The sequence below is a fragment of the Rana temporaria genome, chromosome 3, assembly GCF_905171775.1.
Source record: "Rana temporaria chromosome 3, aRanTem1.1, whole genome shotgun sequence".
Classification (NCBI taxonomy): Eukaryota; Metazoa; Chordata; class Amphibia; order Anura; family Ranidae; genus Rana; species Rana temporaria.
This window is the reverse complement of record NC_053491.1, coordinates 55,996,967-56,141,145: the sequence shown is the minus strand read 5'-3', so window position 1 is coordinate 56,141,145 and position 144,179 is coordinate 55,996,967. Positions and strand designations below refer to the sequence as shown.

Here is a 144,179-nt window from a genome sequence, read left to right as displayed (position 1 = left end):
GTTTGTTTACAAGTGATCGCTCCGTCATTGGACGGAGCGATCACGTGGTAAACCGCCGCTATTAGCAGTGATTTACCATGATCTGTGATGCGCCGTATCCGGAGGACCCGGCGGTCACGGACATTCCCGTGTGCGTGCCATTCTGGGAGGACGTCCATGGACGTCCTCCCAGAGTTAAGCAACCGCCTTGTAGACGTATATCGTCTATAGGGCGGTTAGTAACTGGTTAAAGTCTAACTCAAGCCATAATGTTTTCCTTTCATTTCAAATAGAATAGGGGATATGGGTCATTAGGAACTAAAAGGTCACTTTTTTTTTTTTTTTTTTTTTTTCTCATCAAAAAGTCAGTCCTCACGGACCACCAATATACACAAGTTACAGTAGCAACAGTATAAATCAAACACAGTCACAGAGATAAATGTAGGCCTTTGGTTATACAAACAATGTCACAGTGGGATAGTAAGGCATAACTGAGAGCTCTCAGAACTTGTCTCTTGGAGGGTAAGGTTGCCCCCAGCTGCCCTGGCATTGGGACCCGATCGGACCGACCTCCAGATCCGTTTTCCATTTTCAATAGAAGAAATAGAGTAAAGGTTAGAGAGTATATTAGAGAGGGGTAGAGAAAGGTTTCTCAGAGTGAAGATAGGGAGGGGGGAAGAGAGGCGGAGAGGGGGGGGGTGGTGTCAGCACGAGCAGGGTCGGTGTAAAGCGCACCAGGGGGGCGTAACTAGAGTCTATTCTAAAGTCGTTCATGTACATACAGGACATCGTAAGGAACAGGCAATATACCTGTCACTGGGTTGACGCTGGGCAGTCAGTCTCTCTGAGACTCTGTCCCTCCTCCGAGTACTTAAAAATGTTGTAAAGCTGCCATGTCTCAGAGTATGTCTCGTGGCGTTGTTGGCTAGAGAGTATCAAGTCCTCCATTCGGCTGATCTCGTCTACCTTATTTAGCCAAAGAGCAATAGTCGGAGGGTGAGGAGACTTCCATCAGAGAGGTACGCAGGCCTTGGCCGTGTCCAGGAGGTGGCGAACCACGGACTTCTTGTATACCCCTGATGGCATATTGGTTGCGTGCAGGAGGAAGTAACCCGGGTCGTCTGGCACCACGTACCCTGTGAATTTTTGGGCAATCCGGCGCACCTCTCCCCAGAAGCCCCTGATTCGTGGGCAGGTCCAAAGGACATGTAGCAGGGTGCCCCTATCCCGCTGGCATCTCCAACAGACGCCAGCAGTGTTGGGGAACAGCTTATTCAGGAGGTCTGGGGTCCTGTACCAGCGGGAGAGAATCTTGTAATTCGTCTCCTGGGTTTTTGCACATAGGGAAGATTTGTGCGTGAAATGAAGTATGGATTGTTTTTTGGCGGGCGAGAACTGTGTGTTCAGGTCCCTTTCCCATTTTTCCAGAGCTGGCAGCTGATATACTCCAGGTGGAGTTATCAGCATGGCATATAGTAGGGAGAGAGCGTGTGGAAGCACTCCAGACTCCTCACACATCGCCTCCAGTTCAGTCATTGGTACCTGTCCCGTCGGGGGGGCAGGGATGCTACTTAAAAAGTGGGTCAGTTGATTCGCTCTCAAAAAATCGAGACGGTAGGCGCCGTCAGGGTCTGTCAGGTCCGCTGCCGATCTCCATTTCCCTCCCGAACTGAAATGGGATGCCTGAAAGAGGCCATCCCTCATGAGGTTAAGGAACCTCCTATCCCGTAAGCCCGGACCGAAGAGCGGGTGACCAATGATAGGTCTGAGAGGAGAGTCCCCAGAGGCCAGGGACCGTCGAACCAAGAGGTCCGCACAGACCCTAACCGTGTTCCCTATTAAGGGGTGGCTTCTGATCGCGGGAGGGAGTGGGGCGGAGCTCCACGGGGCGCGCTTAAGGAGATGTCGGTCTGGTCCTGTTCTACTGTCGTCCACAGCTTATTATACCCGTGACGGCACCAATCAATTAGTCTCACCAAGTGTATTGAATGGTAGTAAGTCCGAATGTCCGGTAGGGCCAAGCCCCCATGTAGTTTAGGGAGGGACAGAATTGATCTATGCACCCGTGACTTTTTCCCTGCCCAGAGAAAGTGAATGAACGCTGAGTGTACTTGTTTAAAATAATCCCCAGGGATGTGAATCGGGAGGGCCTGTAGGAGGTACAGAAATTTGGGAAGGATTGTCATTTTTAAAATGTAACATCTGCCCACCCAAGAGTGCAGTCCGCTAGTCCACTGAGTTAACAGTTTCCGAACCTCTGTCAAAAGGGGTGGAAAGTTCAGTCGGTAGAGGTGCGAGAGCGTGGGAGGGATGAAAGTCCCTAAGTATTTGAGCGCCACTGCCGTCCATCTCAGACCGAATCCCGTCTTAAGCCGGGTAAGGTGGTGTTGTGGGATCCCTATGCCCATGGCCTCTGACTTCGTCAGGTTGATTTTTAGATTGGAAAGGTTACCATAGATATCAAATTCCCGGAAAAGGGCTGGGAGGGAGGTGTCGGGGTCTGTGAGGGTGAAAAGCAGGTCGTCTGCATAAGCGGAAACTTTATATTGTGCGTTCGTGGTAGCGACGCCCTTGATGGCAGGATTCAGTCGGACATGGCACAGAAATGGCTCCAGTGACAGAGCGAACAAAAGGGGCGAAAGGGGGCAGCCCTGTCTCGTCCCATTGGTTATTGGGAACGAGTCTGATAGTACCCCATTAGCCCTTACCCGCGCCGTCGGTCCAGTATATATCGCTGTCACCCAATTTCTCATCGTCTCTCCAATCCCTACATGTTCCAGGGTCGCCATCATAAACCGCCAGTCCACCCGATCGAACGCCTTTTCGGCATCCGTTCCCGACCAACAGACTCGGTGTTTTATTGATAGTCACCATGTGTATCAGGTTAAGTACTTTAATGGTATTGTCCCGAGCCTCCCTCAAGGGGACAAAGCCCACCTGATCCAGGTGTATCAGACTCGGGAGGTGTCTCTGGAGTCTAGATGCCAAGATTTTGGTAAACAACTTGAGGTCAGTGTTGAGGAGGGATATGGGGCGGTAACTACTACAGCTAGCTGGGTCCTTCCCCTCTTTCAGAATTACAGATATCTGGGCTTGCAGTGTGGTGGTGTGGAATAATTTCCCTGAGCCTAGATCGTTAAAAAGCCTCACCAAGTGTTGCCCCAAAGTCGGCAGTAACGTCTTGTAGTATGCTATGGTAAGCTATGGTATGCTATGGCCCCAGACGAAGACACGTGGTGTCGTAACGCGTAGGAATTGGAGGACGTACACCCGGAGTGACGTAAGCTGGCGATTCAAACGCTGCTTGTTTGTTTCCTCGTTGCACTTTTATTTTTATTTTAATGTAAGTGCAGGTTTTTCCTCAATAAACATATTTTACCTGCACCAAACGTTACCTCACTATGGGAGTCCCCTCTCTCTCTCTCTTATAACCCACATCATCCATCTGGTTTTGAGGAGCATCTGTCCCAATTAAGGAAGGATCCATCAGATCAAGAGAGGAAACATCAGGGACCACCCATAGAAGGCTGCGAGTGACCTGTACATCAATGCCCATTTAGGAGGGCTGAGAGGTAAGAGTCCCGGGAGCTCAGCCAGGGATCTGGTTTATCTTCTATCGCACGGCCGTGCACTCACACCATAGAGCTGGTGCTCACCTTCATCCAGTGCATTCAGAATATCTGCCCTGACAGCTGATTTGTGTTTACTATTGGGATTGAACTTCCATTCCGTTTTTTTTGCACAATATTCTTTATATATTTTTGCACATTCGCCTTATGAGTATTATATATTTTGGACTCACTATTCACTATTTGAGTATATATATATTTATATTTGGACTCACTATTCTCCTTGCATTTAATACTATATGCTGATTATTTGTCAGCTCTTACATTTATCTTGCTTATGTGATATCACTATTCCATTAGTGTGATATGTTGCGCAGAATCACCATTTATTTATATTCCTGTTTTATGTCATGTAAACATAATTAGGTTTTGCTGCACTATATATTTATTTTTGGTGGATTCACTCATTTAGGATCCATTTTAGCGCAAAAGCACTTGTCACTTTATGCTATGGTAAGGCCGTCGGTGCCCGGGGCCTTCCCCGGTTTGGCGCTTTTCAGCGCAAGCTGGACCTCTGAAAGTGTAATGGGGATTTCCAGATCTTCTCGGACCTCAGTGGGCAGGGAGGGCATTAGTGACGCAGAGATATAGTCCCGTATTGTGTTCGTTGGAGTAGGGGGTTTGTTCAAATTGTACAGTGAGCTATAAAACTGTCCGAATTCACGCGATATCCGCTGTGGAGTTGACTGCTTCTGTCCCGAGTTGGACAGCACATGCGGGATGTACGAGGCCAGTCGACGGGTTCGCAGCGTGTTGGCTAGCATTCTGCCACATTTATTGCCCGATTCGTACGTGGCACGCCGGCAGGTCTGCAATGCCGCTTTGGCTCTGAAGTGTAAGTGCGAGCAAAAGGTCACCTTTTTAATAAAATATTCTAGACAGCAATAATTAGCTAATCTAGGTTCTAACCCTGTATCTTTCAAAGATAGTTAGGGCTTTAAAGTGCAAATGTGCTGCCTGCAGTATTTATATGGGTAATGAAATTGCATCCATGTTGTTTTCTTATGTTGTTTATGGTTATGCTGCAACCCTGTAGTCATTTTTTTAATTACATTCAATTTTCTGTGTATTATTTAGTATTATTTATCTTTCTTTCTTTCTGCAAGTTTCTGTATTGTTCCTGCAACACACACATTGAGGATCACACAGAGATATTCCTTTTCACCTACAAACACTACAAATGACAACATCTTTGCTCAAACGAATCAATATACGCTTATTGCGATTTTTTTTACCAAAAATATGTAGAAGAATACATATCAGCCTAAACTATTTTTTTTCAAGATTTACACTCTTCTTTTGTTTTATAGTGCAAAAAAAAAGGCAGAGGTGATTAAATACCACCAAAAGAAAGCTCTATTTGTTGGAAAAAAAGGATGTCAATTTTTTTTGTTTAACAATAGATTTTTATTGAAAGTATTTACTTAACAGTACAGATTAAAATTGTCACATTAATCCTTAGTAACCAACCGAGTTACCTTGGTTCATGAGATTGTTCTTATAACAATACAGTGCTTGGTAGCCTGTACCAGCCTACCCCTATCGGGTTCAATCTGTAGGCATGGCTAGGCCTCCAATTGAGTTAACTATTTGTGTCTAGAAAATCATAAAGAAACAGAAAATGTATGCATATATATACATATACATATATGTATATATACACATATATACAGAAATTAAATGAACTTAACAAAACTTGCTACACAGATCAATAAAGTAGGTCCAGGATAATACTTTACAGCTGGGGTAAGCATATATCTGACTTTGACGTGTTTCAAACTTGACAATAGATTAAATATTACACTCTTTTAAGTATTTGGATGCTCTAGGATGGGTGATCCAAGCTAACCATTTCTTTCTGAACGTAGTAATGGAATAATTTTTATAAGCCAGCATTAATTCGTATTGGGCCTGTATATTGATTCTAGCTATAACTGTCGATAAGTTGGGCGCGTCTTTGGATTTCCACAGGCTGGTTATAGTGAGTCTTGCTGCTACTAGTGTGTGGAATACAATTGTTCTATATTCTTTAGGATAGATATCCAGATTGATACCTAGTAAAGCTGTGGCTGGGTTTAGTTTATTTAGGATGCCTGTGAGATCTGCTATAAAGGAAGTAATTGAATTCCAGAAGCTATGTAGATTTTTACAGCTCCATAATATGTGTAAAAGGTTTCCTATCTGATCGTTGCATCTCCAACACTCATTAGACGTTGAGGGATAGATTTTCGCTAACTTATATGGGGTCAGGTACCATCTATTTATTATTTTTTGTGCATTGTCCCAGTGTTCAATACATGCTGATGACTTGCTAGCTATATGGATTGCTTTTTTCCATTGGTCCCAGGTAAATTCTTGCTTTAAATCTTTCTCCCACTTAATCATGTGTGCGTTTTTGTTGTCAAATGGGTGGGTAGATAGTAGATCGTAAAAGAGAGAGATTCCCTTTATCATTTGTTGATTTTGGCGGGTGAAAAATTGCCATATAATTAAGGGGATTTCTACAGGGTCAGTCGGATTAAACTCTTTTAGTCTGGGGTGTTTCCTCAGTTTGGTTAGAGTGATCTCTTTGTATTGTAAGGGTAGATTTGCGTATAGATGAAAACCTTCCTTAACCCATTCATCTACAATTAGACGTATTCTACAATAGTTGAGTGCACCTGTCGGTATCATCAATTTTATTTTATTTTGGATATTTTTAGTTTTTGAAAGTATATGTTTCCAAGCTATTAATGTGGATCTGATACTAAGTAAGTTGGGAATGTTAATCTTTGGAAGTATAGCGTAAGCTATTGCTAGGGCATACAGATCATGTCTTTTTGTGACTTGTTTTTCTATGTTTAGCCATAGTTTATCTTCCCTATTGTTGAACCAATATCTCATCTGATCTAATAGGGTTGCATAGTAGTAGTTTTTGATGTCAGGTAGGTTCATCCCTCCTAAAGATTTTCTGGTTGTTAAAATGGAGAATGCCACTCTGGGTTTTTTCCCATTCCATATGCATTTTTTAAGTTTTGTATTCAGTTGTATGAAAAATTTGGCAGGGATTGGGATGGGTAAGCATCTAAAATAGTATAATATTTTAGGGAGGGTTTGCATTTTAAATGCGGCTATTTTCCCCACCCAGGAAAGCTGTGTTTTTTGTATATTTTGTAGGTCTTTGTTGACTACTTCTAAAAGGTTGGGAAAATTAACTTTGTATATTTTGGTTGGTGGGTAGGAGAGTTGTATTCCCAGATAGCTTATTGTGGAGTTGTCCCAGTTGAAGTTATTTTCTTTGCGTAAAGTATTAATTAGCATCATAGGGATGTTCATAGGGAGAGCATAACACTTGTTTTGATTTATTTTGTAATACGACACCTCACCAAATCTTTCTAATAATTTGTGAGCTTCTGGCAGGGAAGAAGTAGGGTTAGATAATGTGAGTATAATATCGTCTGCGAATAGCCCTACTTTATGTTCATATCGTCCTATAGTTATACCTTTGATGTCGGGGGTTGATCGTATATACTCTGCAAGTGGTTCTATTGCTAGTGAGAAAATTAATGGGGATAATGGGCAACCCTGTCTGGTTCCGTTAGTAAGGGAGAACGTTTTAGAGATTACACCTGATGTGAATACTTTGGCCGTAGGTTGAGAATATAGTGCCATAATTGCCGAATGGATAAATCCATGAAATCCAAATTTGGCTAGAGTTTTGGAGATGTAGGCCCAGTGCATTCTGTCGAATGCCTTTTCAGCATCTAATGCTAAAAGTACGGAGGGAGTTCGATCAGTGTGAATTTGGTCAATTAAGTTAAGGACTCTTCTAGTGCTGTCTGGTGCTTGTCTCCCCTTAGTAAATCCTACTTGGTCTGGTCCTATTAGGTAGGGGGTAATGTTTATCAATCTGTTGGCCAGGAATTTTGCATACATTTTTAGGTCAGAATTTAATAATGAAATTGGTCTATAATTGAGAGGGGATGAGGGGTCTTTGCCTTGTTTCGGAATTGTTATTATTATTGCTTCCAATAGTTCTTTGGGAAAAGATTTCGAGTTAGCTAGATGGTTAAACATGTTAGTTAGATATGGAACTAGAGTTTCTTTAAAGGCTATGTAATATTCCGCTGATAGGCCGTCAGCTCCTGGTGTTTTGTTTTTGGGCAATTCTTTGATTACTTTAAGGGTTTCTTCAGGTGATATTGGTTTATTCAATTGTTCTAAGTCTATAGGGTCAATATTGGGTAGTTTTATATTATCTAGGAATTTTGCTATATTTTCCAGGTTAGGTTGGGGTGTATTGCTCTCCTCTTTTAGATTGTATAGTGACTCATAATATTGTGCAAATGTATCTGCTATTTCTTGAGGGTTGATTACTACTTTACCGGAGGTGTGGTGTGCTAGTTTATGGATTTTATTCTTTATTTGGCGTTGGCGGAGTTGGGAGGCTAGTAGTTTCCCTGCTTTGTTGTTCTGGGAGTAGAAGGGATGATGGGGGAGGAGGAAGAACTCCAAGACAGTACGAAAATAGGAGATCACCTAATCGGCATTTCTCCTATGGGAGAGAAAATAGAAATGCTTCCCCCCGGCGTTTTTTAGAGCAGAGACGCCAAGAATCCCCGAGGCGTCACCGAGAGAATGGGGTACAGAGATCCAGGAATTGGAGTCCAGAACCGAGATCATGGGAAATGAGGAAAGGAGATCCCAGGAATCAGGATACCCAGAAGAATCGGGACAGAGAGGAGAAAACGAGGAGAACACCACGAAGAACCCAGGAAAATCAACCTGGAAGGCACGGAAACCAAGGAGAGGATGCAGAGCGGGAAAGAAGAAGCAGAAGAAGATGAAACCAATAGGAGAAGGAATTATCAACATCAGCGGAGTAGAACTTACCAAAGAGGAAATTAAAGTACTGGATAAAGGCCTAAAATATGCTCCAAAGAAAAACTTTAATAAGTTCGATGCATATGTGGACATCAACAAATTTGCTAGGAACCTACATATTAAGAAGTATATGATGAACAAACCAGGAGATGGGATAACAAGAATAACTACTGAAGAGAATGACATTGTGTATAGTAATCTAAGAAATAAATCGGTGTTCAATCCACCTATTAGTAATGATGGACACATTGAAGCGTTCAGGCGAATGGTACTGAAAGATTTACATGATCTTAAGATAAGGAAAATATCTGATCCAGGAGATTTTAAGAATGGGATACGTAAATTAGAAGAAAGGAAAGATGTGGTGGTCAGGCAAGCTGACAAGGGAGGGGCCATTGTCATTCAATCGAAAGTGGCCTACAAGAAGGAAATTGAGCGCCAACTTAATGACACCACCACTTACCTAAAACTTCCAGGAAACCCCATTGTACGTTATAAGGAAGATCTAGCAAGCCTGGTCAAAAGGGGTACGAAAAAAGGACTTTTAAACAAAAAGGAAGCGAAATATCTACAACCAGTGGGATGTAAAATCCCAGTCCTATATACACTTCCTAAAATTCACAAATCTAGAGAGGACCCACCGGGTAGGCCGATTGTTAATGGCATCAACTCCGTAGGTGCGAGAATAGGTGAATATATAGACTGGTTTCTGCAACCCCTAGTGAAGAAAACGAAATCGTACCATAGGGATACAAAACACCTGATCCAACTTCTTGACACTATCTCTGTTGACGGAAGTTCTATCTATATGGCCACAGCTGATGTTTCATCTCTGTACACCATCATCAACCATGAAGAAGCAATCCAAGCCACCAATTGGGCGCTAAATGGTCTCAGTGATCTAAAAAATACACAAAAGAGTTTTATACTTAAGTGCTTGGAATATAGTCTTGATCACAATTATTTTTGGTACTGTGATGATTATTTTAAGCAAATTTGCGGGATAGCGATGGGAGCCAAGTATGCTCCCAGTGTGGCAAACCTTTATATGGCGGAGTGGGAAGCAGAAGTTTTATATAACAGAAAACCACAACAACTACTTTTATATTGGCGTTTTATTGATGATATTTTAATTATTTGGTCAGGAGATAGGGAGAGCCTTTTAGACTTCGGTTTTTATTTGAACTCCAATGACAAAAATATTAAATTAACCTGGGAGATTAGTGACGAGAAAATTAGCTTTCTGGACTTGGAAATTGCCAGAGAAGGGAGTAAGCTAGTAACTAAAACGCATTTTAAAACTGTGGACAGAAATAGCTACTTACCCTTGGATAGCTGTCACCAGACCCCCTGGTTGGAGAACATTCCCAAGGGGCAGTTTTTAAGACTAAGGAGAAATTGCACAAAGACTGAGGTATTTCTGGAACAAGCTGACTTTATTGGCAAAAGATTTGTTGAAAAGGGCTATAAAGAGGACTATATTGAGAAAAAAATTAAAGATGTCGCCGCCCTAGACAGAGTTACGCTTATCCAGGACTCTGTAAAGAATAATGCCTTTGCTGGAAAAGTACCACTGATAATGGACTATAGTGTCCAGCATAAGCAGCTTGAAGCAATTTGTAAAAAATATTGGCATATCGTGAAAGCTGATCGACATTTGTCATCAATTTTACCAGAAAAACCAATATTCACATACAGAAGGGCCCCCACTCTAAGAGACATGATAGCTAAGAATGTATTGGATCCTCCGGAGAAAAAGAGCTTCTCATTTTTTAATGAAAAAGGATACTACCCCTGCAAGAGATGCTATACATGCAAACACACGAAAGAGAGTAAAAAGAAAAAGGAAGGCTTTAAATCCAGTGTCACAGGTAAAGAATACAAAATTAAAGATTTTATTTCCTGTGATACGGAAGGGGTAGTGTACCTCCTTGAATGTCCATGCAAAATACAGTATGTTGGCAGAACTTAAAGAAATTTATGGAAAAGATTACGTGAACATACACAAAACATAAAAAATGGGTACCCCAAACACAGTTTGTCCCGCCACTATGAACGTTACCATAATAAAGACCCCTCCTCATTAATGGTATGGGGCATTGAGAAATATAAACCACACTGGAGAGGGGACAATAAAGTGCAAAAAATCAGCCAGGCAGAATCTCGCTGGATACACGAACTATGCACTTTAACGCCTCATGGACACAATGTGGAATTTGACTTGAATTGCTTTATATCCAATTATTAGAATTCTATCTCCATCTCCACTTTTTATAGATCTTTTTATCATTTTAATGATTTTAATGAAGTAGTTGACATACATTTTAGCATTACAGATTCTGACCCCCATTCTTCATGCTTTTAATATCTGGTTTTATTTGGAATATGTCTATATCAGTATATTATTTATCCTTTTTACTGTGCTAGATTGTTGGTCCACAAGCATTAGTTTTAGTAACTATTATGCGTGGTTATTGTTCTGACTGACCTGGATTCGATTAGATAGGATGTTCATTGAGTTATTTGGACATATTGGTCAAACACTTTGCTCCTCTCCTTCTGCTTTTATTAGAGGCTACAGATGTGAATTGTTAATTTCCAGCTCAATCAGAAGGTGTTTTTACCTTCTGCCTCTGTTGAATATATCTCGCAATACTCTGTATTGACCACCAGAGGGAGCACTCTGAGCGCGGTTTTATTAGCATTCATTTTATTAATTTTTAATCCTTTTCAGTTATATAAACATTTTAGAAGTCCTTGTACTTCACATCAGGAACTTGATTATTAAACTACTGAAGTTTGTATGTATTAGGGTGCCGCCCGGCGCTATATAAGTCACCTCCATGCCAGCCGCTCTCCATCCTATGAGTAAGCAACGTGAAACAGTTGCGATACGCGTGAGGACGTGGAGGAGCTGCTGGTGACGTCACCCGCTCGCGGCCGCAGAGCGGGGGACACAAAGATCGTACACGCCGACTTTTTACTACTTGAAATGTGAGTGTCTACTTGTTTCTTAAATAAAATGTTTTAATGTTGCTACACTATGGAGGCTCCCCTTGCTTTATATTTCCTCTGAGAGACTGCAATCATCTGTGACCGAGTCGTGGGATTGAGGGGTTGGATGAACAGCAGACTGCCTGTGAGATATCCATTTAGGCTTGATTACAAGCCGCTCTGAGGTAAGGGGCTGGAACACCTAGTCTGTCGGACACTTCTGGGAAGCCTGATGGTGGAAGTATAAGCATGCATGCACATCCAGCATTGATCACTGAACGCTGTGGATATAAGGATCTGTGATTTGGAGCACAAATTTTTTCACTGAACATTCATCCATGATTGTTTATTCGTCATTAATATATGCACTGGGACACTTTACCAATATCACCTTGTTTTTACTTTAACCTCAATTGGTGGATTATTAGAGACATTGTTACTATCTCAATATTGTTTGTTTCACTGGACATTTTTTCACATATAGATTTCATTTTCATGCTCATTTTTGCATGTCATTTAAATTACTTCGGATCACTTTGTAATTTTTTGCACTTTAATCATTGCACGCTGCACTTTAATGGACTATTGCCTTTGGTGTTTTTAATTATACTGGATTTGTTTTTCACTATCATCTATGTTCATTAAGCTACCTATTATTCACTTTTGATTGTATTGATGCAACATTGTGCAGTGGTTTGGCACAGCTGTTCACTTATCATTAGTTACGTATTATTATCTACCACTACCAATACCCTCCACATTTTTTGTTGATGTCGGATGGTATTCCAGGATTAACCCAGAGTGGAACACATTTTATTCACATCCATTGGAGGATTCACCACGAAACTTTCTTTATTACTTTATGGGTCTAGTGATGAGGATTATTTATTGCTTTTAAGTTTTTTTAGTGTTTTTAGCGCCATTACACCTACCATTATTCATATCTGTCTTGAGTGTGAGAACACTTTTCGTCGTGGCTGCTATTTATTAATTTTAGCTTCCTTTTAGTTTAGAATTATCCTTGATTAGGTGGATTTGCGCATTGGTTCCCCCTCTTATCATTATAGTGAGTCTTGCTGCTACTAGTGTGTGGAATACAATTGTTCTATATTCTTTAGGATAGATATCCAGATTGATACCTAGTAAAGCTGTGGCTGGGTTTAGTTTATTTAGGATGCCTGTGAGATCTGCTATAAAGGAAGTAATTGAATTCCAGAAGCTATGTAGATTTTTACAGCTCCATAATATGTGTAAAAGGTTTCCTATCTGATCGTTGCATCTCCAACACTCATTAGACGTTGAGGGATAGATTTTCGCTAACTTATATGGGGTCAGGTACCATCTATTTATTATTTTTTGTGCATTGTCCCAGTGTTCAATACATGCTGATGACTTGCTAGCTATATGGATTGCTTTTTTCCATTGGTCCCAGGTAAATTCTTGCTTTAAATCTTTCTCCCACTTAATCATGTGTGCGTTTTTGTTGTCAAATGGGTGGGTAGATAGTAGATCGTAAAAGAGAGAGATTCCCTTTATCATTTGTTGATTTTGGCGGGTGAAAAATTGCCATATAATTAAGGGGATTTCTACAGGGTCAGTCGGATTGAACTCTTTTAGTCTGGGGTGTTTCCTCAGTTTGGTTAGAGTGATCTCTTTGTATTGTAAGGGTAGATTTGCGTATAGATGAAAACCTTCCTTAACCCATTCATCTACAATTAGACGTATTCTACAATAGTTGAGTGCACCTGTCGGTATCATCAATTTTATTTTATTTTGGATATTTTTAGTTTTTGAAAGTATATGTTTCCAAGCTATTAATGTGGATCTGATACTAAGTAAGTTGGGAATGTTAATCTTTGGAAGTATAGCGTAAGCTATTGCTAGGGCATACAGATCATGTCTTTTTGTGACTTGTTTTTCTATGTTTAGCCATAGTTTATCTTCCCTATTGTTGAACCAATATCTCATCTGATCTAATAGGGTTGCATAGTAGTAGTTTTTGATGTCAGGTAGGTTCATCCCTCCTAAAGATTTTCTGGTTGTTAAAATGGAGAATGCCACTCTGGGTTTTTTCCCATTCCATATGCATTTTTTAAGTTTTGTATTCAGTTGTATGAAAAATTTGGCAGGGATTGGGATGGGTAAGCATCTAAAATAGTATAATATTTTAGGGAGGGTTTGCATTTTAAATGTGGCTATTTTCCCCACCCAGGAAAGCTGTGTTTTTTGTATATTTTGTAGGTCTTTGTTGACTACTTCTAAAAGGTTGGGAAAATTAACTTCGTATATTTTGGTTGGTGGGTAGGAGAGTTGTATTCCCAGATAGCTTATTGTGGAGTTGTCCCAGTTGAAGTTATTTTCTTTGCGTAAAGTATTAATTAGCATCATAGGGATGTTCATAGGGAGAGCATAACACTTGTTTTGATTTATTTTGTAATACGACACCTCACCAAATCTTTCTAATAATTTGTGAGCTTCTGGCAGGGAAGAAGTAGGGTTAGATAATGTGAGTATAATATCGTCTGCGAATAGCCCTACTTTATGTTCATATCGTCCTATAGTTATACCTTTGATGTCGGGGGTTGATCGTATATACTCTGCAAGTGGTTCTATTGCTAGTGAGAAAATTAATAGGGATAATGGGCAACCCTGTCTGGTTCCGTTAGTAAGGGAGAACGTTTTAGAGATTACACCTGATGTGAATACTTTGGCCGTAGGTTGAGAATATAGTGCCATAATTGCCGAATGGATAAATCCATGAAATCCAAATTTGGCTAGAGTTTTGGAGATGTAGGCCCAGTGCATTCTGTCGAATGCCTTTTCAGCATCTAATGCTAAAAGTACGGAGGGAGTTCGATCAGTGTGAATTTGGTCAATTAAGTTAAGGACTCTTCTAGTGCTGTCTGGTGCTTGTCTCCCCTTAGTAAATCCTACTTGGTCTGGTCCTATTAGGTAGGGGGTAATGTTTATCAATCTGTTGGCCAGGAATTTTGCATACATTTTTAGGTCAGAATTTAATAATGAAATTGGTCTATAATTGAGAGGGGATGAGGGGTCTTTGCCTTGTTTCGGAATTGTTATTATTATTGCTTCCAATAGTTCTTTGGGAAAAGATTTCGAGTTAGCTAGATGGTTAAACATGTTAGTTAGATATGGAACTAGAGTTTCTTTAAAGGCTATGTAATATTCCCCTGATAGGCCGTCAGCTCCTGGTGTTTTGTTTTTGGGCAATTCTTTGATTACTTTAAGGGTTTCTTCAGGTGATATTGGTTTATTCAATTGTTCTAAGTCTATAGGGTCAATATTGGGTAGTTTTATATTATCTAGGAATTTTGCTATATTTTCCAGGTTAGGTTGGGGTGTATTGCTCTCCTCTTTTAGATTGTATAGTGACTCATAATATTGTGCAAATGTATCTGCTATTTCTTGAGGGTTGATTACTACTTTACCGGAGGTGTGGTGTGCTAGTTTATGGATTTTATTCTTTATTTGGCGTTGGCGGAGTTGGGAGGCTAGTAGTTTCCCTGCTTTGTTGTTCTGGGAGTAGTAGTTAATTTTCATTCTTTTTAAAATTTTGTCTTGATCTGATATCAGAATGGCTCTCAAATCAGATCTTAGTTGAGTAAGTCGGCGATCTAGGTTAATATCTTGGGATTGTTTTTTGTGTAATTCTTCTAATTTGGTTATTTCTTTTAAGATATTATTTATCGTATTGGTTTTCTTTTTTTTTTCCCTTGTTGCTGTCTGTATAAGGAGGCCTCTAACATAGGCTTTATGTGTACACCATAGAGTAGTGCTATTTATCGGTTCTTTATCATTAATTGCAAAAAATTCTTCCAAGTTTTTTTTCAGAGCCAACAAGTGATTCTCCTGCGAAAGAATATAGGTGTTATTCCTCCATATGTAGCTATTGGAGCAAGATAGCCCTTGGTTGATTTCAAGTGTGATTGGTGCGTGATCGGACCAGGTTATATTGTGGATGTCAGCTTTGACAATCTTTGGCAGGAGAAGCTTGTCGACAATGAAGTGGTCTAATCTAGAATAGGATTTGTGAACCTGTGAAAAAAAAGTGAAGTCCCTTTCTGTTGTGTGCAGGCATCTCCATGCGTCATACATGTCTTCCGAGGTAAAGATGGGAGATAAACCTTTTCTGGAGATAGTTCCTTCCTTGGAGGTGTCCAAAACGGGGTCCATGGGTGCATTGAAATCACCGCAGAGTATAAGAGTTCCTTCCTGTATTTTTCTTGTTTTCTTGAGAACCTTCCGTATAAATTGGTGAGGATTTTTATTGGGAGCATAGATGTTTACAATTGTGTAGATTGCATTGTCTATTGAGGCCACCAAAATTATGTATCTGCCTTGATTGTCGGTTATTAGGTTGATCTGCTTGAAAGAGATAGTGTCCTTAATTGCTGTTATCACTCCTTTTTTCTTTTTTTTGCAGCTGGATGTGAAGATATGAGGAAATGTATGATGGTTGAATTTGGGAGTTTTGTTTAATGCGAAATGGGTCTCCTGGATGCACATGATGTCACAATCATATTTTAGGGCATCCGTCCACAGAGCTCTTCTTTTGTAAGGAATGTTAAGTCCTTTCACATTCAGCGAAAAGAGTTTAAGATTCATTGTAGTTACTTGTGCATTTGCTGTAGGTAGTCAAATATGTTTTATACAGATAGTTTGTAAAGGTAATGGTTTTGATGTAGATATATTTTCCGGCCAGTAGATGGCGGTGTTGGACCAAGTATTCAGTATAAGTGATTTTAAAGAAACTAAAAAGTAAAACATAGTCTTGTAACACAAACAGAAGAAAGTAGAAGAAAAAATGAAAGAGTTGCAGGGAAACTCTAGTGTACATTGAACTTGTACTAATTTCCAGGGGGTACAGGGAAATAATACGGGGTAAATGAGGTATTTGGATCCCTGATCTTCAAAGAGAGAAAAGCCTGGACATATAACTTTAGAGGGGTTTTCAGCTCCAGACATTGCAGCATGTCACTATATACAGGGCATATTATTATCTTACCATGTATAGAGGGTTCATCTGTGACTCTTCTGCCAGTCTTGAGACATTTTTCCAGGTGCGGATTTATCTGATATGTTGATGTCATCTTTTGGTAGTATGCCCCATGAGCGTAAGATTTTCAGACCTTGCTCCAAGTTGTTGATCGAGTATGAGGTGCCTTTATGGTCTACGAGTATTTTTGTAGGGAATCCCCATTTGTAAATCATGCTGTGATTCCGTAGGATCTTGGTAATTGAGTTAAGGTTTTTGCGTGCCAAGATCGTTGCTTGGGAAAGATCTGCATACAAGATGATACCTGTGTATGGGTCAGGTAGTGGGGAATTTCGTCTTGCGAATTGCATTAGTTGATTTTTCACTTCATAGAAGTGTATTCTGGCTATAACGTCTCTTGGCAATTTTTCTGAGATGTGAGGCGGTTTAGGTAGCCTGTGAGCTCTGTCTATTTCTAGCTCCTGTTGAGGGATTGATGGAATGAATTTTTTAATCATATCCTTAATAAAGCGTTTCAGTTCTGGTGGTTTAACATTTTCGGGTATGCCTCTGAACTTCACGTTGTTGCGTCTGGCGCGATCTTCTAAATCCGCCATTTTCATTTTGAGGCGCTGAACTTCATCTTCTAATTCAAAGTGCGAATCGACCATTTCATTGTGTGCAGATGTGAATTCACCCATTTTATTTTCTACATAGTCCACTCTTTCTCCTAGCGCATCAATTTCCTTTTTAGATTTCTGCATGAAATTTAACATGTCATATTGTAGTGCGCCTCTAAGGGAAATTATCATATCTTTTATGGTAGAATCCAAAATGGGTTGTCCCGCTGTGGGAATTGCATTCAATTTCTCGTCATACGGATTTGTGTCTGATATATATTTATCACCTAGTGAGTGATTATTACCTTCATCAGAAGAAATTCTCCTTCTTTGTTTAAGAGGGCTTGTTAGTTCATTTTCTGCATAAGGGGTGCAATTCCACTGCTGTCCACTGTGTGTCACCTCTTCCTCTACTGAGTCAGCTATGTCGTGTTCTGTGCTGAGATGAGGAGGGGAGGAGACAGCGCCATCTTTAATCCCCTGTGTCCTGGACGGACCGAGGAAATCACTCAGTTTTCGGGGCCCCTCTCTGGTTTTTCGTTTGGCCGACATGTCCACTGCGTTCCTGCTGCTGTCCAGATTCAAGGTATGTCTCCAGGGCTTTATAGTTGCTTTGTGTGTTGCTCAGGGATGTCCGTGATTAGGGAGCTCCCTCACAGTGCAGCCAGCTTGTTCTGCAGCTAGCCACGCCCCCCAAAAGGATGTCAATTTTGTTTGGGTACAACATTGCACGACCACGCAATTGTCAGTTAAAGTGACACAGTGCCAAATCGCAAAAAAATGGCCCAGTCATTGGGCAGCCAATTCTTCCAGGCTGTGGTTAAAGTAATGTATACCACTGAAGTGACTGGCTTTAGGTGATGCACAGAGATTTAAAAAAAGCCTCCTATATAAGTTGTACCTGTTTATCTGCGGTCTTCTCTTCTTTTCAGCCAAAGTCCATAATTTATAAAGCTTATTTGTTATTTAAAAAAATAAAACACGACCCTATACAATCACTTTAAGGAAGTTCAGTATTGGTTTGGAGTATATGGGACACATAAACGCCTTCATCACCAGCACTGTGGGGTTTTGACAGGATATGTTGGTATTGAATGGCTTCATCATTCTTTTCCTGCCTTACCTTCTTTATCTCCGTACTTTTTTAACTTCTGTGTTGCCCCTTTGGCTTCCTTGTGCACAAGGGGCCAAATCCTCAAAAGAGATACGCAGGCGGATCCGCTGTTCCCCATGCGTATCCCTGTGCCTATCTTTGGAACTGATCCACAGAAGCAGTTTTCCAAAGATAGGCAGAAGATCCGACATCTGTAAGAGACTTACACTGTCGGATCTTAAGATGCAGTACCGCATCCGCCGCTGGGGGCATTTCGTGTCGAAATGCCGCCTAGCGTATGCAAATTAGGACTTACGGCGATCCACAAAGCTTTTCAGCTTCCTTTTTTCGCCGTAAGTTTTAGTTTGCATGTGTAAAATTAGGGCTGCTTTTACAAGGTGTAAACTGTTTACACCTTGTAAAAGTAGACCCTTCTTCCTCGCGACGCGTTTCTTTTTTTATTTTGAAATTTTTTCTCCCGCCGTATCTTTTTTTTTTTCCCGACGCAACTTTTTTACCCGGCGCGATCCTCAAAACTCGTCGTATCGTAAAAACACACGATGCACGTCGGCAAAAAAATTACGTCACGGGCATGCACAGTACGTCCGGCGCGGGAGCGCGCCTAATTTAAATGGGAATCGCCCATTTCTATTAGGAACGCCTTGCGCCGGACGGAGTTAAGTTACACTGCCGAAAATTTCCAGGTAAGTGCTTTGAGGATCGGCACCTAACTTGGGAGATTTGCGGCAGTGTAACTTAACTCGGAAAAGTTAAGTTAAGCACGTTTTTTGAGGATTTGGCCCAAAGTTTTTTAGCATTTCTAGAAGATGGAACACGGATGCCTCTAGTGCATAGACTATCAATGGGATCCAATAATAAAAAATGAAAAAATAAACTATGTAGCATTGATTGTCTCTGCTTGATGGAATGTTTTTTCTTTCAATATGCTGACCAGCAACATAACTTTGATTATTGCCACTTTGTACCCCTTTTTATTATCTTAAAATTCTAATTCTACTTTATATGATTAGATATGTTGTTGAATGACTCCATCATCTAATAGGAAATGCAGCCTTTGTTTACCTCCACGTGTGGTGCTAAATTCTAGCATGCAACTGAAAAGTTTAAAATAATCACCTGGCACCTGATCTACCAAGGATTTATGGAAGATCACAAAATTCCCTGTCACTATCCAGGAAGTGTGCTTAGTGAAGCAATCAGTGGCTCTAACTGGACTGCAGCAAGACTCACCCTGGATAAGGTTTTAGTTTAGTTCATTAAACTCCCTAACTGCAGATTACAATGTAACACACTGGGGGTTGTAGGATTTTCGTGTGTGTGTATTGAGGGAAGTTATTGAGTTACTTTAAACCCAAACCCCCACTGCTTGCAGGAAACCCTTACTACGCATTGGGAGGAAGGGGATACCAAACAGCCTGGTCCTTGCCAGTCTCAGGTAGTGGGCTTTAAGAGCTCTTAGCAGGACGCTGCCTTAATCCCAGGCTGCGGTCCATGGTCAGGGAGTAGGGATAGGCTCCTTGTGTCCTGCCCCCCTCCCTTCTTTTTATATTTCCGTTTACTTCTTGCTTGTTCCCCTCTTTTACTTAGATGTCCTAGTCTCTTCTCTTTGCTCCGGGGAATTGAATACCCCCAGCTTGTTGGTAAGCGCTTAGACGCATTCGGCGGTCTATAAGCATTTATTCCAATCCAATCCAAGAGGTTAATCGCTTTGTTTGGAAAACCCCTCTCAATGCACCTCCACTGATGCTAATAGAGAGGCTGGTATTAGTCTGGCAGGAGGACACATGCTTAGGGCCCACCATTTTACATTTAAATGTGCCTATACAATATGCAGCGAACATTTATGGCTGTCCTCATTAACACTCTACCAGTCTAATTCACATATATTTCCAAAATCCACATGCATATATTCCATGCATAGGATTGGTAATGACAACCATATAAGATGTCAGGTGAATAAAGAGCACATAGGCATAGTTGGGTGTTGCTATCATCACTCCAGACATGCATGAGGCTGAATTAGCGCAAGAAATCCCGTTACCACCTGGAGCCATTTTCCCCGTGAAAATGTAATGTAATTTTCCGGATGCTGTTGCCAGCTCTCAGTGCAATACCAGAAGGCAGGTGCAGACCTCAACATCCATGTTGTCACTGCTTTGCTCTGGTGGAACAGCTGGCTCAATTACTGTAGCACTGAGACTAAATGAAGAAGGGTCAGCCAAAGGAATGTTTACCATGATGAGGCTTGTCATCGTGCTGTGACGGAAATGTCTTCATAGACATGAGTTTGTATTTGTTTATACCTTTTTACGCTTATGTTGTGGAAGGTTATGTGGTATCAAACTTTTCCCAAATTGTCCTCCAGCTCCCTCTACCTGTTTTCAGTTTGTTTTTATTGAATTTTTTAAAACACAAATATAGTTTACATTACATTATCGATAAGCATACAAAAAAATTCCACATTTAAAATAGGTTCAACGTTTCATGCACATAAATCACAACAATAAACAATTACACATAACACAACAATATGGGTCATTCCTGCCTCCTCCTGATCTTTTAATCTCTCCTCCACCTTTGCCCTCTCCTCCCCGTCTCCCCCGCCCCAAGAAGAAGATAAGAAAAAAAAAGGGGGGGTTTTAAAGTGCCAAGTGCCCCATTTCTATTTCTAAACTTTTAGTGCCTGTGCCCTCCACATTCTATTGTTATGAGGGGACAAGAGTAAACTCTCGTACCCCATTCCCTGTGTGCCTCTCTCGGAGGAGGGAGGAGAAAAAAAAAAAACAACAACCTTTACTCACCCTAACTATGTTATTTAAATAAATACATCATGGGCTTCTCACTCTTTAATTTATGTGACTTCACAGATTTTCCCTCCTTTCCCCTTTCCTTCCCCTCCCTTAAGCCAGGAAGAGAAAGAGGAAAGAAAAAAAAAAGATTTTTGTAAAAAAAAAAGAGAGAAAAGGGGAGGGGGGGACCCCCCCAACACTTCCTCCGGGGGGGGGGGGGGGCCCAACTCCTACCTCAGGCCAGACGGCCAGTGTTACCTAAATACTATCTTCACTACACATGTAGCCTGTGTAAACCGTAGACTGTCTAAACTTCGCCCAGCCCCCCCAGGTTCCAATATCTCCACTATTTAGTTCCTTATGTTGGTATGTTACCTCCTCCATGCTTCTTATCCTTTCTACTTCCCTAAACCATTCTTGTATCGGAGGGGCTAGCTTGTCTTTCCATCTTTTCGGAATCAATGTCTTTGATGCATTTAATAGTATTGGGATAATTGTCGTTTTATATTTTTTCCTGGGGATAGTCGTGGCATGGAACAGACATTGCCATGGGTCCAAGCTAATTTAGATTCCGCTGATCTCCATAACTAGCTTTAATATTTGGGCCCAATATAACTGAATCTTCGGACACTGTCACCAAATGTGGGCATGCGTTCCCACCTCCCCACACTCCCTCCAGCATAGCGGTGTTTCCTGGGAATTTATCTTATTTAGTTTTACTGGGACATAATACCATTTAACTAATAATTTCAAATTAATTTCTTTTATCTGTGTATCTACAGAAGTAGAGTGGACATAGTCCAGGATTCTACTTCTCATGTTGTTTGGCAGTGGCTGGTTTAGTTCTAATTCCCAGCTCTCCGTTGGGCACACAGCGCCTCGCTCAAGATGTGTCATCAGCAGCTTATAAATGGTAGAGATTCCATGCTTATCTATCGCCGTTTGATCAACTAGTTTTTCCCATATATTCAACCTACCAACCCCCCGAAGAGGTTTTGGGAGGGTGTCTACAAAATGTTGCAGCTGTTTATATCTCCAGGCTTCCCAAGGAGTGGGCCCATATTTTTCCTGCAATTCGCTTAATGAACATTCCCCCTCATAACGTCTCTTAATCTCAGGTAGGCAGATGTAGTCCATTTTATGTTTCAATGTTTTTTATTTTATTAGAAAAGACATAGTGGTATAAACATACAAGATGCATATCTCGTCATTGTACAGTCACGACAGCATAAGGGATTTCAATACCAAGGGTCCTGGTGCCCAAAACCCTCAGTTGGAGTATCGTAAAGACATCACCAAAATAAAATCAAATAATAAAACAATAAATCTAATAGAGAATGCATAAATGAACAAAAAACAAATATTTCCCTCAGCTTCGGATGGTTTACCAACTATGATCGCACTATGCGGACAAGCCAAGAAAGATGATATCAGTGTCTAGCAAACCTTACATGGGCTTAATCCGGTCAGAGTAATAGAGATATAAAAAGGTAGCAAGGGCAATGAAAGTAGGGAGAAAGAATAAGGTAGAAAGGAAAGAGTTAGAAAGGGGAGAAAGAGAAGAAAAAAAAAAGGGGGGGAGAAGGGGAGGAGCCACGGATCGGCATTTCCAAACCACGGAGCTGAAAATTAGAGCTAAAAATTAGAACTAAAAATTAGAACTAAGCCCCACGCATACTGGTGTCATTAGTGAGATAACGAATCCAAGGATCCCACACCTGGTGAAAAAATTTAATTTTATCTTGTGTCAGGGCTGACAACCTCTCATTTAACATCAGCCAAGATAATTTGCCCTTAAGCTGTTCAAATGGGAGAGCCGCCGACTTCCATTTTCTGGCAATGGTGATCTTAGCTGAAATAAAAATAAATGTCAGCAGCTGTCTGCCGGGTTTAGAGGCTTCAACCACCCCACTCCCCAGCAACGCCTGTTTCGCTAACTTAGGCAGGTTTATCTGGGTCAGGGAGTAAATAAAGTTATACACCCTGATCCAAAATCTCCTCACCCTGGGGCATGTCCACCAGATGTGATAAATAGTGCCTAGTTGGCCACATCCTCTGAAGCAATACGGGGTAGCTCCTGGCACAAAAGTTGCCAGTCTAGCTGGCACCATGTACCAGCGCAGCAAAACCTTGTAATTGGCTTCTATTATAGAAGTATTGATGAGGGAACGGGACGCCATCTCCGCTATTTCCCACCAGTCTTCTAGGTCAATGGTTTCCTGCAAGTCGGTTTCCCACTGGACCATATAATTCAATTTAGTCGCTACATATGACAATATAAAGTAAACAATAGATATGTGGCCTTTAATCTTGTCATACTGCCTACATAATTGTTCCATGGGTGTAAGAGTAGATAGATCGCTTTTACGGGCTAAAGTCTGTATGTAATGAGTAAGCTGGGTGAATCTGTAACACTCCGTTGGAGGCATATGGTATTTATCAATCATGGCCCTCTCGGACAGCATGCTCTTATGATCGCACAAGTCAGCTATCCACAGAAGACCCTTATTAGTCCACCAATTGAATGCTTGGGGAGTGAGACCCGGGGTGAAGGCTTTGTTCTGCAATAGAGGTGCCAACGGGGTATGGGGCGACCTAAATTTATGAGTTCTGGAGAGTCTATCCCAAATGTCCAAAGACAATGACAAAGTAAAGCACAGGATGGCCGGCCTCTCCTTAATTGGGAGCCACATAAGATGGGAAACTAAACTGGGGCGTAGTCCATTTTAAATATAATTTATTATCTTTCCCTGGTGGGAAATAATTATTTCCTGTTAAGGGCATTAGGGGGCTATTATATTGTCCTTGTATATTTTTAATTAGCTTGTCCCACGTTCTTAAGGCTTCTAGCGTAATCGGGGCCGCTTCTTGCAAGGGGCCTCTGAACTGTTTTGGAATCCAAATGGTCTGCCCTAACTCCGAGTTACATATTTTTGCCTCCAATTCTGACCATTTTTTCTGCTGGGGAACGCAGGCCCATTCCATGACCCTCCGCACATTTGCTGCCTCATGATATTTTTCAAGGTCCGGGAGGAATACTCCTCCCTTCTCTTTTGATCTTGTTAGTGTCCGAAAAGCGATGCGATTACTTTTATTGTTCCACACAAATTTCTGTATTACCGATCTCAGAGTTTTAAAAAATGCCCTGGGAATATTTATCGGCAAGCTTTGAAATATGTACAGAGCCTTTGGGAGGATCATCATTTTGACCACACTTATCCTGCCGAACCATGATAGTCTATAGGCAGGATATCTTTTCAATTCATTTTTAATTTTATTCAGCAAAGGCATGTAATTATCTTAAAATAGGTCTACAGTTGATCTTGACAAAAATACTCCCAAATATTTTAGACCTTTTTGTTTCCATCCGAAAGGATATAATTTTCGGAGGTCTCTACTCTCACTTGTTGGGACAGAAATATTCAGTATTTCTGTTTTTTCCATATTTACCTTTTAGGTTTGAAACCTGCCCATATTTTCCCAGTTCTTCCATGATTTTTGGGAGGGTATGCATAGGGTTTGTTATATATACCATAATGTCATCCGCAAAAGCAGATATTTTGTATTCTTGACCCCCCTACCGCTATGCCTTTAATTTCCTGGTTTGCTCTTATGGATGTTAAGAAAGGTTCCAATGATAGCACAAAGAGCAAAGGGGAAAGTGGGCAGCCCTGACGAGTTCCGTTAATAAAAGCCTAAAACTTTCTGAAAGGGTCCCGTTGACCAAAATTTGGGCCATAGGAATAGAGTATAAAGCCTCTATCCATTTAATCATATCAAAGTCCTATACCAAATTTATATAGTGTCTGCAACATAAAATCCCAGTCCAGCCTGTCGAAGGCCTTCTCGGTGTCTATAGACAGGAACAGGGCTGGTCTCTTACTTTTCTTTGCTTTGTGTATCAGGAGGACTGTTTTTAGGATGTTGTCTCTCGTTTCTCTTCCGGGAACAAAGCCTGCTTGATCCTCTCCTATGAGTTCTGGCATATAGGGCCAGATTCAGGTAGAAGTGCGGCGGCGTAACGTATCGTAGATACGTTACACCGCTGCAAGCTTTCTTCGCAAGTGCCTGATTCACAAAGCACTTGCGATGAAAACTACGCCGGCGGCCTCCGGCGTAAGCCCGCGTAATTTAAATGGGCGTGTGCCATTTAAATTAGGCGCGCTCCCACGCCGGACCTACCGCGCATGATCCGTTTCGTAACTCCCGCCGTGCTTTGCGCGAAGTGACGTCATTTTTCCGAACGGCGACGCGCGTAGTGTAATTCCGTATTCCCGGACGGCTTACGCAAACGACGTGAATTTTTAAATTTCGACGCGGGAACGACGGCCATACTTTATACAGCAATACGATTGCTGTGTAAAGTTAAGGCACCAAAAACGACGACTAACTTTGCGACGGGAAACTAGACTAGCGGCGACGTAGCGAACGCAAAAATCCATCGTGGATCGCCGTAACTCCTAATTTGCATACCCGACGCTGGTTTACGACGCGAACTCCCCCCAGCGGCGGACGCGGTACTGCATCCTAAGATCCGACAGTGTAAAACAATTACACCTGTCGGATCTTAGGGATATCTATGCGTAACTGATTCTATGAATCAGTCGCATAGATACTCTGAGAGATACTCCGTCGTATCTGAGATACTCCGTCGTATCTGAGATACTCCGTCGTATCTCCTTTGTGAATCTGGCCCATAGAGCTTTAGTCTCTTGGCCAGTATCCTCGTATAGATTTTCATATCCTCGTTGATTAAGGATATTGGCCTGAAGCTAGAGCACATTGTGGGATCTTTTCCCTCTTTTGCTAAGAGGGATATATAAGCACCTAAGGCTTCTCCTCGTATCTTAAATCCTTCCCCTATTGAGTTCTTATATAAATAATAATGAGACAAAATTCCAATGAATTTTTTAAAATATAAAGAAGTATAACCATCCGGGCCGGGACTTTTCCCAGCCTTGCTATCTTTAATAGCCTGCTCTATTTCTTCTCTAGATATTTCCTTATCTAGTCCCCTTGAATCCTCCTCTGCTATTTCAGGTAGTTTTATTCGCTCCAGATATCCTCTTATCTTATCCTTTCTATCTTGTATATCTCCGGGGTCCTGAAAGTCATTTACTCTGTATAATAATTGATAGTACTACGTAAATATTTTATTAATATCCCTAGTGGAATGTTTCATCTCTCCTACTTTATTTTTTATTTTTGCTATATGATTTGGATTCCTTCTCAGTTTTATCTGTTCTGCCAGCAGTCTCCCTGATTTGTTGCCGAATCTATACTGCTTTCTAGCCCTTCTTATGAAAACTTGTTTAGTTTCTTGCTCCAGCATGTCTCTTAAAGCTTCCCGCTTTCTCGTCAACTCCACCATTACTTCCTTATCTTTTACTCTTTTGTGTGTCCTTTTCCAACTCCTGAATTTCCTGTAGCAATGATTGCTTTTGAGCTGTCCAAAAATGTTTCCTCTTAGCCCCTTCTGCAATTAATCTCCCCCTCATGAATACCTTATGGGCTTCCCACAGGACAGTTGGTGCAATATTCTCTATATTATTCTCTATGAAGAAGAGAGACAGTTCCCCCTCCAAATCTTCCACTATGGCCTGATCATATAGAAGTGATTCGTCCAACCTCCAGGATCTCTGTCTATCCGGTATATCTTTACGTTCCAGGTTAACCACAACCAGGGCATGATCCGAGAGGGTGATCGATTTCACTTCTGCCTTTATTAACCCTTCCAAGAGCTGATGGTCTAGGAACACATAGTCAATCCTTGAATATGTACCTGGGAGGAATGTACCTGGGAGTAATATGTAAAGTCCCTCCCCCTTGGGTGCAGGACTCTCCATGCCTCCACAAGATGTTGCTGATGTCATTTTTGTTTGACAGACCTCAAATGTTTTCCCTCCGACCGGAGAGAGACAGGCTGTGTATCTAAACTCGGGTCGAAGACAAAATTCAAGTCTCCTCCCATGATCACTTTTGCTTCTCTAAAATGTTCCAATTTATTCAATAAGTTTTTTAAAAACAGACTAGGGTGGATATTAGGACAATAAATATTTACTAATGTATATTCTTTATTAAACAAATATCCCTTTACCTTCCTTCGGGGAGCTCCCTCTACCTGTTGAGATTGTTTTTCTTTTCTCAAACAAATAGGTTTATAACTGTATGTCAGTGGATTAAGAATGCATAAAACATGCATTGTAATTGAAAACATTGCAAATAACTAGTGTTCAATTACTACCGTGATTCCCTGAAAATAAGCCTAATGCCCCATACACGCGATCGGAATTTCCGATGGAAAAAGTCAGGTGGATTTTTTCCATCGGATTTTCCGATCATGTGTAGCCCCATCTGAGTATTTTCATCGGAAATGATGAATTCCATCGGAGTTTAGATATAGAACATGTTCTATTTTTTCCGATGGAATCCTGTCAGAATTCCGATGTGATTTGGCCGGGCAAAAGCCTGATAGTGTGTACGCAGCATAAGTCTTATATTCATTTTGGCAACCAAAAACACAAAAACACAGTAGGGCTTATTTTTGGTAGGGCTTGCCATTTAACCGCTTCCCGACTGGCTCCTGTATATATACGGCGGCAGGATGGCTCTTCTGCTGGAATCACCTTATATATACTGCAGCTCCTTTAAAAGTCATAGCAGGCTGCAGGGGGGGGGGACCCGATGCGCGTGGACAATACATTCTCAATTTTCTCTGTCCAATGCTCATGTCTATGCTCAAATCAAAATATACAGTACCTCACAAAAGTGAGTACACACCTCACATTTTTGTAAATATGTTATTATATCTTTTCATGTGACAACACTGAAGAAATTACACATTGCTACAATGTAAAGTAGTGAGTGTACAAATTGTATAACAGTGTAAATTTTCTGTCACTTCAAAATAACTCAACACACAGCCATTAACGTCTAAACTGCTGGCAACAAAAGTGAGTACACCACCTAAGTGAAAATGTCCAAATTGGGCACAATTAGCCATTTTCCCTTCCTGTTGTCATGTGACATATTAGTGTTACAAGGTCTCAGGTGTGAATGAGGAGCAGGTGTGTTAAATTTGGTGTTATCACTCTCACTCTCTCATACTGGTCACTGGAAGTTCAACATGGCACCTCATGACAAAGAACTCTCTGAGGATCTGAAAAATAAAATCGTTGCTCTAAATAAAGATGGCCTAGGCTATAAGAAGATTGCAAAGACCCTGAAACTGAGCTGCAGCACGGTGGCCAAGACCATACAGTAGTCTAAAGCCTCGTACACACTATAGGTTAACCAGAGGACAGCGGTCTGAAGGTCCGTTGTCATAGGTTAACCGATAAAGCTGACTGATGGTTCGTCACGCCTACACACCATAGGTTAAATAACCGATCGTGTCAGAACGCGGTGACGTAAAACACAACGACATGCTGAAAAAAACGAAGTTCAATGCTTCCAAGCATGCGTCGACTTGATTCTGAGCATGCGTTGATTTTTAACCGATGGTCGTGCCTACTAACGATTTTTGACCTATCGGTTAGGAATCCATAGGTTAAGTTTAAAGCAAGTTCGCTTTTTTTTAACCTATGGTTAAATAACCTATGGGGCCCACACATGATCTGTTTTGACAGATGAAAACGGTCCATCAGACCGTTGTCCTCTGGTTAACCTATCGTGTGTACGAAGCCTAACAGGACAGGTTCCACTCAGAACAGGCCTCGCCATGGTCGACCAAAGAAGTTGAGTGCACACGCTCAGCGTCATATCCAGAGGATGTCTTAGGTAAATAGACACATGGGTGCTGCCAGCATTGCTGCAGAGGTTGAAGGGGTGGGGGGCCAGCCTGTCAGTGCTCAGACCATACTCTGTACAGTGCATCAAATTGGTCTGCATGGCTGTCGTACCAGAAGGAAGCCTCTTCTAAAGATGATGCAGAAGAAAGCCCGCAAACAGTTTGTTGAAGAGAAGCAGACTAAGGACATGGATTACTGGAACCATGTCCTGTGGTCTGATGAGACCAAGATAAACTTATTTGGTTCAGATGGTGTCAAGCGTGTGTGGCGGCAACCAGGTGAGGAGTACAAAGACAAGTGTGTCTTGCCTACAGTCAAGCATGGTGGTGGGAGTGTCATGGTCTTTGGCTGTATGAGTGCTGCCGGCACTGGGGAGCTACAGTTCATTGAGGGAACCATGAATACCAACATGTACTGTGACATACTAAAGCAGAGCGTGATCCCCTCCCTTCGGAGATTGGGCCGCAGGGCAGTATTCCAATATGATAACGACCCCAAAGACACCTCCAAGATGACCACTGCCTTGCTAAATAAGCTGAGGGTAAAGGTGATGGACTGGCCAAGTATGTCTCTAGACCTAAACCCTATTGAGCATCTGTGGGGCATCCTTAAATGGAAGGTGGAGGAGCGCAAGGTCTCCAACATCCACCAGCCCTGTGATGTTGTCATGGAGGAGTGGAAAAGGACTCCAGTGGCAACCTGTGAAGCTCTGGTCAACTCCATGCCCAAGAGGGTTAAGGCAGTGCTGGATAATAATGGTGGCCACACAAAATATTGACACTTTGGCCCAATTTGGACATTTTCACTTAGGGGTGTACTCACTTTTGTTGCCAGCGGTTGAGACATTAGTGTTGCGTTATTTTGAGGGGACAGCAAATTTACACTGTAATAGAAGCTGTACACTCACTACTTTACATTGTAGCAAAGTGTCATTTCTTCAGTGTTGTCACATGAAAAGATATAATAAAATATTTACAAAGATGTGAAGGGTCTACTCACTTTTGTGAGATACTATATATATATATATATATATATATATATATATATATATATATACACACACACACACATACAGTATATACACAAATCTATAGACCCTGCTCTGCTGCGCAAAATACCCAATACTTATTGCTTATAGCACACTTTAATGCCCATATAGTCCTCCAATATGGGGCAGACAGACACAATTGGGTGAGAGCTAAAGACTTGGGTCTGGTCAGACCTACACTATAAATTAGAAATAAAGATAAACATATGCTCAAATGTAAAATGCTTACATACTGTATACTGTATAACAAATGAGGTGCTATAAGGGTGTGACCACACTAAAGATTCTGAATAAACCTTCTGCAAGCTGTTATAAACCCTTACATATTTCAAGCAAAATTTTGCATGTAAAGAATAGTTCTATATAATGAAGGCAAATAAATAACACGTTTAAATGAAGTTTACCATTTCTTTAAACACATCCACTTTGGTACAGACCAGGTATTCTAGTTATAAGACAGCGACCTCTAGTGGACAAAGCGTGCCACCTAAGTGGCTGTCCAGAGATGTTGATTTTTAGGCTCTGATTTACAATAGTAGTACTTTTATGTTATCCCAGTATAAATGTTCCCACTGTGAACATCCACTTAAGTACAATACAATTCAGTTCTATATTGTCTATGTCAATTTAAATTTAGATTTGCCTTTTTTTTCAGTTTTTCTTGCCCTGATTTTGGCAGAAAGTCATTTTTTGTGTTATTGAACAAAAGCGTTGGATGTGAAGTAGAAGGCTGGCAGTTCACAGGGTAATTTTTCTCTAACCATGAGCTAAATTTAAAAAAAAAATGACAGTCCATTAACCACTGGGCACTTAAACCCCCTTCCTAACCAGACCAATTTTCAGCTTCCGGTGCTCTCACATTTTAATGACAATTACTCAGTCATGCAACACTGTACCCATATCAAATTGTTGTCCTTTTTTTCACACAAATAGAGCTTTCTTTTGGTGGTATTTAATTTTTGTGCTATACAAAATACTGAAGATTCTGTAAAAATACATTTTTCTTTGTTTCTGTTATACAATTTGCAAATTAGTAATTTTTCTTCATAAATTGTTGCCAATATTTATACTGCTACATATCTTTGGTAAAAATTGAATTGAACACACCTGAAGTACTGACGGCCTATCTCATTTCTTGAGACCCTAACATGCCAGGAAAGTACAAATACCCCCCAAATGACCCCTTTTTGGAAAATAGACATCCAAATGTATTTAGTAAGAGGCATTGCGAGTTGTTTGAAGTTGTCATTTCTTCCCACAATTGTTTGGAAAATCAAGATTTTTTTTCACAAAATTGTCATATTAGCAGGTTATTTCTCTCACACACAGCATATGCATACCACAAATTACACCCCAAAACACATTCTGCTATTCCTCCCGAGTATGGCGATACCACATGTGTGAGACTTTTACACAGTGTGGCCACATACAGAGGCCCAACATGCAGGGAGCACCTTCAGGTGTTCTGGAGCATACTGTAAACTACACATCTAATTTCCTGACTACCTCTTACATTTTTGAAGGCCCTGAAGCACCAGGACAATGGAAACGCCCCAAAAATGACCCCATTTTGGAATGAAAACACCCCAATGTATAATCTATGGTTGGGTATGGCTGAGTATGGCTGGGTACGGCTGAGTATAGCTGGGGGTGGATGGGATGGCTGAGCATGGATGGATGGATGAGTATTGCTGAGTATGGATGGCTGAGCATGGATGGGTGGATAAGTATGACAGAGGGATGGCTAAGCATGGATGAATGAGTATAGATGGATGAGTATGGATGGCGGGATGGATAAGTATGGATGGAGGGATGGCTGAGTATGGATGGAGGGATGGCTGAGTATGGATGGTGGGATGGCTAAGTATGGATGGAGGGATGGCTGAGTATGGATAGTGGTATGGCTGAGTATGGATGGAGGGATGGCTGAGTATGGATGGCAGGATGGTTGAGTATGGATGGTGGGATGGCTGTAATGTACATAATACAGATGGATGGATGGCATAGGCTGCAGTTGTCACAGAGCAGCGCTGTGGGCACTACACATCCAGCCTACAGCGCTGCTGCAACTGATCTCTCCCCTCTCCGCTCACACTGTACAGAGAGGGGAGAGAGGAACCGGACATGGGAAAGATAAGGTGGCACTGATGGGCACAGATAAAGCAGCACTGATGGGCACAGATAAGGCGGCACTGATGGGTGGCACTGATGGGGGCACTGATGAGCCCTGATAGGTGGCACTGATGGGCACTGGTAGGTGACACTGATGAGCACTGGTAGTGGACACTGATGGGTGCCACTGGTAGGTGACACTGCTAGGTGGCACTGTGGGCTCTGATGGATGGCACTGTGGGCACTGATGGGTGGCACTGTGGGCCGAACTGTGGGTACTGATGGGTGGCACTGATAGGTGGCGCTGGTGGGTCATTGGCAGGTGGCTCTCCTTCATCTAGACCGATGTCCCGATGACAGCCGCCGGTGATCGGCTATTTTTTTTCTCTTCACGCTATTAGTGCGAGAAGAAAAAATTGCCGATTACCGGCTCTGTTTACATCACATGATCAAATGTCATTGGCTGACAGCTGATCACGTGGTTGGGTTCGACCCCTTACTCCTATCTGTGATCAGCCGAGTCTCATAGACTCCCTGATCACAGAGTGCGCCGCACGCGCCCTGCAGGGACGCCCTCCCGGCAATTCAAGTCCGCACTGTAGCAGTCTTTCAGCTGAAGCGCGGGTCTGTAGTTGTTAAAGGGAATTTTTAGAGCGATTGGGAAGGGTAAGATTCTACATTGTGTATGTTTGGGTTCATGCTGGGAAGGTCAACCCATCAAGCACAGTCACTGAGCCATCAATTGCCACTACTGTGCCCCATCAAATGCTGCCAGTGTGCCCATCAAATGCTGCCAGTGTGCCCATCAAATGCTGCCAGTTAGCATCGCCTGGCATTTACCTGTCTCACAGTGTGTCAGCGGCGGTGTCCTGCACGTCCACGCTCCTCAATGTCTTCCTCTGTCCTCTCTATCAGGTGTCCAAACACAGCGCCTGACGTTTGATTGGCACAGTGGCTGCAATAAAAAATAAGTTGTTCAGTTTGTTTGCTTCAAGCTGTAGAATTATTATTCTTTCCCACCAGAGTGGTTACAAGTAATGGGAAGGTTTTTTTTTTTTGCCATTCTCCTATATCTTACATGTTGTAAGAGGATGCTATGCTGTTTTTCTCACAGTATTGTCCATGCAAAAACATGGATGATGGCACATATTTTTTGAGAATCAAAAGGGCACTGCTCTTAGGATTTTCTCTCCCTGTATACAATAAATGCATTGTGCTATGTGGTTATACAACAAAATCATGAGAAAAGCTACAAATGTGTATCATCAATTTGTATAGGGTTTGCAGCCTCCATTTGCTTCAAGGACTCCCTCGGGTGTGCTTCCCCTAGCCCATGGGCCTATTAAATGCAACACTCAGATTTTTCGCAATAATGCTATGAAATCTGTTGGTGGCACAACGCTAAATAACAGTAATTAAAATAAAAGAACCTTGCTCACGTCCTATGTAGCAAAGTGAGTACAGGAGGCAAGCAGGCATATTTGAATTGGGTCAGTGCAGACCCCATGGTGCTGTCATTCAATTCTAAGAGAGGTCTGTGTTTAAGACCTTATATGCAGACATCAAAGAGAACAACTGTCAGAAGGGGAGTTAGTGATCTGCAAACTAAATCTACCTCTGACAGGCATTTTTCTTTGCTGTAGTTATCTGATTTGGAATTATGCACACACTTTTGCTAGGGATGTCACCAAATGAACAGGCTTTAAGGCATCTCCTACAGAGCTGACACGTAACTATGAAATGTTTCTGGAGCAATGCAAGGTCAGGAAAGGGAACGTAGAAATTGGGAAAGTAAAGATTAATTACTTAGTTGAAAAAGTTCTGAACAGTTATAATAGTTTTTAAGTGAGTTGCAATATATTGTATTTAACAGTAACGTGGTAAATATGTAATATGGGAAATATCGGTATGCAACATAGCTACTGTGTCAAGGGGGTTGTTCCTACTGTATTCCATTTATTTTTGCTTTGAAAAGGTCTTTAAAAATAAGTGCTGTGTGTAGGGATGAGCCGAACACCCCACCGTTTGGTTCGCACCAGAACCTGCGAACAGACCAAAAGTTTGTGTGAATTTTAGAACCCGGTTAAAGTCAATGGGACTCGAAAGTTTGAAATCTAAAGTGCTAATTTTAAAGGCTGATATGCAAGTTATTGTCCTAAAAAGTCTTTGGGGACCCAATGCAAAAAAAGTTTTAAAAACTGACGTTTTTTCGGGAGCAGTGATTTTAATAATGCTTAAAGTGAAACAATAAAAGTGAAATATTCCTTAAAATTTCGTACCTGGGGGGTGTATAGTATGCCTGTGAAGTAGCACTTGTTTTCCATGCTTAGAACTGTCCCTGCACAAAGTGTAAATTCTGAAGAAAAAAAGTCATTTAAAACCACTCATGGCTATAATGAATTGTCGGCTCCCAGCAATACAGAGAACAGGTATTGAAAGTCATTGAGAAAAAAAATGCATGGGGGTTCCCCCCAAATTCAATTACCAGGCCCTTCAGGTCTGGTATGGATTTTAAGGGGAACTCCACCCCAAATTTAAAAAGAAATGGCATGGAGTTCCCCTTAAAAATCCATACCAGACCCTTTATCCGAGTACGCAACCTGGCAGGCCGCAGGAAAAGAGGGGGGACGAGAGAGCGCCCCCCTCCTGAACCGTACCAGGCCACATGCCCTCAACATTGGGAGGATGCTTTGGGGATCTGTGACCCCTCAAAGCATCATGTCCCCATGTTGATGGGGACAAGGGGCTCATCCCTGCAACCCTTGCCCGGAGGTTGTGGTGGTCTGCGGGTGGGGGGCTTATCGGAATCTGGAAGACCCCTTTAACAAAGGGGACCCCCAGATCCCACCCCCCCTATGTGAATTGGTAACTACCATTTCACAAATAAAGTGTAAAAATTGTAAAAAAAAAAAAAACAGACACCATTGGGAAAGTCCATTCTTAAAAATAAAAAAAAGATTCCAGCGGTAGTAATCCACCCTCCAACGCTGTCGGTACCCTGCAATGGGTGATCTCCTCTCCAGGGTCCAGTGATGAGAAGATCTCCTCTTCATCCAATGTTCAGGATCCAGCAATGAGATGTCCGCAGCGGATCACCTATCTCCACCGGAGACACCCGGGAATGATGCGGCTTCAGCCAGTGACAGCTCTTACGTGATGGGTGACCCCGCCCCCTCTGATGTAATGCAGGTTTGCCGTTACATTAGAGGGGAGGCGGGGTCACCCGCACGTCAGCTAGTGTTGAGCAGAATACGCCATATTCGATTTCGCGATATATCTCGAATATATAGTCGAATATTCGAGATATATTCGCTAAATTCGAATATTCGGGATATTTTATCGAAATTAAATGATTGCGAATTTTCGCTATTGCGAATGCGAAAATAATTGCGAAATTTCGATAACTGCGGTAGGAGCACTCTGATTGGCTCAGAATATTCTTGATATTTTTTCGAAATTTCGCAAAATGCGAATGCGATATTTACTGCGCAATTTCGAAAAATGCTGTAGGAGCACTCTGATTGGCTCAGAATATTCGTGATATTTTACAATACAAAATAATTGCGAATATTCGGCAAATGCGGAAGGAGCACTCTGATTGGCTCAGAATATTCTTGATATTTTACAATACAAAATAATTACGAATATTCGGCAAATGCGGAAGGAGCACTCTGATTGGCTCAGAATATTCTTGATATTTTACAATACAAAATAATTGCGAATATTCAGCAAATGCGGAAGGAGCACTCTGATTGGCTCAGAATATTCTTGATATTTTACAATAGAAAATAAAAAGTGTTTTGCATTGGTGGTGATTCTTTACTCTATCCATCTGTCACAGCCGTTTGTCAATCAAACACCTTGAAGATTGAACACGTTCATGCTGCATGCTTTGGACTTTTTTTCACTTCACATATCAAAGACATTTTTATGAAAGATTATTTTTCTATTATTGGGACTATATTTCTTTATATATTTGTTTCACTGTGTATTTCACAAGTTATTTGCGCTTGCTTATTTTATAATTTGCCCACATGTCTTGTCACTAGACATATTTTTTATTCTTGTAGAGCGACTCCATTTTCTGTCTTGTATTAATTTATGTTGTATAACATTTTTGAGTTGCTGCTGTATTCTCCCCTTTTTTTAAGGTATGCGCAATTTTTTCCTTCTTACAAAAAAAAATAATATCAAACATACAAATATTCATAACAGAAACATACACAAAGCCCCCCCCTTTTGCATCAGAGACAATCAGAATTCTCCTACCACAGTTATCGAAAATTCGCAATCATTTTCGCATTCGCATTAGCGAAAATTGGCAATTTTTTTTTTTTTATATTCGGCAACATAAAAGGATCGCCTCAGCTTAGCTACTCGGCCCAGGGTCTCTAATCATACCAGCAATGCTTTTAGACGTCGATAGGATGTGATCTGTTTTAAAAATAAAATTGAAAAAATGCGAATATTCGGAATCGCGAATATTCACCGTGAAATTCGAAATATATCGCGAATACTCGAATATGCCATATTCGAGCCGAATATTCGCAATACGAATATTCGTGAGCAACACTACACGTCACTGGGAAAGCCTGGGTTTTCCCTTGCGTCAGAGGGGGACGGGGTCACGTGACGGGTGTTCCCGCCCTCACCTACATAAGAGGTGTCACTGGCTGGGTGTCTCCGGTGGAGACAGGTGATGTGCTGTGATGCGTGACAGGAGACAGGTGATGTGCTCATCCCTGGATCCTGGACCTGGATGTAGAGGAGATCTCCTCATTGCTGGACCCCGGAGAGGAGATTACCCATCGCAGGATACCGACAGCGTTGGAGCGGAGAACGAGAGTGGATTACCACTGCTGGAATCCTTTTTTTATTTTTAATAAAGGACTTTCCCAATGGAGTGTGTTTTTTTTTACACTTTCTTTGTGAAATAGTAGGAGTACAATGTACCCCATTACCAATTCACATAGGTGGGGGACGGGATCTGATAAGCCCCCTGCCCGCAGACCCCCACAACCACCGGGCAAGGGTTGTGGGGATGAGGCCCTTGTCCCCATCATCATGGGGACATGGTACTTTGAGAGGTCACAGACCCCCAAAGCATCCTCCCAATGTTGAGGGCATGTGGCCTGGTACGGTTTAGGACAGGGGGGCTCTATTATCCCCCTCTTTTCCTGCGGCCTGCCAGGTTGCGTGCTTGGATAAAGGGTCTGGTATATATTTTTGGGGGGAACTCCACACCATTTTTTTTTTAAATTTGGGGTGGAGTTCCCCTTAAAATCCATACCAGACCTAAAGGGCCTGGTATGGATATTTGGGGGGAACCCCACATCAATTTTTTTATATTTGACGTGGGGTTCCCCTTAATATCCATACCAGACCTGAAGTGCCTGGTAATTGAATTTGGGGGGACCCCCACACATTTTTTTTCTCAATGACTTTCAATGCCTTTTCTCTGTATTGCCGGGAGCCGACAATTCATTATAGCCGAGAGTGGTTTTAAATTACTTTTTTTTCCTTCAGAAATTACACTTTGTGCAGGGACAGTTCTAAGCACGGGAAACATGCGCTGCTTCACAGGCATACTATACACTCCCCCTAGGTACAACATTTTAAGGAATATTTCACTTTTATTGTTTCACTTTAAGCATTATTAAAATCACTGCCCCCGAAAAAATGGCAGTTTTTAAAACTTTTTTTGCATTGATACATGTTCCCTGGGGCAGGACCCAGGCCCCCAAACACTTTTTTTGACAATAACTTGCATATAAGCCTTTAAAATTAGCACTTTAGATTTCTCCCATAGACTTTTACAGGGTGTTTCGTGGCTTTTCGAATTTGCCTGCGAACACCCCAAATTGTTCACTGTTCGCCAAACGGGCGAACAGGCAATGTTCGAGTCGAACATGAGTTCGACTCGAACTCGAATCTCATCCCTAGCTGTGAGTAAGCGCTTTTTTTAAAAATATCTTCAGGGGAATGTTTGGAGGCTTCCAGGTGTAGCCTGGTGACACCATAATTCTACAGGCACAGTAAGGTCATCGTCCATCTCGACTAGAATATGTACAACGGTGTGTGCAGCCTATTGCATTAGGGTGTGCAAGTTCAAACACACACCTTTCTCTGCAGCCTCAGCTGCACTAGATAGTGAATGAATTGGAAGTACTCTGTGCTGAGTGACTTCCTGTTCATTCACAAACTGAAACATAGTAAACACACTGGGCCAGATTCAGGTAGAATTGCGGCGGCGTAACGTATCGTAGATACGTTGCACCGCCGCAAGTTTTCATCGCAAGTGCCTGATTCACAAAGCATTTGCGATGAAAACTACGCCGGCGGCCTCCGGCGTAAGCCCACGTAATTTAAATGGGCGTGTGCCATTTAAATTAGGCGCGCTCCCGCGCCGGACCTACTGCGCATGCTCCTTTTCGTAACTCCCGCCGTGCTTTGCGCGAAGTGACGTAATTTTTTCGAACGGCGGCGCGCGTAGTGTAATTCCGTATTCCCGGACGTGTTACGCAAACGACGTGAAATTTTAAATTTCGACACGGGAACGACGGCCATACTTTAGACAGCAATACGTTTGCTGACTAAAGTTAAGGCACCAAAAACGACGCCTAACTTTGCGATGGGAAACTAGACTAGCGGCGACGTAGCGAACGCGAAAAACCGTCGTGGGTCGCCGTAACTCCTAATTTGCATACCCGACGCTGGTTTACGATGCGAACTCCCCACAGCGGCGGCCGCAGTACTGCATCCTAAGATCCGACAGTATAAAACAATTACACCTGTCAGATCTTAGGGATATCTATGCGTAACTGATTCTATGAATCAGTTGCATAGATACTCTGAGAGATACGACGGAGTATCTGAGATACTCCGTCGTATCTCCGCTGTGAATCTGGGCCACTGTGTTCATTTAGAAAAGTAAGAGGCCAGTAAATGACATATTGAGTAGCCCTTTCCTCCGCTCTCCATCCCAAAACATCCCCTGCAGCAGCCAAGGGAAGAGGAGGGAAACCAGTAGCACTGTGGGGAGGGCAACATGGGGGGAAGCTCGGGCAGTAGGGGGAGTCGGCACTACACCGAGTGATTAGGGAGTGCCCAGGAACACCTGGCATCCCTCTCTGCGCACACCTATGGATATGTACTACGCTGGTTATCTAACAGACAGAACAATCACACAGTCTGTATCAGACAACATCTTACATTACAGGACATACGATCAGAGTCTGGACTATCGGTTATATGAAGCTACCTCCAGGTGATTGGACAATGGCAAACAGAGCTCCCACTCCGAGCGAGCCTCAATTTTTTGCTAGCATTCTTTCAGAGTGTAGTGGTTAACGTTACTTACTCTGAATAGTCTAAGGTTATCAATGGTGTACCCCAAGGTTCAGTGCTGGGACCCTTACTTTTTAATATATTTATAAATTATATTGGGTCTGGGATTAAAAGTACTATTTCAGTCTTGGCAGATGACAAGCTATGCAGTGGAATAACGTCCTTACAGGATGTCTCCAATTTATAAGCCAACCTCAATGCACAGTTTAATTGGGCAACTATGTGGAAAAGTAGGTTTAATGTTGATAAATGTAAAGTTATGCACTTGGGGGATATGCATGCATCATACATAATAGGGGGAATACAACTTGGGAATCAATGGTGGAGAAGGATCTGGGTGTTCTGGTAGATATGCTACATAATAGCATGCAATGCCAAGTTGCGGATTCCAAAGCAAGCAAAGTCATTTCTTTTATTAGGAGAGGTATGTACTTTAGAGAGAGAGATATCATTTTGCCCCTGTACAAATCATTAGTAAGACCTCATCTGGAATATGCAGTTCAGTTTTGGGCACCAGTTCACAAAAAGGATATGTGGGAACTTGAGAAAGTGCAGAGAAGGACAACCAAAGTTATAAGAGACATGGTTAACATGTATAATATAAATACATAAGTGGTCCATATAGTGAACTTGGTGTTGAGTTATTCACTTTAAGGTCATCACAGAGGACAAGGGCCACTCTTTACGTCTGGAGGAAAAGTGATTTAATTTCCAAATACAGAAAAGTCTCTTCACACATGAAAAGCTGTGAGCTGTGAAAATGTGGAATAAACTCCCTCAATAGTTGGTTCAGTCCAGCTCCGTAGATTGCTTTAACCACTTCTCCATAGGTGGACATCTTATGACATCCTGGAGTTTATATGGTTAAATCTGAAAAATACCTGCACCTGCAGCCGTGTGCCAGAGAATGAATCAGTCATCAGCGGCCATTTATCATAGAGAACACCGTGGACCAGATGATCCCAGACAGTCTCTATAATCTTCAGAGGTTAGGTGCGACGTTATGTCAGGCCTCGGCAGATGTAAACACTGCCATTGCCTCGGCTGGGAAGCCAAAATCATTTTATTTATTTTTTTAATTTCAGGCTTTCCAGTCTAGAGGTGAGATCTGGGGACTTATAGACCCCAGATCTTGCTGTAAAGATGACCTGTCATGTGCTATTCCTATTACAAGGGATGTTTACATTCCTTGTAATAGGAATAAAAGTGATCAAAAAATAAATAAATAAAAAATGTATAGGAAAAGTGTCAAAATAAAAAATCAAAGTACAATAAAGAATAATACAATATTTTTTTTAAAGCGGCCCGCGTATGTAAACAGTGTTCAAACCACACATGTGAGGTATCGCTGCGAATGTAAGAGCCAGAGCAATAATTCTTGGCCAAGACCTCCTCTATAACTCTAAACAGGTAACCTGTAAACATTTTCAAAGCATTGCCTATGGATATTTTTAATTCCCGAAGTTTGGTGCCATTGCAGGAGTGTGCGTAATTTTCAAGCGTGACGTGTTAGGTTTTTATTTACCCAGCGTAACATCATCTTTCACATTATACAAAAAATCGGGCTTTCTTTTAATTCATAAAACATTTTTTTTTGTTTTCTTTTAAAACTTTCTTTTAATAAAAGTGGGCAGGAAAGCCCTGAAAACGATATTTGGCGTAGAGTAAACTCACTGTTTAGACACTACCATTGAGCTAAGAAACTCCAACCTGTCACAATATTTACTAGTTCTAGCAGCATAAGGATTAAAAATAGTCAATGTTGATTATGAGATGGCAACAGCTCACAGCTCGGGTCCGGTGCGTCTTTATTCACCATTTCGGGTCCAATTTCAGCCCGAATTTTGGGCTGGATTCGGAACTAAAAATGGACCATAAGACGCACAGGACTCCTGTGCAATTTGCACTGGAGTCGCTGCAAGGATGTGTGAACCAGCTCCATAGAGTGCCGGTCACAATCTCCTGCTATGCGAATTGGATGCAGGGAAAGAGGGAGGGGGAAGGAGAGGAGTGAAATAGGAGCGGAAGGGGGGGGAGAGATGAGGTGTAAGATGATTAGACAAGTCATTATTTGAGCCAAAAGTCTAATGCATAAGGTTTTCCTCCTTCCCTCCTAAGGCACACTCTGTAAATCTGTTAGTGCCTAAAGGGCTTTTCAGCATGATGCACCAGTTTTCTCAGATTTGCAACAGTGGGGACCCCCACGCCATTTTTTTGTCGCCAATTAAAATTCATACCAGACCTGAAGGGGCTGGTATGGATTTTGGGGGTGACCCCCACGCCATTTTTTATTTACATTTTGGCGTGGGGTTCCCTTTAAAATCTATACCAGGCCTGAAGGGCCATGTATGGATTTTAGGGGGGACCCCCACGCCATTTTTTGTTTTTATTTTGGGGCAGGATTCCCCTCAACCACTTAAATACTCTGTGTTATATAAACTACACTGCCTGCACTGACTGAACATCTAGTCTACACTAAATGCAGAGAAAAAAAAAATATATATACAGTATATATATATATATATATATATATATCAAATACACTGCCTGCACGCCACTAACTAATCTGCCTGATCTCTCTTTATTCATAATTACACTATATACAGTACGACCGCTGAGTAAGCAGCCTTATATAGTGTGGGGCATGGACTTAGTCCTCTGAGCCATGATTGGTCAAAGGCACCCTGCCTTTGGCCAATTATGGCTCTCTCAGCAGAGTGCGCAGTGATTGGCCAAAGCGTGCAGGTCAGGTGCATGCTTTGGCCAATCATAAAACGCCAATGCACTGCAATCTCACAGTGCATTATGGGGTGTTCCGCGGCGCTCAAATTTGCTGTGAACGCCCCATAATGTTTTTGCAGAAATTGGCGAACACCCAATGTTCGAGTCGAACTTACGTTTGACTCGAACATCGGGCTCATCCCTATTTGCAAACAAAGGGTGTAGCCATGGGGGCAAAATTTGCTCCCAGTATGGCAAACCTTTTTATGTCAAAGTGGGAAGAGGACAATAATAATGTAATGTAATAAACGTCCAGAGTTAATTCTATGGAAAAGATTCATTGATGATGTCCTCTTTATCTTGAGTTGGTGGATGCATTTATGTTTAATTTTTAATGCTAACAATAGAGGCATAGACCTTAGTCATGAGGTGAGCCCTACTGATATCCATTTCCTGGTTCTGAGAATTTCAATACAAAAGGATGAATTTGTTACCGACACTTTTTCTAAACAGACAGACAGGAATGGGTACATTCCATTAGACTTTAGTTACCATCCCTCCCAGTGAGAGGAAAGAGCCAACCGGTCACGTGAGCGCTCCGAAATTAGGTATAATCAGCTTTTTTTAAATAAATCACACACTGCATTAAAAGACGGAGCGGATAGTATAAATATGTACATGTGGCTTAACAACCACTTTCAGCTTTCTCCTCCTAAAATCATGGATACTAATTAAGACTGTAAATCCTTGCTAAACTCTCACATCGATGCATTTCCAATGAGGTCTCTTAGTTGAATAAGATTTGAAAAACATTTTGCAAGAAAACATCTTTGACTGATTGCATGATTGCTGCTCTAAAATACACTATACAAAATGTGAACATTTTATCATAGTTGGTGGGCATGCCTGGTGGCTCAGCAATACTGGACAATGTTTTTTCACTTCTTGCGACATTTATGGACATTTGTGTCAGAGCTTCTGATCTCTTCAAGGTTTAATTCCAATTTATGATCTGTGTCCTTATTTATGATCATCTGTCCTAAGGAGATGATCAGTAAAGCATGGAAAACATCCACTCTTTCCATAGCTGAAACTAAATCCAGAATCACAAAGATTATGCTGCGTGAGAAAGTGATTCTTACTATGGGGGGAGGGGAGTGACTGGGGGAGGTGACCGATGGTTGTCCCTATGTACAAGGGACACACCATCGGTCCCCTCTCCCTGACAGAATGTGGATCTGTGTGTTTACACACACAGATCCACGGTCCTGCTCAGTTACTGGGCAATCGCGAGTACCCGGCGGCCATCGCGGCCGCCGGGCACGCGCATCGGGTCCCCAGTGACATGGCGGGTGGATTAAAAGGGCGCAACGTCATATGACGTCCACCTAGAACAATAGGGTCTGCCCCCCGCCGTCATTTGACGGCAGGCGGTGGATAAGAGGTCATTGGGCGCCAAAAACTTTGTGAAGGCTAAAGAGATTTATTTTCTCTTAAACAGAAAGGTGAGACAGAGGGTTAGGGCCAGGACACCCTTTAGTAGTTGCAATGTTAATTAGAAGACTCCGAGACTTCTATCTGAAGACAACCATGCAGGGAAAGGCACCCAGCCGGACGCCACACCTGCATGTGTAGACACGCTGTCTCCTATGGCAACAATCTGGAACAGTTTCTAACAAAGGTTGCAATGAACTTCACTTCCTTCACAATCTCCTCTTTCGATCTTCACTCAACTGAGCTCCCAGTCTCTCACCTAGACCCACTGATCCACTGCCACTGGATCTCAGGAGCTCTTCCAATCTTCTCACGAGTATCTTCCTCAAGCGTCACCCCAACGTCCCTGCCAGGTCCCTAGCTTGGCACTCACAGATACTCCTCAAGCATCACCACGCTGTCCTGCTCGGTTCCTGGCTTGGCACACAAGACGGCTCTGCAAGCGTCACCTCCGCTGGCTGGGTCCCTGACTTGACACCTGCTGAAGTTTCCCAATTCACCGCCCTGGGTTGGTGAGAATTCTGCTCCAATACCTGCTTCAGCTACTCACGGTGGTCCCTGGTAATAAGGTGGATGGTCCTTTAGTGGTGACAGCTTCCCTTCTACCTCCGACCACGACAGGTTCTCCAGCCGGCAGAACCGGCATTTCTGGTCAAAATGCAAGCCGCAGTCCCAATCCTACGCTGCTCTCTAGCTTCTGGATAGGCTCTCAGACAGCCTAGCAGACAGATGTTCCGCGATAGGCCTCGGGCACTGGCCTAGCAGCCTGAGAAAAAACAACACATGTCCAGGTGGCACAGAACTCCAATCACCTAACCTCACCCAAATACGTGCTCTCCCAGCAGGCCAAGGGACCCAAGAAAATTCCTGCCCATTGGCTGAGACACCCCATCTAACCAAATCTGTCCATGCAATGCCCTTGTCTTATCTAATGCTACTAGATACCCGGCCATCTAGTGACAGAAGAGAGAATTGCAGCAATTCCAGAATTATGGTGAAATCAATTGACCTCCTATCAATCGGCCAAAGCAACTATCACTTGGCAGGTAAATTTACTAGAAACCCTGCCTAAACATCAGGGTGCTACATGTACAACATGTACACTTCATTCACTGCAATGTCAGAGTAGCTGGATGCACTGCCTGACATTGCAGTGTGATTCTGGCTGGTGCATTGCAATAAAATGCAACAATAGTTTCCTGTGTGTCCAGACATTTGCAGTAAAACGCCTGTCACAGCACATAGTGTGAATTGGCCCAAAAACCGTCTGGAGGTTAAGTGGTTTAAATGTATCTTGGGAAGTAATATTTTGCCAGCCATCATCTATAAAAGTTTTTAGGCTCCATGCACGCTAGCATTTTTTTATGGTTCTAGAAGCTATTACAAGCTTTTGTTTTCTGCTCCTAGAAGCTAATAGTGTTATCCTATGTGTCCATGTACACCTTTTTATGCTAGAAGTATTTTTTAAGCTTCAGCATTTAGAAGCAGAAAAACAATTGTTTTTGTAGAGTTTTTTTTGGAGCAGTTTGCCAACAGAACACTTCTAAATACTCCGAACAGCTTTTTTTGAGCGTTTTTTTTTTTTTTTTTCATGCACTGTAAAATGCTAATAAAATGCTAATGCTCCTAAAAACTACTAAAACAATACTACAAGCCGGCACAAAAATGCTATTATCAGAATTTTTCTTCCAGTGTTTTTTTGAGCTTATAAAAAAACGCTAGTGTGCATTGAGACTATCTCTGGACAGGTATATTGTATTGTTAAATTCAGATTTTGGCAGCTTAAAGCGGAGTTCCACCCAAAAGTGGAACTTTCGCTTTAAGCACTCCTCGCCCCCTTACACACACATTTGGCATGTCATTTTTTTTGGGGGGAGTGGGGACTTTGTTAGAAGTGAGACTTCATGTCCCACTTCCTCCTTCCACCTATGGGCCGCCTAGACGGCGACTCCTCTCCACCTAGGCGGCCCCTCCCTCTAGGCGATCTCCTGGGACATGTGACAGGTCCCAGAAGATCGCCTGTCCACTCTGAGAGTGCAGCGTGACTCGGGCTTGCACAGTGCGTGTCCGGCCGTGAAGCCGAAAGCTGTCACGGTCCGGTGCCCAGACTGGCAATAAGGGCGCCGGCAGAGCAGAGGGGGAGAGGGGCGACGCTCTGGGCAGCCGCATTGCTGGACCGTGGAACAGATAAGTGTCTGTTTATTAAAACTTTTATTACACTTTTTGTAGCTGCTAACTTTTAATAAACATAAAAAGCCTGGAACTTCGCTTTAAAGCGGAGTTCCGGTCACCTGTGGAAAAAATAGAAGTCAGCAGCTACAAAAACTGTCAGCAGCTACGTGATCCTGCATGTCCGGGTCTGGAACACGCATGCGGGCCAATGACGACCCCCTCTGGCATTTATTATACACAGCGGGAGCTGATCTGCGGGTACTGCAGACTTGATGTACGCCGCCCCCCACCGATCATTAGATAGAGAGCCAGAATGGCAATAAGCCTATAAGTCGCTGATCGCCATGATTACTCGTAAAATAAATAAATAAAAATTCCATTAAAATATCCCGTAGTTTGTAGATGCTATAACTTTTTCACAAACCAATCAATATACACTTATTTGGATTTTTTTTGACAAAGATATGTAGCAGAATACATATTGGCCTAAATTGATGAAAAAATTCAATTTTTTACATTTTTTTTATTGGATATATATTATAGCAGAAAGTTTTTTTTTTTTCTTTTAAAATTGACTGGATTTTTTTGTTTATAGCAAAAAAATAAATAAACCGCAGACGTATTAAATACCATCAAAATAAAGCTCTATTTGTGGGAAAAAAAGGACATAGATTTTATTTGGGTACAGCGTTTCAATTAATCAGTAATGCAGTGCCAGATCGCAAAAAATGGCCTGGCCATGAACGGGGTAAATTTTCCGAAGGTCAAGTGGTTAATGGCACCTGCATGTACCTAGCAAGGGCAGCGTGTTCCTGTGCAATGTGGGAAACATGCATGGAAACTCACATTTCCCGAACTGCGTTCTAGTGAAAATGACGCCTATGGCAAGCAGTGAAACTGCGCCCTTGTCAAAACATTTAAAACCCAAATGGGACCCAACCAGGGACATGGCGGGGACAGAGAGGGAATTTTTTTTTTTGGGGGGGTGCAAACAAACTGAAAAAACAAACAAAAAAACATCAGTTGCAGCCACTGTGCCCATCAAGCGCAGCCACTGTGCCCATCAAATGCAGCCACTGTGCCCATCAAATGCAGCCACTGTGCCAATCAAACGCAGCTAATGTACCCATCAATAGCCCCTGCTCATTAAACAGTCCATATTCAGTGAAAGTTAATGCACTGCAAAGTTTGCAGTACATGAACTTTAACTGAATGTGGACTGTTTAACCACTTGCCGCCCGCCAATGACAGATTGACGTCGGCAAAGTGGTTGTAGAATCATATGACGTCCTCAGGATTCTGAGCCGCTGCGCGCCCCCGGGGGCGCGCATCGCAGCGATCGTTGTTGCGGGGTGTCAGTCTGACACCCCGCAACACCGATCTCAGTAAAGAGTCTCTCACGGAGACTCTTTACCACGTGATCAGCCGTGTCCAATCACGGCTGATCACGATGTAAACAGGAAGAGCCGTTGACGGCTCTTCCTCACTCGCGTCTGACAGACGCGAGTAGAGGAGAGCCGAACGGCTGCTCTCCTGACAGGGGGGGTTCGCGCTGATTGTTTGTCAGCGCAGCCCCCCCTCGGATCGCCACACTGGACCACCAGGGAAGCCCACCCTGGACCACCAGGGAAGGGCAAACTGAAAAAAAAAAAAAGGCTGGAAAAAAAACATAAAAAAATATAAAAGATGCCAATCAGTGCCCACAAATGGGCACTGACTGGCAACATAGATGCCGCCCCACAGTGTCCATCAGTGCCACCCCACAGTGTCCATCAGTGCCACCCCACAGTGTCCATCAGTGCCACCCCACAGTGTCCATCAGTGTCACCCCACAGTGCCCATCCATGCCCAGTGCCCACCTTTCAGTGCCCATCTGTGCCACCCATAAGTATCCATCAGTGCCACCCATAAGTGCCACCCATGAGTGCCCATCTGTGCCACCTATGAGTGCCCAGTGCCGCCCATGAGTGCCCATCAGTGCCGCCCATGTGTGCCCATCAGTGCCGCCCATGTGTGCCCATCAGTGCCGCCTATGTGTGCCCATCAGTGCCGCATACCAGCGCCGCCAATCAGTGCCACCTTATCTGTGCCCGTCAGTACTACCTCATCGATGTCCATCAGTGCCATCTCATCAGTGCCGCCATATCAGTGCCCGTAATTGAAAGAGAAAACTTATTTACAAAAAAATTAACAGAAAAAAATAAAAACGTAATTTTTTTTCAAAGTTTTTAGTCTTTTTTTAGTTGTTGCGCAAAAAAAAAAAATTGCAGAGGTGATCAAATACCACCAAAAGAAAGCTCTATTTGTGGGGAAAAAAGGACGCCAATTTTGTTTGGGTACAATGTAGCATGACCGCGCAATTGCCATTCAAAGTGCGACAGTGCTGAAAGCTGAAAATTGGCTTGGGCGGGAAGGTACGTAAGTGCCCTGTATGGAAGTGGTTAATGAACTTGTTGCACAAATCACTTTATTACACTTTATTAATGATATCTATGGCTATGCATATTTATAATTCACTTAATCCATATTGAGCACTATACTTGATGCCTGGCACACACACACACAATCGCACATGATGACTTAAAATTTTTAAATCATCATCATGTGCGATTGTGTGTGTGTGCCAGGCATCAAATATAGTGCTCAATATGGATTAAGTAAATTACAAATATGCATAGCCATAGATATCATTAATGAAGTGTAATACAGTAATTTGTGCAACAGCTGTTCACAAATCACTTTATTACAGTTTATTTAAGATATGGCTATGCATATTTATTTAATCCACTGAGCATTATATTTTGCTGCTTGCTTCTGGTTGGCGGTTGGCACACATGAATATGATGACGAGGATCAAGTAGTACCTGGCTGCTATCCTTGGTGCTGCTGCTGGGGCCGGGTTTTCCCATCGGGCCGCCATACATTCCTTCTCTCCTGTCCTCTCTTCTCCTCCTTACCTCACGTCCCTTTCCCCACTCTGGGGATAAGATGATGCCGTGCAGAGGAGGGTAGGCAGAGCATTAGGCTCCGCCTATGCCACTGTTGCACTACCCTACGTGGATCTGGTCTGGCCAGTCATCGGCCATCTTGGGTGCACCTGTCACTCCCCTCCCTAGGCAGAAGGAGAAATATTAGCAATTGCTGTGCCGGCGCTGGGAGCTACATTAGTGCGGGAGGCGGTCGAGGGGAGGACGGGTGGGGGTTTTTTCATGCGGGGGGGTGGCTTTTTTCCGCCCCCCTCCCCATGGCGCCCATAGCACTTGCCATGGCTGCCATACCCTAGATACGCCACTGGGTGTGAACATGCCCTAGCTGAGGTGCACACTGTAGCGAGTCCAGAAACATGTGTAAATCGCACGCATTCCCCAACCCACAGGCAAAATGTGCTGCTCTTTTGAAGATGCAAGGGGGTGCCATTAATTCTTAATGGCACCCCCACACATCGGAAAACTTGATGCGTTTTTGGGAGTGTGGCTGCAACACCATACGGTTCCGTGTGGCTGCATTTTTTTTAAACGGGTTGGGGACTTTTCCCCCATGTTTCTGGCATGTACAGCAGCTGCTGTGTCCATGCAAATCTTTAAACAAGTCCTGCTCCATTGTGATCCTAGTCTTAAGCCGGCCATAGATGGTTTGAATCCTGTCCAACTCAGCAGGAACCGGACAAGATTCAAACCATGTATGGGCAGGCTAATTGTACCAAGACGATTGATCAATCAACTTGAGTACTATCAGCCTGCTGGATTTTACATGCAATTATTGCTAGCGGCTGTTTTACAGTGTATCTGGAATGAATTTACAGCCTTTGCTCAATACTTTGTTGAAGCATCTTTGGCACCAATTACAGATTCAAGTCTTTTGGAATATAATGCTACAAGCTTGGCACACCTATTTTTGGGCAGTTTCTCCCATTCTTCTTTGCAGAACCTCTCAAGTTCCATCAGGTTGGATGGGGAACATCGGTGCACAGCCATTTTCAGATCTCACCAGAGATGTTCAATCAGGTTCAAGTCTGGGCTCTGGCTGGGCCACTCAAAGACATATAGCTCTGGTTCACACTGGGCTGCGGGAGTGAAGCCGTGCGAGTTCAGCTGAACTCGCACGATTTCACTCCCGCTGGCAGTCCCGATTTCGGCCGCCATTTAAGAGACATCTGTGCAGGTTTCTGCACAGATGTCTATGGAAATCGCGTCCCTAAATCGCAAAAAGTAGTACAGGAACTACTTTTTGAAATCGGTGCAGCGCCGCAGATGCGGCGGCGCACCGATTAGGACGGTGTCATTGCCGACAATTGCCGGCAAATGCCGCCGATTTGAGATGCGATTTCACAAGTGAAATCGCATCTCAAATCGGACCAAATCGTACCCAGTGTGAACCTGGGCTCACAGAGTTGTCCCGTAGCCACTCCTTTGTTATCTTTGCTGTGTGCTTAGGGTCGTTGTCCTGTTGGAAGATGAACCTTCACCCCAGTCTGAGGTCAAGAGCGCTCTGGAGCAGGTTTTCATCAAGGATGTCTCTGTAGATTGCTGCATTCATCTTTCCTTTGATCCTGACTGGTCTCCCAGTTCCTTCTGCTGAAAAAAATCCCCACAGCATGATGCTGCCACCACCATGCTTCACTGTGGGGATTGCATTGGCCAGGTGATGAGCGGTGCCTGGTTTACTTGCCATTCAGGCCCGAGTTCAATTTTTGTTTCATCAGGCCAGAGAATTTTGTTTCTTTAGGTGCCTTTTGGCAAACTCCAGGCAGGTTGTTATGTTCCTTTTACTGAGGAGTGTCTTCTGCCTGGCCACTCTACCCTACAGGCCTGATTGGTTGAGTGCTGAAGAGATGGTTGTTCTTCTGGAAGGTTCTTTCCTCTCCACAGAGAAACACTGGAGCTCTATTAAAGTGACCATCAGGTTCTTGGTCACCTCCCTGACTAAGACCCTTCTCCCCCGATCGCTCAGTTTAGAGGGGTGGCCCGCTCTAGGAGGAGTCATGCTGGTTCCAAACTTCCATTAACGGATGATGGAGGTCACTGAGCTCATTGGAACCTTAAATGCTGCCAGGGCCGATCCGCCCTATAGGCTCACTATGCAAGCCGCTTAGGGCCCCGCAAAGCTGCAGAGGACCCCCCAAATTACTAGAGGCCCTGCCTGGTTAGAAGTCATTTTTGGCCCCCCTCACCCAGCTTCTCAACTCGCTGGCTACATGGGAGAAGAAGTCCGCACCCCCCGCTTCTCACTTTAATGTAAGATGTAATGACAGCAGAACACCCCCCCACTTTAACTTTAATGTGACATGTCATTTTCGGTAGCCCCCCCCCCCTCCCCGCTTCTCAACTTTAATGTGACATGTCATTTTCACATTTTCAGTAGCCCCCCCCCCCCCACCTTCTCAACTTTAATGTGACATGTCATTTTGCTTAGGGCCCCAGGGAGGTCAGGATCGGCACTAAATGCTGCATACATTTTTCTGTACCTTTTCCCAAATCTGTACCTTAATTCAATTCTATCTGGGAGGTTTACAGACAATTACTTGGACTTCATGGCTTGGTTTGTGCTCTGACATGCACTGGTACCTGTGGGACCTTCTATAGACAGGTGTGTGCCTTTCCACTTCACAATTCTGTGCCACTTTGTGTTGGTCCATCACATAAAATCCCAATAAAATACATTTACATTTTTTGGTTGTAACATGGCAAAATGTGCAAAATTTCAAGGGGTGTGAATACTTTTTCAAGGCACTGTAAGTAATTAATTTTTTCGTTTTTTTTTTTTTTTTTTATAAAATTGCAAAGATTTCAAACAAACTTCTTTCACAAGTGTCATTTTGGGGTATTGTTTGTAGAATTTTGAGGAAAATATTTAATTGAACAACAAAATGTGGAAAAATGTTTCCCTTGCATGTCCCCCTCAGATCTACAGTGACTGCACTTCCAAGTACAATTGCAGTGCACTTGTAGTACAAAGTGGATTTTCCTTTCGTAAATAAACCCCAATGACTAAGTGGGAGGGGTTTGAGCGCTGTTCTTTCTTGCAACCTGCGGTTGCAGGAAACAAAATCACTCCATCTATATCCGGCCTCAGGCTCCATTCACGCCTCTATGTTCTTGGACATGTGTGAAAAAAGGCGCCATAACACACTTTGCAAATATGCGCAAGGCTCACTGCTAAAAAAAACCCTGACTGTCCTATACTGTTGCGCAATGAATGTGCAGAAGAAAACACAAAAAAGTGACACGGTGTGTTGCGCAGGTGTGACTGCAGCCTTACTGTCTAAAAGGCTTTTTTCTTCTTTATTGCCTTATAATAATTATGTATGGTTGGGGGAAATAGACTGTAAGCTCCTTTGTCACAGATACTGATGTTTTGGTACTCTGTGGATGAGCTTTGATGAGATGTTTATAAAGCGCCCGTTTCGGTTTGTACATCAAGGAACCTCCGCCAACCATAAGATTCCCCACTAGAGGCAGCGAAGCACCGCGCGCCGTACGGCTACCTAGCTGGATAGTTAGTGTGCGGTCCCCGCCCGCACCGGTGTAGGAGAAGTCCTGTGTTGTTCCTCGCAGCGCCATAGAGCTGGCTGTCGGTGTGACGGGAGAAGGCGGGGAAGGAGAAGAAGGGGTTTGGTCGGTACTGTGAGTGGAGGAAGGGCCTACGGTGGAGGAGACCTCCTGCTTCGTGTACACGGGGGGCTCTACTGAGGGGAGTTCATCCGCTGAGGGGCCTGTGTGGTACCCCCGTCCTCCTCCTCCTCCTCCTCCTCCTTCATCTCCATCACCATAGCGGCTGCCGCAGGGCGGAAGGTTGGTGTGTCAGGGCTGGACGAGGACACAATGGCTCGGCCCAGGCCCCGGGACTACAAGGCGGGAGAGCTGGTCTTCGCCAAGATGAAAGGTTACCCGCACTGGCCGGCCCGGGTGAGTGTGCCCGCTGAGGGGCGGGGCTCAGGACAGACCGGGCACAGGGGGAGGGGCGGCGGGGGACAGGTGAGGGGGAGGGGAGATCATTGGCCTTCCATCACTCAGCATCCTCCTCCTCATCATCATCATCATCATTACCACCATCATCATCCTCTTCTTCATCATTACCACCATCATCATCATCCTCTTCTTTATCACCACCATCATCTTCCTCCGGGGACCCATCCTCCACCTCTCCAACATACACCCACCATGGGGGGGGGGGGGGGGCAACTGACCAGATATCACATAACACAAGGGGCCCCCATCATTGGAGATCACATGACACAAGGGGCCCCCATCATTGGAGATCACATGACACAAGGGGCCCCATCATTGGAGATCACATAACACAAGGGGCCCTCATCATTGGAGATCACATGACACAAGGGGCCCCCATCACCAGAGTTTACATGACACACGGGGCCCCCATCACCGGAGATCACATGACACAAGAGGCCCCCATCACTAGAGATCACATGACACAAGGGGCCCCCATCACCGGAGATCACATGACACAAGGGGCCCCCATCACCGGAGATCACATGACACAAGGGCCCCCATCACCAGAGTTTACATGACACAAGGGGCCCCCATCACCAGAGATCACATGACACAAGGGGCCCCCATCACCGGAGATCACATGACACAAGGGCCCCCATCACCGGAGATCACATGACACAAGGGGCCCCCATCACTAGAGTTTACATGACACAAGGGGCCCCCATCACCAGAGATCACATGACACAAGGGGCCCCCATCACCAGAGATCACATGACACAAGGGGCCCCCATCACCGGAGATCACATGACACAAGGGCCCCCATCACCAGAGATCACATGACACAAGGGGCCCCCATCACTAGAGTTTACATGACACAAGGGGCCCCCATCACCAGAGATCACATGACACAAGGGGCCCCCATCACCGGAGATCACATGACACAAGGGCCCCCATCACCGGAGATCACATGACACAAGGGCCCCCATCACCGGAGATCACATGACACAAGGGCCCCCATCACCAGAGATCACATGACACAAGGGGCCCCCATCACTGGAGATCACATGACACAAGGGGCCCCCCATCACCTATGATCACATGACACAAGGGGCCCCCATCACCAGAGATCACATGACACAAGGGGCCCCCATCACCAGAGATCACATGACACAAGGGGCCCCATCACACCATGTACCCCTTCTTCTCACATTTGTAACCCTCCTCCATGTAATGTATTGGAAGTATGTCAGTGGGGGGGGGACCCTCATTCTCTGTGTCGGTGTACAGATCAGTGTCAGGCTGTAGACGTGTGTCACCTCCTATATGGACATTTACATGAGTAGAGCCCCCCCCCCCCCCCCCCGGACACAACTCTGCAAAGTGATGAGACACTTTTATAGCGGTATGGCCCCTTTGACCTCTTTCTGGCCATGGAATGCATGGGGGGGGGGGGGTCTAGCGCCAGAACATGGTGGCCAAGGTGACCAATCTGTTACAGACATATCTCTGTCTCTAGTTATGATTGGAAGCCAGTGGGATGGGCTCCTGATCTTGTGACCACAGTGACAGCCAATTGCAGTGGTCACGTGATCTCGAAGTCCGCCCCCCTATTAAATCAGATCTAAAATATGCAATACTTACCTGAACCCCCAACTTTCCTGCAAAGGTCACTCACCAGCGATGGCACCTTCTCCTCAGTATATTGAGGGTGCCGGTCTTCTGCTATCTTGATTGGCCAGTACAGGATGACGCAATTTCTGTATTTAGTCATCCCAGCACACAGGAACCATGACAGAAATCTATATTGAGCTGCACATGCTCAGCTCAGTGTGCATACAATCCCTTCCTGCCTGCCCCAGAGTCCTATTAATTGGGCACCCTGTGCACTGTGCCACCCCATGATGCATAATGGCAGTGTGTAGATGTTAAAGCCCATCCCCTTCTCTGCCACAAATATGCATTACATGGGGGGCAAGACGTTAAAGAAGACTGCAAGCGGGCAAGTAGGTTTCTTTTTTTTTGTAGAAAATAAAATGAGTGAGATTTACTAAAACTGGAGAGTGCAAAATCTGCTACGGCTCTGCCTAGAAACCAATCAGCTTCCAGATGTTTTTGTCATAGCTTAATTGAACAAGCTGAAGTTAGAAGCTGATTGGTTCCCATGCACGTCTGCGCCAGATTTGAACTCTCCGGTTTTAGTGTCTCTTCTGCTATTTAACCTATTATACATATATATATGTATACCTCTCGACAGGTGGGCTTTAATGCAAAGAGGCCGCATATATGTGTCCTCATGTAAACATCTTTCTGTGCTGAGGGTGCATGCCCTGCACGCTTCCAGCTCAGAGACTGGCGGGTACCAGAAAGCTCCCGATGCCTACATTTGATCGGGTGCTTTCCGACACAGCGGCAGGAAGAGGTTAAAGTTAAAGCGGAGGTTCACCCGTACATAAGACTTTTTCCCCTTAGATTCCTGCTCGTTTTGTCTAGGGGAATCGGTTAGTTGTTTTAAAATATGAGCCGTACTTACCGTTTACGAGATGCATCTTCTCCGTCGCTTCCGGGTATGGGCTGCGGGACTGGGCGTTCCTATTTTGATTGACAGTCTTCCGAGAGGCTTCCGACGGTCGCATCCATCGCGTCACGATTTTCCGAAAGAAGCCGAACGTCGGTGCGCAGGCGCAGTATAGAGCCGCACCGACGTTCGGCTTATTTCGGCTACTAGTGTTTCGATGGATGCGACCGTCGGAAGCCTCTCGGAAGACTGTCAATCAAGAAGGAACGCCCGCTCCCGAAGACCCATACCCGGAAGCGACGGAGAAGATGCATCTCGAAAACGGGTAAGTACGGATCATATTTTAAAACAACTAGCCGATTCCCCTAGACCGAACGAGCAGGAATCTAAGGGGAAATTTTTTTTATGGGTGAACTCCCCCTTTAAGGTCTCGGACTCTCATTACATAGATACATAGTAGGTGAGGTTGAAAAAAGACATCAAGTCCAGCCTATGTGTGTGATTATATGTCAGTATTACATTGTATATCCCTGTATGTTGTGGTCATTCAGGTGCTTATCCAATCGTTTCTTGAAACTATCGATGCCCCCTGCTGAGACCACCGCCTGTGGAAGGGAATTCCACATCCTTACAGTAAAGAACCCTCTATGTAGTTTAAGGTTAAACCACTTTTCTTCTAATTTTAGTGAGCGGTCTTGTGTCTTGTTAACTGGTTGCCGACCGCCGCATGTATATGTACGTCCACAGAATGGCACGTACAGGCATATGGGCGTACATGTACGTCCCCGCCTTTCCGCGGGTCGGGGGTCCGATCGGGACCCCCCCCGTAACATGCGGCGATCGGAAACCCGCGGGGAGCGATCCGGGACGAGGGCGCGGCTATTCGTTTCTAGCCACTCCCTCGCGATCGCTCCCCAGAGCTGAAGAACGGGGAGAGCCGTATGTAAACACGGCTTCCCCGTGCTTCACTGTGGCGGCTGCATCGATCGAGTGATCCCTTTTATAGGGAGACTCGATCGATGACGTCAGACCTACAGCCACACCCCCCTACAGTTGTAAACACACACTAGTGCCTCGTTTCCACTGAGCGGATCGGTTCGGTACGGTACGCTTTTTTGGGTGTTTCCATTATGAAAGCGTTTTTTCTTATTCTGGCTAAATTTTCAGTGTATTCCAGAATGACTTTTTTTGTTTATTATTAATTTATATGAGCACAATATCACTCACTAGCGCTGCACTGTTTTTTCCTTTTTATGTTACCAAGTTGTTGTACACAATTTAGTGCTAGCAGCTATCTACATTTACATTTATATTTCAATATTTAATTTAGCGCAGCGTCAACCTTTTGGTTTTTCTTTATTTCTATCCTCCTCATTATGAAAGCGTGCCATAAAAGCGAACCGTACCGGACCATTCTGGGTCCTGCTTCAGATGTGGGGCCATAGAGAATGGAACGGTTCCATTAGGGCGGACCTACAAATACATCTCACTGATTGGTGGACGTGCTAGGCTTTTTTTCTAAACCTTGCATGGTCCCGGATGGTCCGATTTGCAATGGAAATGCTCAGCAGAATAGACCGGACCATTCTAACCCGTTCCATTCTTTCTGACCCGAACCGATCCGTGCAGTGGAAACAAGGCATAGGTGAACCCTAACTCCTACAGCGCCCCCTGTGGTTAACTCCCAAACTGCAACTGTCATTTTCACAATAAACAATGCAATTTAAATGCATTTTTTGCTGTGAAAATGACAATGGTCCCAAAAATGTGTCAAAATTGTCCGAAGTGTTCGCCATAATGTCGCAGTCACGAAAAAAATCGCTGATCGCCGCCATTAGTAGTAAAAAAAAAATAATTAATAAAAATGCAATAAAAATATCCGCTATTTTGTAAACGCTATAAATTTTGCGCAAACCAATCGATAAATGCTTATTGCGATTTCTTTTACCAAGAATATGTAGAAGAATACGTATCGGCCTAAACTGAGGAAAAAAACATATTTTTTAAAAACATATTTATTATAGCAAAAAGTAAAAAATATTGAATTTTTTTCAAAATTGTCGCTCTATTTTTGTTTATAGCGCAAAAAATAAAAACCGCAGAGGTGATCAAATACCACCAAAAGAAAGCTCTATTTGTGGGGAAAAAAGGACGCCAATTTTGTTTGGGAGCCACGTCGCACGACCGCACAATTGTCAGTTAAAGCGACGCAATGCCGAATCGCAAAACCTGGCTTGGGCATTTAGCTGCCTAAAGGTCCGGGGCTTAACCGGTTAAACTCCCTTCCGTGAAGAAGTTTTATCACTATTGTCGGGTCACCAGTACGGTATTTGTAAATTGAAATCTTATCCCCTCTCAAGCATCTCTTCTCCAGAGAGAATAAGTTCAGTGCTCGTAATCTTTCCTTATAACTAATATCCTCCAGACCCTTTATTAGCTTTGTTCCCTTCTCTGGACTCTCTCCATTTCCAATACATCCTTCCTGAGGACTGGTGCTCAGAACTGGACAGCATACTCCAGGTGCGGCCGGACCAGAGTCTTGTAGAGTGGAAGAATTATCATTTTATCTCTGGAGTTGATCCCCTTTTTAATGCCAATATTCTGTTTGCTTTGTTAGCAGCAGCTTGGCATTGCTGTTCATACCTCCACGTTTTATTGTGTGCATTGTAAAGAAAAAGAATGTATAGTGCCTTGAAAAAGTATTCACACCCCCTGGAATTTTCCACATTTTGTTAGACCAACACAAAGTGGCACATAATTGTGGAAGGAAAATTATAAATGGTTTTCAACACTTTTTACAAATAAGTATGTGAAAAGTGTGGCGTGCATTTGTATTCAGCCCCCCGGAGCCAATAATTTGTAGAACCTCCTTTCGCTACAATTGCAGCTGCAAGTCTTTTTGGGGATGTCTCTACCAGCTTTGCACATCTAGAGAGTGACGTTTTGGCCCATTCTTCTTTGCAAAATAGCTCAAGCTCTGTCATATTGGATGGAGAGCGTCGGTGAACAGCAATTTTCAAGTCTTGCCACAGATTCTCAATTGGATTTAGGTCTGGACTTTGACTGGGCCATTCTAACACATGAATATGTTTGATCTAAACCATTCCATTGTAGCTCTGGCTGTATGTTTAGGGTCGTGGTCCTGCTGGAAGGTGAACCTCCGCCCCAGTCTCAAGTCTTTTGCAGAATCTAATGGGTTTTCTTCTGAGGCCCCGTACACACCATAGAATCTATCCGCAGATAAATCCCATCAAATGGGTTTCAGCGGATAGATCCTATGGTGTGTACACGCCAGCGGATCTGTTTCCGCGGATATTTCTCCCCTGGGATGGATTCCAGCAGATCGAATATTCGCTGACATGCTGAACAAATCCATCTGCTGGAATCCATCCCAACGGATGGATCCGCTGGTCTGTATAGACTCACAGGATCCATCCGTCCAAAGGGATTCCACGCACGCGTCGTAATGATTTGACGCATGCGTGGAATTCCTTATATGACAGCGTCATAATCGCGGCGACGGCGCGACACGTCATCGCCAGAGGATTTCCGCGCAGATTTCAATGCGATGGTGAGTACACTCCATCGCATAGAAATCTGCGGAAATCTTTGAGAGGATTTATCCGTGGAAACGGTCCGCTGGACCGTATCCGCGGATAAATTCTCTCGTGTGTATGGGGCCTAAGATTGCCCTGTATTTGGCTCCTTCCATCTTCCCATCAACTCTGAACAGCTTCCCTGTCCCTGCTGAAGAAAAGCATCCCCACAACATGATGCTGCCACCACCATGTTTCACGGTGGGGATGGTGTATTCAGGGTGATGGGCAGTATTAGTTTTACGCCACACATAGCGTTTTGTTTTTAGGCAAAAAAAAATATTTTGGTCTCATCTGACCAGAGCATCTTCTTCCACATGTTTGCTGGTGTACCATGTGATCTGGTTGCAGAGCATTTCCAAACGTAGTGCAAGCACTACTTTAAGTGGTTGTGACCTCAGACATGAATCATGAACAAGCCACATCCCTCTATAGTGTGTACTTGTCTTATTCTGGAGCACTAAGTGTGATTTATGTGTGCTGCTTTGTTCCTCTATAAGCATGAGTCACTTCTGACAAGTTTTCCTGACACCAAGAGAAAAATGGTGACAGAGGAGAGAGTTTCAGCTGATTGACAGCCTCAGCTCTTGACAGAACGTTCTCGTATGCTGTGTGGAGGGGGGTGAGTTCATCTCCTCCAATCAGCTCTCAGAGCTCTCCTAGCTGTCCTTACTAAGCTCTGCACAGTGTAATTTCAACTCTCCGCCCTCCTTTTTTCTGATGGCTCAGAAAAACGAATAAATTCACCACTTTGAACACATGCAGAGAAGATAAGACTGTAGATAAACAGGTACAATACTGTATATGTAGGATGTAGGATGATTTGTATCACCTGCGGATAGTCTCTTCACTGGGTATACTGTATGTGCAGTGTGATTTGAGCTCATTCAAAATTAATATTTCATTGCCCCAGGCCCCCACTGCCACCACCTTGCTAAAACATAGCCTACCCTCTACAATACTATAGTACTATAGAGGAAAAAAGAAAAAAACATACTTACCTTTCCTTCTGCTTCCATAGTGCAGGGGGTGACGTTATCCTCCTGCCAACAAGATCCCGGGGAATGGTAAATCCTCTAAACTTCGCAAAGAGATACTGCAGCACTGTGCTGGGATAGTCTTCTCAACAACATCCTGGCGTTCTCTTCATTCCCCAGATCTTGCAGGAAGGAGGAGGATGTCACCCTTGCCTGCCTTTCCACGCAGTAGCCGGAGGAATGTAGAGCAGCACAATTAATTGCTAAAAAATCGTGATCTCGATTCAACCCCCCCTGACGATCTCCAATGCAGAGTTTGCAGATTCTTTCATATAACAAGTGGAGAGACTTTATCTGCTCACTTTGGGCAGTCTGCCAAGTTCTTAACAGGAAACATTGTAACTAACTTCCTTCTTAGATCAAAGGGGTAAACTTCTTTGTGTAAGGGCCAGTTCACACCAGATGCAGTTCTGTTTTTTTCTGCATCAGAAACTGACTGGAACTGACTGCACTGGTGTGAACTAGAGCCATTGGAATACATGAAAAACACTGTGCATGCATTTTTTAGTGCTGAAAAAAAGCACACAGAACTGCGTCTGGTGTGAACTAGCACTTAGGAAAGTATCTGGGCAGTCTGCCAAGTTTGTAAGAACATGAAACATTGTAACTAACTTCCTTTTTAGAGCAAATGTCTGTGTGTAAATGCAGGAAGTTTAACCACTTAGAGCCGGTTCACAAGGCGACCTGGACACGACCTGAGTGGGCACCACAGCGCAATTTGGGGTGACTTACAAAGCGACTTCAATTCGCCTCCAGGATAGGCGACTTTCCAGTGGCCAATCAAAAACAATCAGCTCTGTGGGAGGGAGGGGTTTGCCTGAAAAAACAATTTTATCTTCCTGTATTGTTGCTTCAGTTAAGACAGGGGATCTGACTTGGAGGCGACTTCCATTGAAATCAATGGGTACAAGTCGCCTAGAAGTCAGATTGAAGTAGTACAGGAACCTTTTCTGAAGTCGGAGCGACTTCAGTAGTGTGCATTAAGACGGCTCCCATTCACTTCCATTTAACCGGCTCTTAAAGTCCAAGGGCCAGATTCAGATACAATTGTGTATCTTTAGGCGGGCGTAGCCGCCGTAACTTTGAGAGGCGAGTATGGTATTCAAAAAGATTATGCGCCCAAAGTTACGGCGGCGTAGCGTATAAGGGCCGGCGTAAGCCCACCTAATTCAAATATGGAAGATGTGGGTGTGTTTTATGTAAATTAAGTGTGACCCCACGTAAATGACGTTTCTAACGAACGGCGCATGCGCCGTCCGTGAATGTATCCCAGTGCGCATGCTCCTAATTACGCCCTAAATAGTCAATGCTTTTGACGTGAACGTAACTTATGCAAAGCCTTATTCGCGAACGACTTACGCAAACGACGCAAAATTCGACGCTGGCCCGACGTCCATACCTAACATTGGCTACGCCACATATAGCAGGGGTAACTTTACGCCGGAAAAAGCCTTAAGTAAACAGCGTGAAGAAATGCGCCGGGCGGACGTACGTTTCTAAATCGGCGTATCTACCTAATTTACATATTCTACGCGTAAATCTCCGGAAGCGCCACCTAGCGGCCAGCGTAAATATGCAAATAAGATACGACGGCGTAAGAGACTTACGTCAGTCGTATCTTAGCCAAATTTTGGAGTATCTTACTTTCTGAATACAGAAAGAAGATACGCCGGCGCATCCTAGAATTTACGCGGCGTATCTATAGATACACCGACGTAAACGCTTTCTGAATCCGGGCCCAAATCTTTTTCTGACACTTGTTTCTTAAGTTAAAATCAATTGGCCAGATTCACGTAAAGGCGCGTATCTTTATGCCGGCGTAGCGCATCCCATTTGCACTACGCCGACGTAACATAGTGAGGCAAGTACTGTATTCACAAAGCACTTGCCTCCTAAGTTACGTCGGCGTAGCGCAAATGGCCCGGCGTAACCCCGCCTAATTCAAAATAGGCAGGTAGGGGGCGTGCTCCATGTAAATTACCCGTGACCCCATGTAAATGAGGGCCGTTGGTACATCGCATGCGCGCGCATGCTCAGAATCACGTTGCAAATACTCCTTGCTTTCGACGTGAACGTAACCTATGCCCAGCCCCATTCACGTACGCTTACGCAAAGGACGTAAAATTTGACGGCACTTCCGACGTCCATACCTTGCATGGGCTGCGCCATCTTTTTGGTGGTTTATCTTTACGCCTGAAAAACGCCTTACGTAAACAGCGTATCGGGCGCAAGTACATTCGTGAATAGGCGTATCTTGCTCATTTACATATTCTAGGCGTAAATCAACCTACACGCCCCTAGCGGCCAGCGTAAATATGCAGCTAAGATATGACGGCGTAGGAGACTTACGCCGGTCGTATCTTAGCAACAGAGAAGCGTATCTCAGTTTTAGAATACGCTTAAAGATACGACGGCTGGCATTGAGACTTACGACGGCGTATATACTGATACGCCGTCGTAAGTCTTTCTGAATCTGGCTAAATATTTTTTGCTAGAAAATTACTTGGAACCCCCAAACATTATATATATTTTAGCAGAGACCCATGGGGAATAAAATGGCAATTGCTGCAATATTTTATGTCACACTGTATTTGCCCAGCAGTCTTTCAAATGCATTTTTTTGGGTAAAAATACACTTCAATTAATAATAATATAAAAAAAAAAAAAACAGTAAAGTTGGCCCATTTTTTTTTTGTTTTAATGTGAAAGATTATGTTACGCCGTGGGAATTGTGATCTATCTTCTAAGAAAAAAAATAGTGATTCTCATTTTAGCCAGAATTGTGCAGCTCTAGAGGGAAGGTAACTATATGGTCTAATTAGGGTTGTCCCGATACCGAGCATCAGTGCTGCATATCAGTGCCCATCAATTATACATATCAGTGCCACCTCATTAATGCCCATCAGTAGAGGTCGACCGATATGGGTTTTTCTCTGGCCGATGCCGATATTTAGAAATCGCGGCAGCCGATAGCCGTTTTATGATGCCGATTTTTTTGGGCCGATATATTAGGCCGATTCCCCCCCCCCCCTTCATCTCATAAAATCTAACAGTTAGACCCCTTTCACACTGGGGCGTTTTTCAGGCGCTTTTGGGCTAAACAGTAAAGTTAGCTCATATTTCGTTTTTCGTCCAAAAGTTTTCATTGCCTGTTTTTGTGTATTACATTTTATATATATATAATACAAAAAAACAGGTAATGACAACTTTTGGACGAAAAAAAAAATATGGGCTAACTTTACTGTTTAGTTATTTTTTTATTTTATTTGTTAAAGCATATTTTTTCCCCAAAAAATGTGTTTGAAAGACCACTGCGCAAATACCGTGTAACATTAAATATTGCAGCAATCGCTATTTTATTTCCTAGGGTCTCCGCTAAAAAAAAAATGTATAATGTTTCGGGGTTCCAAGTGATTTTCTAGCAGAAAATACAGGATTTTTACTTGTAAGCAACAAGTGTCAAAAAAGATTGGTTCACACTAGGGCGACACGACTTCCAGCTCGACTTTCAGAGGCGACTCCGACACGACTTGAGCATGAACCACAGGGCGATCTGGGGTGATTTACAACACGACTTGAAGTCGTCTCCAGGACAGGAGACATTCCAGTGGCCAATCAAACAACAATCAGCTCTAGGGGGAGGGAGGGGGAGGGAGAGGTTTGCCTGAGAAATGTATGTTATCTTCCTGGAAAGTCGCTTCAGTTAAGACAGTGATCCGACTTGGAGACGACTTGCATTGAAATCAATGGGTACAAATCGCCTACAAGTCGGATTGAAGTAGTACAGGAACTTCTTCTGAAGTCGGAGTGACATGAGTAGTGTGTATTAACACCGCTCCCATTCACTTACATTGTTTTTCTCTACAGCACGACTTGGGACGACTTGAGGCGACATGAAGTCGGATCGCAAGTCGCCCCAGTGTGAACCGACTCTTAGCCTTTAAATGGTTAAACTGAGAACTCTCCTACACGGAGTTCAGTTCATTGATAAGTAGCAACATTGTATATCTTTTCTCAAAACTCAGCAGGCTGCCCAGGAGAGAGAGAGAAGTCTTCTACGGGAAACTTCAGGCAACTTACATTGACTTCTATTACAGAAGCTTTTTGCAAGTCGCGCTGCTGAAGTTTAAGGCTGCATTCACACCTAGGCGTTTTTACGTCCGACGCCCCACGCTATTGCAGCCTGCAATACGCTGGAGGGGTGATTTAACATTGTCGGCTATGGAGATGGTTCACATCTCCACGCCGAACGCCGAAACGCCGTACGCCTGAAGCTCAAAACAAGTCCCTGACCCTTTTTTCAGGCGGCTTTCGGCGTTCAGCATAGCCAACAATGTTAAATCACCCCTCCGGCGTATTGTAGGCTAAAAAACACAGCGACAAATCGCGGGACAAAACGCTGCAATTTGTCGCGGCAAATCGCGGTACAATACGCCGCGTTCAGGTGTGAATGCAGCCTAAATCGGCTTTTTTACAGCACAAATCGGCCGATGCCGTATAATTAAAAAGCGCCAAATATTGGCCGATGTATCGGCCAGCCGATATATTGGTCGACCTCTACCCATCAGTGCCACCTTATCAGTGCCAACTCATCAGTGCTGCCTCATCAGTGCCCATCAGTGAGGGAGAAAACATTTCCGTCTTCTTTAGTTTGTTTAGAACAAAAAAATAAACTCAGTGGTAATCAAATACCTCCAAAAGAAAGCTCTATTTGTGGGAATAAAATGATAAAAATGTAGTTTGTGTACAGTGTAGCATGACCGCGCAATTGTCATTCAAATTGCAACAGCTCTAAAAGCTGAAATTTGTCCTGGGCAGGAAGGGGAGAAAGTGGCCGGTATTGAAGTGGTTAAAGAGAAGCAGTGCAGGAATCCTATGAGAAATTTCCTCTGGATACCACTTGTATCTTACATTTTGGCATATCTCATATTTTCATTAGTGACTGTGATAAACAAGTGTGTGTTTGCTATGAAACAGGCTGGAAAACTGTAAAATGATGTATAAAGACAAAGCAGCAACTCATCAGACTGTGCCCTAGTGTGCAATGGGCCGTCTGCAAACAGTATTTGCAAGCTAAGCCTGGGCTGCTGCTGATGTCACCGCTCACACCCCCAGTCTGTAAATATTTATTGTAAATACAACTGTTGCTGGTCATATACACATAGAGGTCTATTTATAAACCATTCAGAGGAAGGATAATAAAAGCATTTGTGCAGGCCGGATGAAGTTTCCTCATATTTTATTTTGTTATAGATTGATTCCGTTATCCTCAGCTCCACCTAGTGGCCAAAATGCAGTATAGTTTTCTGAAATACATCAGCGAGAACGTATACTGCATTTTGGCCTCTAGATGGAGCTGATGATATAGGAATTAATCTATTACAAAAATATGGGCAGCATCCAGCATACAAAAATGCTTCTACTTTATAAATAGACCTCATAAGATTTGTCTGGTTTAGCCCATGGTCTGAACAAAAAAACAAAAAATAAATTGAATAGATTGCTCCATCCATGCTAAACAGTGGATGGACCAATCTTCCCTGCCGGCTATTGTATTCTGAATGCAGGCCTTCGTGGCTTCTGACTGCCTGACCAGTGACTGCATTGGATGGGAAGCAGTCATTTTTCAGCCAACCATTTTTGCACCTGACTTTGATTTTTCAGTTGAGTTTTGTTGAACTCATTGATGTCAACAGGGCCACCCACAGTTCAAGTTTTGACTGATTCTACAGCAACCAGATGGAATTTAAGCCGTGTATGACCAGCTTAAAGCGGGGGTTCACCCTATGAACGGAATTTTTTTTTTTTTTCTACTACCATAAAATCAGGCATTGTAGCGCGAGCTACAGTATGCCTGTCCCGATTTTTTTACCCCCGTACTCACCTTGTACTCGTACATCGAAGATACCGGGGAATGGGCGTGCCTATGGAGACGGAGGATGATTGACGGCCGGCTCTGGCGCGTCACGCTTCTCCGGAAATAGCCGAAATAGGCTTGGCTCTTCACGGCGCCTGCGCATAGCCTGTGCGCAGGCGCCGTGAAGAGCCGAGACCTACTCCGGCTGTCTTCGGGGAGAGTGACGTGCCAGGGCCGGCCGTCAATCATCCTCCCTCTCCATAGGCACGCCCATTGCCCGCGGGAGCCGAAATCTACGATGTACGATTACAAGGTGAGTCCGGGGTTAAAAAAATCGGGACAGGCATACTGTAGCTCGCGCTACAATGCCTGTTTCGATGGTAAAATCATGTGGGTGAGGGTGAACTACCGCTTTAACAAAGAGGTTGCCCCCCTGTCCTCTCCTTGTAGACTGTGACAGTTTGTGTTGTCAGCAGCACCAGGGTTAGTAAAGAGACTGGCTGCATTCAGTCTTATCTGGGATATTTCTTTATATGTGCAGATGTTTGGAACATCATTTTACTTTTATAGCCAATTTTCTTAACAAACATGCTCATACTATTAACACTATCAAGTTCACTGTTTTAGAAATTTTGCATTGTGTTGTATTAGTCCACACTGTGTTTGAGGTTTACAAGGCACTGGACGTTAAAGGGGCTGTAAAGGTTTGTTTTTTATTTTCTAAATAGGTTCCTTTAAGCTAGTGCATTGTTGGTTCACTTACCTTTTCCTTCAATTTCCCTTCTAAATGTTTTTTTTCTTTGTCTGAATTTCTCACTTCCTGTTCCTCTTCAGTAAGCTTGCCCCCATCATCCGAGCCGTTCTGGCTGGGGGTTAGTCAGTGTGCTCACCCCCTCCCTTGGCACTACATCCCAACCTCTCTCCGCAGGGATGTAGTCCCAAGGCAGGGGGCGAGCATGCTGACTAACCCCCAGCCAGAAGGACTTGGATGATGGGGGCAAGCTTACTGAGGAAGAACAGAAAGTGAGAAATTCAGACCAAGATAAAAACATTTAGGGAAATCGAAGGAAAAGGTAAGTCAATCAACAATGCACTAGCTTAGCCTCTTTCCGACCAGCCGCCGCAGTTTTACGGCGGCAGGTCGGCTCCCCTGCGCGAGAGCACGTAATATAACGCCGGCTCTCGCGTAGGCCACTAGGGGCGCGTGCCCGGCGGGCGTGATCGCCAGCAGGCACGCGCGATCGCTCGTTACAGAGCGGGGACCGGGAGCTGTGTGTGTAAACACACAGCTCCCGGTCCTGTCGGGAGAAATGCCTGACAATGTATAAACAACGATCAGTCATTTCCCCTAGTGAGGCCACCCCCCCTACAGTTAGAACACACCCAGGGAACATACTTAACCCCTTCCCCGCCCCCTAGTGTTAACCCCTTCCCTGCCAGTGGCATTTTTATAGTAATCCAATGCATTTTTATAGCACTGATCGCTATAAAAAGGCCAATGGTCCCAAAAATGTGTCAAAAGTGTCCGCCATAATGTCGCAGTACCAAAACAATTCGCTGATTGCCGCCATTACTAGTAAAAAAAAATATTAATAAAAATGCCATAAAAATATCCCCTATTTTGTAAACGCTATAACTTTTGCACAAACCAATCAATAAACGCTTATTGCGATTTTTTTTAATGAAAAATATGTAGAAGAATACGTATCGGCCTAAACTGAGGAAAAAAAATGTTTTTTTATATATTTTTTGGGGGTATTTATTACAGCAAAAACTAAAAAATATTCATTTTTTTTTAAATTGTCGCTCTATCTTTGTTTATAGCGCAAAAACTAAAAACCGCAGAGGTGATCAAATACCACCAAAAGAAAGCTCTACTTGTGGGGAAAAAAGGACGCCAATTTTGTTTGGGAGCCACGTCGCACGACCGCGCAATTGTCAGTTAAAGCGACGCAGTCCCGAAGTCGCAAAAAGTGCTCTGGTCCTTGACCAGCAATATGGTCCGGGGGTTAAGTGGTTAAAGGAACCAATTTAGAAAATAAAAATATAACCTTTACAGCCCCTTTAACCACTTGCTGGCCGCTCACAGTAAAAATACTGCAAACTGGCAGCAGGTACAGGCACAGTCACCTACATATACATGAGTAGCCTTCTTCCAGGTTTGGGGGCGCATGCTCGTGCCCCCTGCCAACCTATGCTGTGAATGGTCACAGCACAAGTTTGTCAGCAGATTTCAGCCAGTGATTTCAGCTGAAACCTGCTGATCGGCTGTGTCCAATCACACAGGTTATAGCTAATTATGCGGCGCTCCCTTACAAATACCTTATGTGTTAAATGAAAATGTATACTTATACTATAAAATAATAAAGAGCAAAAATAATTATCGCAAAAAACTATTAAAGTGTATAAAAATAAAAAATGTGTTATAGTAACACCAAAATAGTATAACAGTATACCCCACATTAAATCACCACAAATACCATGATGTAATAAATGTTCATAAGAGCCCTTTCACACCATAGCGTCGGTGGTAAAATGCTGCTATTTTTACCGCCGACGCTATGGGCGGATTTGCCGTGCATTTACCCCCCACTAGCGGCCGAGAAAGGGTTAAAACGACCCGCAATGCGCTGCTGAAGCAGCGCATTGTGGGCGGTATAGCCGTGCTGTCCCATTGATTTCAATGGGCAGCAGCGGAGGAGGAGAGGTAAACACACCACTCCTTCTACGCGGCTAGCAGGACTTTTTGTTACCATCCTGCTAGCGCACCGCTCCAGTGTGAAGCCCCTCAGGCTTTCACAATGGAGTAAATGGGGAAAGATTGCAGGCGCTATTTTTAACGCTATAGCGCCTGCAATACTCTCCAGTGTGAAAGGGGTCTAAATGTTGTGTACAATCAAGTCCCACAGTGAGTTGTCCACAATGATTCCTTATTGACTTGATGCTTAGATATTGTAATGTGTCACCACCATCATGCAGGAGTGATCCCATCACCTTCAATCCCATGTGCTCACGTTAGTGTATGGACCTAAAAACATATGTTGTTAGGTCAAATGCACTTGGACCACTCAGGGGTATGAATAAGTAGGTATCCCTTCAATATAGGTGTCCTCTAGGAGTTTCTATATTCTTGTTGGTAGTAATGGGCTAATACCTCTTTAAGAGGCCCTCTGTTCCTTTTCCTTTTTGCTCCCAGTCACTCAAAGAGACACAAGGTGGGTACCCAATGTAATACAACCCAAAATATATTAAAGTGATTGCACTTACATTAAAATCAAGTAAATGTAGCTTTAAACTTAGTGTAACATTCACAATCCAGCCCTTGGCAGCATCGGCATCCTCCCTCGCGTTACATCACCGTCCTCGTGACTTCCTCAGGGAAAATGTGTCCAATCATACAGAGTTCTGTGTTTACAAAAACATAGGACTCTGCGTACAGGGAACAGTGATCTGGCTGTTTCCTCTTTCTGATATTGGGATTAAGGGGGGATTTTTTTGGAGTTCAAAGCAATGTGTGACTGTACAACTTTGTACAACGGTGACATGTGCTTCACCGGGCTCCCCCGTGCCATCGGGGGCCGGAGAAAGGATCGCCCTGCGCCGGATAGGAAGCATAGAGATGACTGGTGACCAGATGGTCACCAGTCATTTCTATGACCGTCGGAGGCCCGGGCGCGATGTGATGACGTCACTCCCAGGTACCCGTAAGTAAACAAAGCCGCAATTGCAGCTAGTAAGCAAGAGATCTGTGAATTTTCTCATGCTTTTCAGCCTGGAGGAGAGATGTGGGGTCTTATTGACCCCGCATCTCTCCTTAAAGAGGACCTGTCACACACTATTCCTATTACAAGGAATGCTTACATTCCTTGTAATAGGAAAAAAGTGATCAAAAAATGTAAAAAAAGTGTAAAAAATAAATAAATAAGTAAAATGAAAAAATATTAAACCGCCCCTGTCCCCGGTAGCTTGCGCTCAGAAGCGAACGCACATGTAAGTCCCGCCCACTGATGTAAACGTTGTTCAAACCACACATGTGAGGTATCGCCGCGTGCGTTAGAGCGTGTGTAACAATTCTAGCACTAGTTTTCCTCTGTAACTCTAAACTGGTAACCTGTAAAATTTTTCAAAGTGTCGCCTATGGAGATTTTTAAGTAACGAAGTTTGGCGCCATTCCATGAGTGTGCGTAATTTTAAAGCATGACATGTTAGGTATCTATTTACTCGGCGTAACATCATCTTTCACATTATACAAAAACATTGGGCTAACTTTACTGTTTTGTTATTTTTTAATTAATGAAACCATTTTTTTTCCAAATAAAAGGTGTTTGAAAAATTATTGCGCAAATACTGTGCAAAATAAAAAGTTGCAATGACCGACATTTTATTCCCTAGGGTGTCTGCTAAAAAAAAAAAACATATATAACGTTTGGGGTTCCGAGTAATTTTCTAGCAAAAGAATGATGATTTGTACATGTAGGAGAGAAGTGCCAGAATAGGCCCGGTATGGAGGTGGGTATAAAAGCCCGGTATTGAAGTGGTTAATGGCTGTGTGTTGAGTTATTTTGAGGGGACAGCAAATTGACACTGTTAGCCTGGATTCACACTGCTGAGATCTCAGATATCGCATGTGATTCGGACCCGCACTGCAGGTGCCTATCACATGCGATCTCTGAGCAATGCGAGTTCAGCCATAGAGTTGTATGGCTGAACTCGCACTGAAAATAGTGCAGGGACTATGTTAGATGCGCGTAAGTTGTACGTCCGGCGTAAAGTTATTCCCCATAAAGGAGGTGCAACCCGGCAACAGACATGCTCAGGTCTGCAACAGGGAACACAAGCCGGCGTATTGTGCGTTGGACGTGTGTCTGGCTGGGCGTACGTTACGTTCACGGCGTACGCATCAATCCGGCGTAGCTTAGGCAGTTGTGCTGGCGTGGTTGTGAGCAGGCGCGGACGGGGAGGCGCGGGGCGGGGTGCGCATGCGCAGTTCGTGATACGTACCTGTCTGGTGCTCGGCCCATCGTTTGCATGAGTCATGCCCACTTCCACCTACGCCGGCGTACGCCTTCGAAACCCATGCCACACTGGCACAGCGTTGGGAGCATTGGCTTGCTGAATTCAATGCTTGCCTCTCTGCGCTGCGTTGGCGTAGCGTACGGTGGTTACTCTACGGCGGCGTAATGTGTGCCAATGTTTCTACTTATCAATAAACTGAACTCGTGTGTAGAAGTTCTCAGTTTAACCATTTAAAGACTAAATCTTTTCTGACACTTGTTTCTTACAATTTAAAATCCTGTATTTTCTGCTAGAAAATCACGTAGAACCCCCAAACATTATATATATATATATTTTTTTAGCCAAGACCCTAGGGAATAAAATAGCGGTTGTTGCAATATATTATGTCACACGGTATTTGCGCAGCGGTCTTTCAAACTAAATTTTTGGGGAAAAAATACACTTTAATGAATAATAATACAAAAAAAAAACGAAACAGTAAAGTTAGCCCGTTTTTTTTTTTTTTTTTTCGTCCAAAAGTTTTGATTACCTGTTCTTGTGCCTGCTTTCTGATTCCCTTACCGAAGATGGCCGGGGCAGCACCCGAGAAAGATATCGGCTTCGGGTGCCGACATCGCGGGCGCCCAGGACAGGTAAGCGTCCTTATATTAAAAGTCAGCAGCTTACTGTAAAAAAAAAAAAAAGTCAGCAGCTGCAGTATTTGTAGCTGCTGACTTTTAATATTTTTTTTTCGGCAGAACTACACTGCTTTCACACTGGCGCGGGCAGGCATTATTCGGCTGCTAGCGGGGCGCTTATAACCCAGCTAGCGGCCGATGAAGAGGATAAATGCACCGGTGTAGCACCACTGCAGAAGCGCTTTGCAGGCGATTCGGCAGCAGTGCCTATTCATTTCATTGGGCAGGAGTGGTGGAGGAGCGGTATACACCGCTCCAAAGATGCTGCTTGCAGGACTTTTTTTTAACGTCCTGCCAGCGCACCGCCTCAGTGTGAAAGGGCGTTTACACTGAGACTGCAGGGGAGCCGTTTTGTAGGCACTTTACAGGCGCTATTTTTAGCCCAAAAGCGCCTGAAAAACACCCCAGCGTGAAAGGGGTCCAACTGTTAGATTTTATGAGATAAAGGGGAATTTTTTTTTTTTAAATCCGCCTAACATATCGGCCCAAAAAAAATCAGCATCAAAAATCTGCATCATATATCGGCCATCGCCCGCCGCAATTTCTAAATATCGGCATCAGCATCGGCCAGAGAAACACCCATATCAGTCAACCTCTACTGTATATATGCAGACGGGTCCATAAATATTGGGACATCGACACAATTCTAATCTTTTTGGCTCTATACAAACACCACCACAATGGATTTGAAATTAAACAAACGGGCAGATCCTCAAAGAAATTACGCGGCGTATCTCTTGATACGCCACGTAATTTCGAATTTTGCGCGTCGTATCTTTGTTTTGGTATCCACAAAACAAGATACGACGGCATCTGTGTTAGATCCGACAGGCGTACGTCTTCGTACAGCGTCGTATCTTAGATGCAATTTTTCGGCGTCGGCTAGGTGGCGTTCACGTCGTAATCCGCGTCGAGTATGCAAATTAGCTATTTCCGACGATCCCCGAACGTACGACCGGCCGTCGCATTTTTTTACGTCGTTTCCGTTCGGCTTTTTCCGGCGTATAATTAAAGCTGCTATATGGTGGCGTACTCAATGTTAAGTATGTCCGTCGTTCCCGCGTCTAATTTTAAAAATGTTACGTCGTTTGCGTAAGTCGTCCGTGAATGGGGCTGGACGCCATTTACGCTCACATTGAAAACAATGACGTCCTTGCGACATCATTTGGAGCAATGCACCCTGGGAGTTTTTACGGACGGCGCATGCGCAGTTCGTTTGGCGCGGGGACGCGCTTCATTTAAATGAAACACGTCCCCTACCCATCCAATTTGAATTCCGCCGCGATAGATACACTACGCCGCCGTAACTTACGGCGCAAATTCGTTGAGGATTCAAACCAAAGCCAGGTAAGTTACAGCGGCTTAGCGTATCTTACATCTTCGCCGGGCGCAGTGTATGTATGTGAAACTGCAGACTTTCAGCTTTAATTTGAGGGCATTTACATCTAAATCAGGTGAATGGTGTAGGAATTACAACAGTTTGTTTGTTGTTCATATTTATGGACCTGACTGTATATATATATACACGATTCTGCACAGATCGACATCCCTGTAGCAGTAATGCTGCTATAGGTCGGCCAGCAAGTGGTTAAACAAACATGAGAGCGCCGCAGTACTGTAAACAAGGTTCATTGAAATAAATACATTTTACATATACATGTATACTGTGCCTAACGTGTTTGACTGTATCTGGTGGAAGTGAGCCTTCAATCCAGTCTTACTGAAAGGGGATGTGCTGTCATTTGGCTCTCTCTTCGAGTCTTTGAAATAAACGGCTAAACAGAGAAATGATTAAATAAAATCTATAAGGTGCGGTATAAAAGGTTAGTAAATGGCTCCAGTGTTATTCTTCATTGATAGAGACGGCTGATAGGTTGTCTCCCTGAGAGAGCTGTCTGTGATAATGGAGGAGACTCCAGCTGCACACACATGATATTACGAGGATCACCACACCTCCGTGGCTTCTGCCGTGTTTTCTTCATTCACTGCCTTCTCTACAATTGTAAGAAGGAAAAGGATCTCCATGTTTTCTCTAGCCTTCCAGAGCCGTTATTGGGAAAACACGATGTAGACTCCAGTCCCGGCTCATTATAACTGAAATCGCATGTCTGGTTCCTTTTATGTTAGTATTGGCAGAGGCTCTGAAATTTTCACGTGTTTTCAGTTTGATTCCACTGATGTTAACATACATGTTTAAATATTTTTGGGATTGTCAAAATACAATAGGCTGATGATCAGATTAATGAAATGTAGGTGTTTTCTAGTAATACACGCAGCGTCTTTGTTATCAGTGAATGTGGTCAGTGACTAGATTTCTTTCATTTTGTCTGTATTACTGTCCATATCTCCATTTAAATCTAAATTATTATTGCAACTGTGTTTCCCAAGCTGATAATTGTACTAGATTAGTCAGACAAAGGTATCACAAGTCTTATGTGAATGCAATATGAATTGTTAGCGTGGACATGTATGTGATTGATCAAAGAAAGGTATGTTTTATGATTACAGTTGCAGAACTGTTGTGCTTATGTGTATAGTGTAATAAAATATTGTGTATGCATGTGTGTGCTAAAGATCTGTTCAAAGAAACCTGTCGTGATTGGCATTATAAGTACTTAAAGGGTCACTTCTTTAAAATAACAAACATGTTATACTTACCTCCACTGTGCAATTCGTTTTGCACAGAGTGGCCCTGATCCACGTCTTCTGGGGTCCCTCGGCGGCTGTCTCGGGTCCCGCAAGAACTCACCACATTCATGCGAGAGAGCTCGCATGGTGGTGAGTCCTTGCGGGCGCGCTCCCGTGATACAGCGAGCGGCCATAGGCGCTCACTGCATCACTCGGCCCCGCCCCTCTGCGCGCCGCGTCACTGGATGTGATTGACAGCAGCGCCAGCCAATGGCTGTGCTGCTCTCAATCCATCCGCTCTAGCCAATCAGCGGCCAGGCTGAGCGGCGAAGAGGATCTCGGAACCGAGCGCGGGACTTTCAAGGGGTCAGGTAAGTAAAACGGGGGATCCCTCCTGCCCGATCCCGCCAGGAACCTGACACTGCACATGGCTAATCACAGGCAATAAGACATTTCCCGATCTGTGCAGCTGCGGACCATGAAATGTCTCACTGCCTGCGATTATCCATGTGCAGTGTCGGCTTCCTGGCAGGATCGGGCATGTGGAATCCCAAACACGCACTAGCCCATTCTTACTGGTAACCTGTAAAGGCTTTTAAAGCATCGCCTATGGAGATTTTTAGGTACCGAAGTTTGGCGCCGTTCCATGGGCATATGCAATTTTGACCACTTGCCTACTGGGCATTCTTAACCCCTCCCTGCCCTGGCCAATTTTTAGTGCCGTCTACCTCTGAATGACAATTGCACTGTCATGCAGCACTGTACCCATATGAAACTTTTGAAAAAAAATACGTTTTTCTTTCTGTTAGATAATTTTGCAAACAGGTCATTTTTCTTCTTCACTGATGGGCACTTATAGTCGGCACTGATAGGTGGCATTGATGGGCACTGATAGGTGTTACTAATAGGCAGCACTGAAGAGCACTGATAGGCAGTACTGATCATCGGAAAAAACTGATGATCAGTGCAGATGTCCCCTTTTACACTTTTGTGACAGCATGGGGAAAGAAATGCTGATAACCAGCAAGTGTGTTTATACCATGATTAGCTGTGATTGGACACAACTGATCACGTGGTAAAGAGCTGCTGTAATTGTCTCTTTACCCTGATAACCATCATTTTGCTGTAGCGGGGTCGGTAAGTGGTTAAAACGTGACATGTTTGGTATCTCTTTTCTCTGCGTAATATCATCTTCATATTTAAAAAAGGCAGATCTCCTTTCTGACAGGAGACAACATGGAGAGCTGCTGATCCTAGTGATTAGAAACAGCGAGCTCTGTTTTGTTCCTGTCAGTACTTCCCCCACACTGTAAGAAATAAGGATGAGCTCCCTATGTGCAGAGCCCGCCATGAAGTCGGCACTGCGCTAATCACAGGCAGTGAGACATTGTCCCGATGCACGGCTGCAGAGATCGGGAAATGTCTCACTGCTTGTGATCAGCGCAGTGCCGACTTCCTGACAGGCTCTGCATGTGGGGTTTGCAAACACGCCAGAGCTCATCCTTAGTTAGAAAGCACAAACAGGGAACACATTTAATCCTTTGATCACCCCTGCTATAACTTTTGCGCAAACAATCAATATACGCTTATTGGGATTTTTTACCAAAAATATGTAGCAGAATACATATTAGCCTAAATTAGTGAAGATTTTTTTAAATATGTTTTATAGCACAAAGTAAAATGTTGTTTTTTTTTTTTCAAAATTGTCTCTCTTTTTTTTGTTTATAGTGAAAAAAAAAAAACGCATGGGTGATCAAATACCATCAAAAATAAAGCTATATTTGTGGGAAAAAAAGACATAAATTTTTTTGGGGTACAATGTCACAGGTAAACAAACGCAGTGCCGTATCGCAAACAATGGCCTGGTCATTAAGGGGGTAAATCCTTCCGGGGCTGCTGATTTACTAAAACTGGAGAGTGCAAAATCTGGTGCAGCTCTGCCTAGAAACCAATCAGCTTCCATTTTTTTTTTATTGAAAAAGCTGAAGTTGGAAGCTGATTGGCTACCATGCACAGCTATTGAGTGCATTGCTGAGTTATTCTGAGTGAATCATTTTTAGTAAATCAACCCCATTGGACGGTACAGTGGTAAAATTGCAAGCATTTTTGCAATCATTTGTTTTACCTTCTTGTCAGACAGTATAGTAAATCTACCCACCAAAGGTAGCGATGGGAAACTTTTTTTGACATTATATGGTGTTGTGGTAGCAGACAAATTCCAGTGAAAGCATTGACACTTTTTTAAATCTGGTTTTCTGGTGGCAGAAAATTTGACTTAAAAGCATAAAAACTGTTCTAAATGTTTTATTTTATTTTTGTCCAAACATCGGTGCTCTGTTGCCTGTGCCCCAAACTTTGCACTGCTGTTGGACATGTTTTTTAAGCACCCTAAGTTAATTAGGTTTTGTTGAGGGTACTGTTGGGCTTTTTAACACTTAGGAATTGGAAAAATGTGTGAATCCGGGGGAAAGTTATGTGAATAGAGTGTGAAAACATTAATAAATAGACCAATATACAGGAAGCTACATGCATTGTATTCACATTTGTCCATTGTGTAGGAGAGTTTGGTTGAAAGTGTCTTAAGGCCCGTACACACGAAAATAATTTTTGACAACAAACCTCCGACGGACCTGTTTTTTCGGACAATCCGACCGTGTGTACGCTCCATCGGACAAACTTTTTCACTTTTTCATTGGACAAATGTTCGCTGTGAGAACAGGCAAACTTTACGGCAACAAATGTCCTATGTCGGCTAATCCGATGTGTGTACACAGGTCCATCGGACTAAAGTCCAAAGTACAAACACACATGCTCAGAACAAATGCTAAAGATCAGACGTTGCCCAAAGGGTGGCGGTAAAGAGCAGAAAAACCACGTAGTGCGTCTATTACGTCACTACGTTTGTGTTTGTTGGCTGAAAACCTACTGTGAAATCCTACCGTGTGTATGCATACCAAGTTCACGGACAACGCCCTTCGGAGAAAAATCCACGGAAAAGTCAGTTGGAAGTCCGATTGTGTGTATATGGCCCCGTACACACGACCGAGTTTCTCGGCAGAATTCAGCCAGAAACTCGATCGGAGCTGTATTCTGCCGAGAAACCCGGTCGTGTGTACACTTTTGGCCGAGGAAGCCGACGTCGAGCCAAATAGAGAACATGTTCTCTATTTCCTTGTTAGTCAATGGGGAAACTTGGCTCGCCGAGATCCTCGGCGGCTTCACAAGGAACTCGACGAGCAAAACGATGTGTTTTGCCCGTCGAGTTCCTCGGACGTGTGTACGGGGCCTGAGGCTTTAGGCTTGCCATACACAGAAGTTTTTTGTTGCAGGAAAGAAATGTACTTGATTTTCCCATCAACACAGACAGTGTTGATGTGGGAATCCCTCTTGCCGAGTAATTTTCTGCCCCGTGATTATTGTTAGCGGCTATAGTAGCCGCTAGTGAAAATCACAAGTAAAATCCGGCATGCTGGTTGTACCCAAGTTGATTGATCGATGCAGCCTGCCCATACACTGTTCAAATCTCCTGCTAAACCTGCCGAAATTTGAACTGTGTAAGAATCAGTCTATCTACTAAACATTATTTAGCGGTAAACAATTGTCCTCTTTCTACCCTCTCTAATTTTATTTATTCATAAAGACAAGTAAAGCTGGACAGTTCCTTCAGTATATACAGTCAATGTTTGGGAGGTTGTAATCTCGCCATACACGCATGAACAAAGAAGAATGAATACACATTAAATAGCTCTTTTTTGAAAGGCATTTTTAAGCCGTATGTAAGTGGTAGCATGTAAGTAAGCTTTAAAGAACTACTATTCTTTATACAATATGTATATACATGATTTTGGTTTCGGTAAAAAAAAAAAGCTTATAAAGAATTAGGCACAGAGATTTTTTAGTAAAAATCTGAATACAGTATATTTTATCTTTAACAGATTGATGAACTACCGGAAGGAGCTGTGAAACCACCAGCAAATAAATTTCCAATCTTCTTTTTTGGCACTCATGAGACGTAAGTCATTTTCAATGGATCAACATATGTTGTATGCATAACACCCCTACTGTATGATATTACATAAGGAGACCGGATGAAGTGAAAGGGGTTGTAAAGGTTTCTTTTTTAAACAAACATGTTATATTTACCCCCACTGTTCAGCTCGTTTTGCACAGAGTAGCACCGATCCTCATCTTCTGGGGTCCCTCGGCAGCTGTCTCGGCTACTTCCCGCAAGAGTTAACCCCCCTCTGGGAAGCGCTCTCCCAAGGGGGTTAGCTTGCGGGCACGCTCCTGTGATACAGTTGGCGGCCATAGCCCCCGACTGTATCACTCGGCCCAGCTATCAATCATCCAATGAAGAGCCGAGAATGCCGGGCCGAGCAGCCAAGCGCGTTCACGACGTGGGACTTTTGAGGGCTTAGGTATGTAAACGGGGGGTTGGGGGGGCGTTAAGGTGAAAAAAGGCAAAGCTTTACAACCACTTGAAGACAAAAAATGGAAGAAGCCCAAGGTACACCAGTTGTAGGAAAGCTCCCTTGAATCTTTGGTATAATAATTTAGGAACTCAAAAGCGGAAATGCTCTGTACATTAGATAACTGTACAGTACAAATCAGAGGCAATGGCCAAACTCCCTTCTTTGAGATGCATGTTACAATTTATCCATCACTTCCATGAGTGGCCTTGCTAAGCAATGGTAAGGTTTACCTGACAGGATGGGGCAAGGATAGATCTATCAACAAGCGTGTTTAGTTATTTCCAGTACAGATCACCAAGATTGTTGTGTGCTAAACAACAGATCCAAGGCAGCGTGTGTGCAAATACAGTAGGTGTGCCACTTTTTCTGCCCTCATCCCCTTTCTCACAGTTTTTTTTTGCATAGAAAGGGCTAAAATTCTGTTCCGATTTTTAGAATATCCATGTTGATGAGGTAGTAAGCCTTGCCTCTATAAGGAAATAGATTCTGGCCCAGATTCTCAAAGGACTTACGACGGCGCAGCGCCATGTACGCCGTCGTAAGTCCTAATCTGGGCCGTCGTATCTATGCGACTGATTCTTAGAATCAGTTACGCATAGATATCCATTCGATCCGACAGGCGTAAGTCTCTTACACCGACGGATCGTAACTGCAATAATTTTTTTCCCCACTAGGTGGCGCTTCCGTCGATTTCCACGTTGAGTATGCAAATTAGCTAGATACGCGAATTCCTGGCGTATAGTTGCCCCTGCTATATGAGGCGCAGCCAATGTTAAGTATGGCCGTCGTTCCCGTGTCGAAAATTTATAAAATTACGTTGTTTGCGTAAGTCGTCCGTGAATGGTGCTGGACGTAATTTACGTCCACGTCAAAACAAATGACGTCCTTGCGACGTCATTTAGAGCAATGCGCGCTGGGATATTTTAGGGACGGCGCATGCGCAGTTCGTTCGGCGTGGGGACGCGCTTCATTTAAATGAAACACGCCACCCAACCCGCCGAATTTGAATTCCGCCGGGTGATTTACGCTACGCCGCCGCAACTTTACAGGCAAGGGCTTTGTGAATAAAGCACTTGCCTGAAAAAATGAGATACGTTACGCCCACACATTTTTGCGCCCATCTACGAGAATCTGGGCCTCTCTTTTTATCTCAGACTGTGTAAGAAAAACCTAAAACGTTTTATTATTTATGTTCTGTTTATTCTTGGCTAATTTTGATTTACTTGCTTGATTCATATGTGCCAATGATTCCCATATAAATATTTTTGTATTCTGAGAGCAATATGTGCTTTCATTTTCACCTCATTAGGCACTTTTTGGAAGAGGGGGGAGGAGTGTTTGCCCTGGAATTACTTTATATCTTAATTGTACAATACAGGACAAAGGACTTTTATTCATGGGTTCAGGTGATTGGACAAAAAATATGCTAGTTTTGTCCCTAGTTTACACACATATAACCCCACCCACTCCATGAGACTCCATTTTTTTTTTTTTATAGTGTTTCTTTGGCAGTGGCCGTGTTATCCTCAAGCATTTTTTTCTGAACCATTGTTGTTTTTTCTTTGAAGCTTCTATCAAGATCTGATTACTGTCTTTGGCTACATAACAGTTTCTGTATCGATTACTCTTGGTGTGTACCTTTGGGACTGTACCTGAACCCCACTAATACAATCCCGTGTTAGGTGCTCACCTTGGCCCATAGTGCAATGTGTGTATTTAGCCACAGGGTGCTTTACAGGGCTAGGGTCTATTTCATTGAACCAGGTTTTGGTGCTTTTGGCAGTGTGGGCAGGTGCCAAGTCCTGCTGGAAAATGAAGTCAGCATCCCCATAGAGCTTGTCTGCAGAAGGAAGCATGAAGTGCTCCAAAATCTCCTGGTAGACGGCTGTGTTGACCCCGGACTTAATGAAGCACAGCGGACCAACACCAGCAGATGACACGGCTCCCCAAATCAACACAGACTGTGGAAACCTCACACTGGATTTCAAGCATCTTGCAGTGTGTGCCTCTCCATTCTTCCTCCATACTCTGGGTCCTTGGTCTCCAAATGAGATGCAAAATTTGCTCTTATCAGAAAAGATGACTTTGGACCACTGAGCACCAGAACAGGTGTGTTTTCCTTTAGCCCGGGTAAGACGCTTCTGATGTTGTTTGTTGATCAGGAGTGGCTTAATAAGAGGAATACGACATTTGCAGCCCATGTCCAGGATCTGTCTGTGTGTTGTTGCTCTTGATGCATTGACTCCAGCCTCAGTCAGTTCCATGTGAAAATCCCCAAAACTTTGGAATGGCCTTTTCCTGACAATCATCTCTGGGCTGCCGTCATCCCTGCTGCTTGTGCACCTTTTTCTTCCACACTTCCACATAACTTTCTATTAATGTGCTTTGATACAGCACTTTGGGAACATCCAACTTCTTTTGCAATTTCCTTTTGAGGCATTCCCGCCTTATGGAGAGTGTCAATGATGGCTTTCTGCACAACTGTCAGGTCAATAGTCTTTCCCATGATTGTGATTCCTACTGAACCAGAGACCATTTAAAGGCTCTGGAAACCTTTGCAGGTGTTATGGCTTAATTAGCTGATTAGAGTGGGACACTTTTAGGTAGATTCAGAAAGAGTTAGGCCGGCTTATCAGTAGATAAGCCGGCCTAACTCTGAATCTACGCCGGCGTTTGTTTAAGCGTATGCTCAAACAGAGAAACGCTTAAACAAAGCTAAGATAGGACGGCTTGCGCCGTTCTATCTTAGCTTGCAATTTTTTGGATGGCCGCTAGGTGGCGCTTCCATTGCGGCCGGCATAGATTATGTAAATTAGCTTTTACGCTGATTCCCGAACGTACGCGAGCCCGCCGCAGTCGATTAACGTCGTTTCCGTAAGGCCTTAGGCGGCTTAAAGTTATTCCACCTATGAGGTGGAATAACAATGTTAAAGTATGGCCGCCGTTCCCGCCGCAAGGTTCACATTTTTTACGTTGTTTGCGTAAGTCGTCCGCGAATCGGGAGTTACGTCGTTTACCTCCACGTCGAAATCAATAGGCCCGTACGGCGTACTTAGTCGCAATGCGCCCTGGGAAATGTAGGCGCCCGGCGCATGCGCAGTTAGAAAAAACGTAAAAAAACGTGAGGTCAAGCCTCATTAGCATTAAACACGCCCCCCCCCCCCAACCCATTTGAATTAGGCGCCCTTACGCCCGCCGTGTTTACACTACGCCGCCCTAAGTAAGGAGGTAAGTGCTTTCTGAATCATGTACTTTCCTCTCTTACTTAAGGCGGCGTAGTGTAAACACGCTAGGCTACGCCGGCCTTAAGTTTAGGCGCCCCTACCTGAATCTACCCATTTTAGCCTAGAATATTGCACCTTTTCACAATATTCTTTGGAGATTGTGGATTTGGGGTTTTCGTGAGCTGTAAGCCATAATCATCACAATTTTGACAAATCACGGCTTGAACTATCTTGTTTTGCAATAATGAGTCTATTTCATATATTTGTTTCACCTTTTTAGTTGCATTGGTGAAATAAATGAACTTTTTCACGATATTCAAATTTTTCGAGTTTCACCTGTACGTGGGTTTGGATTTATTTACATGAGCTTTGTACTGACCATATGCTGCACATATTGGGGGTTATTTACTAAAGGCAAATCCACTTTGCACTACAAGTGCAAAGTACAAGTGCAAAGTGCACTTGAAATTGCACTGAAAGTGTACTTGGAAGTGCAGTCTCTGTAGATCAGAGGGGGACATGCCAGGAAAATAAAAAACAGCATTTTAAAATGCTGCATGGTAAAAATGCAGTACATGTTTTTCCTGCAGCTTCTCCATTGAAGTCTATTGATTAAAAAAAGCGCAATTTTGCATTAAAAAAGGTCCCTGACCCTTTCCAAAAATGCATTAATGTGACCATGTTTCATAGGAATCCATGTTAAAAAATATCCTGCATTTCTGCAAAAGGCAATTTTTTTTTTGAAAAAACACATTGGTGTGAATGGAGCCTAAATAAGACCGGGAAGTACAATAAGCACCAGACTGGAGAGTGCAAAATCTGGTGCAGCGCTGCATAGAAACCAGTTAGCTTCCAGTTTTTTTTTTGTCAAAGTCTAACCACTTCCTTATCGCGATATAGCCGAAAGACGGCTACAGCGCTGCTCAGTTGCTCCTGGGAGGGCTTCCGTGAATATCCTCCCAGAACCATGCCCATCCCGCACTCCCTGAGGCTCGCATCTGGTGCGTTCTGTGATTGCTGTGTCCTTCAGAGCTGATCTAAGATTGTGGTAAAGGGCCAGTCACAACGGCTGTTTACCAGGTGATCAGCTGTGTGCAATCACAGCTGATCACAATGTAAACAGAGTTGCCAGTTATTGACCCTCATTTCCTCACATGCTGTCACAGCATGAGGAGAGGAGAGCTGGTAACCGGCAATCTTGACAGGTGACATCTATACAGATAATCAGTGCTGCATATCAGTGCCTCCTCATCAGTACTGCCAATCAGTGCCCATTAGTGCAGACTATCAGTAAAGCCTAATCGGCGCACATCAGTGAAGGAGAAAAATTACTTATGTGTAAAATTGTATAACAGAAACTAAAAAAAAAAAGTTGTCTAAGGCTGCATTCACACCTTAGCGCAGTGTTTTGTACCACGATTTGCCGCGACAAATTGCAACGTTTTGTACCGTGATTTGCCGCGACAAAACGCGTAGTTTTTTAACCTTGTTTTCGCTGGAGGGGTGATTTACACATTGTCGGCTATGCCGAACGCCGAAGCCGCCAGAAAAAAAGGGTCAGGGACTTGTTTTGAGCTTCGGGCGTACAGCGTTTCGGCGTTCGGCGTGGAGATGTGAACCATCTCCATAGAGAACAATGTTAAATCACCCCTCCAGCGTATTTTAGGCTGCAATAGTGTCGGGCTTCAGGCGTTAAAACGCCTAGGTGTGAATGGAGCCTTAAACATATGTTTTGTCTTCTCTTATTCATTTTGTTTATTTAGATAATCTGAATCTAAAATGTTGTTTTTTTACTGTTTGCGCATGTCTCCGCGTTCTTTCGTGATATGTTTATCTTCATTTGCCTATGTAACTGTCTCTCAATAAAAACGTTTACAAAAAAAAAAAAAAGTTTTATTTTTTCAAAATGTTTCATCTTTTTTGTTTGCTTTTGCAAAAAAAATAAACAAAGCCCAGTGGTGATTAACCTGCCTGGCGGTATTCCCGAGTGTGGCTCGGGTTGAGATTTCTGTGCTATTATCGGTAACCCAGAGCCACATTCGGGATTGCCTTGCTGGATGCTGGAAGATGTGACTTACCTTTTCCCAGGGATCCAGCGATGTATTTCCACAGTGCACGGCGGCCGGATCTTCCGCCCGATGCACTGTGTGTTTCCCTGATTCCCTTCCCTACGAGCATCACGATGCAGGGGGGTGGAACGGTGGCAAATTCAAAAGTATAAAGTGAAAACACACTGATACAATGTAATCCTATTGGATTACAATAAAAAATAAAATACAGTGACCTTTGATTGCCCCCCAGTGCTTTCTCCAGTGCCCTTGTCTGCAGATTTACTGTACTTTGTGACTGTAAACTGCACAGCGACCATGGCATCAAAAAAGCGCGCCCCCACCTCAAATCCGCTAAACGGCGACAGCGATACAGAATCGCTTGCAGAGAAGTTGAGTGACAGCGACTCGTGGGGAAGTTCGTCATCAGACACAAAAAACGATTTTAGCGACGATCCTGCGACTGTGCCCAGTGATGTGCAGACTTGGTGCTCAATTGATTGCGGTACGAAGAACGTAGCGCCCCCAAGATTTCCGTTTACAGGGGCACCTGGTATCAAAGTGGATGTTAAGGATGACAATCCCTTGGCATACCTCCAACTTTTTTTGACGGATGAAGTTATCGCCAAAATTGTTTTGGAGACGAATCGCTTCCAGGAGCAACAAGCTGCTACCCATCAGCGATTTTCAAGGCTCTGAAAATGGGAACCAGTAACCAGAGAGGACATCTGGAAGTTTCTTGACCTTATAATTTTACAGGGAGTGGTGGGGAAACCCCTGCAGAAATGGTACTGGACAACCAACAAATTATTGGCCACTCCTTTTTTTTGGCACCGTTATGTCCGAATATAAATTTTCGCTGATTATGAAATATTTGCACTTTGAAAATAATGAGGACTTTGATGAGAGTTCTCATCCAGCTCCAAAACTGAAAAAAAATGGGAGATTTACTAGCTTATTTTGAATAATTTTCAGCAGACCTATGTACCAGACAGAGACATAAGTATTGGCGAAAATGGCCTACAAAGGTAGACTTAGCTGGATACAATATATCTCATCAAAGCGCGCTCCATTTGGCATAAAGTAATTTATGCTGTGTGAATCCAGCTCTGGGTACATCTGGAGTTCGGTCCTGTACACCGGGAAAGGGAACAAATTCTGCCAGCGATTCAGCAGTTTTGGAATGGCAACCGCTTTGGTTCTTTCCTTGATTGAGCCATTGCTGAACCAGGGCTACTGTGTCACCACAGACAATTTTTTTACGTCCCCAGAACTCTATGAGTTCCTTCTTCTGAACAAGACGGACGCATATGGGACCGCGAGGCCTAACCGGCGTGACATGCCGTCAACCTTTGCCAATAAAAAGCTTGGGGCAGGAGAAGTAGTTGCCTGGCAGAAAGGGAAAACAATGGCACTGAGGTGGCGGGACAAAAAAGACGTGTGCCTTATGAGTACCATTCATAACACCTCTACTGTAATGGTACACACCAAAGGTGGAAAGGATGTGATGAAGCCACAGGTCGTGTCGGATTATAACAACACCATGGGAGGTGTGGACAGAGCTGACCAGGCCATGACCTTTTATCCAGCCATGAGGAAGCAACAAAAAAAATATAAAAAAATCTTCCGGCATCTTCTGGAACAGTGCCTGTGGAATGCATTCATTTTTCTGAAAAAAAAAGTGACAGGCCTATGGTCCATGCGGACTTTGTGTGGAAGGTGGCAGAACTCATCTTTCTAAAGCACCAGACGCCAACGGCTGTAAACAGATCTGGACGTCGGGCTGCTGGTGTTGTGAACCCGGAACGCCAGACTGGTCGTCACTTTATGGACCACATTCTACCCACTGAAAATAAAACAGCACCCACAAGGATGTGTGTAGTTTGCTGCTCCAAGCGTGACGACACCGGAAGAAAAATCCAAAACATGTTTCTATTGTCTCGACTGTGACGTTGGACTTTGTGCCGTACCTTGTTTTAAAATGTTCCATACCCGAGACGTTTACTGACTACTAATATTGCACCCTTGTTTGACCAAATTTTTTTTTCGGAGTTTTTGATTATATTATTTAATAAAATGTATTGAATAACAAGTATTGTTATTATTAAATTATTATTTGTTATTTCCATGCAAAATAATGGTACCGCTTTCAGCACCTAAAATCTGAAAGAATCATACCACCAGGGAGGGCAAATACCACCAAAAGAAAGCGTTATCTTTCTAAAAATGTGTTGCATGACCACACAATTGTCATTCAAAATGCAATAGCGTTAAAAAGTTGGCCGGTCAGCAAGGAGGTATAAGTGCCCAGTAAGCACAGTTGAACAGTTAGAAGCTCGGAGCTGCCCCCAGATTTTGTACTATTCAGTGTTAGTAAATCCCAATATTATGTTTCCTTGTAGTGGGTTTAGTGATTTGCAGCACCGCCTATGCTTTGCAACACCATCAGTAGTGAGTTCCGTATTTCCTAACTGTTTTTATACTATTTATTGTTGAACAAACAATGAATGGTACAGAGATCTACACAAATAATGTCAAACATACATCTGGAGATTTTATTTCACCAGATCGATGCAAACGTCTTCATTTCTCTTTTAACCACTTAAGCCCCGGACCAAAATGCAGCTAAAGGCTCAGGCCAGGTTTTGCGATTCGGCACTGCGTCGCTTTAACAGACAATTGCGCGGTCGTGCGACATGGTTTCCAAACAAAATTTACGTCCTTTTTTTTCCCACAAATAGAGCTTTCTTTTGGTGGTATTTGATCACCTCTGCTGTTTTTATTTTTTGCGCTATAAACAAAAATAGAGCGACAGTTTTAAAAAAAATTCAATATTTTTTACTTTTTTTTATAATAAATATCCCCCAAAAATATATAAAAAAACATTTTTTTCCCTCAGTTTAGGTCGATAGGTATTCTTCTACCTATTTTTGGTAAAACAAATCGCAATGGTTTGCGCAAAATTTATAGCGTTTACAAAATAGGGGATAGTTTTATTGCATTTTTATTTATTTTTTTACTACTAATGGCGGCGATCAGCGATTTTTTTCGTGACTGCGACATTATGGCGGACACTTCGGACAATTTTGACACATTTTTGGGACCATTGTCATTTTCACAGCAAAAAATGCATTTAAATTGCATTGTTTATTGTGAAAATGACAGTTGCAGTTTGGGATTTAACCACAGGGGGCGCTGTTGGGGTTATGTGTTCCCTGAAGTGTGTTTACAACTGTAGGGGGGTGTGGCTGTAGGACTGACATCATCGATCGAGTCTCCCTATAAAAGGGATGACACATTTGATGCAGCCGCCACAGTGAAGCACGGGGAAGCCGTGTTTACATACGGCTCTCCCCGTTCTTCAGCTCCGGGGAGCGATCGTGAGGGGGCGGCTAGAAACGAATAGCCGCCCCCTCATCCCGGATCGCTCCCAGACGATTTCCGACCCCCGCATGTACCGGGAGGGGTCCCGATCGGACCCCCGACCCACGTCTAGGCAGGGACGTACAGGTACGCCCATCTGCCTGTACGTGCCATTCTGTGGACGTATATGTACATGCGGCGGTCGTTAAGTGGTTAATAACTGGACCTTCTTTGTATATTTTTGGCAATTTTGAGATTAACTTTTTTTTTTTAGCATTGCTGCTGCAAACATTCATTGCACGCTAGAGACTATTTTTATTTTATTTCTCTTTTCTAACAATTTTCCTTTTCAGTGGAAACTGCATTGTTATGCCCTGTACACACGATCGGATATCTGATAGAATCTAATCCGATGGATTTTTTCAAAAATCCGACCGTGTCCAACGCGGTGACGTAAAACACTACGACGTGCTGAAAAAAAATTTCAATGCTTCCGAGCATGCGTCGACTTGATTCTGAGCATGCGTGGATTTTTCTCCGATGGAGTTCCACACAGACGATCGTTTTTTTTCTATCAGTTTTTTATCCATAGGAAAATTTTAAAACATGTTCTATTTTTTTTCACTGATGGAAAACAAACCGATGGGGCCCACACACGATCGGTTTGTCCAATGAAAACGGTCCGTTTTCATCAGACAAACCGATCGTGTGTACAGGGCTTTAAAGGGGAAATTCTTGTCAGGGCATAGGCTGTAACTTGCATGTATAATGTTCATGTTTTCTTTTTTTATTAAACTGATTTCTTATGACTTTTCTGAAATTGACCTAGGTCATTTCTCTTACGTAAAGCTTGTGTTAAAATTGTAAAATTCTGGTTCCACAGTTATGGTCTTTAAAAGCAGACGTCTCATGAGCAGTGAAAATCTTATTGCGGATCTGTTCATTTATGTTGAAATATTTATCTCTCCTTGTCACAAGAATTGCTAAACAATTCTCCCGTAAGTCACGTTTATGTTTGATTTTGTTGTCTGTCAGCTCCTCCCTGACAGAAGTCAGATTTGTGGCCATTCCTACTGTGTAGATGAAGTGGAGCTCTTCTGTTATCACTCCCTGCTATGCTGTGACTGCATGCTGAGCTCTACTGACATCATTAGTGCTCATATAGCTGATACAGTTAAGTTTACTGCAGTGTATCTCACTGCATTGTCCTTCACTAAAGCCGGCTATAAACGGTTAGAATCTCGGATGGTTCAGCAGGAGATTCGAACCATGTATGGGCAGGCTTGGATTTTACATGTGATTATTGCAAATAGGGTTGTCCCGATACCACTTTTTTAGGACCGAGTACAAGTACTGATACTTTTTTTTTAAGTACTCGCCGATACCGAATACCGATACTTTTTTTAAAATGTGTCCCCAAATGCAGCCCTGTCCCCCCACTGATGCAGCCATGTCCCCCCATATGCAGCCATGTCCCCCCCATATGCAGCCATGTCCCCCCCCCATTTGCAGCCATGTCCCCCCACAGATGCCGCCATGTCCCCACACATGCAGCCATGTCTCCCCATATGCAGCCATGTCCCCATATATGCAGCCATGTCTCCCCATATGCAGCCATGTCCCCATATATGCAGCCATGTCCCCCCACAGATGCCGCCATGTCCCCACACATGCAGCCATGTCTCCCCATATGCAGCCATGTCCCCATATATGCAGCCATGTCCCCCCCATATGCAGCCATGTCCCCACACATATGCAGCCATGTCCCCACACATTTGCCGCCATGTCCCCCCACAGATGCCGCCATGTCCCCCCACAGATGCCGCCATGTCCCCACACAGATGCCGCCATGTCCCCCCACAGATGCCGCCATGTCCCCACACATGCAGCCATGTCCCCCCACACATGCAGCCATGTACCCCCATATGCAGCCATGTCCCCCCATATATGCAGCCATGTCCCCCCATATATGCAGCCATGTCCCCCATATAAGCAGCCATGTCCCCCCATATATGCAGCCATGTCCCCCCATAAGCAGCCATGTCCCCCCATAAGCAGCCATGTCCCCCCATATAAGCAGCCATGTCCCCCCATAAGCAGCCATGTCCCCCCATATAAGCAGCCATGTCCCCCCATAAGCAGCCATGTCCCCCCCCCCCTTACCTGCATGCTGCCGGCATATCGTAGGCGCATATTTACGCTGGGCGCATTTGCCGCTCCCATTGATTTTCTATGCACATATACAAATGAGGGAAATACGCCGATTCACGAATGTACTTGCGCCCAGCGCATAATATACGCGGTTTGCGTAAGTCGTACGTCTGGCGGAAAGTTAAGCCCCATATATGAGGTGCAAGTCATGCTAAGGTATGGACCAGGGAACACAGCTGCGTATTTTACGTCGTTTAGGTAGTACGTGAATAGTATCTTAGGGAGTAATTCCGACGTGATTCTGAGCATGCGCACAGGGATACGTCCACGGGACGGCGGATGCGCCTTTCGTTTTAAGTACTTGTCTGGCGCTCGGCCCATCATTTGCATGGGGTCACGCCTCATTAGCATGGTTCACGCCCACTTCCATCTACGACTGCTTACGCAGAGGGAACCCAGCGCAGTTTGGGAGGCAAGTGCTTTGAGAATTTGGTGCTTGCCTCTCTGCGCTACGTCGGCATAGCGTATATTAGATGCGCTACGCCGGCATAAAGATGCGCCAATGTATGTGAATCCGGGCTATAGGCTCCACGAGAAGGACTTGCCCATTGACACTTGAGTCTACTGTCTGTCAGGCCTCCCATTCTGGAGGGTCCCCCCCCCTACACCTTTTGTTGTGATGACTTTGTGGAATCAAATTCCATATTTCTCAGGAGTCTCTATACACAGCTTAGAGATTGTCAGTGCTCTTTCTGAATCATGGTCCCCCGATAAGTCTTCTTGCCATTCCTAGTATAAACATAGCTTTCATCTTTGATACAGTCCCCGAAATGGACACACACAACACAACCAACTAATACCACAGTGGAACAGATCGATCAATAATGATTCAAAATGAGATGGTGTCAAATGGAAGGAGCAGCTGGTTGGTGGTAGAGACGTAGTGAAGAAAACTCTAAATGTTACGCACCCTTAAACGCTTCTTCAGGAGCTTGCAGTGATGTATAGTATACAAAACAATATACGCAGGCAAGCCTGGCGGGATCATCCACCAATCAGCGGTTTCTCATGCTTTAAGCAATATAGAGCTTAAAAGGTCCTTTTAACTTGTGTGGGACGGGGGGTAATAACCATATCATCAACAGCCAAACTAGGGAACTTTGAACCAGGCACTAGTCCCATACACATGGAAAGGGGAAGCCTAATATGGCTATTCCTATGTAAAGTCCACTTTAAATGTAGGGGGCCAGTAGAGCTCCAACAGTGTTAAGACCAGAGCCAGTAAATGTAACGAAGACCCAACGTCCATATCTCTCCAGACAGAGTGAATCTGTCTCTGCCCTGTTCGGACGAATTTCAGACCATGGACAACTGTGGCTCATTAGTAAACTCTAATGCCGCGTACACGCGGTTGGAATTTCCAACAAGAAAAGTCCGATGTGAGCTTTTGGTCGGAAATTCCGACCGTGTGTAGGCTCCATCTGACTTTTTCTGTCGGAATTTCCGACAGCAAAAATTTGAGAGCTGGTTCTCAATTTTTCCGACAAGAAAAGTTCTTGTCGGAAATTCCGACCGTCTGTATGCAATTCCGATGGGCAAAAAAACATGCACGCTCGGAATTAATTTGAAGCATGCTCGGAATCATTAAACTACATTTTCCTCAGCTCATTTAAGTGTTGTATGTCACCGCGTTCTTGACGGTCGGAATTTTGTGTGACCGTGTAGAACACAAGTTTGAGCCAACATTCCGTCGGGAAAAAATCCACGTTTTTCTTGTCGGAATTTCCGATCGTGTGTACACGGCATTACACTCCTCCTGTTTGGGTGATGTGGAATGACCCCATAAGTAGTATGGCAGGCAAACCTTTCCATCTAAAGATCTAGGGCCAGATCCTCAAAAGGGATACGCCGTCGTATCCCTGTTTCTATCTTTGGAACTGATCCACAGAATCAGTTTCCAAAAGATAGGCAGAAGATCCGACATGTGTAAGGGACTTACACTGCCGGATCTTAGGATGCAGTACCGCATCCGCCGCTGGGGGCATTTCGAGTCGAAATGCCGCTTCGCGTATGCAAATGAGGACTTACGGAGATCCACAAAGCTTTTCAGCTTCGTTTTTTCTCCGTAAGTATTAAGTTGCATGTGTAAAATTAGGGCTGCTTTTACAAAGTGTAAACTGTTTACACCTTGTAAAAGTAGACCCTTCTTACCCGCAACGCTGTTATTTTTTATTTATTTTTTTCCCCGCCGTATCTTTTTTTTTCCCGACGCAACTTTTTTTACCCGGCGCGATTCACAAAACTCGGCGTAACGTAAAACCGCGCTATGCACGTCAGGAAAATGACGTTGTGAGCATGCACAGTACGTCCGGTGCGGGAGCGCGTCTAATTTAAATGGGACTCGCCCCATGAAAATAGGAACGCCTTACGCCGGACGGATTTAAGTTACACAGCCGAAAATTTCTAGGTAAGTGCTTTGTGGATCGGGCACTTAGGTAGAAATTTTGCGGCAGTGTAACTTAAATCAGAATATTTAAGTTACGGCGGGTCTTTGTGGATCTGCCCCTTAGTTCTAAAGCCCTGTACACACGGCCGAAATCCCGTCGTAAAAAAAAAACGTTTTTCTTGATGTGATTCTTGTCAAGCTTGACGGGATTCTCGCCTAGCTTTCCTTGCCTACACACTGTCAAGCCCAAATCTCGTTGTTCTAAAACGCGGTGACGCACAACACGTACGACGGCACTATAAAGGGGAAGTTTGATTCCACTGGCACAACCCTTGGGGCTGCTTTTGCTAATCTCGTGTTACCGCGTGTTAGTAAAAGTTTGGTGAGAGACGATTCTCGCTTTTCAGTCTATTACAGCGTGACGAATGTGCTATCTCCATTACAAACGCTAGTTTTACCGAAGGTGCACTCACGTCTCATACTTGATTCTGACCATGCGCGGGTTTTTAAGACTTGGAAAAGCATACACACAAACGTTTTTCTCGTCGTAAACCAGCCTGACGAGAATCACGACGAGAAAATTGAGACTCCCGACGAGAAAATAGAGAGCAGGTTCTCTTTTTTTCTCATCAAGATTCACAACAGTTTGCTCGACTAGAAACCATACACACGAACGGTTTTCTCGGCAAAAAGCTCTGCCAGCAGTTTTCTTGCCGAGAAAAACGAGCGTGTGTACGAGGCTTCAGTGTATGGTGGGGAGACAAAAAGTTGGGCACCAATTACTTTATTATTTTTTTTCTCTTTTGTTGCTGAACTCAACTAAAGGAGAATTTGACAATTCTTGACATCTAATTTAAATAATAAAACACTGACCAGATTACCTGTAATAATGCAATAAATGTTGTTTACTTATTGTAATACTGATTCTGAAAGATCACATTATTATTTTCCCATTGCAGTGCATTTTTGGGCCCAAAAGATCTGTTCCCATACAAGGAATTTAAGGACAAGTTTGGGAAGTCAAACAAAAGGAAAGGATTCAATGAAGGATTGTGGGAAATAGAGAACAACCCCGGAGTAAAATTTACTGGGTATCAAGTAAGCAAATATCTGTTATTGATTGTCTGCTATATAGATTGAATGAATTAGTTGTAGTTTATGCTGTAAAACGATCATCTTTCTGTGCATGCAAGGCTGAACTTTGGACTCCACTAAAACATAGAAGCTTATTTATAAAACATTTGTTGGATGAATGTCGTACACATTTGTGCAGGTTGAAAAATGAGGGCAATTATTTCTGTAGAAGATTAAAGCGGAACTTCACCCAAAAGAGGAAGTTCTGCTTGTTTGCATCCCCCCCTCCCCTCCTCCGACTGCTACAATTGGCACAGGTACCTGGTTTTGACAGGTACCTGCTCTCACTTCAGGTCAAATCACTGTGGAAATCTGAGTTGAAGTTCGACCCCCTCCTGTAGCCATCTGGGACACATCACAATTCCCAAAAAACTGTGGTACCATTCACAAGTGCAGTGCGGCTCACATATGTGCTGTAGGAAACTGGCGGTTCCCCTTTCTTAAAGCAGTTGTAAAGTCAAAAATATAAAGTACTCGTATCCCCTCTGTTTTAGGAATATATTAAGTACAGTGTGTGTGTTTTTTTTAAATTATCAATCGAAATGCCTTTTTTGCCAGTGCTGCTGTGTTGTCACATGTCCTCCTTTCCCCCACTCCTTTCCGATCTAAGGGAGTACAGTGGAAGGGGCTGAGATTCCCCTCTGACATATGCAAGCTAGCAGAGGGGAGGACATGTGACCCACACAGCAGCGCTGGGTACAGAAAATATTTAGCGTTATAATTAAAAAAAAACACACTGTACTTTATATCTTCCTAAAACAGAGGGGATACAAGTAATTAATATACTGTATGTTACTTTACAGCCACAATGGAATAGATGCAGGAGGGGAGGGACAGAGACGAGAGGAGATCGGCTCAGAGCACAGATTGCAGAAATGACAGGGAGGGAGGGGGGGAGATGCAGAGACTCTGAACACAGAGCAGGGTGATGAAGGCAAGTAAACTGGCCACACTTTCATGGATCAGAAGCCATGATTAGCATGGTCAGTAGGGGAACACAGGAACAGGAAAGATCAACCAGGTATTGTAGAACATGTATTGGGACAAACAACACTGAAAAAAACACTATGCTATATCCCCTGTCTTAAAGGGACAGGAGCATGTTTTTTTTTTTTAACTGCTGGCGTTCTGTCGAGAAGTGCTCCCCTATCGAATAGTGCCTGGGGGGAACCGCACATTCGCCGCACTGGGCCGAAGAAGAGCTTAGATTACGATCAGCTGTTGTCTCGCGTGGCCGAAACATGAGAGGGGTGGATATTTACTTGAAGGGGTCGGATTATTCAATGATGGGCAGTGCAGTGCTGTGGGCAGGATTTTTACATATGGCCAAACATCGCTGCAAAACAAATCTTTATCTGCTATTGATTTTGAAGGCTATATTAGATAAATATTTTTTTAGTAGCTTTGTTTGGCCATCGATAAAAACTCCACCCCCAGCACTGCCCATCATGTAAATATCCGCCCCCTTCATGTAAATATCCACCCCTCTCCTACATAAATGTGCCTCGGCAACGCGAGACAACAGCTGATGTAAACTCAGCTGTTCTGAGGGTCCGTTCTGCGCATGCGCATTCATTTTTCGATTGGAGGCATTTCTCGACAGGACATTGGCACCTGGACCCCGAAGCAGATTGATCAATCGGCTCGGGTGATAACATGGCTGGACATCCTCATCCCTCTACAGGTAAGTGTCCTTATATTATAAGTCAACAGCTACAGTATTTGTAGCTGTTGACTTTTTTGGGGGGAGACTGGAGCTCCTCTTTAATTCTTCGTTTATAATGTTTTTATTTTAAAGTAATAGATTACAACAGTTACAGTATGTCAGGTGACAACAACTTAGAATGAGATACAGCATTGAAATACAGATAAATGCAATAATAATTGTACTGTTGTAGGAGTTAAGTAGATAAGTAGATAAGTATTATACAGATATAAATAAACATAAATAAAAAAAGTTACTAATAAATGGGAATGGGAACTAATGGAGGGAAGGGAGAGGGTAGTGGTGTTCCAAAGGTGGATTTCATTTATTTTATTTCACTATTATCTATGAAAGGGTATCAATACCATGACACGAGAACTCTTGAATCAAAAGTGTCTGGCGTATAGTATATGGCCCAGGGTTTCCATATGCTATCGAATTTTTCCAATCCATTTTTGTCTAGCGCTTCTAGTTTAGCATGTTCGAATGAAAGATTCATTGTTTTTTCGGCTTCCGACAACAGTAATGCAGGTGATTTCCATGCACTAGATTGTACCTGTTTCGCGGCTATCATAAACAGAAGAAATAACTTATGCTGATTCCGAGAAAGGGTTTCTGGTTTAATGTTAAGTAAGGCTGTCATTGGATCTGGTAATATAATACAGTCAAATATTTTAGAAGCGATTCTAAAAATCCCTTCCCAGAATTTCCTTTCAAGTGGACACTGCCACCAGATGTGGATATATGTTCCTTTGTCTGGGCAACCGCGGAAACAGAGATCTGAACAGTTTGCTGAAAATTTGGCTAATCTATTGGGAACCAGGTACCAGCGGGAAAGCACTTTATATGATGTTTCCATTGCCGATACATTTATAGATGAAGAGCTAGTATTAGACCAAATGCTTGCCCAGGTTTCGTTATTAATTTTACATTCCAGGTCTAATTCCCATTTAGCAATATAAGAAGGTATTATGGTATTTGTTTTAGTGATCAATTGAGAATAAATTATTGAAATACGACCTTTGGCACGTGGATCTTTGAGACATATCCTTTCAAATTGGGTAATATTATTTAAATTTTCGCTAAGGCTAAGGGAAGGTCCATAAAAGTTTTTGATTTGAAGGTATCTGAAAATTTCTGTAGTGGGGAGGCCGGATGCCTCACAAAGGTCTGGAAAAGGTTGAATTGTAGTTGTTTATGCTATGTGATATAAACACGTAATACCAGCCCCGATCCAAGCCTTAAGATTTCTTGGAAATACCCATGCTGGATAAAAGGTCGGATTTTTATAAAAGGAAAGAAGCGGAATGTGTGGGGATTGCAATCCATGAGAGGTTTTGTACCCATCCCATAATGACAATGAGTGTTTCGAGATTGGATTTTTCATTTTTGTACGGTTTTGAGGGCTCAGCCAAAGGATATTAGTAGTAGGAAGAGGGTCAAAGTCTATTGGCTCCTCTTTAATTCTTATGATCATCAGCGCCATCTTGTGGACAAAATGTGAAGTATTTTCTCATTGAGTTATTTCAGAAAACGATATCACAATTTGTTCATTAGATTGAGCTGACAATCATTGGAATTAATCTAACAGAAATGACAGCCCAAATACATGCAGCCTGCATTTGTCCAATGAATGTTTCATATATAGACCCCATAGTGTCTGCACTGGTAGTTGCCCAGCACACATTGAATGGTTTGTGTTATTTGTATAGGAAAATTGCTAAATAAATAACAGTATCCTTGTGCAGATTACCAGACCTTTTTCTGCAGAATTCCAGCCGGGGTAACTGATTTTCCTGTTCATTTCTATTGCACACTTTCCCTGCAATTCATTACCAGTGTTGTAGACACTCTTTGGAAATCTGTCTTGTGGTGGTTCAACAAAAGGTGGAACCGGCAGCAGATTTATGTACATGTTGGTAAGGTGTATATAAATCTATTGGAACTTTGATAGAACTGTTGCAAGCATCTCTCCTGTGAAGTGGTGTTTTTTTTACAGACAGATACATTATTTGGAGATGTTAAGAGAATAATGTAAATGTATCAATTATCAGTTTCAGTGGACTGTAAAGTAGAACTAAAGGCAAAACGTATTTATTTCCTTTTTAGATAGAGTGGAGAGGGATTAGAACACCCGACACCCGTCAAAAAAAGAGTTTTGCCTAATAGTTCTACTTTAACAACACAATCAACAGTTTACGCCAACAGGGAAGAGATTTTGGTTACCTCCACTTTCCTTATCACCAACTATATTGTTGCAACAATAATGGCATACAGTTAAAGTGTTGCAAATAGAGCTGCTTGAACTTGTCGCATCCATCGAGACTAATAAATATGTTGCCAGGTTTTCATGAATTTGGCGCAAGGCTTCTGACTATGTATGAATGAGTAACTTGTAGAGCGATACAAACGCGAACTAAATTGCCTCAAGGCGCTTATATACACATACGCTATAAACACACACTTATATACACACACTGCCAGAAATGTGGCGCAAATGCCTTACTGAATCGTCCCAATAACTCTAGTCCCTGACTCACCCCCTTGATAGAAGCACCCCAGACCCAGCTGTCAGCATCTGAGAGACCAGTCCCAGTCATACGGTCAGTGGGTGGTAACATGCTAGTCTTTACATTCTAAATAGTCATTTAAAACTGTATTTGAAAAAAAAAAATTGAGGGCAATTTCAATAAAGCTGCTATGACACTTTTCTGGTTTAAATTGCTCTTGTTAATGTGTTGGATCCAATTCAAAAACAGCATCTGCAACTTTTTTGGTTCTGACAGCGACTTGTGTGCCAAATTGAAATAGTTCTACTTTGCTCCACTTCTATATTGCAGAGCTACACCTGCGCCAATTTCATAATAAAATACCGTTTGGGGTTGATTTAACAAAACTGGGGAGTGCACAATCTGGTGTAGCTCTGCAAAGAAACCAAACACCTTCCAGATTATATTGTCAAAGTTGAATTGAACAAGCTGAAGTTAGAAGCTGATTGGCTACCATGCACAGCTGCACCAGATTTGGCTATGTCCAGTTTTAGTAAATCAACCCCAGTGTATCTTATGAAAGTGGAGCTGATTAAGACTTAAGCCTTGTACACACGACCGAGAATCTCATCATAAAAGAAACGTTGTTTTTCTCGACGAGATTCTTGTCAAGCTTTCTTTGCATACACAATGTCGAGACAAAATCTCGTTGTTCTCAAACGCTGTGATGTATAACACGTACGACGGCACTATAAAGGGGAAGTTCGATTCAACTGGCGCCACCCTTGGGGCTGCTTTTGCTAATCTCATGTTACCGCGTGTTAGTAAAAGTTTAGTAGGAGACGATTTGCGCTTTTCAGTCTTTGTGCTTTTCAGTCTGTTACAGCGTGACGAATGTGCTATCTCCATTCCGAACGCTACTTTTACTGAAGGTGCGCTCCCGTCTCATACTTTTTTCTAAGCATGCGCGGGTTTCTAAGCATAAACACGAACAAGATTCTCATCGTAAACCAGCCGACGAGAAACACGACGAGAAAATTGAGACTCCCAATGAGAAAATAGAGAGCACGTTCTCTTTTATTCTCGTCGAGATCCACAACAGTTTTCTCTATGAAAAACATACACGCGACAAACGACTCGGCAAAAAAGCTCTTCCAGCAGTTTTCTTGATGGTTTTTGCCGAGGAAAACTGTTGTGTGTACGAAGCTTCGTTGGGATGTTTTTGAGTCGAAAAAACAAAGGACAAGTTGGAAAATTTCTGCCAAAACAAACGATAAATTGAAAGGTTAATGTGTTTCCCGTCCAAACTGTCTGCACTAGGTGTCCACTAAACGATTTATCGGTCATTACATGATGGCACTATTGTTTTCGAAAATGGGTTTGGACGATTGTTCGTATAGCGTGTGGACAGCATAACTCTCTTTTGGTGTACAAACACAAATTTTGCAAAAGTGTCTTGCTTTCCAAAAGAGGCAAAGTAAGTTGTACAAGTGCTAGACAGGTACATGAATTTGGTGCAGGCTGTGTCACTTTTAGGCCTGACTCACACCTATGCATTTTTTTGTGTTTTCAGTTTTGCAGAAACGCACTACAGTCCATTTAACAAGGTTTCCTATGGATGTAGTTCACATCTGTGCATTTTATGAAAAGGGCCAGGGATTTTTTTCTGGTTCAATTGACTTCAATGGATCAAAAGCATATATTGAAAAATGCAAAATGCAACCTGCATAGGAGTGAATGCAAAACACTTTAGCAAAATCTGTCTGCACCAGTCTTCATGAATTCCAGGGAATGTGTTCATATGCAACATTTGTACCGTTTCAGTAATTTTCGGTTCTATTTCTACTGGGTGACTAAAGGTCAGAAAACTTAAAAAAAAAAAAAAAAAAAAAGTGTGTTGTTAGGACAGGTAGAACACTGAATCATGCCGCACATGCAATGGTAGAAAAAAAAAAATTGTGAAATGTATCTAACGTAAAAATATAAAGTGTTAAGTATACACTTTGAATTGTTTTAATAAATATTTCTCTAGAAGTTACTTTAATGACTTTCCTATTTTTACTTTTGTTGCTGTTCCTTGGATTAATTATTGTATTTGCTTCATCGAGCGGTCACCAATTTATCAATAATTGTGGCCAGCATTCCTGTTTAATGGGGATTCATACTGGGAGGCATATACAAGCTGCTATAACAAACCGCCTTTTAAATATACTAGTGGTTGATGCTGTTTCTGGCTTCAGTGCGTTTGGAATCGCTGGCCAAGGACAAGAAATACAGAAAATTAAGTGAGAACACCGAATTTGCTTACTTGTTTGGGTTCAGTCACTGAGAACATTCTCAAACTGTTAGATTAGCAAGACTAATAGAAATTACATTTTTAGCAGGAGGGATCAGCAATGACAGGACGTGTGTCCCTCTCAGGTTTCCGATAGTAAGTGAATATGACCTACTGTATTTATTGGCGTATAACACTCACTTTTATACCCTGAAAATAGAGGGTAAACTGTGCCTGTGTGTTATACCCAGGGGGCTGTGGACGTTTTTTCCCTGAAACTTCCCTCTTAAAATTAGGGTGCGTGTTATACACCTGTGCATGTTATATGCCGATAAATACGGTAGATCAATTACCTTCTGCCTTTACAATCACTTTAAGAGCCCTTTCACTTACGGCGGGGAAAGCGCCGCTAGTTTTGGCAGAGATTTAACATACCGTATTTGCCGGCGTATAACACGACTCGGCATATATTTTTTTTTTTGTTTACAAACGGTTTATTGGAATATAAGTCTCAATACAGTTAAAGTTCACATTGGCAAGGAGTACAAAAATACATACATATGTAGTGAACATCAGTGAAGGATATGCATAGCATTTATTCGAGAGGCAGAGGAATAGGTTATGGTTTGTATAAAAGGCTGCACGGCAGCATAGTACAGTGATGTAAGTACTATATGAATTAGTTTAATGGCAAGGAGAGGAGGGAAATATAAAAAAAAAAAAAAAAGGGGGGGGGGATAGCAGACTCATAAAATGATTCATTGGATCAACAGAGATAGGTCCCACGGCCTCCACTTCTGATCGTATATGCTCATAGTATCATATAAGGTGTGATGTATGCGTTCTGCTAGTTTGATGGACAACATACGATCCATAATTTGGGCCCATGGCACCGTGGCTGAACGCCAGTTGAGAGCTATTGCCCAGTGTATTGATGTGAGCAAGGTATGTATTAGCCTGGTATGGGCTATAGGGATGTCAGGAATAGGATAAAAAAGGAGACACATTTTTGGTGTGAGTTCTATTCTTCTACCTGTTATCTGTTCTATTTTGATACTGACCTGTTGCCATGTATTTTTGAGGTGTGTACATTCCCAGAAGGTGTGGATAAGGGAACCTTGTACTGGGCAACCTCTAAAACAAAGGGGAGAAGTTGCAGGATAGAATGAATTAATTCTGTCAGGGGTAAGGTACCATCTATATTGGAGTTTAATGGCAGATTCCCTAATAGAGGCTGTCTTGGTGCATTTCCGTAGGTTGTTAGTCATGCTGTCCCATTGTTCAGTGGAGAAGGATTCATCTAGATCTGACTCCCATTGCTGCATTTGGTGTGTTTTGTCTGGTAAATTGTGTTCGTTTAGGGTTCTATAGATTCTAGATATCAAGCCCCTATCTCGGGGTGAAGTAAGACAAATTTGTTCAAAAATCGTGAAGGGGTTTTGGAGGGAGAGAGAGAAGTTTTTTTGATAGAATAGTTTGATATTATTATAGTCTGAGAATTCCATATCTTTAAGTTTATATTCTGTTTGCAAATCTAAGAATGTGCGAAAAGTATTATTTTTAGTGAAAGCTTTTAGGTTAGATAGATTGAGGAGTTTCCAAATAGAATATTGGTTGGAGTGTAGGTCGGGGGGGGGTAAATAAAGGGTCCCCTATGAAGGAAGCTAGGGGAGGGATCTCTGAGGAGATGTTAAACTTATGTTTATGTCTGTGCCATAATAGTAGGTCCTGGTGTACTACTTTATTAAGTTGACCCATTCTTTGAGTTTTAATAGATTTAGACCATAGGAGGCCTTGGAGGTGGAACGGTAGGACAGATTGTTCCTCAAATTCTAGCCAGGGGATATGATTGGAGGGTGCATACCATTGTGCCAGTTGTGTATATCTGGCAGAAAGGTAGTATAGCCATAAGTTTGGCATACTCAACCCTCCCCTCGATTGAGGTCTATACATCAGTGCATATCCAAATCTAGATTTTTTATTTTGCCATATAAATTTGTTTATTTCTCTTTGTATAGAATCTAGGGCACTCTTAGGGACCAGGATAGGAAGTGCTCTAAAGAAGAAAAGTAGTTTTGGAAGTATAACCATCTTGGTGGCAACTATCCTACCCATAAAGGACGTATGGAATGCTGCCCATGATTTGAGTAGATCTCTGATGTTTTGAAGTAATCTAGGGTAGTTTTTTTGGTATAGGGACTTGTAGGATGGGGTGATAAGGATGCCTAAATATCGGAAGGAATCTGAAGTCCATTGAAAGGAAAATTTCTCCTTTAGTCTGGCAGTCAGATCAGGGGGGCAGTTAACTGGGAGGGCGGAACATTTAGATAAATTTATGCCTAACCCTGAGAGGTCATGAAACGTATCTAAAGTCTTGATTAGGTTCGGTAGTGAAAGTAAAGGGTCAGAGAGAAACAGGAGGACGTCGTCTGCGTAGAGACTTAGTTTAAAATCTTTCAAACCTTTTGTGTAACCTTTGATGTTGGTATTACTGCGGATGGCGCAAGCAAGGGGCTCAATAGCAAGAGCGAACAAAAGAGGGGATAAGGGGCAGCCCTGTCTTGTGCCCCTGCTTAATGGGAAAAATTCAGAGTTATGGCCGGGGAGCTTAATACGAGTATGTGGATCGTGGTATAATGCTTTAAATCCGTGTAGAAATTCATCTCCTATACCATATCTAGGGAGTAGCGAGTCTAAGTAAGACCAACTGACGCTATCAAAAGCTTTATGAATATCTAAACTAAGTAGTAGTGTTGATCTTGCATGGAGGTTGGAGTCTTGGATGATGTTAGTAGCTAATCTTATATTATCCGTGATCTGCCTGTCAGGAATAAAACCTGTTTGGTCTGGGTGGATAAGGGGTGAGATGACTGAGGCCAATCTGTCTGCTAGTATTTTACCAAAAATTTTTAAGTCGTTGTCTATAACTGAGATCGGGCGAAAATTCTGTGGGGATGAGTGGTCTTTGTTTGGTTTAGGTAGAAGAGACATATTCGCTAGGAGCATTTCAGAGGGGAATTGATTGCCTTGTAGAACGTGGTTGAATAGTTTCATAAGATGCGGAATTAATACTGAGGCAAACTTTTTGTAGTATGTTGAAGAAAAACCGTCGGGTCCTGGGGCTGTGGAGGTCTTTAGAGAACCTATAATCTTGATTAACTCCAATTCTGTGCAGGGTGCATTCAATGCCTCCCTCTGTTGGGTTGATAAGGTGGGAAGTGGGATTTCATCTAGCCATTGCGTCGAGGATTGTTTTGGCGTGTTTTGTGGAGATGATAGAAGCTTCTTATAAAATTTCAAAAAAACCTCCATGACTCCTTTAGGATGAGTGATTAAGTGGCCAGCCGAATTTCTTAGTTTATAGGTATGGGGAGGTTTCGTGGATTGGTTCAGTTTTCTGGCAAACATAGTGGATGTAGAATTGCTATGTAATAAGAATCTTGCTTTTGACCATCTAAGTGCTTTTTCTGTATCTGAGGTTAGTAGAGTGTCTAGGGCTGCACGTTTTTCTTGGATTTGTTTAAGTATATCACTAGAGGGGGATTGATTGTGTTTATGATATAATTTGTCCAGGTCTCTAGTTAGTGTTTTTATGTCGGACAGCTTAATCCTGTTTTTAGTGGAAGCCATCTTGATTAGATGGCCCCTCATGACCGCCTTGTGTGCCATCCACAGAGACGTGGGAAGAATATCTGGGGAACAGTTAAGTGAAAAGTATTCTTCCATGTTGGAATTTAGCTGTTGGATGTTCAGATGATCAGTTAGTAGTGAAAGAAGAAGAGAGAGAAAAAAAAAAAAAAAAAAAAAAAAGGAAGAGGGGGGGGATTCAAATCAAACCTCCCAGAGAGATTGATAATGTTTGAGGTAACAACCATGGTCTGAGATGATTCAGGGCTGCGTACTAAAGTTTGTACTAGCGTCTGTTGTTCTCTCTTGGATCACTTGGGAAAATCAAAATGTAGCAGTTGGTTAAGTGCGCAAGTTCTGGGTTGTTATGTTGCTTAGAGGAGCCAATGATCGCTACTGGATTGGGGGAGAGGAAAAAAAAGAGTAAAAATAGGACCGAAGCAAAAACAGGGACCATAGGAGAGGGATTCAGAATGTGTAAGTTTACAAAGATTTGTCTTGCATGTAAGGGGGTTTGAAGATCCATCTCGATTATGAATTCCGTCCTGGTCCAGCAAAAGTGTAATTGACAAGGGAAACAGTGGACCAGAAGGGAGCTTCCACTTCCTTGGGGGGGAAGAATGCAGAAGAAGTGAAAAAAAAACAAAAAAAACAATGGAAATTAGCTAAAAGGGGCCGTCATGGTGCAACAGTTTCTTTTGCGGGTCAGTAAAACATAGATATAAAAAGATAGAGAACCATTCCGCTTCAAGTGACTTTCATGGGTTAGCAAATCGCAATGATGATCTCATCCTTCTCTGATCTCGTCTTGAAGAGGGAGTGGCCCAAATGGGAGAAGGGTGCGGAGTAGAAGGTGGTCTTGGGCCCGTTTCCGGTTCCAGCAATCCAAGTTTAATCAGGAGCTCCTTGCCTTCTGTGACATTAACAACAGAGTAGACTGTTCCATTATGGGGTACAGTTAGTTTGAAGGGAAAACCCCATCTGTATCTGATGTGGGCCGATTGTAGGATCGATGTTACTTCCTTCATCCTGCGCCTTCTTTCGAGGGTGGCCTGAGAGATGTCAGGGTATAATTGAATCCTTGTTCCCTCCAGCATGATATTGTGCGAGTTCCTTGAGGCCCTTAGTATATTCTCTTTGGTGATGAAGTCCTTCATGCAGAGGATAATGTCACGGGGAGGTTTGTCTATAGGGGGTTTAGGTCGGAGGGCCCTGTGGATCCTATCACAGGCGAAGGATAATGGCGGGGTGTCTGGCAGAAGAGATTGGAACAGTTTCGACACAGCTGGCATCAGGTCCGTCACTGACTCTGGGACCCCGCGTATTCTCAAATTGTTTCTTCGATTTCTGTTATCCAAATCTTCTACATGGGCCTGAAGATAGGAATAGTTTTCAGCCAGCAACTCAAAGTCCTTCCTTAAATCATTGTGGGCTAGTGACAACTCATCATGCTTTGTTTCTAGCAATTCTGTACGCCCTCCCAAGGATGCTATCTCCTGCTGTAACGTGCTGGTGGATGATTTCAGTTCTGAGTGGAACTTGCTGGCTAGTTTTTCATACATGATGGTGAGACTGGCGTCCAAATCAGATTTAGTGAGCTGAGAGGAGAGCTCCCATGCCTGTTTGGACAGAGCTGTGTCATGAGAGGCGTGTGAAAGTGCCGGAGAGGCCTGCGGAGAGGGATGGGGACTGTTTTGAGACATCTTGCCTTTCGTTTTGGAGCGGAGTAAGATGTTAGTTGGAGGATATTTCGAACGGCGACCACGGTTCCTGTAGTTTCCAGGCATGCACAGAGGTATACCGCTGGTGTGTTGTGTTGGTGGATTACGGGCGCTGTTGATATGTGAAGAGAGTTCTACTGAGATTATGCACCGTGGATAAGCTCTATTCCTCTTTAACCATTGGAGCTTTTATGCAGAGCCGCCGTGGCGTACCTCGCCCCGCATGCGACCCCCCTTAGTTGAGAACATGTCCTTCAGAGCATCTTGAAATTTACATCCCAAGATGATAACTAGCTTCCATCACTTTTATGCGGTACTGTGGGGGGGGGGGGGGCTGGGAAATCCTCCCAGAGCTGGTGGGGGATCTTCAGATAATAACTTCTGGATGTGGCTATAATAGCCAAGGGATGTCCATAGAGCTGCTGCTGAAGGATGTGGTCTGTACAGCAGGGGGATGTGTGACACCAGCTCCAGAGCAGCTGTGTAAGGTAGGACAACCACACAGCCCAAATTACACAAGAGGGCCACCCCCCGGTAGAAGGGCCACCTAAATCAGTCATCCAGGGGGATCCACAGGGTTCTCAGCTGTTTTCCAGTAGTTGTGTGTAAATCAAACACAGGAGGCTGCTGCTAGGCCCAGGGTGCAGCAAGATGGCCGCTGTACACCTCTGCAACCAGGGCTATAAGCACAGCTGTGTATCCCCAGAGTCCCACCGAGGGCACCTTAAGATTCCGGGGGGCTTTTTGGGAGTAATCCGGGGGGGGGGGACCAGGTCAGCACGCCAGCAGCGGGGCCTGATCTCTGATAGTCTGCAGGACCAAATGGCCTCCGGATGGTGGGCAGCCGACAGCGGCCGGAACTGGTAGAGAGCCAGAAAGTCCCGCAACCCGCCCGATCCGGTCCCCGGTGCACTCCGGACGATGCTCAGGGGGACCTCAGATGCCCGGGGAAGCCGCAGCCCAGCGTGGAGGGATCTCCGATCGGGAAGGCCCCAAGATGGCGGCCGGAGCGTGGAGAAGCCGGGGTGATGGGGCCGACGGGGAGCCGGATAAAGGAGGTATCTGGGCAATGGGGATCCCGGTGTAGGCAGGACACTGACCTGGTGAGTCCAGAAGGGGGGATCGTAGCTGCAGCTCCCGGGCAGTCTGGAGACCGCGTAGGCCCAAGATGGCGGCTGGGTTGTGGAGGAGGGTGCCGGTCGGGAGCCGTATTGTGGCTGATGCCTCTATGTCTGTGACCCAATTTTGGTTACTGGGTCTCCCGGAGGGACGTAGGAGGCAGATGGAGTGGGATTTGTGGCGAAATATCCACTCTGTAATGGCAGATGCCTTTAGATTTAATCCAGGCCTGCGGAGCTCAGCCAAAGTGCGTCCTTCTCCTATCGACTTCGGACACGCCCCCCCACGACTCGGCATATAAGACGACCCCCTAATATACTGCTAAAAACAGGGGTTTTGTGGTCTACTCACCGTATTAGACGACCCCCTTCTGCGGTAGTAATTCTTTAAAAAAGAAGAGGCTGCCGCTGCCGGGTGCTTTGTAAGGCTGTTTGTAATGCCTTTTAAAAACAAAAATGCCGGCGGGCTGATATTGAACGAGCAGCTGCTTATCCCGGCTTATAAGACGACCCCCGGTTTTTGGCTGTGTAATTCCGGTGTAAAAAGTCATCTTATACGCCGGAAAATACGGTAGTTTTTTCAGCGCTTTTCGGGTGCTAGCGGGGCGTGTTTAACCCCCGCTAGCTGCCAAATAAAGGGTTAAAAGCACCGCTGCCAAGACGCTTTGCAGGCGCTGCCCATTGATTTCACTTGGGATTTCACACTGGGATTACAGATGAGGCGCTTTACAGGTGCTTTTTTTAGCGTTAAAGGGCCAGATTCACAGTACAAGTACGCCGGCGTATCTACTGATACACCGGTGTACTTTCAAATTTGCCGCGTCGTATCTTTAGTTTGAATCCTCAAACCAAGATACAACGGCTTTTGGCTTCGATCCGACAGGCGTACGGCTTTGTACGCCTTCGGATCGTAGGTGCAATACTTCGGCGCCCGCTGGGTGGAGTTTGCGTCGTTTTCCGAGTCTGGTATGCTAATTAGCTTTTTCCGGCGATCCACGAAGGTACGCGCGGCCGCCGCATTCTCTTACGTCGTCGCTAGTCGACTTTTCCCGGCGTATAGTTAAAGCTGCTATTTTGTGGCCTATAGTTAGACTCGCCATGTTAAAGTATGGCCGTCGTTCCCGCGGCGAATTTAAAAAAAAAATTTTTTGCGCAAGTCGTCCGTGAATAGGAAAGGACGTAACTCACGTCGGCGTTCAAAAAATTACTACGGTGCGACGTCATTTCGCGCAAAGCACGGCGGGAAATTTCAAAATGGAGCATGCGCACTACGTTCGGTGCGGGAGCGTGCCTAATTTAAATGATCCACGCCCCCTACCCGGAACATTTGAATTAGGCGGGCTTGCGCCGGAGGGATTTACGCTACGCCGCCGCAACTTTACAGGCAAGTGCTTTGTGAATCAAGCACTTGCCCGTAAAACTTGCGGCGGTGTAACGTAAATGCGATACGTTACGCCGCCGCAGATGTACCTGAATATGGCCCAAAGTGCCTGAAAAATGCCTCCAGTGTGAACGGGGTCTAAGGCCATATCATGTGTGATCTGATGATACGAAAATGTTCACCACTGATTTCTGGTCAATGCACGTTCTGCCTCCTTCTGCTGTATTTTTCTAAATGGAATTAGTTCCTGAAAATGTCCGTCCCTTAAACTTTTATTTCCAAAACCAATTCCACTAAAAATAGGGAAAGGAAGTACAAAGAATGATCAAGCAGATATGCAAAAAAACCCCACAAATTATTACATTAATTAATTAAATGTGTTTCTAAAATGCAGTACAGTAAAGTAAAGTACAGTAAAGAACTGAATTTGACTTGAATTGAGTTCTAGTACTCCCATGTACAACAGCAGATAGACTGAGGCCTCGTACACACGACCGAGAAACTCGAATCCATCAAGAAACTTGGTGGGAGAGATTTTTTGCAGAGGAAAACGGTCGTGTGTACGTTTTTCATCAAGGAAACTGACGAGGAACTCGATGAGGAAAAAAAGAGTACAAGTTCTCTTTTTCTTCGACAGGAGTCTCAATTTCCTTGCCGTGTTCCTCGTCGGGCTGGTTTTTGATGAGAAACTTGAGCGTGTGTATGCTAAGAAACCCGCGCATGCTCAGAATAAAGTATGAGACGGGAGTAAAAGTAGCATTTGTAATGGAGAGAACACATTTTTCACGCTGTAATAGACTGAAAGGTGCAAATCGTCTCTTAACAAACATTTACTTAACATGCAGTAACATGAGATTAGCATAAGCAGCCCCAAGGGTTGTGCCAGTGGAATCAAACTTCCCCTGTGTTGTACGTCACCGCGTTTGAGAACGAGGAGATTTTGTCTTGACCGTGTGTACACAAAGCAAGCTTGTCGAGTTCCTTGACTAGCCTAACAAGGAACTCGTCGAGGAAAACGATGTGTCTTTTCCGACGAGTTCCTCGGTCATGTGTACGAGGCCTGAGAGGGAGGGGCAGTACTTACGGCCAGTCAGGTGTTTTGCATGTACATGTACTAAGGTAAAAAAGAACATGCTGACAGATGGGAGAGCAGAGAGATGACCTCATCAGTCTGTTGCTGCTCCTTCACTGTCCTGTAACAGGCTGGGGTATATAGAAGAGTAGAGCTCAATAAAGAAGATTTACAAATGATATTCTTTATTTTAAAATCAATGATCAGTGTGCTTCGGGGGTTTATAAATCGCCCCTCTTTAGGGTATAAGCAGGCTGATTTGGAGCAATAGCTGTTGTGGTATTCCATGCTTGTGTGAAATGTGGACACAGGATTGGTGTGGTCAGGAACAGCAGCAGTTCGGTGTCAATGTTTTCAAGGAATAAGGGCCCTTTCACACGTGCGGACCGTATGTCTGTATTTCATCCATCCGTTTTCGGATGAAATACGGACATATATTAATCCCTATGGGATGAACATCCGCTGACACCCAATCTCATCTGTCCCTGCTATGGTCGGATTCTGCAGATCCTATTTTTCCATCCGTCTTCGGATCGGGTGAACACGGACAGACAGTCCGTGTTCATCAGATCCCCCCATAGAGGAGAGCGGAGATCTGACAGGGCGGTAGCTGCACAGTGTACAGAGACCGCCCTGTCATCTGCTGGCTCAGCGGGGATCAACGAAGCGATCCCCACTGAGCAAGCGGATATTAAAGGAACAGATCCTCACGGGATCCGTCGGTGTGAAAGGGCCCTTAGGTGTAGCCAAATGTTCATACGAATACTGAATATATAACTCATAATAAGCCTTATTGATAAACTTTTTTTAGGTGTATTTGTGTACATAGCAAGGCAAATAAGTAAAACATGTTTATATTTATTTTCTTTAATAGATGCATCTGAAGGTGAGCATGAACTGCAGAATACAGTAGAAGAAAGTACAGTGAGAAAATGGTCATGTACTTTGGTGGAAGTTCTCCTGGAAATATGCAATAAGTAATACACAGAAAAAATACAGAGGTGGAATATTGAAAGCTATAACAATGGAGTCTTGATTACAAAACAAGATGAGATGGAAATGGTATTGCCTCAGCAACCAGCTAGATGTTTGCTTTTTCTGTAACCAGTAGTAGGAACACGAAAACCTAGAATCTGATTGGCTGAAAATGTAAACACCTCTACTTTGGACTTTTTTTTGTTTTAGATGTCCATGTGCCAGATGAATACATTTTAAGTACCGTATATATTCAGTTTTAAGAAATACAGGCACCTGGAGACCAGTACTGGTCCAGCTCAAATTACTCCTTACAGAATATCTCCAATTTACAAGCCGACCTCAATGTACTCTTTAATTTGGCAACTATGTGACAAATGAGGTTTAATGTTGATAAATGTAAATTTATGCACTTTGAGGGCTAAGAATAAGCCACTTTAGGGGCTAAGAAGGATCTGGAGGTTCTGGTAGATCATAAGCTTAATAATAACATGCAATGCCAAGCTGCAGTTTCCAAAGTGAGAAAAATCTTTTCTTGTATTAAGAGAGGTATGGACTCCAGAGAGAAAGACATCATTTTGCCCCTTTACAAATTATTAGTAAGACCTCATCTGGAATATGCAGTTCAGTTTTGGGTACCAGTTCTCAAAAAGGATATCAGAGAACTGGAGAAAGTGCAGAGAAGAGCAACCAAACTGATAAGAGGCATGGAGGAGCTCAGCTATGAGGAAAGATTAGAGGAACTACATGTATTCTCTCTTGAGAAGAGAAGATTAAGGGGGGATATGATCAACATATACATAAGGGGTCCACTCTTTACATCTGGAGGAAAAGAGATTTAATCTCTAAATACGGAAAGGCTTCTTCACAGTAAGAGCTGTGAAATTGTGGAGCTGGTTCTGGCCAGCTCAGTAGATTGCTTTAAAAAGGACTGGATTCTTTCATAAATGTACATAATATAACTGGATACTAATATGTACAGTGCCTTGAAATTTTCCACATTTTGTCATGCTACAACCAAAAACCTAAATGTATTTTATTGGGATGTTATATGATAGACCAACACATAAGTGGCACATAATTGTGAAGTGGAAGGAAAATTATAAATGGTTTTCAATGTTTTTTTTACAAATAAATTTGTGAAAAGCATTTATATTCAGCCCCCTTTTCTCTGATACGTCTAACTAAAATCTAGAGGAACCAATTGCCTTCAGAAGTCACCTAATTAGTAAATAGAGTCCACCTGTGTGTAATTTAATCCTAGTAGACTCAGCTGTTCGTTGAAGTCCTCAGAGGTTTGTTAGAGAACCTTAGTGAACAAAGAGCATCATGAAGGCCAAGAAACACACCAGACAGGTCAGAGATAAAGTTGTAGAGAAGTTTAAAGCAGGGTTAGGTTATAAAAAAAATATCCCAAGCGTTTAACATCTCACGGAGCACTGTTCAATCCATCATCTGAAAATGGAAAGAGTATGGCACAACTCTACCAAGACGTGACCCGCCACCTAAACTGACAGGCTAGGCAAGGAGAGCATTAATTAGAGAAGCAGCCAAGAGGCCAATAGTAACTCTGGAGGAGCTGCAGAGATCCACAGCTCAGGTGGGAGAATCTGTTCACAGGACATCTATTATCTCCACAAATCTGGCCTTTATGGAAGAGTGGAAAGAAGAAAGCCATTGCTGAAAGAAAGCCATAAGAAGTCACATTTGCAGTTTGAAGTCATGTGGAAACACGTGGAAGAAGATGCTCTGGTCAGATGAGACCAAAATTTAACTTTTTGTCTAAAAGAAAAATGCTATGTGTGGCTGAAAACTTACACTGCAGATCACTCTGAACACACCATCCCCACCGTGAAACATGGTGGTGGCAGCACCATGTTGTGGGGTTGCTTTTCTTCAGCAGGGACATGGAAGCTGGTCAGAGTTGATGGGAAGGTGGAAGGAGCCAAATACAGGGCAATCTTAGAAGAAAACCTGTTAGATTCTGCAAAAAAGACTTGAGACTGGGGCGGAGGTTCACTTTCCAGCAGGACAATGACCCTAAACATACAGCCAGAGCTACAATGGAATAGTTTAGTTTAAAATATATTCTTGCGTTAGAATGGCCCAGTCAAAGTCCAGACCTAAATCCAATTGAGAATCTGTGGCAAGACTTGAAAATTGCTGTTCACAGACGCTCTCCATCCAATCTGACAAAGCTTGAGATATTTTGAAAAGATGAATGGGCCAAAACGTCACTCTCTAGATGGCAGAGACATTCCCAAAAAGACTTGGAGCTGTAATTGCAGTGAAAGGTGGTTCTACAAATTATTGACTGAATGGGCTGAATACAAACGTACGCCACGCTTTTCACATATTTATTTGTAAACAAAAAGTTGAAAACCATTTATTATTTTCCATTCACTTCACAATTATGTTCCACTTTGTATTGGTCTATCCAATAAAATCCCAAAAAAATACATTTACGTTTTTGGTTGCAACATGACAAAATGTGGAAAAAATTCAAGGGGTATTAATAATTTTTCAAGGCATTGTATATGTAAAGTTGGTCCAGGGAATATCCAATTAGCTCTTGAGGGATCAGGAAGGACATTTTTTTTGCCTTCCTCTGGATCATCTGTGGGCATAAGATTGTATAATTTATTTATTTTTTCCCTTTTATTGGTTGAGCTAGATCGACTTGTGCCTTTTCAACCAGACTATGTACTCTAGACCTGGTCAGGTTGATGTGATGTTTGTTGGGAGTATGGCCTCGTACACACGACCGAGTTTGTACTTGCTGGGAGATATTTTTTTGCCGAGGAAACCAGTCATGTGTACATTTTCGTCGAGGAAACTGTCGAGAAATTTGACGAGCCAAAAAGAGAGCATGTTTTCTATTTCCTCGACGGTAATGGAGAAAATTGGTTTGCCGAGTTTCTCGATGGCTTCACAAGGTACTCGACAAGCAAAACGATGTGTTTCGCCCGTCGAGTTTCTCGGTCGTGTGTACGAGGCCTAAGGGGAAGATTAGTCATAGACAAAGGAAATTAGTATGATTTTAAATTTGGGGGATTGGGATGTATGCTTTCTAGAATGTTGAAGTGGTTTAAAAATACTATAATACACAAAGACATGCACATTCATTGCTGTTAAAGCTCAAACACGGCCAATGTCCACAGGCTTTCAAAAGCTCAACAGTGGCTCTAAACCATTTTTTTGGTATCATGATTATTTTGAGGAATTATGGTGTTCCGTTACTAAAAGGATGCAGCATGCATAGTCTGTATGCACATTCATAGTGTTTTTGTACACCTTTGCAACTATTAAGGCTTCTAAAATCCACTGTTTTCAGCTTTAATATAATAATATACATTTTTCTGTTAGTTTGACTATATTTCCACAATGTTATAATGCAAAGTATAATGGTAGTCAACTTAAAAATAATAGAGGGCTTTAAGGGCAGGCCCTGACACTTCCACAAACAATAGCAGTGTGCCATCACGTGTTGAGGTGCATTGCATCAAGTTATACAGCCTATTCAATATTATTGGGCATTCTTTTTTTTACTGCAATGCATGCTGAAGAGAAAGTTGGGGTCATCAGTGGATGTAGTAATAACCTCCAGCATTGGTGTCCATTACCGCAATACCATCACTTCGCACTGGCGACAGTGACTGTAATAATAACCCCCCAACATAGGTGTTGGTGACATTTCTAAGAACACCCAACATTGGTGTGAGTGACAGCATTAAGCCTCATACACACGATCGGACTTCCAACTGACTTTTCTGTAGATTTTGCTCCGAAGGGCGTTGTCCGTGAACTTGGTATGCATACACAAGGCAGAACAAACACGAACGTAGTGACATAATAGACATACTATGTGGTTTTTCTGCCCTATACTGCCACCCTTTGGGCAACTTCTGCTATTGTTGTTTGATCTTTAGCATTGCTTCTGAGCATGCGTGTTTGTACTTTAGTCCGATGGAGTTGTGTACACACAAACGGATTAGGACGTAGGACATTTGTTGCCAGAAAGTTTGTCTGTTCACACATCCAACATTTGTCCGATGAAAAAGAAAAAAAATGTATCCGATGGAGCGTTCACATGGTCGGATTGTCTGCAAAAACAGGTCCGTCTGAGGTTTGTTGTCAAAAAGTTAGATCGTGTGTACGGGCCTTTAATGTGATTGACTGCAGTAATAAAATCCAACATTGGTGTCAGTGGACACTATAATAACCCCTGGCATTGGTGTCAGTGACCGGAGTTATAACCCCCAGCATGGGTGTCAGTGACCAGAGTAATAACCCCCAGCATGGGTGTCAGTGACCAGAGTAATAACCCCCAGCATGGGTGTCGGTGACCAGAGTATGGGTGTCAGTAGTGGTGCTGTTAACCCCCTGCACTGGTTCCCAGCAGTAGTGTAGCAGTTCTAATTGTTTCCCCTGCATCAATGTAGTGGCACAAAATTTTGACACCCCCCCCCCCCCAGCAGTGACAGTGACATTTTGTGGGCTACTTTATTGAGTATCCAGAGTTACATAAAAATAAATTGACATCTTTCATCGTGACTACAAATAGGTTATGGTTGTTTAGCAATTTTGTACTGGATTACAGTCTCTTTTATCAGTCACGTTTCTGATTTATTTAAGGCAATGCAGCAACAAAGCTCCTCAGAAACTGAAGGGGAAGGAGGCAATGCTGCTGATGGCAGCAGTGAAGAGGAAGAAGGAGATCAGGTAGAAGAGGATGGAAAAGGCAAGAGGAAGAATGAGAAAGCAGTTTCCAAGCGGAAGAAGTCCTACTCATCAAAGGTAAGGTGTATTTATGTTATGCTGTCTTATATATTTAGTGTGATATTGTGGTGCAAGTGCTTAAAATACCCAATATCCACAATAGTTTTCATGCTTTGTAAATTAAATATTTGGTTGTTATAGCACACTATTTTTACGTGGGTTCTCTGTCTCATACCTGTGTGTATCAATGTATCAATGTGTGTATCAATGTAAAAAAAAAAGTTTTTTTTTTAATCTTTAGATAAGATTGAGAATAGTGCACAAGACATGGGACAGATTAACATATCTTTGCATCCATTTTATTACAAATTATAGGGTTTGTTGAATCCAAATGTGACAGTGCTTTCCTAGATGACGAGCACATGCACATATGTGGTCTCGCTGAAGTGTGCATACCTGTGTTTGTGCTGCGAGAGCGCGTTCCCAGCAAAGAGACCGAAAGTTCTGGGTCTCTTACTAATGATTCAGAGCTATCATAGTGATCAGTAGCTATACAACCTGCCCCTATGTTCTTTGTCCTCTTGAATGAAAAAAAAAACGATGCATTGTATGTTAACAAAAAAGTGTATGTAAAAAAAAAAAAAGAATAAATACATAAATGAAATAAAAAGCAAGATCAGGTTTAGGGTTAAAGGTCAGGGGTCAAGTAGTAGTTAGACTGCGGTGGTCAGTAACGTGCTCGCCCCCTCCTGGGAACTACATCTGTGCGGCAGGATGCTCTCTACGTGTTAGAGACTTCAAGGAGGTGTGAATTACTGGGCAAAACATTTTTTTCCTTTACAACTCCTTTAATGTGCAACTATACACAAACAATGAATAAATAAGTAACGTTTTCTTCATACACCATAAAGTGCAACAATTCCAAAGTGGAAATGCAGTGAAAGAATTTGATGAACGTGCCTAATCTCAAAGTTCATAAATAAAGTGCTTGTGCAAAAATGGAATCCAGTAAATCCAATTGCTTCCAGCATCCGTAGTGCGCCAGTTATTTTCCCCAGCCTCTCACCTTAGACAATGACCCCTACAGGTCAAGTAAAACCTCTGTATAAACGTGACTCCCGACACCAAGGCAGTGAAATCCTTTCTCCAGAGACATCCAGCTAGATAATACGGCTTCCACTGGTGATGATAATCTCTTTACAGATCCTTACTTCCCATCATATGCAGTTTACATGCAACAAAGAAAGGTCTCCATGGTGTAGTAATCCAATAAAAAATGTATTAAACAAAGCAGTAACTTAGTTTAAAATAGAGCTGTTCAGCTTAACAAACAATAGGAGTACTATGAAGCCTCGTACACACGACCAAGGAACTCGACGGGGGAAACACATCGTTTTCCTCGTCGAGTTCCTTGTTAGGCTTTCGAGGAACTCGACAAGGCAAGTTTCTCCATTCCTGTCGAGGAAATAGAGAACTTGCTCTCTTTTTGGCTCGTCGAGTTTCTCGACAGTTTCCTCGACGAAAATGTACACACGACCGGTTTCCTTGGCAAAAAAATATCTCCCAGCAAGTTTCTTGCTGGTTTTTGCCGAGAAACTCGGTCGTGTGTACGAGGCTTGAGTCAAGCAGCCTTGAAAGAAGCAAGCCTTCTGGCCGTGACCAAGACCAGATTGACATGTCATTGACATGACATGTCAAATCGCATCTCAAATCGTGCCAATGTGAACCAGGGCTAACTGTACAAGTAAGATAATGGAGACTTTGACTTACCAGTAAATTCCATATCTTGAAGTATGGTACAGGACACAGGACTCTCCCCTCTGTCCTCTCCTGTTTCTCCTTTTTGCTTGCTGCAAAACTGGAATTCAGTGATGTGGGTGGGGTTATATGAGGGTGTACAGGGGGTGTTCCCAGCAAAGCTTTTGCAAATGTCCAATTGCCTGAAGGTAGCAGAATATAACCCATGGTCTTTGACTTCCCACCCTGTGTTCTGTACTTTTCTCCAAAATATAGAAGTTACTGGGAAATTGAAATTTACACTTTTTCTGTTGTCACCCAGCCGATCACTGTCAAAAAGCAACAGTTTGTATTTACTATAGGAAAAACTGTACAACTTTTTTAATTACCACTAAGGCATTCAATATGCTATGTATTTACATTAGCTAAGTATTAAACTTTTTATGAATGCTTTTCACTTTTCTAACCCCTTCAGAAACCGTCAAAGCTTTCTCGGAAATCTTCGGGAGATGAGGGAGAAAAAGACAGTAAAGATGAAGAAAATAAGAGCGGATCAGAAGCTGGTGATGTGGACAATGACAAGAGAAATGCCTCAGAGGTGCAGAAAAGCAGCGCAGGGGTAAGACTGTTTTAGTTCTGTGCTACAGTAGTGTTATTTTATGTCATAGTCCAGGCAGGTTTGAGAATATCTGAGTATTATGTAAAATGTTGGTATAATTAATTATATCATCGGACAGTATGATGTTTGCAGCTTCCTATTTCTGGACCCAATGACAGTGCAAATAGCAGTAGCGTGCAGTAATTAATAGCTATACTGAATTCTATTATTTGTTGTTAGCTCATGCATTGTTGACTGGGACTAATTTATGAAAAACTAAACGCCTTCTTTCATTGCTTTAAAATACTTTTTAATAGGTTGGGAAGTAGCTCCTCTTTTGTCCCACTGTTCATAACTTAGCTGCACAATTGTTAAACAAGCCCATCAGTCTTGTCTGCTTCCCCCCTGTAACAAGAGTTTATTATGGGAGATGAGTTTTCCAATTATCAGAAAACTGTATGGACCATAAACAAGTCCATATTATCAACTTACATGTTTTAAATAAATCCAATACAGTTATTGCTCACATTGTCAAATGCTACTGTAAAGTCTCTTTTGACATATTGTTATTATTATTACAGGTACTTATATAGCGCCATCCATTTACGCAGCACTTTTACATATATTATACATTGACATCAGTCCCTGCCCTGAAGGCGCTTACAATCTAAGGTCCTTAACTCTTATGTAACATGGTCACAAACATGGAGTGTAAGCAAGTTCATTTGTTTTCAGTTAAATATTCACTTGAACCAGCATTGGAAGACAGATTCATCATGCTGTGCTTTCAGATTATATGTGATGAGATATCACTCTGAGTTGAGTTTGTGAAATTACAAAAGCAGAGACGTAATATGTTGAACCTGCAATAGGCCATAGGTTAATATCTGTTGTAAGGAATATTAGATTTTTAGTATGTGGTTCAAAATTCATTTTTTACACTGAACACTGGACTGCTCTAGAGGCCTTCATTAAGATAAAGGACTCTTAAATATGTTATTAAGCCAGACACTAAGCCATGCATAAACCTACTACAGCTATTATAATATAAGAATTACATCTTTGTGCACCAGTCTGGGAATTAATACCTCAGATAGGATACAGAAGCTGCCATTGGGCCAGGTAACGCTTCTAGAGCATGTTCAGCATTTGTTTTATCATACACTGCAGAGAACCTATGTTTCTGTAAATCTATTATTGCAAGTTATATGCTATGGTTTGGTGGTGAACGGCACAAGAAATACCCTCTTTAGCTTACAAGTTACATATCTAAAAGGATATCATCCGTGCATATTTCTGGTTGACTCAAGTCACTTGTTTACAGTAATTGAAGAACCTCCCATTTTATACTCATTGTGAATTTTTTTATGAATTTCTAGTGAAATATCTATAGGACATAGCAGAATATGTTTACTGTACTATTGGCAGTGTATAGAGCTGACCTGGATGGGATTTTTTTCCCTAACAATACTAGGTGGAATTTAGTAAGTTCTCAGATGAAAAATCAGCCCCAAACAACAAGTCAACCATTCCTAAGCCTTTGCCTCACACTTTTTACTCTCTCTGAAGCACTAAAGTCTTGTTAAGAAGACGCTTTAAAGTAATGTATAGCTGCACGGAATATGGAGTAAAGACAAAACCAGCATATAAACATCAGAATACGGGGTAAAGACAAAACCAGCATATAAACATCAGAATACGGGGTAAAGACAAAACCAGCATATAAACATCAGAATACGGGGTAAAGACAAAACCAGCATATAAACATCAGAATACGGGGTAAAGACAAAACCAGCATATAAACATCAGAATACGGGGTAAAGACAAAACCAGCATATAAACATCAGAATACGGGGTAAAGACAAAACCAGCATATAAACATGGAGAGAAAGCTTATAATTGTGAAGGCCTGAGATCAGACATCTTCAAGTTTCTACATATTTTTATGTAGCTTGCACCAGTTTTAGCTTCTTTCAGTTTAAAAAAATGCCTGACAATTATATATTTTTATTGATTTGAATACAGATCAGTAATGTCATTTTTATAACCTGGATTGTAATCTGAATACCAAAGTATAATTTTGGTAAAAACACAAGTGAGCGTGAACACCTGTCCCTTTTTCAATTATAAGCCAGAGATGGGGAAATATGTTGTGATAAATGAATTCCAAAGGGATGGTTAATCCCTGTGGAACAACTGTGGGATCAATATGGAAGATTCTGAATGGAGGTGCAAACAACTGAGCAACTTACATTATGCAAAGCCGTAGACCCTAATGACTCCTTTTGATACCCTCATTGCAGGAAAACCCTTCCTAAAGACGTCTTGTCCCTTCCGTACAAACTGATGCTATACTAGTTTTTCAGGCAATGGGAATCAGAACTGGGCTTTACTTTTACAGGCCCCCAGCAAACTAAAAATCCCCCACTTGACACTTGTGCATCCCTTGCCTCCCAAATGTTATAAATTGCTCAATAGATGTCGCTGGGCTGTGAATAAGCTAGCTCAAATCTCTTCATATATTCCAGACACCTTCTAGAGCAAGGGTCTCCAATCTTTCCCAACAAGGGGCCAGTTTACTGTCCTTAAGTCCTTAGGGGGGCCGAAGTGTGGTCATTGGAAGTAGAAATAGTCCAGATCTTAGTGAGTAACAAAGTTTTCCCATCTTTGGTGTCAGTGGGAGGAGTTGTGCCTTATCATTGATGTTATTGGGAGGAATTGTGCCCCAATCTTTGGTGTCATTGGGCCCCATTGCTGGTGTCAGTGGGAAAATTGTGCCCTATCGTTGGTGTCAGTGGAAGAATTGTGCCCCATCTTTGGTGTCATTGGGGGGAATTGTACTGCTTCACTGGGGTCAATGGATGAAATGGTGCCCCAAGGGCCAGATAAAAGCACGCGAAGGGCCGCATCTGGGCCCTGGGCCACAGTTTGGAGACCACTGTTCAAAGGGGGTTTTGCATGTTCTTCTATAAATAGTGGGAATGTCCTAAACCCCACTTCAAACACCAACACCAACCACTAATCGGATGACCCCAGGCTATTGTTTTTCTTCTTACACCCCTTCCCTATCAAACAATGCAGCCGCAGCACCACTTCTCAGTCAAATAAACATTGCAAAGGGATTAATTCCTCTTCACTGGAAACAGGATCAACCACAATTGATCCATAAAAGGATCATCAAAGTAAATGACCTAAAGATATGGGTGCATCTTTGGAAAGACCATTAATAAGCATGCCTTGAGATGGATTAACATTTGCCAGAAAGGTACAGCAAATAAGAACTAATAAGACAATTTGCTGCCTGGATAACAGGAATGACCAAATGGGATAACGCATTGTTTTCTTACCCAGCAACCTATCTAGGTCTGACAATTTCCTTTACCCCATCTAGATGTTCAGGAGAATGAGCATAATAACTAGAAGCGAAAGTCATTTCATTATGTTGTAAAAGCATAAACATCTGTGTACATTATATGAACATTTTTATGGTTATGAACCTTACAGAATGTATGTTTTGTATACTTCTGAATGTCCCTTATACATGTAATATAGAGTCAGTTGTCTACCTGGATCAAAAATGGAAAGTAGAGAATACTGTGGAGCCGCAGTAACATTAAAGTGGATGTAAACCCTCACATACACCCAGTGAACTGAACAGCCTCAGATGATACACAGAGATTAAACAAATCTCCCTACATACGTTTTACATGTATATCTGCTGTCTTCTGCTATATATACTGTTTAGAAAGTACACATAATATTACAGATTTTCTCTTCCTGTTCAATACTGTGTGTGAAGTCTGGGCACACAGCCAAGACAGCTGATTGGAGGAAAGGAACACACCCCCACGCCACATTGGCAAAGGAAGGAAGTAATGTGCAGAGCTCTGCTTTAAGAGGGAAAGCTGTCTGCTAATCTATTAGCCTCCCTACTAACCTCCCACAACACAAATGTCAGACAGCTTTCATCTGTGTCGGAGAACTTTTCAGAAGTTATCATGCTGATAACAGAGCCACAGAGCAGGAGAAAGCCATGGGACTCAGTGCTTTGGAGAAAGATAAGAAAACACTACAGATAGATGTGCCCAGCTCAATGAATCGGGTTTACATCCTCTTTAAATCCCCACTTGTTAATTAAAAACTGTGATGATTCGGGTTCCTTCAGTCTTTTCGGTCTGTTTTAGATTGTGTAATCAAAAAATAAAAACCACAGAGGTGATCAAATACCACCAAAACAAAGCTCTGATGCCGCAAATTATAGTAAATAAAAGGAGCTGCGCTCAAAATAATAAATATATAAAAAACAGTGACAGTGATAAACTATTGCATACACCACTCAAATTAATAAAGATGTGAATAATCAGAGGATCTCTAAGAAGTGATCCAAAAGTCCATATAGATGAATATGAAGCCTCTGTGCACTTACCACTTATCATTATAGATGGTAGATGATAGAAGAGTGAGCACTCAATATTGACACCACCAGCACGCCACCATACCAGAAGGCAAGCTATATAAAGCCTGTATGGTGATCTCACTCTGGATCTGCATCCAACACCAACTCTCAGGTGTAAGCAGAAAAAACCGGACCAGATAAGCTCAAATCTCCAGGCAACCAAGGAAACCATCAATCATATACCCAAAAATGAAAAAACACTCAAAATAGTGTAATTCAAACTAGGTATAGGGTTTATTGAAGATAAAAGATACACTTACAAAAACGAAAAGGTAAAAACGTCCATAAAATTGTTGTTAAGCCGGCCAGCATGCAGACACCCGTCCACACACGATGACGTCAGCACGTGAACCTCCCGACGTACACTTTGTCACAGAGTGACGTTGTCTTGCCACCATAAATGTACGTGAGCCGGTCAGGAAGTGGTTAATTGCTGCAAGTTAGTGACAGAGACACTTTAATTCCAGCATTGAACACCTAATGCTGCGTAAACGCGATCATTTTTCGGCATGAAAAAAACGACGTGTTTAAAAAAATTTAAATGATCGTGTGTGGGCTTCACATAATTTTTCGGGTTCTGAAAAACGCCACAAAAAAATATTTGAACATGCTGCATTTTTAGGGTTAAAAAAAATGATCGTGTGTGGGCTAAAACGACGTTAAAAACCCGCGCATGCTCAGAAGCAAGTTATGAGACGGTAGCGCTTGTTCTGGTAAAACTACCATTCTTAATGGAGTAAACACATTCATCACGCTGTAACAGACAGAAAAGCGCGAATCGTCTTTTGCTAACAGCAAATCAGCTAAAGCAGCCCAAAGGGTGGCGTCATCCGAATGGAACTTCCCCTTTATAGTGCCGTCGTACATGTTGTACATCACCGCGCTTTGCTTGAGCATTTTTTTAAAACGATCGTGTGTGGGCAACGTCGTTTTAATGATGAAGTTGGAAAAAACAATGTTTTTTCTACATGCCGAAAAATGATCGTGTGTGCGCGGCATAAGAGCATAAGTATCCTTGGATCAATATTCAACAAGCACCAAGTTTAACATAATCATAATCTCATTTTCTGCATACTATTGATTGCGCCATTCAGATAAAAGTATGTGAAAAGAGAAACAATTTAAAAGTGATCTGAATGTTTTCCTCATCTATTCTTCACAATGTAATCAGCAGTGAAGAGCACTTGTAACAGGAATAGAGAACTCTACAATTATTTTCGTCATAACTTTTCAGTCATCATGTTTAAATTTGCAGTTATTATAGATTTTTTAAACAAAAAGAATGTAAGATGATGAAACTCTCTAAGGAGTGTCAACAAATTAAAACAGCGCTATCAAATAACTGTGCATATTTGACTATATAAAATACATTACTACAACCCATATGTAATGATATACAGTGATAATAAACAAAATATATCCAGTTTAAGAAATAAACACTAAACTGTGACTGTAATAATAAACACCCGTGATTGACTTAAACGTGAAGTGAACGCACTGAAAGTGCAAGAGACAGTCTTTAAAAATAATTTAGAACGTGGCCAAACAAAGCAAAGTTCATGTGTATAAGGATCCTGCGATCTTCAAATTTTTTCAAAAACTTCCACCACACCCGACAGTGCTCAGTGACTCCTCCCCCATCAAATGGACACTCACCGGATAGGTATGCCTCACACTCTCGTGTTTTGGCACAAAAAACCTTATCAGATGTAGTTGTTCCCGTCAATAAAGATGTAATCCAAATATGACATCCAATCAGTTCCACATATATGTCAGAGAGAGACAAAAGAAGTGCAAATAGTGTGATACCATCAAAGGTTTAATAGCACACCAAAATAAAACTTCAAACAGTGCACTCACAAACAAAATCTTGTAAAACAGCAGAATATCACATCAAGAAACTCCTTCAAACGTCAAAATGGTGAGAAGCGGTCACGGCGGACCCCCGATCAGCGAGAAAAAGTGAAACCAATTCTCCTACTCACGGTGCCATGGACTTCTGTCAGATGCAGCTGCACATCCACTTAAATAAAAAACTTCAAACGCACTCTGCATCCAAAAACGCAGCACTCACTAGTAAAATTAGACTGTATGGCAATACCCCGACATGTTTCGTTATAAAAACTTATTCATGGGACTAACCACACAGTCATAAATGGTTACCTTATATCTGATGTAGTCAGATCAATCAGCCTATCAGTCCTGGGCGTTTTCCCACTTCCTCCAAAACTGTGGGCGGAAGTAAACGATAATCCCAAACTCCTGTGGGCTGACAGCATCATCCACCACCACTGGCTGGTGTATGAATCAATCAGCCAGTGCGATAGGCGTGGCGCCAGTCCCCAGATTCCAATAGGTGAGAGAGTATGTTAATCACATCCCCCAACAGCAGCAGTCTGAGCCAATCACGTGCTGCACAGCGCATCCCGCTCCGCCTACAACGATGGGCGGGCCTAGAGCGCTTATGCAGCCAAAGCTAGGAGGAAGTCAGCGCCTCCTCCATTGGCTGGCTGTCTTACCCAGCAGCCACAGCGGTAAGCCGACCTGATAGGTCGAGCAGACGCTGCTCATGATAGGCTCGCCGCGGGGAATGGCTTCTAACAGCACAACAGGGGCAAATCAGCTGTTGTATAGGCAGACGTGGGCGGCGGAAATGAGAGGAAAAAAAAAAAAAAAAGCCGATTTCCGGGTGTCCCCGTGACCACGAATCACATCTACAGCACAATCATTACACTGTGTTTATATTGAATAGCCATACAACAGTTCCTAATTAAGTCATCAGCTGATATATATCAATCATGCGCTGGAGTATATCAACAAATACATATAAAAACATTTGTCACTGGATGAAGGCAATAGTCAGTTAAAATAAATTAATAACATTTTGCATTAGTACATATTAGTATCAAACGCTAATTGCAAATTCATATAAATGATTAAATATATATAATTAAAATATATCTAAAATATGTAAGAAATGCATTAAAAATGAAACTCGATAGAATCAATCTAAAACTGGAACTAAATACAAGTGGTGAATTAGTGATCGCTGAGCTGATCGCAAATGGTCACCGATAACACCCCCACTGGAGAAGGGATTAATTAATAGCAAAATATCAGATAAATGAATAAAAGAGTACATATACTGTAAAGATGCCAGAAAGGGTAATACTAAACCCACGGAGGGAAAGGTGTGGGTATGATAAATGTCTAAGAATTATTGATGAAGCAATTCAAGTCTACCTCTATATTCAACCCCCACGGAAAAAGACATTTTAGCAAGAATATCCAGTGAGTTTCGCGCTGTGAAAGGTCACGGACTCTGTGTGACCCCCTCCAAGATGGGTAAACCACATCTATGCCACAAAATTGAGCAAGCGTGGGGTCCTGGTTATGTACCTTTTTAAAATGCATGGAAACGCTATGTTCCTCAAAGCCTTTTTTAATATTTGCTAGGTGTTCTGATATGCGGATTCTTAGAAGTCTTTTAGTCCTCCCAACATATAATAACCCGCATGGGCACCATAGCAAATATACAACATATGGCGAGTTGCATGTACTGAATTCTTTAATGTCAAACATTGTGCCATCGGAGCTGGTAACTTTGTTAATTCCTTTGTTGTGTTCTTTCACCGTGCGGCAGCAAATACACCTTCTGCAAGGAAAGAATCCTTTCAGATCTATTTTCAATTGGCGATCAGGTGGATCCAATATTTTGCGGACCACTCTATCGCCAAAATTGGGCGCACGTCTATATATAAAACGTGGCTGCTGAGGAATCACTCCACCCAGATGTCTATCTCTGCTGAGGATGTGCCAGTGTTTCTTATATATGGTTTCAATTTCCTTATATTGGATGTGGAAGCCCGTCAGGAAGCTCCACTGGTGTTCATTTGTGGATGGTTCTTCTATTTTCTTCTTAAAACAGTCTTCTCTCGGCTTCTCTGCGATCTCTTGAATCATTGACACCAGGTTGATCTCATCATATCCCTTTTGAGCAAATCTCTTCTTCAGTACATTCGCCTGCTCAAAATAATCTGAGTCATCAGTGCAGTTTCGGCGCACTCGGAGAAATTGCCCTTTAGGGATATTCTTTATCCAAGCAGGGTGGTGTCCACTTCTGATCGATAGATAACTGTTTCGATCAGTGCTTTTAAAGTACACCTTTGTTTTCAACCTGTCATTACATCTTTCTATAGTTACATCCAAGAAGTTAACTGAACACGCACTGATCACATATTCCAGTTTAATGTTGTTCACATTGTTGTTCAATACTTCAAGGAAAACTTTGAGATCTGTTTCCGATCCCTGCCAGATCAAAAAGATGTCGTCAATGTATCTCCGATAGAAGATAAGTTGAGATCTTTGATCTCTGAAGATACTTTTGTCCTCCCACTCCGCCATAAACAGGTTGGCGAGGCTAGGGGCATATTTAGCTCCCATAGCCACGCCAACCTGTTGTGAAAAAAAGAAACCATCGAACCAAAAATAATTATGCGACATACAGAAATCGAGGGCTTGACCCAAAAATCTTTTTTGTGTAAACGGGATCTCCTCCCTCTTACTCAATGCCCAATTGAGTGCCAGAGCAGCGTCCTCATGCTGTATTATAGTATATAGTGAGGCGACATCCGCCGTCACAAGGAAGGTTTCAGTACCTGGATTTATTCTTATATCCTCCAGGGATATGAGCAGATCAGCTGTATCCTTTAAGTATGCTTTGGTTTCCCGCACACTTGGCTGGAGGAATTTGTCCAAGTATTCACCTAACCTTGCCGTGACGGACCCAATGCCGTTCACTATTGGACGGGCCGGTGGCATGGTTGCATGTTTGTGTATCTTCGGTAAGGTGTAGATAACCGGAACTCTACACACAGAAGGAGCCAAATATGCTTTCTCTTTAATATTCAGGGCATTGATCTGGAAACCCCATTGTATTAAGGAATCCAGTTGTGTTTTGTATGCTTCTGTAGGGTCAGAATTCAACCTCTTATAGGTGGTTCGATCTTCCAACAGTGTGGACAATTGCTGATGATAATAGTCTTTGTCCATCACTACTACTCCGCCCCCCTTATCAGCAGGGCGGATAATGATGTTCTTTTTGTCTTCCAGTAGCTTGATACCTTCCCTGATATACTCAGGATTGATATCTTTTTTCTGTGGCAGATCTTCTATATCTTTTAGCACAAGCTGTTTAAAGACTTCAATGTAGTGATTGTTGGAATTTTGGGGGTTGAAGAGCGATTTATTCTTCAACCCACTGTCTATGTTCCTATTGGCTGTAGTGCTCCTCATTGATGCTTCGACTGGGTGGCTCAGAAAATATTTTTTCAAATTTAATGTTCTGATAAACTTGTGGGTATCAATATAGATGTTAAACTTATTCATGGCCTTTCTAGGGGCACATTTTAGGCCTGTATCTAATACGTTGAGTTCTTTTGCACTCAAAGTAACCCGACTTAAATTGTAGATACCAGCTCCTATGTTCTCCTTGCTCTTTTTTTCGGATTGCTTGCGTCTTCCAGCCCTGCACCCCCTTCTTCTCTTTGCAGGTATTCCCCAGCTCTGTTCATCAGATAAGGTGGACCAATCTTCTCCCCCCCTCTGTTCATTGGTTGTAAATTCCTCTTCGGAGTCCCCCCTCTTCCCCCCCTCCCTCTCTGTCCTAAAAAAGAAGCAGACTGGGGTTGGTGATGATATTGATCAGATGCAGGGTATTGATACCATTGATGGTAATCCTGCTGGGGATAGTAGTGGGATTGATCTGGAACACCATAATGTTGTTGTGGCCGAGGGGACTGGTAATAGCCACTATACTGACCATTCTCCCTATTATGGCGTGGTGGTCCGGGTGATTCATAATATGATTCGGGATGCCCACCCTTAACACCTTGCGGTAAGTTATTGCGTGGGTGGTTTCCTCCCGTATGGTCAGCTTTTTTCAAAGGACCCTTAGGTTTTCCTGAATCCTTCTTTAGAGCAGCAACACTCGTTTTAGACTGCTGTTGTTCTGTTGTGTCATTCACTGGATCTCCTTCAGAGCCTGTATTACTCTGCCATGCGTAAATTTTGCTGTTTTTAAAATCCTCAGAATCTCGGTTGTACTTTTTTACTTTCCTTTTCTGAGTGTCCCTATCTACCTTCTCCAGTTTCTTTTTCATACTATTGTTGAACTCTTTGATCATTTCTGATTCCTTGATTGGCTCTAATTGTTTTTGTATGATTTTAATTTTTTCATTAATTAGACTTAGTTTAATTTGTTTCCTCTTCAGAACCAGAACCTGTAGTTCTTTCCCGACTTTATTAAAAAAATTAAGCCATTCATCCATATACTTTACATCAGTAAGACCGTCTTGAGGGGTGACTTCCCACCTCAGACTCCTAAAAATTAGACCCTCTTTGTTGTAGTGTTCGAATGTGAAAACATCCCACCAGGCCTTTACCTGTTTCTCTAACAGGTTATCTAATGCCTTCAGGATGCTGGGATAATCTTCCTCACAGTCTGTCATTTCTTGACTGGAGGAAAAAATAGAGTCAGCACTTATTTGTCTGTTGGACAAAAAGTCGATAGCGTCCATGGCTGCACACGGTTAAAAAATAAAGATGATAGTAACAATGGGTGATCTATAGAATGCGCCCTAAAAAGTCGCCCACCGTTGCGCCTATGGAGGAGTGGATGATGCCTAGCTGCTGTTTAGAAGATAATAAGTGAACAAAAAGAATGTAAGATGATGAAACTCTCTAAGGAGTGTCAACAAATTAAAACAGCGCTATCAAATAACTGTGCATATTTGACTATATAAAATACATTACTACAACCCATATGTAATGATATACAGTGATAATAAACAAAATATATCCAGTTTAAGAAATAAACACTAAACTGTGACTGTAATAATAAACACCCGTGATTGACTTAAACGTGAAGTGAACGCACTGAAAGTGCAAGAGACAGTCTTTAAAAATAATTTAGAACGTGGCCAAACAAAGCAAAGTTCATGTGTATAAGGATCCTGCGATCTTCAAATTTTTTCAAAAACTTCCACCACACCCGACAGTGCTCAGTGACTCCTCCCCCATCAAATGGACACTCACCGGATAGGTATGCCTCACACTCTCGTGTTTTGGCACAAAAAACCTTATCAGATGTAGTTGTTCCCGTCAATAAAGATGTAATCCAAATATGACATCCAATCAGTTCCACATATATGTCAGAGAGAGACAAAAGAAGTGCAAATAGTGTGATACCATCAAAGGTTAAATAGCACACCAAAATAAAACTTCAAACAGTGCACTCACAAACAAAATCTTGTAAAACAGCAGAATATCACATCAAGAAACTCCTTCAAACGTCAAAATGGTGAGAAGCGGTCACGGCGGACCCCCGATCAGCGAGAAAAAGTGAAACCAATTCTCCTACTCACGGTGCCATGGACTTCTGTCAGATGCAGCTGCACATCCACTTAAATAAAAAACTTCAAACGCACTCTGCATCCAAAAACGCAGCACTCACTAGTAAAATTAGACTGTATGGCAATACCCCGACATGTTTCGTTATAAAAACTTATTCATGGGACTAACCACACAGTCATAAATGGTTACCTTATATCTGATGTAGTCAGATCAATCAGCCTATCAGTCCTGGGCATTTTCCCACTTCCTCCAAAACTGTGGGCGGAAGTAAACGATAATCCCAAACTCCTGTGGGCTGACAGCATCATCCACCACCACTGGCTGGTGTATGAATCAATCAGCCAGTGCGATAGGCGTGGCGCCAGTCCCCAGATTCCAATAGGTGAGAGAGTATGTTAATCACATCCCCCAACAGCAGCAGTCTGAGCCAATCACGTGCTGCACAGCGCATCCCGCTCCGCCTACAACGATGGGCGGGCCTAGAGCGCTTATGCAGCCAAAGCTAGGAGGAAGTCAGCGCCTCCTCCATTGGCTGGCTGTCTTACCCAGCAGCCACAGCGGTAAGCCGACCTGATAGGTCGAGCAGACGCTGCTCATGATAGGCTCGCCGCGGGGAATGGCTTCTAACAGCACAACAGGGGCAAATCAGCTGTTGTATAGGCAGACGTGGGCGGCGGAAATGAGAGGAAAAAAAAAAAAAAAGCCGATTTCCGGGTGTCCCCGTGACCACGAATCACATCTACAGCACAATCATTACACTGTGTTTATATTGAATAGCCATACAACAGTTCCTAATTAAGTCATCAGCTGATATATATCAATCATGCGCTGGAGTATATCAACAAATACATATAAAAACATTTGTCACTGGATGAAGGCAATAGTCAGTTAAAATAAATTAATAACATTTTGCATTAGTACATATTAGTATCAAACGCTAATTGCAAATTCATATAAATGATTAAATATATATAATTAAAATATATCTAAAATATGTAAGAAATGCATTAAAAATGAAACTCGATAGAATCAATCTAAAACTGGAACTAAATACAAGTGGTGAATTAGTGATCGCTGAGCTGATCGCAAATGGTCACCGATAACACCCCCACTGGAGAAGGGATTAATTAATAGCAAAATATCAGATAAATGAATAAAAGAGTACATATACTGTAAAGATGCCAGAAAGGGTAATACTAAACCCACGGAGGGAAAGGTGTGGGTATGATAAATGTCTAAGAATTATTGATGAAGCAATTCAAGTCTACCTCTATATTCAACCCCCGCGGAAAAAGACATTTTAGCAAGAATATCCAGTGAGTTTCGCGCTGTGAAAGGTCACGGACTCTGTGTGACCCCCTCCAAGATGGGTAAACCACATCTATGCCACAAAATTGAGCAAGCGTGGGGTCCTGGTTATGTACCTTTTTAAAATGCATGGAAACGCTATGTTCCTCAAAGCCTTTTTTAATATTTGCTAGGTGTTCTGATATGCGGATTCTTAGAAGTCTTTTAGTCCTCCCAACATATAATAACCCGCATGGGCACCATAGCAAATATACAACATATGACGAGTTGCATGTACTGAATTCTTTAATGTCAAACATTGTGCCATCGGAGCTGGTAACTTTGTTAATTCCTTTGTTGTGTTCTTTCACCGTGCGGCAGCAAATACACCTTCTGCAAGGAAAGAATCCTTTCAGATCTATTTTCAATTGGCGATCAGGTGGATCCAATATTTTGCGGACCACTCTATCGCCAAAATTGGGCGCACGTCTATATATAAAACGTGGCTGCTGAGGAATCACTCCACCCAGATGTCTATCTCTGCTGAGGATGTGCCAGTGTTTCTTATATATGGTTTCAATTTCCTTATATTGGATGTGGAAGCCCGTCAGGAAGCTCCACTGGTGTTCATTTGTGGATGGTTCTTCTATTTTCTTCTTAAAACAGTCTTCTCTCGGCTTCTCTGCGATCTCTTGAATCATTGACACCAGGTTGATCTCATCATATCCCTTTTGAGCAAATCTCTTCTTCAGTACATTCGCCTGCTCAAAATAATCTGAGTCATCAGTGCAGTTTCGGCGCACTCGGAGAAATTGCCCTTTAGGGATATTCTTTATCCAAGCAGGGTGGTGTCCACTTCTGATCGATAGATAACTGTTTCGATCAGTGCTTTTAAAGTACACCTTTGTTTTCAACCTGTCATTACATCTTTCTATAGTTCCAACAATCACTACATTGAAGTCTTTAAACAGCTTGTGCTAAAAGATATAGAAGATCTGCCACAGAAAAAAGATATCAATCCTGAGTATATCAGGGAAGGTATCAAGCTACTGGAAGACAAAAAGAACATCATTATCCGCCCTGCTGATAAGGGGGGCGGAGTAGTAGTGATGGACAAAGACTATTATCATCAGCAATTGTCCACACTGTTGGAAGATCGAACCACCTATAAGAGGTTGAATTCTGACCCTACAGAAGCATACAAAACACAACTGGATTCCTTAATACAATGGGGTTTCCAGATCAATGCCCTGAATATTAAAGAGAAAGCATATTTGGCTCCTTCTGTGTGTAGAGTTCCGGTTATCTACACCTTACCGAAGATACACAAACATGCAACCATGCCACCGGCCCGTCCAATAGTGAACGGCATTGGGTCCGTCACGGCAAGGTTAGGTGAATACTTGGACAAATTCCTCCAGCCAAGTGTGCGGGAAACCAAAGCATACTTAAAGGATACAGCTGATCTGCTCATATCCCTGGAGGATATAAGAATAAATCCAGGTACTGAAACCTTCCTTGTGACGGCGGATGTCGCCTCACTATATACTATAATACAGCATGAGGACGCTGCTCTGGCACTCAATTGGGCATTGAGTAAGAGGGAGGAGATCCCGTTTACACAAAAAAGATTTTTGGGTCAAGCCCTCGATTTCTGTATGTCGCATAATTATTTTTGGTTCGATGGTTTCTTTTTTTCACAACAGGTTGGCGTGGCTATGGGAGCTAAATATGCCCCTAGCCTCGCCAACCTGTTTATGGCGGAGTGGGAGGACAAAAGTATCTTCAGAGATCAAAGATCTCAACTTATCTTCTATCGGAGATACATTGACGACATCTTTTTGATCTGGCAGGGATCGGAAACAGATCTCAAAGTTTTCCTTGAAGTATTGAACAACAATGTGAACAACATTAAACTGGAATATGTGATCAGTGCGTGTTCAGTTAACTTCTTGGATGTAACTATAGAAAGATGTAATGACAGGTTGAAAACAAAGGTGTACTTTAAAAGCACTGATCGAAACAGTTATCTATCGATCAGAAGTGGACACCACCCTGCTTGGATAAAGAATATCCCTAAAGGGCAATTTCTCCGAGTGCGCCGAAACTGCACTGATGACTCAGATTATTTTGAGCAGGCGAATGTACTGAAGAAGAGATTTGCTCAAAAGGGATATGATGAGATCAACCTGGTGTCAATGATTCAAGAGATCGCAGAGAAGCCGAGAGAAGACTGTTTTAAGAAGAAAATAGAAGAACCATCCACAAATGAACACCAGTGGAGCTTCCTGACGGGCTTCCACATCCAATATAAGGAAATTGAAACCATATATAAGAAACACTGGCACATCCTCAGCAGAGATAGACATCTGGGTGGAGTGATTCCTCAGCAGCCACGTTTTATATATAGACGTGCGCCCAATTTTGGCGATAGAGTGGTCCGCAAAATATTGGATCCACCTGATCGCCAATTGAAAATAGATCTGAAAGGATTCTTTCCTTGCAGAAGGTGTATTTGCTGCCGCACGGTGAAAGAACACAACAAAGGAATTAACAAAGTTACCAGCTCCGATGGCACAATGTTTGACATTAAAGAATTCAGTACATGCAACTCGTCATATGTTGTATATTTGCTATGGTGCCCATGCGGGTTATTATATGTTGGGAGGACTAAAAGACTTCTAAGAATCCGCATATCAGAACACCTAGCAAATATTAAAAAAGGCTTTGAGGAACATAGCGTTTCCATGCATTTTAAAAAGGTACATAACCAGGACCCCACGCTTGCTCAATTTTGTGGCATAGATGTGGTTTACCCATCTTGGAGGGGGTCACACAGAGTCCGTGACCTTTCACAGCGCGAAACTCACTGGATATTCTTGCTAAAATGTCTTTTTCCGCGGGGGTTGAATATAGAGGTAGACTTGAATTGCTTCATCAATAATTCTTAGACATTTATCATACCCACACCTTTCCCTCCGTGGGTTTAGTATTACCCTTTCTGGCATCTTTACAGTATATGTACTCTTTTATTCATTTATCTGATATTTTGCTATTAATTAATCCCTTCTCCAGTGGGGGTGTTATCGGTGACCATTTGCGATCAGCTCAGCGATCACTAATTCACCACTTGTATTTAGTTCCAGTTTTAGATTGATTCTATCGAGTTTCATTTTTAATGCATTTCTTACATATTTTAGATATATTTTAATTATATATATTTAATCATTTATATGAATTTGCAATTAGCGTTTGATACTAATATGTACTAATGCAAAATGTTATTAATTTATTTTAACTGACTATTGCCTTCATCCAGTGACAAATGTTTTTATATGTATTTGTTGATATACTCCAGCGCATGATTGATATATATCAGCTGATGACTTAATTAGGAACTGTTGTATGGCTATTCAATATAAACACAGTGTAATGATTGTGCTGTAGATGTGATTCGTGGTCACGGGGACACCCGGAAATCGGCTTTTTTTTTTTTTTTCCTCTCATTTCCGCCGCCCACGTCTGCCTATACAACAGCTGATTTGCCCCTGTTGTGCTGTTAGAAGCCATTCCCCGCGGCGAGCCTATCATGAGCAGCGTCTGCTCGACCTATCAGGTCGGCTTACCGCTGTGGCTGCTGGGTAAGACAGCCAGCCAATGGAGGAGGCGCTGACTTCCTCCTAGCTTTGGCTGCATAAGCGCTCTAGGCCCGCCCATCGTTGTAGGCGGAGCGGGATGCGCTGTGCAGCACGTGATTGGCTCAGACTGCTGCTGTTGGGGGATGTGATTAACATACTCTCTCACCTATTGGAATCTGGGGACTGGCGCCACGCCTATCGCACTGGCTGATTGATTCATACACCAGCCAGTGGTGGTGGATGATGCTGTCAGCCCACAGGAGTTTGGGATTATCGTTTACTTCCGCCCACAGTTTTGGAGGAAGTGGGAAAATGCCCAGGACTGATAGGCTGATTGATCTGACTACATCAGATATAAGGTAACCATTTATGACTGTGTGGTTAGTCCCATGAATAAGTTTTTATAACGAAACATGTCGGGGTATTGCCATACAGTCTAATTTTACTAGTGAGTGCTGCGTTTTTGGATGCAGAGTGCGTTTGAAGTTTTTTATTTAAGTGGATGTGCAGCTGCATCTGACAGAAGTCCATGGCACCGTGAGTAGGAGAATTGGTTTCACTTTTTCTCGCTGATCGGGGGTCCGCCGTGACCGCTTCTCACCATTTTGACGTTTGAAGGAGTTTCTTGATGTGATATTCTGCTGTTTTACAAGATTTTGTTTGTGAGTGCACTGTTTGAAGTTTTATTTTGGTGTGCTATTTAACCTTTGATGGTATCACACTATTTGCACTTCTTTTGTCTCTCTCTGACATATATGTGGAACTGATTGGATGTCATATTTGGATTACATCTTTATTGACGGGAACAACTACATCTGATAAGGTTTTTTGTGCCAAAACACGAGAGTGTGAGGCATACCTATCCGGTGAGTGTCCATTTGATGGGGGAGGAGTCACTGAGCACTGTCGGGTGTGGTGGAAGTTTTTGAAAAAATTTGAAGATCGCAGGATCCTTATACACATGAACTTTGCTTTGTTTGGCCACGTTCTAAATTATTTTTAAAGACTGTCTCTTGCACTTTCAGTGCGTTCACTTCACGTTTAAGTCAATCACGGGTGTTTATTATTACAGTCACAGTTTAGTGTTTATTTCTTAAACTGGATATATTTTGTTTATTATCACTGTATATCATTACATATGGGTTGTAGTAATGTATTTTATATAGTCAAATATGCACAGTTATTTGATAGCGCTGTTTTAATTTGTTGACACTCCTTAGAGAGTTTCATCATCTTACATTCTTTTTGTTCACTTATTATCTTCTAAACAGCAGCTAGGCATCATCCACTCCTCCATAGGCGCAACGGTGGGCGACTTTTTAGGGCGCATTCTATAGATCACCCATTGTTACTATCATTATAGATTTTTTCACAACACAGAACCTTCACCCTTCTAGTCCGATTGTAGCTGTGGATACTTTGGGCCAAATCCTCAAAAAAGATACGACGGATTAACTGCTGTTACTCCGTCGTATCCCTGGTCCTAACTATGGAACTGATCCACAGAATCAGTTTCCCATAGTTAGGACGAAGATCCGGCATGTGTAATTGAATTACACTGCCGGATCTTAGGATGCAGTACCGCATCCGCCGCTGGGGGCATTTCGCGTCGAAATGCCGCCTCGGGTATGCAAATTAGGACTTACGGAGATCCACGAAGCTTTTCAGCTTCGTTTTTTCTCCATAAGTTTAATTTTGCAAACGCAAAATTAGGGCTGCTTTTACAAGGTGTAAACTGTTTACACCTTGTAAAAACAGACCTTTCTTGCTCGCGACTTTTTTTAAATTTGAATTTTTTTTTTTTTTGGCGCCGTATCTTTTTTTTTTACCCGACGCAACTTTATTGTCCCGTCGCAATCCACAAAGCCCGACGTAATGTAATTTCGCGCTATGCACGTCGGGAAAATGACGTCACGAGCATGCGCAGTACGGACGGCGCGGGAGCGCGCCTCATTTAAATGGTAATCACCCCCTGGAGAAGAGGAACGCCTTGCGCCGGCCCGATTTAAGTTACACCGCTCAAAATTTCTAGGTAAGTGCTTTGTGGATCGGGCACTTAGTTAGAGATTTTGCGGCGGTGTAACTTAAATGGAAAAAGTTACGTTGCGCCATTTTTTTGAGGATTAGGCCCTTTGTGTGCTGATCAATTATCCTTGAGGTATCTTAACAATTTTTGTTACTTTCATATGCAACTTTTCTTCTTTTGTTTCCAATGAGTTCTCCTCTGATCCATTGACATTTCTCTGGAAGTAAGGCTATTTCTTCAGCAAACCTCATTCCCTACAGCCTGTGAATCTTGACCAACCCAAAAACTTGAAAGACGTGATTAAATGTATAATGAGTTCTAATTCTAATTCTAATTCTATTTAAAACCAAATCCGTGATCTTTAATGGATAACTCCACTTTTGTGGGGAAAAAAATATATAGCATTTTCTGTTAAAAAAAATAAGTAATATAATATAGTGTATACAAATGCTACAAAAGCCAAATTGTAATTTACAGTGGTGCATAAAAGTTTAGGAGATATTCACTGTACCTACAGGTAAGTCTTATTGTATAAGCCTTATAGGCTTACCTGTAGGTACAAGTAAATAAAAAAAAAAAGTTTACTTCCACTTTAACGTTATTAAAAATACCTTTTCTTTTCAAATCAAATTCTTTCAAATTCAATGCAATATGATCATCTAGAGGCATCCTGTACACAGATGGGGTACGGATCACCTCCAGAAATGTTATTTCCTGTTTGTGTGATTTTTTTGGTGAGATACTCCCATTCAGATTGACTTTGCAAATTGATGCAATCAAACATTTCTTCAAAGAGAAACAAGTCGGAATCTGCAGCAAAGTTTGTTTAAATCCCTGCAATGTACATAATTGACCCAAAAGGGATTGTTTTCTCGAAAAATTGGAATTACTCTTTGGCAAGCGGTAGTTTCAATCCAGTAAAAAAATGTGAACAGATTTCAGCTTTTTAATAGTTCTATAATTTAATTCTTAATTAAGTGTCAGTCAAAACAAGGTTATTTGCAGAGAACTTTAAGGTAAATGCATGTAATATTATTATCATTGTTAATTATTTTTGCAGTTTATTTATAAGGCCATGTAAAAGCCACAAAGAATGTCCATCCTTGTTATGATAAGACTTTCCGAACAATGCTTGAAGTGAAGGTTTTATTGGGTGTTCTGTGATTTTCCTGCAGAATGTTTATGCAAGAGGGGCCCGTAAGAAAGGCACAGATGCTAAAGAGAAATAATAAATCTTAGTGGCACACATGCAAGATTTGGTGAGCATACAATTACCTGTGTAACATGAAGCAAAGTGCTGCTAAATATTCTGTACCTGGATGTTCTTTAATGACGCAAACAGATTTATAACATCACAGCTTCTGGAATGTTATCCCTGACTAAAAAGATCCATCCAGTGACCATGGCCAATCGATGGGTTCACAGCTATCTGTGTTTTGCTGCACGCATTAGCTGTTAATTTTAACAAATTATGTAGCAGAAGTCCAACTCCGAAAGTGTTTTCTTCCATTTAGCTTATTTATGACTGGTCAATGATTATATTTTAATTAATAAAATGTCTTGCTCTCTTGAAGAAATGTGCACAGAATATGTAATATTTTTTCAATCATCGGTATTAGTTTGTTAGCATTTTATTTATATAGACTGATCATCAATAGCATTATGATCACTGACAGGTAAAGTGAGTAATATTGATTATCTCGTTATAATGGCATCTGAAAATAAGTTGGATATATTAGGCAGCAGGTGAACTTGTTTTCCCTTAAATTAATGTGTTGAAAGCAGAAAAAATGGGCAAGTGTAAGGAATTTAGTGACTTTGACATGCGCCAAATTGTAATGGTTGAACGACTGGGTCAGAGCAACTCCAAAACTGCAGCTCTTATGGGATGTTCCTGGTCTGCAGTGGTCAGGACCGGCCAAAAGTGGTCCAAGGAAGGAAAACTAGCAACAGGGACTAAGGCTCATTGATGCAGGTGGGGAGCGAAGGGTGGCCTGTGTAGTCCAGTCCTATAGAAGCTCAAATTGCTGAAAAAGTTAATATAGGTTCCAATAGAAAGGTGTCAGAACACACAGTGCATCGCAGTTTGTTGTGTATGGAGCCGCATAGCCATAGGCTGATCAGTGGTCCCCATGCAGACCCGTGTCCACAGCTAATAGCGCCTTATAATGGGCATGTGAGAATTAGAAATGGACCACAAAGCAATGCAAGAAGGTGGCCTGGTCTGGTAAATTAATTTTTTTTTTACATTATGTGGATGGTCGGGTTTGTGTGCATCACTTACCTGAGGAAGAGATTATACCAGGATATTCAGAAAGCAAGCAGGTGGAGGCAATGTGATGCTTTGGGCGATGTTTTGCTGGAAAACTTTGGGTCCTGCCATAAATGTGGATGTTACTTTGTTATCCATTCCTCAATGGGTTAGAGCTGTTTTGATGGTGAATAGGAGGACCAACTCATTACTAGGTGGGTGATCACAATGTTATGAATGATCAGCGTATATCAGATGATATATTTGTATACTCCGTTAAAGTATTAATTAACATGTTACACATTATTAGATTCTGGTGTGCCCCATATAACAGTCATTGCATTACAATGAAGAAAATTACGAGGTGGCATGCTGGGTAGTATTAGTTCCGACAGAGCTGGAGACAGCCACAGGTACAATCACCTCTGCCATAGATAACTGCACCTGCAGGACTCATCTATTGTAATGTACTGATATTGAAGGTTAAAATTATTTATTGTCGTTACATACCAACTTTGCTGTTAGTCTTCACGTTAACTTTTTTCTTTATTTTTTACATTTGTCACATGTTTCCTGTGTAAATATTTAGTACCCTTCCTTTATATTAATTTGTACAAATATTAAACAGGGAGTTAAAGCTTGAAATAATGAGGTATGAAGACAATATTTATATAAATGAAGGGTAGCATTAGATATTATTTCTGAAACTAACATGACAATTGTTTTTATTTTTTTTCAGACTTAAGAAAGTACAGATTACCACGGGAAGCGGTCCATATTTTGCTGTACTCCACACATTTAATTGTTGCCATCAAGAGATTGTCAGTTTGTATACATAATATCATGTTCTATTTGTTGTGTTTGCTGGCATAAAAAGAGTATAAGCTCTGGGGGGCAGCCTATCATTTTACATTATTCTGTTGCATGAAGTTGCCATCCAAACAGATTTCACAGCCTTCAATGTGCGCACTTACTTTTCCAACCCTTCAAACATTTAACTGCAGATTTGTTTTTCATACCAATGGACTTGGTTTATCTTTACTACATTGACTGTATGGCAAAGCATCCAATATTTATAAAGTGTCCACATTATAACAAGCTAAAGCAGTGATTGCTGATGCTCGGATCACACAGTCTGATATGTGCTGAGCTTCATTGCCCCTTTGTAATCATTTAATAGCCTAAAAATGCCTAATGCCACAACTTCAGTCTGAATATCCAACAAATGTCTCACTTGACTAGAATAGATTAGGAGATTGCTCAGCCAGTTAAGACCACTTTCACACTGAGGCGCTTTTCACGCTAAAAAAAAGCACCTTAAAAGCTTACAAAAACGTATTTCCATTAAAATCAATGAATGCTTTCACACTGGGGCAGTGCACTGACAGAGCAGTGAAAAAACACCCCTCTCCATTGAAATTAATTGAAAGCTCTTCAAAAGTGCCTGAAAAGCTCTTCAAAAGCGGTCAGTGTTTTACTGGCAGTTTACAAGCTCCTCAGTGTGAAAGAGGCCTAAAGGCTGTGAAGTCAGTGCAGAATCAAGAGATGTTTTTGGTACTTTAAAATGTTTCCCTGTATTGATTCCAGCATTAGGATTCATGCTTGCAGGTCTTTAGCTCTGTTTTCAGAGGCACAATTTTACACCGTCTAAAACCCACAGTCCTAATACACACTACCACAAGTTACAATGATGAAAACACATTGGGGGTTGATTTACTAAAACTGGAGAATGCAAACTCTGGTGCAGCTCGGCTTCCAGTTTTTTTTTTTTTTTTTTGTCAAAGCTTATTTGAACAATCTGAAGTTAGAAGCTGATTGGCTAACATGTACAGCTGCACCAAATTGGATTTTGCACTCTCCAGTTTTAGTAAATCAACCCCACGGTGTTGTCATCATAGCACTAGATATTTAGCATTCATGAGCACTGTAGCAAATGTCAAATAACAAAAGGGACATGTCTCTTACAGACTGTGCCCACTGAGATTAACTACAACTCCAGCCTACACTATGATTATATTACAGCTTGCCTTTACCATTAAATGTGGTGATGTGAATGTGGACATTGGGAAACTAAATGTGGAAGATGATGTAATGCTTCCAAGTTTATGAGACAATGCAGCATGAAGCTTCTTACCAAACCATTGTTGGGAAAGTTGGCTGCCATCTAAAAGAGCTTAACCTATAAAAATCAAATTATACCACCCAGCCTTCCCACCTCACCTATGTAAATATTAGATGCATTTTACGGTTTAGTACAGAATACCTTTTGTGCATTCCAAGGCTAGTGAAATGGCAGCTTTAATACATCGCTTTGTTGATAGAACTGTATTAATTACTCTAAAAACTCTTATATTGAAGAGGTAAAGGTTGATAAAGGGAATAATAATATGAATGTTTTTTTTTTCTGTAACTGTAAACTGCTATTATTATTATTTAGCAATTTCTTTAGCTCTGTATTAGAAAGATGTAAAGGATTTCCAAAAATTATGTGAATTTGTATTTTGACATGAAACAAATGTGACTCGGACAGTTTTAATGTAGGGTTTAATGGGACTGTAGGCCACACACATTCCCGTACAACATTACTCCAGGCACAATCAAATAAATACACTGACCCAATGTTTGGCAAATAAAGGCCGCGGTATTTTTATTGGTTTAAACACAATAAATTAAATCAACCATATAAATTTTATTTTATTATTCAACATCAGAAAATCATATTTTAAAGAAAAACAACCAAATGTGTGCAACTGCTTAGTTTTTGGAACTCAAGCAGCATTACCTTATTACATCAAGAAATAGCACGTCCCCCCTAGACATCCAGGGCGACGCCTACCACATAAAAATTACCGCGACAGGGGAGGGAGGGAGTTCTTCCACCGCTGCTGTGCTGACAGGAAAGAGGGAGATTCCCAGCCCAGCCAATCCTTATAAAGCCTTCCTGGCTACCAGAAACTTCTGAAGCATCCCATTGGCTGGCTGTTGATCCCAGATTTTAATGCCACAGTACCTAAAATTAGAACATCAAATACAACTACTGCATACCCACCGATATTAAATTTTAACCCTTAACCATCTTTACACATGTGATGGCCACAATCCCACTTAAGTGGGCTCCTATTGTGCCCCCTTTCTTATTCTCTGAATTTTAATTCTCTGCTAATGTTGTTAAACGTTAATGCAATACATTAACTGGTACATCCTCTGTCTTTTAATTCATTGTCTCAAATCTAGAGAAAGTGCTAATCATGATAAATCAGGGGTGCTCAACCAGGAGCCCTCTGATATGGACCACAACCTCCTGCTCCTGCTCTGGGGTGGCAAGCGCAGATTGCGGGTTTGCAACCCACCTCCCCAGAGAATCACAGTGGATGAAGCCGGTGCCGGAGGAAGCAGGAGCAGGATAAGCTAATGTGCCCTGTATAGCACCGGCTCCCAGGCGAAGTGCATTTGGTATCACTCCGCCTGGGACAGGAACCTTTCTAACAGCCAGCGATGCCAGCAGAAACTGAAAGATAAAAGGTCAGTTTATTAAACATCATAGTTTTGCAATGAGCATATATGGACACTTTAAAAAAAAGTGTTATTAGGCGGCTTCCACACTGATCCGCAGGTGCAGGGCGGTGTACCTGCTGCTTTCCTATGAGTTTGCTGCACTGAACCATAGACTTTAATTATTTCCTTTCAGAAAGTGCACCAAACTTGCAAGATGTAATATAAGTCTATGGAAAAGTGCAGTTAACCCACAGGTGCACAGTGCTGCACCCGTGGTGTGGGTAAACCGCAGCACATCAGTGTAAAAGCAGCCTTGGCCCCTTTCACACAATGGGTCAGATCGGGACCTTCTGTCTTCTTTCTTTTTGTGATTGGGTATGCATCCAACAGGGATTGGTCCCACAGAAAATGATGATCCTGATGGTTGTTGAAAATCTTCAATATGTTATTTAAAATAAAAAAGATTAAATTCTGAACCATTTAATTTCATTGTAGCGCATGACCGGTTACCAAATCACTAAAATGGCTCCAATAGGTTGAGCACCCCTTATAACCACTTCTAAATAAATGACTTGTATGACAAGAGATGTCTGTTTATTTCAGCAGCTGTGATTGCCAATAAAATCATAGCTATTTAGTAATGATTTGCACCCTCTAACCCACACCAAAACCATGTTTTTATACCAAGGCATTATAAGGGTCATTTTCTGCAAATTGCAAATACCATTGTACAGATACATTTGCATCAGGGTATCCTGTATCCTACCCTCAGCTTTTGCTGGAAAGTGGCAGCATTCACAGAGGTACAGGATGGTGTGAGTACTAGAGAGGTTCCAACCTAACTGTGAGATAGATGTATGCCCAAGCATACATACGGTGCAACCTAAAGGATACGTTCACCTTTCTGAACATGTTACAAACTTTTATATTTTATAAAAAAAAATTGGGTAACATAAAATTAACTTTAGTGAGTTTTTATCAAAATTTTAGCTTGATAGACTGTTTCACTAATATTGTGTGGCATAACAATCTGGAACTACCACAATGTTATACTTTAGGGAGTCTGCTTTCACAAAATATATAATGTTTTGGGGATTTTAGGTAATCTGGCCTCAAATTATTTTTCAAAAAAACGCTCTGGCAATGAACTGAGAATACTGAAAGAGTTCTGCCTTTGCTTCATGTCAATTTCCTGCTTCAGATGATTTTTTAGACATCCAGTCTTGTCAGCAGCCTTTACATTGTTACCTAAAATGACAACTGCTAAAAGCAGCTTAAAGCCACTGGGTGGCCAGTGAATCCATGGGGATTGTATGGGAGGTATAGTTATAGAACATCAGTAGTAGGTTCATAGAAAACATTGTGATCTTGGACCCGGGGACAAAGCAATCCAACACCTCCCACAAATCTTCACAATCCATCCATTTCACTCAAGGGTCGCCCCCAAAGTCACCAGAACACGGGGCAGTCTGAAGAATGTCAAGTATGTAAGCACCCACAATGAAGAACAGCCACCCTCCATGAGAAATATGGTAACACATTTTGTCATGTACGATCTGTTAATATAGAGATTGAAGAAGAATATAGGATTATTTTCTACCTAGGTAAAAACTATAATACTAATAAATAATCATTCCAGAATGTCTTTTCTTGTGAATGTTGCTGTTGTGATAATAGATTTTTATTTATTTTATTGCATTTTTTCAGTGAAAGCTTTTTATTTTCTCTATATTTGTTCTGCTCGTTTTTTGCATCTTTTGCATTTCCAGTGTTTGTAGTTGAAACACATCACATATAAAGATGTATAGCTGTTTTTACAAAATAAACACTCTGGATGTGTGTCAAAAGTAAGGTTAAAGATGGTAAGAGTGAATTAGGTCACACTTGACTTTATTTACAGTATGTGTAATGCAGATATTAAAACAGAACTTCTGTAAACGGCGGTGTCGGCTATGATTGTATTAGTGATTAAGGGTTATTGTTTTGTACATTGTGGGTTGTATCAGATATAAGTCATATGTAGTACAATAAAAAAAAAAGGTACAGAACATATTTACTAAATGTTTTTTGTATAAAACCTCTAGTATCCTATATGTTTGGTTTCTTACATTACTGTCACATCAACTCTTCCATTACAAAATAAGAACTCTCCTGTTCCTAGAATATTTGCACATCCTGCCCTTCTTCCACTGACTCATAATAATTTCCTAATAAAAAAAAGTGTCTGTGGAGTCAGGCTGCTCATGCTCAGTTTAGTGTGTATTGCTAGAGAGTTTTTTTATTTTTTATTAGGAGATTGCATGTGATCAGCACAGGGCCAATCAGCACTGTCCAGACAGAGGGTCAGGGGTCTTGCAATCTCATAGGTGTTGTGGAAAATTTTATATATGTGGATATTTTATTCTAGGATGTGTGTTTTATAGATTGTCATCTGTCTCCCTGTGTCTGACGTTTAATCGAGGAGCGCTCTAGTAGAGCGCACTTGGGTTGAATCAAGACCAGCAGTAAAAACCGTTAGTATGAAAACCTTCTTATGGGATTGAAACATGTTCTCTGTGTGTGTGGGCATTTATTGGTTTGTAGATATCAAGCGCAATGCGCTGTACTGCTTGCTTTCCAATGACTATGCACATTAGAGAAGCGAAGTCCGCATAACGAGAGAAACCTATTATATCTCTCTTGCGGACTTCGTTATCCTTTATGGATACATATCTGTGTGAGAGGACCTTGATATCTGTCTTGTCGGTGTACTTGTACCGTATATTGACAACAGCAGTAGCAATGTCCCCGCAGATTGTCTCGAGCCTATAAGAACACGTAGAATGATCTTAATTCAGATATTGTTTTACTTTGAACAATGTCTGAATGGGATCCATGCTGGCTAAGATGGGGTGTGTGCATTTCCTGCCCCTGCCTTTCTTTGAGTGCCCTCCCCTTTTCTGTTTGTCATTTCCTGTCATGTGATTTTGTATTGAGGGACGTGATTGGCTGTTGGGGCCATCACTTCCTGCTTTGTTATTCTTTTGTTTTCAATGAATAAAAGATTTTGAGTTTCCTGTGCTCAGGGCAGAAGCTTGAGATTCCAGCCAGAAGCAGCATTGGTTTCTGACTCTTCCTGGTGCCATGAAGTACTTCACATTCCTTGTACAAAGAGCTTGATACAAACGTGCTTTTAAGCACAAGGGAATTGTTTTGTGCTTTGTGTGCATTGAGACGCTGGAAGTGCACATTTTGGTGAGGTGTGCATTTGCGTACAAAGCCGAGGGAATTCTTCCACGACATAGGTCAGTCAGAAAACTCCTACAAGCTTTTACCAGTTCTTGGCTGAACACAGATAGAAGTCATAAGACTGCTCTAACTGCTGTTTAGAAAAGGTATTTAGCAGCTTATGTTTACTAAAATAATTGCATTTTT

At 42.6% G+C, this 144,179-nt stretch overlaps 1 protein-coding gene across 2 annotated transcripts; it reads left to right on the top strand.

The window, feature by feature from the left end:
* Positions 1-52,151: 52,151 nt before the first annotated feature.
* HDGFL3 (HDGF like 3) lies at positions 52,152-138,678 on the top strand. Of its 2 annotated transcripts, XM_040342607.1 has the most exons (8): positions 52,155-52,573; positions 77,880-77,956; positions 92,608-92,746; positions 109,045-109,056; positions 113,781-113,942; positions 116,077-116,220; positions 136,195-136,278; positions 138,010-138,678. In XM_040342607.1, exons 1-7 carry the CDS (start codon positions 52,490-52,492, stop codon positions 136,246-136,248), a joined length of 672 nt encoding a protein of 223 aa, XP_040198541.1. In that variant the 5' UTR covers positions 52,155-52,489; the 3' UTR covers positions 136,249-136,278; positions 138,010-138,678. The 2 variants fall into 2 exon arrangements, with proteins under 2 accessions (XP_040198542.1, XP_040198541.1); XM_040342608.1 differs by lacking the exon at positions 136,195-136,278 and having other exon boundaries at positions 52,152-52,573.
* Positions 138,679-144,179: the final 5,501 nt, after the last annotated feature.

Excerpts from the sequence above, each read along its gene's own strand:
- HDGFL3 (XM_040342607.1), top strand. The coding sequence starts at position 52,490 with ATGGCTCGGCCCAGGCCCCGGGACTACAAGGCGGGAGAGCTGGTCTTC. Across the intron at positions 77,957-92,607 it reads TTTTTTGGCACTCATGAGAC|TGCATTTTTGGGCCCAAAAG; the intron begins GTAAGTCATTTT and ends TTCCCATTGCAG. Across the intron at positions 116,221-136,194 it reads TGCAGAAAAGCAGCGCAGGG|AATGTTTATGCAAGAGGGGC; the intron begins GTAAGACTGTTT and ends ATTTTCCTGCAG.